Source organism: Lissotriton vulgaris, chromosome 3_2 (genome assembly GCF_964263255.1).
Source record: "Lissotriton vulgaris chromosome 3_2, aLisVul1.2, whole genome shotgun sequence".
In the NCBI taxonomy this organism is placed as follows: Eukaryota; Metazoa; Chordata; class Amphibia; order Caudata; family Salamandridae; genus Lissotriton; species Lissotriton vulgaris.
In genome coordinates this window covers 27,529,043-27,673,221 of record NC_141690.1, presented here as the reverse complement: position 1 = coordinate 27,673,221, position 144,179 = coordinate 27,529,043, and positions in this window count along the sequence as shown.

Sequence of the window (144,179 nt, the reverse complement as noted above, 5' to 3'; positions counted from 1 at the left end):
ATTGGAGCGCCTGTGCCTATGTGTCGTGGATTGGCAGCAGCGCAAGCATACAATCGCCACTAACCTTTGCTCAGGATGTCCGGCAGAAACGACTTCAGATGCTAATTTCCCCACTCCCTGCCAGCTACGGATCACACAGCGGAAAGGAAGCTCACTGTGAGAACACGTACCCAGTCGGGAAAAGGTAAGTGGATAAAATAAAAAACGGGTAGTGATGATTCCTGGGGATCCCTCTGAGTCTGGTCACAAGGTGGCGTAGAATAGATAGAGACAGCCCACCTGGTCGGGGAAGAGTAAGGAACACAGTTACTACTACACTCAACGTGTCTCTGAATTCCACTATCCCAAATCCTAGGCACAACACTCACCGGAATCACACACAACCCAAGCCGGGGAGGAACATGCAACGGCAATCTTGCAGGACTAACGTCCCTTTAGTTCTGGAGTTCCGGACCGTTGCAGGCAGTAGACAAAAAGAATATATCTTGTAACGGCTGTTCAACGCACAAGTCGAACACGACTTTCGTCCATGGAAGTGATTCGAAATAGAAACAAAGGATCGGACTTGAAACAGAGTCTCTGTCTCTTTTGCAATGTAATTCCGTTAGGAAAAGGAAACCGGAACTACGTCTCCCAGAATCCCTCTCTGGAGAGATGTGCACTGAATAAACGGCAATGCGCGTCTTTACTGCAGAACGCGCTCGCCCACAAAGTCCTCTTAGGAAAATGAAAAGATAAGGCCAATAGTACTGTACCAAATATCCCTAACTATCTATGGTACACTCAAACACAGGTATAGCAACGAAAGCGAGCCCGCTTCCGTGTCTCAGTTAAGCATGGGCGAATTTTGTGAATCTCGCGTTCGCGAATTTTGCGGATTTGCGAACTCGCAATCCGCAAAATCCGCGAATTCTCGCGAATTTGCGGATTTTTTTTTTTTTGTGTTTGCGCGGGTTTCTGCCAGTTCGCGAGGGTTTTGTACAATTTCGCAAATTGCGAACTTACCTGTCGGGTCGCAAGTTTCGCGAACTTGTTGTTTCTACGTGTCCAGCCTGTTTGGGACACTCTTCTTCATCACTGCCACTCTCTGTCACCACTGCCACTCTCTGACTACTCATGCCACCCTCTGGCCCACCCATGCCACCCTCTGTTTCATCACAGCACCCTCTGGTTGTCCAGTCAGTGTACATTATTGTGGCAACGCAAGCCCACCTTCCCTGCCTCAAGTGACCTGAATTAATTTGGGGCTGATTAATGTGTCACAGAATATTTTTTTAGCTGGCACCTGCTTCCTTAGTGCTTCCTGATTAGTGATCTTTTGCACTTGCTAAGTGCTTTCATTGTTGCAAAATTAGTTACAACACCTGCCCTGCCCCAACTGACAATAATGAATTAGGGGCTGATTAATGGATTTGAACTTCCAGCCTGGCTCCTGCTTGTCTCCCTTAGCTGTAATTCAGGACCTTTGTGGCATATGTGTAACTATTCTGAGGTTCAGAGCAGGGTCACATAATAGTTGCAACTGGCAACTGAACTCTGGAGGGGCCCCTCAGGAAGCACTACAGGAAATGGCTACTAATGATGAGCCTGAACTTTTGAACCTGGTAAGTAGTTTCAGTTTTGCTAAGATCGTATTTCTGCAATTTTGCACTTATTCGCGGGGCGCGAAGTTGTACTGGGAAGACGCGAACTCACGCGAACAGTGCGAGCAGTGCGAGCAAAATCCACTGCTCGCGGATTTGCGGATTTTGCGGGAGATTCGCGAATCTCGCGGATTGCGAATTTACCGAAAATCCGCAAAATCCGCGAGCGAAACGGATTTTCCGCCCATGCTTAGTCTCAGTACTTATCGGTTGACGGCGGGAAAGCAGTACACTGGATAATTGACGGCTTCGTAATCCTTGGTAACTTCAGGCTTCTAGCTGAAATCCGGCGGGGAACACCATCCGCCACTCCTACAGCCTCCGGATCGATTGACAAGCACCTTCTGAGAGGAAGGGAGGTGCTTAAATGACGTAGGTCCCATGACTCCTCTGACTTGCCCCTTGGAATGCTGGTTAGTGTAGTTTGTTCGACCTGTCCTGCACACTTCCCCAAATGCATACCACCTACGGGATTTACAAAGCAGACCTGTACCCCGCCCCCTGGACCCCGCAATCGCTACAGAACCCCCTCTCGAGGACTGCCGACTCGTCGGTCGACCCGGTCTACCCGGATGCAGGGCATGGAAACGTTCAACCAACTCAGGACAGTGTAGATTCCCCACAGGCTCCCATGACCGATCTTCAGGGCCATAACCTTTCCACTCCACCAAATATTGGATTCCGCCCCTCACCATCCTGGAATCAAGAATGGACTGCACTTCATACTCCTCTTGTCCATCCACATCAATAGGAAGGGGCGCCACCGGGAGTCTCATACTAGGAGGGCAAGGAACAAGGAGGGAAACATGGAACACAGGATGGATCTTCCAACCCACCGGGAGCAAGAGTTTGACAGCAACAGGGTTAATCACTTCTACAATACTGTAGGGGCCCACATATTTGGGCTTCAATTTGGAATTTCCCTTGATGCGGAGGTTCTTAGTGGAGAGCCACACTTTGTCTCCCACCCCATAGGTCGGCTCAACCCCCCTCTTCCTGTCAGCGAAGCGTTTCTGCGCGGACTGAGCATCGGCCAGACTATGTCTTGCATCTAGCAACACCGCCCTAAGATGTGCGTGGTGTTCGTGGATGCTAGGAACAGGGGAACGAACAGGCCATTCAAAGGGAAGGATATTAGGATGATGCCCATGGAGACAATAAAAAGGAGAACAACCCAGTGTTGAGTGCACAGCGTTATTGTAAGCAAATTCGGCCATCCATAGTAACACGGTCCAGTCCATATCATTTCGCAGAGAGAAACATCGAAGATATTGTTCCAGTGTCTGGTTCAGACGTTCAGTCTTTCCATCCGTCTGAGGATGGTAACTGGAGGAAAGACGGGCATCAATGTTCAGAGTGGTACATAACGCCTTCCAGAACCGAGATGTGAACTGAGTACCCCTGTCGGTGATCAATACACAAGGAAGACCGTGGGCCCTGACTATGTGTTGGAGAAACACTTTTGCTAGTTCCGCAGACGTGGGTAGCTCCGCCAGCGGTATGAAATGGCCCATCTTGGTCAAGTGGTCCACAACAACCAATATCACAGTCATCCCGTTACACGGGGGCATCTCAACTATGAAATCCATGGAGAGAGTATGCCATGGTTGGGGAGGTATGGGCAAAGGTCTAAGTAGTCCCACAGGTCGAGCATGTACGGCTTTTCCTTGTGCGCAGATGGCGCAATTCCTCACGTAAGACCGAACTTCATCTCGTAGCTGGGGCCACCAGAAGGAACGTTCTACAATAGCAATGGTTTTGTACATTCCCATATGTCCTCCCAACACTGAATCATGAGACCAAGCCAACACTTGTTGCCGCAGAGCTTCCGTGGGGATAAACAAAGCTGTATCCTGATAGGCGAGATCATCTTTTTCTGTGCGATGTTCCGGGTCTTCTTGTATCCATTCCGGTATGTTCATCTCTGCAAGGACTACCTTCACGTCCTCGAGAAAGTTGTTTGATGACAGAAGGGCTACGGATCCTAAGTTTGTCTCTGCTTCCTGGGGAATCAAAGGTGTTTCCGATTCTTCGACCCTTCTCTGTTCTCCATCCTCCAAACGCGACAGTGCGTCTGCCTTTCCGTTTTGGGGTCCAGGTTTATATTTGATGATGAAATCGTAGTCTGAAAAGAACAGAGACCACCATAACTGTCTTGGAGTAAGGGCCTTGGCTGTCTTCAAGAATAGTAGATTCCTGTGATCCGTATAGATCTCTACTGTATGTACCGCCCCTAGAAGATAATGACGCCATTCTTCACATGCCCTTTTTATGGCTAAGAGTTCCTTGTCCGTGATGGCATAGTTAACCTCGCAGGGCGTAAGTTTCTTAGAGAAGAAAGCAACAGGATGTACTTGGCCGGTAACTGGGTGTCTTTGAGAAAGCACTCCTCCCACCGCATATTGTGAGGCATCGCTCTCCAGAATATATGGCAATTGCGGGTCAGGGTGACGTAGGATAGGAGCCTGGGTGAACTGCTTCTTAAGATATTGAAAGGATGTATCAGCTTCCTTACTCCACACAAAGGGCATATTCTTTCTCAACAAACAGGAAATCGGATGTATGATTTTGGAGAAGTCCTTTATAAACCTACGATAATAGTTTGCAAAACCGAGAAAGCTTTGTACAGCCTTAACGGTCTTCGGAGTGTTCCAATTGATGATTGCTTCCACTTTACTCGAATCCATTTGAAAGCCCTGTGCGTTAATTACATATCCAAGGAAAGATACCTCCTGTACGTGGAACAAACATTTCTCCAGTTTTGCGTACAACGAGTTCTGTTGTAATCTGCCTAGCACGGATTTCACATGCATGACATGTTCCGAGAGTGTGGTGGAATACACCAATATATCATCGATGTAAACGATGCAATATGTTTCCAAACACCCGCGTAGAACTTCATCCATAAAAAACTGAAATGCAGCGGGGGCATTGCATAGCCCAAAAGGCATCACCCTGTATTCGAACAAACCCAGCTTTGTACGAAACGCTGTTTTCCACTCATCCCCTTTTTTAACGCGCACCAGATGATTGGCTCCACGGAGATCGAGTTTGGTGAAATATCTGGCGCCTTTGAGTTGGTCCATTAGCACTGGTATCAAGGGGAGAGGGTATCGATTTTTGATGGTCACACGGTTAATAGCTCTGTAGTCGATACAGGGTCTTAATTCCGCACAATCCTTCTTAGGAATAAAAAACATAGGGGATGAAGCAGGAGAAGTTGAGTGTCTAATAAATCCCGATGCTAGGTTCTCTTCGATGTACGTCTTCAGATACTCTGTTTCTTTTTCGGTCATGGCATAGACCCGACTGCATGGAATGTCGGCTCCTGGTATAAGGTCGATTCTACAATCGTAAACCCTGTGTGGCGGCAAGTGTGTAGCCTGTTGTTTGTCAAACACAGGAAGGAACGACTGATACTCCACGGGGAGTACGGTAGCACAACAATACCGCTCCTGAGAACATGCAGTCGCCAGACAGATAGAAGATGATATTTCAGGAATGCAGGTGATCGAGGAAACCTGAGTACAATGTTCCTGACAATAATCGGATGACAGTGTAATGGTGCGTGCAGCCCAACTGACCTTCGGATCATGGAGAGTTAACCAGGGCATTCCCAAGATGAGACGGAATTGGGGTGCGTCAATAAGATCGAACTGGATATGTTCCTGATGATTAAGGCCGGTCTGCATCAGCATAGGACAAGTGTGGTAAGCCACTGGACCAGAGGACAAAATGGTTCCATCCACGGCTTTCACCAACTCAGGTTTTTCTTTTTTCTCACAGGCTATACCGATCTTCAAAGCAAATTCCTGATCGATGTAGTTTCCGGTTGCACCCGAATCTACTAGAGCGTCTATATTCATTGATTTCTGAGGGGTGACCCATAGGGTGATCTGGAGATTCATGTGCGCCACAGCAGGATGCAATGTGTTAGCGAGAGATGGGGAGATCGTTAGCGGCAAACAACCCAAGGCAGAGACCTCCTCCTGTTTTGGGTTCTTCAGTTTTCCGTCGGTTTGTCAGACTGTACTAGAGCTTGTGCCCTTGGAACGAGGGTTCTTTCTGGAACTGCATTTCTTGCTCTACAGTCCTTAATAAAGTGTCCTCCTTTCCCGCAATACAGACATTGTTTTACACGACGTCTTTTGTCTTTCTCCTCCTGTGTCAGGGGTCCACGAATTCCACCTATTTGCATGGGTTCAGGGCCTTCGGAGGGTTTGGCACGTTCTTCCATAGGTCCTCTAAAACGAGGGTAGAATGGACGGTTGTCCCCTCTTGATCTATCCCCCCTTCTCTCAAGGAGCCTGTGGTCCAACTGGACTGTTAGATCTATGAAGTCTTCACAAGTGTCAGGTAACTGTACCACTTGCGCCAGTACGTCCTTTAGTTCTCCGCGAAGGCCTTGATAAAATAATGAGATACGTTTTGCAGGGGGCCAGTCGGTCTCGACCACCAGCCTATTGAATGAGGTAATGTATGATAGCAAGTCCTGAGACCCTTGACGTATGGTGAGCAATTCCCTATCCAGGGTCAGCATGTGGGATTTCCGATCAAAAAGCTTACGCAACTCAACACAAAAAGCAGAAAAATCGTGCAACACTGGGTCGTTCTTCTCCAACAATGGGATGGTCCAGCTGGCAGCATTACCCCCCATATAGGACATCATAAACGCTGTCTTAGCAGGGTCGTCCTGAAAAACCCCAGGTTTACATAGAAAATGTAGTCTACACTGATTCAGGAATGTTTCAAACTTTCGGGGGTCCCCGTAAAAGCGTTCGGGCGGGGCTAAGGGAACGCCTACTGTCTGTACGACATGAACGGTTTGAGCTGGATCAGTCGAGGGGGTTGTAGAAGTGGCAACTTGAGGAGGAACAAAAAACCCACCCCCTTCTGCTCCTAAAGGTGTTTTGGGGCCAGGAGGAGGTAATGTAGCGGGTTTGAGATAAGGACTCCCTCCTGTCCCTTTCCGGGAAAGACCTGCAACTTCTCTCCTTAACGTACCTACTTCTTTATACAATGTTTGGTTTTCAGCTCTTGAAGTAGCTACTTCCTGCTGTAGGGAAGCGAGGCCTTCCAACACGGAAGCCAACACTGTCTCGACATTCATCGTTTAGGCCGGCGTGTTAACTTGGGCTTGTCAATCTGTCGTGGATTGGCAGCAGCGCAAGCATACAATCGCCACTAACCTTTGCTCAGGATGTCCGGCAGAAACGACTTCAGATGCTAATTTCCCCACTCCCTGCCAGCTACGGATCACACAGCGGAAAGGAAGCTCACTGTGAGAACACGTACCCAGTCGGGAAAAGGTAAGTGGATAAAATAAAAAACGGGTAGTGATGATTCCTGGGGATCCCTCTGAGTCTGGTCACAAGGTGGCGTAGAATAGATAGAGACAGCCCACCTGGTCGGGGAAGAGTAAGGAACACAGTTACTACTACACTCAACGTGTCTCTGAATTCCACTATCCCAAATCCTAGGCACAACACTCACCGGAATCACACACAACTCAAGCCGGGGAGGAACATGCAACGGCAATCTTGCAGGACTAACGTCCCTTTAGTTCTGGAGTTCCGGACCGTTGCAGGCAGTAGACAAAAAGAATATATCTTGTAACGGCTGTTCAACGCACAAGCCGAACACGACTTTCGTCCATGGAAGTGATTCGAAATAGAAACAAAGGATCGGACTTGAAACAGAGTCTCTGTCTCTTTTGCAATGTAATTCCGTTAGGAAAAGGAAACTGGAACTACGTCTCCCAGAATCCCTCTCTGGAGAGATGTGCACTGAATAACGGCAATGCGCGTCTTTACTGCAGAACGCGCTCGCCCACAAAGTCCTCTTAGGAAAATGAAAAGATAAGGCCAATAGTACTGTACCAAATATCCCTAACTATCTATGGTACACTCAAACACAGGTATAGCAACGAAAGCAAGCCCGCTTCCGTGTCTCAGTACTTATCGGTTGACGGCGGGAAAGCAGTACACTGGATAATTGACGGCTTCGTAATCCTTGGTAACTTCAGGCTTCTAGCTGAAATCCGGTGGGGAACACCATCCGCCACTCCTACAGCCTCCGGATCGATTGACAAGCACCTTCTGAGAGGAAGGGAGGTGCTTAAATGACCTAGGTCCCATGACTCCTCTGACTTGCCCCTTGGAATGCTGGTTAGTGTAGTTTGTTCGACCTGTCCTGCACACTTCCCCAAACGCATACCACCTACGGGATTTACAAAGCAGACCTGTACCCCGCCCCCTGGACCCCGCAATCGCTACACTATGAATCGTATGAAATATACTACTACTGTCCTACATAGAGTTATGAAAACAGAGTGAGTAACACCCTGGGCAAAGGTTCATTAATCAAGTGGGTTAACCGCAATGGTTGGTTCTTGGCATAGGTGGTTGCATGGTTTGCAAACTTTATTTACGTATAGTATGAGTAACCTGGGTTAATTGTGTTAGTAGAATTACAGGCTTCCTAGAAGCTAGGGCCACATAGGTGTGCATTTAATGTGTGTTGCTAGCGAGTAGGCTGATGATCGATGGTTAGGAGTTTCTTTACGTGTAGTTTGGGTCACCTGGGTTAAGCGTGTTAGTAGAATTACTGACTCCTTAAATGATAGGGCCTCATATGTGTGCATTTAAGGTATATTGCTAACACGTAGCCTACTGATCGATGGTTAGGAGTTTCTATTCCATATTCAAAGGGTAAATACCTATTGGTTAGAATGGGATTGTGTCTCAGATGTTCCCTGACGTGATGCATTTGTAATGTGTACTCTGGCTTAGTGTTTATCTTGGGTCCCATTTTAGATGTCGGTAAATTGTCGGTCCCTAATAGATAATTTATTGTCTAATGTCTTTTTATCTTCATGGTGGCGACCAGATGTGGTAATGTTATTATTTTTGCTGTATGCTATTCCATAGCACATTATCATTAAGCCTATTTGTGTTAGTGGCTAGTCTGTACACCCAGCTCCTTCTCCAACAGCTGTTCTTGTATATTTCCAGTCCGAGGGTCTAGTTGTTCAATGACTACCCATGTCATGTCATTTCTCGTATGTCCTGCCTATAATATTTCGTTTACACTGGATGTTGCTCTGATATTCGCAAATTCTTGTCTTTATTTTGCGACTGGTCATGCCAACATACCTCAGTTGGCATGGGCATGTGATTAGATAGATCATGTTGGCAGAGTTGCAATTTGTGTGTCTCCGGATGTTCCATATTTTGTCTTGTTCCAGATATAAGATTTTTGTAGAATTGGTTAAATGAAGTTGCAGTTGCCACATGGGAAATGGCCGGTGACATTTGGTAAACCCCATTCATTGAGCACTCTGTTATTGGTTGTAGTTATTTTTTGGGGGCTTGTGGATACCAGACTGTCTTGCAAGTTTTGTGATCTTTTGTAGGAGAATAGTGGTTTTTCCCATTTTAGTTTGCCTGAAGTCATGATTTTCCAATTGCTCTGGATCATCTTGGCAACTTTGTTTGAGATTGAATTATATGTTGTTACACAGGTTAAAGGGGTGGTGGAGTCAGTGTGCCTTTTATTTTACAGTAGGCTTTCATGATTTTGATTTCTTGCTCTCTTTTGGGCTTTTTTGATGATTTTGTTAGGATAGCCTCTGTTCTTCACTTTTGTTGCTAGTAATTCTGCCTGTGACTTAAAATCTTTTACTTCACTGCAATTGCGTCTTAATCTGAGATATTGACCACAGGGTAAATTTTTCCTCAATGGTCTGGGGTGAAAACCTTTGAAGCGCAAAAGGGAATTCTTAGCAGTAGGAGGTTTAAAATGGGTCTTGGTTGTGAGTCCACCATTCAGCGCCTCTATGTCCAGTTCCAGAAAGGTGATACTCTCTCTTCTTATCATATGGGTGAATCTTAAGTTGGGGTCAAGGCTATTGATCCAAGTGAGAAAATCTTGTAGTCTGTTTTTCGGTGTTTGTCCAAATGAGGAAGACATCATCAATATATCTCTTATAGAAAGTGATATCTTTGCCGAATGGAGACTGGGGGTTCAGGATGTGTTGTCCTTCAAAATTAGATACGTACAGTCCAGCCAAGCTCGGCGCGAACGTGCTGCCCATTGTAGTTCCATGTTGTTGCAGAAAGAGCTAGCTCTCATATTTAAAAAAGTTGTCCTTTAATGCCAGTTCCGCACATTCAAGGACAGGTGATTTAGGTGCTGTTTCTTCTTCTTGACCCTGGATGCTGTTCAAGTAAGACATAATAAAGAGACAAACATTGATTGATGTGAAATAATAAACATTAAAAAAATCGCTCCAAAAAGAATTTTTGACAGGAAATGATAATTGCAATAAAATTGACCTATCTAATCAGATCGTCTAGTAGTAGTAGACTCGTATCACAGTCGTGGAGCGTCCTATCTCTTCCGGGTGCAGCCTTCCACAAGGTGGCTCATCCTGTTGTTGTTTCCCCGGGAACTGGATGAAGCACTAGTCTTGGCCATGGTTTGGCGGTCGAAAATGAAAATGTAGGAGTAAAATAAGGCAGGAGAAAAAGAAGGGAAGTAAATAAATAAAAATGCTAGTAATAGTAAAACAGTATATAAAAACGCAGTAAAATACACAAAAAAGTAGAACAAACCCACAAAATATACTCTTTGGAAGAGAGAGGAAAAAAAGTACCTGAAAAATGTTTTTGGGACAAAGAATTGGAAAGATTTAGGAAGGATTGAAAAACAGGCCCCAGAACCACAACCAGACAATAAAAACAAGATGTCTGCACCCATGTGCAACAGAGTGGTGAAGTTTGAACAATATTTCCCCACGAGCACGCAATCTGCAGTGCAGAATGTCAGAAACGTCTCGGGAGTATGCACAAGCATGTGGAACAAGCAACTCTGCATGCTTGTGGAATTTTGCATAGCGATGTGGATTTTTTTTACCGCTTTGCAGGGTTCCTCATAGCACGACTACGCGAACTTCGCCTGGGCTTACTTTCAACTTCCAGTTATCCTAACCTGGCCCAATCATAGGTACATACCTTTTGGAATTAGACGCCACTGCAACAATACTCCTATATGTTCCATTTTGGGCAATCGAAAAACTATGCACAAATGGAAGGGAAAAGCAAGCACCCCAGACCTCATTATAGAAGCATCTGCCGGAAGGCCTAATCAGACAGGGGATCCATTGTTAGACACCCAACACGTTAATCGATGCATGTCCACACTCAGTGATATCTTTGCCCCTCCAATCCCTCTGAAAAATTCTTCTTCTAAGAAACCTTTCGCCCTCTGGTACACCCAAAAGCTGAAAGAATTACACAACCACTGCAGAAAACTAGAATGCAGATGGCAGAGAAAGCTACAAACAAGAATTAATCCTGTTTAAAGGGGCTCTTAAAAACTACAACCAACAGATTAAAGTCAAAAGTGAATCCTAATTCACCAATTTACTTAAGCGTGCTGATTCTGACCAAAAAAACTATTCCTAAAATAGTGCACTCTTTCACTCATCCTAAAAGACTTCAACACAAGATTCCTCCAGCCAGAGAGTCCAAATTGTAAAAAACTTTTTCAAAATGCCCTTCTCACTGCCCACAGAGGTATTTCCTAATCATGTGGGTGATATATTGACCCTTCAAGCTTTTCAAACTAATAGCCTACAACAGTCACGCCAGACCATCCACGTCTGTACATCATGGTCTCCATTTGACCCATGCTATTTATGACACTATTAACCCAGTCATAAATAAGATCATAAATTCCTCCCTTTTACAAGCATAATTACCTAGGGAATAGAAAATCATGTCAGTTAAACTCCTTCTGAAAAAACAACTTGCAGACCCAGCCATTCTCTCGAATCTCCGTCCTATCTCCCTGCTTCTGTGCCTCAAAAAAATTGCAGAGAAACTAGTCAAATCTACATGTATGTCATCCTTAGAAGAGGCGAATATTTTACATCCTAGTCAATAAGGGTTAAGGCCCAAGTACTCAACTGAATCAACATTACTATACACCACAGAAACCCTTAAATCTGCTTTAGATCAGGAACAAAAATGCTGTGCTGATTTTATTAGATTTATCAGCTGCATTTGATATGGTTTCTCATGACATCCTGCTGGACCCTCTCATAACCTATGGCATTTCTCAACTAGCTTTGGCCTGGCTAAAATCTTTTCTGCTCACAGAAGACAATTTGTCATCTTGGCCTCTATCAGTCAGCAGAAAAACCCCTGCTTTCTGGGGATCAACAGGGCTTCATTCCAAGTTCAGTGCCTTTTAACGCCCGTATGGCACCCCTCATCAACCTGATATTGTCCTTCATCATTGAGACTATCTCAAATGCTGACAAAACACAGCAAATTTTGGTGTTAGACGAACACTCAACCCGGGCTAAAGAAAATCCACAACATTGTCTTACAGCGGTATTTCAATGGATGGAAGTGAATCACCTAAAACTGAAATCCTGCCATTAGGAAAATCCAATACTTTCTTCCCCCGCCCATGGTGGCCCAAAGACATCCCTCCCCCGCCCAACATAGTGAATGTAGTGAAGAACTTTCGGGTGAAATTTGCTCATCACTCTCTTTTCGTCAGCAATCCTTAGCAGTGGCTGAGATATGTTTCTACTTCATAAACTCTCATAAAAAGTATTTTGATCTACTACCCTGCATGGCCAGAAAGGCAGTGGCATTGGCCCTAATTACCTCGAGACTGGAATACTGCACCAGCCTATATGCAGGGACCAATAAGTGTGTGCTAAATAAACAACAGATAGTCCAACATGCAGCTGCAGGGTTAGTCTTAATATGGCTCAGAGGCTCTTCAGCATCAGCTGCCCTAAAATTACTACACTGGCTGCCTGTCCACAATAGAGTCAAGATCTTGGTAATTACCCACAGAGCCTTCAGATCCTCAGGTCCCTATTTTCTTTGGTCCAGGTTTACTCACTATTTGACGCACCGCCTCCTCAGATTCTTATCTGCAAACCGTCTTAAACCCCCCAGCTTCTGGTGCATCACCAAGGGTGGGAAATCAATTGCAGTCCTAGGGACCAAAGCGTGGACCCTGCTCCTAGTCATCTGCTTTTCATTCAAACAGAGACTATTTTCAGGAAAGCCCTGAAAACCTCGATTTTAATGCCCCCAATACTATCTGTTGATCATTAATCTGAGTTCCTTGCTATGGCAGTGTGTGTACATAAGGGCTCCCAATAGCACCATGATGCTCCTCGGAGTGAAAGGTGCGCTTTACAAATATTATATAACATTCCATAACGGTGTCCCTCAGTGGAGGCATCAGGCTGTGGGTAAATTTGTAACTGTACATCAACAGTTGAACCCACCTGGAAGGAGATGTATGGATTACACCATTTGATTGTTTGATTATTTGCCATTATTTGACATTCATATTCAAGGGTCATACTTCACAGGAGAGAAAATATTGTCATAATTTGTGGGCAACATGATTCTCACTCATGCTGATGGTGCTATAGTAGATCACCATGCATGGTTTGGTGTGACCTCCTACATATTGCTGACAGTAAGGCTACGTAAATCACACCATAACTACACTCTACATCAAGGCAGTGTTGCTTGTGCATAGCACTGGATGTTCACCTGCAACACTGTTACACTGGCAAAGTATAGTATGTAGCATTTGTATGTGTGATACGAGAACTCCTAATGGATTTAACATGTGGATACAGTTATTGATGTAGCATATTTAGACTGTGTTCCCATGCACATACTATGTGGAACACTTCACAGTCATCATAGTATGAATGGGCTCTACTATCATCCACAAGTATGAGGCTGTTCAAATGGCTAGCAACAGAAGAGACCCACACAGAGTCATTGCACACTATCTATGTTACCTCATGATGTTAATTTTGGCTGGCAAGGGAGGACTATTTCGCCCGGCTACTCATTATAGCGCGGGGACACGCCACCTGGCGTAACCAGGCACTTTACAAGCTCCCTAATTATCATTATTATTATTTGCTACAGGTAGTTGGCATGCACACTATTTCATCTGAACATCATGATGTTCACAGCTGTCTGTCAATAATAGATCCATACATTTTTGTGTGACATTTAGTAGAATCTAAAATGTGAATGTTTAGGTGTTTACTGTGACTATGGACTCAAAATGCATGCACAGAGGTAGTGCTCATACATTTATTTACATATAGATTAGCAATGCTAGATCTCTCATCATTGTTTGTTATCATGTACAGCACGTATGCTTCTGTGAAGAAATTACTGATGATGTGGTCCCTCTGCCTTGTTGCAGCAACTGATGAGGCCTCTCATCTTCCTCCTCCTTATCGTTCAGCACTTCCTGCTCCCCATTGCCATTAGTCCAGGGCACATTTGTCCTCACACATATGCTGTGCAACATGCAGCACAACAGTATTCTTTTGCACAGCCTAGGTAGCGATTATAGCAAATGGCCCTCAAATATATCAGAAGCGGGATTTTAAGAATCCAAATGTCTGCTCAATGATGTACCGAGGGCTGGTTAGGGCATGACAGTAGCTCTGCTGGGCCTCCGTTTGTAGGCTTTTCAGAGGAGTCATGACCCATGGCAGGAGAGCATATCCTTGGTCTGCTGCAAAGACAGGAGGTGTACATTTAGTTAGGAGTCATGACAATGGATGGCCCAACATTCATATCCATTCTGTTATGTGATATGATTGACTCATACACCTTGCTTACTGTAAGAGAGGTGCTATTATAATGTGTGGCATACATGCATGTATGGAGTGTGCTATCCTCTGTAAGACACTTACTATTTGTCATATTGGTGAGTGTCAATGTCATGCAGGTGACGATTTGTCACCAGTGAGGGGAGACAATTTCACACTAAGTAGACACATGTTTCAAATTCATCTATTGTGTCTTTCATTGTCGTTCAATGTGTGCTGCCATGGGAAGAATAGTGAGTGGATATCTATGTGGGACATGATACTGTACACATGGCAGTGCACAGTATCCTCTATGGTGACAGTACACATGGCGTTTGAGACGTGTTAATCCTGCACTGTACGGTGCAACTGGTAGATTAACTACACTACAGTGCCTGATGTTGTTCAAGTATATTATATACTCTATATGATTCAGGGTGATAATATGTCACCAGTCTAACAGGGTCCTTTCCTTATTGTCTCTTTCATTTCTTTTTTATCTAAAAGATCATCTGTCCATTTTAATTTCTGTGACCTTTTCTTCTTAGCCTTAAGGATAATGCCCCTGTTATATCATCTGGCTAGAAATCTCTGTTCTATGTCATTACTTTTAGGCAAAAATTCTGATTATTTGCTGCAATTTCTTAGTGCCCAATACATCTCACCATAGGGAATAGAATGGATCGGATCTTTAGGATGTTTGATTTTGATTTATTGATTTATTGTTCAGTTAGTTAGAACCATAACAATATTACAAGGATGTATGTTGTTACAACGCATGCTTTTACCACGCATGCTGTAACAACGCAAGTTTTAAAACGCATTCCATTACAACGTATTACACTGGGGGGTGCTGGATTGTGAATAGTTTAATTTACTATTCCAACACCAGTCCCGGTGGACACTAGTGAAGGTGTTGGATAGTAAATTAAAACTCTTCCCTATCCTAGAGCCCCCCCCCAGTGTAATGCGTTGTAATGGTTTTCGTTTTAAAGTCTGCGTTGTAATAGCACTGCGTGCTAAAAGTTGCGTTATAAAGGTTGTTCTCCATATTACAATAATTATTTTAAAAAATAGCAAATTGCGTAAAAGTTACATTTCTCTAAAAACATCTTAAAATGTATGTAATAAGAAAATATACGTCATGTCAATGTCATACAGGTGTCGATTTGTCACCAGTAAGGGGAGTCAATTTCACATTGAGTAGACACATGTCTCAAATTCATCTATTGTGTCTATCATTGGCTACTAATGTCATATCAGAACGTATACCTGTCTGCTTTGATAATGTCACTGCAATGTGTGATGTGGCTTACTTCGGTCACACATATTTGACCTTGAGAGTTGGAGTAAATGTCATTCAATGTGTGCTGCCATAGGAATAATAGAGAGTGGATATCAATGTGGGACATGATACTGTACACATGGCAGTGCACAGTATCCTCTATGGTGACAGTACATGTTGCGTTTGAGACATGTGTTAATCGTGCACTGTACTGTGCAACTGTTAGATTAACTACACTACAGTGCCAGATGTTGTTCAAGTATATTATATACTTGATATGATTCAGGGTGGTAACATCTCACTGGTCTAACACGGTCCTTATTTTCTCTTTCATTTCTTTTTTTATCTAGAAGATTATCTGTCCATATTAATTTCTGCAACCTCTTCTTAGCCTTAAGGATAATGCCCCGGTTATATCCTCTGGCTAGAAATATCTGTTCTATGTCATTAATATTAAGCAGAAATTCAGATTCTTTGCTGCAATTTCTTAGTGCCCTATACATTTCACCAAAGGCAATGGAATGGATCTGATCATTAGGATGTTTGATTTTGATTTTGATTTATTTATTTATTGTTCAGTTAGTTAAAACCCAATCAATATTACAAACGTTATTTTAAAGAATAGAACATTGTGTAAAAATTACATTTCTCTAAAAACATCTTAAAATGTATGTAATTAGAAAACATACTTCATGTTTTATCATTGCTCAGATTTTAGCTTTCAGTTCTTGTTCATGAGTACGTAAAAATGTAATCAGTTTACAGTTTATTTGGGGATCCGTGGAGTCCAGTCCTCTTATGATAGCTGTTCTGCACAACTTTATGCCTCTGTCCGAAATGCTCACCATAATATTGTGGTTTGTACTGGTTACAGTATCTTACAGTGGCATATAAGATGAATCAGATCTTCCTTTTTATAGCCACAATGCTGTCAATTTTCTTTCTCCCTATTTATCCAATGAGGGGCCTCCGCAATAGTGGGGAACTGTCCAAACCTTAATGGTATTAATTTTCTCTTTACATAAATGGAGTAAGTCGAGTCCAAATAGGCCGCTTGTTTCAGTGATATGTAAGTGTTGATGACTGTCCATGAATGACTTCTTGTAGAAAAAATGTCTTTATCAACCAGCAGCGAGTGGAACTTTCCCGCCTTATTTAGTGTCAGTTAGAGTGTGTGGTAGGACATTTGTTTATTCCACAACTCACTTGTGCAGGTAACCTTAAATGCAGGTTCCAAAAATATGTATGCTGGCGAGTGTTTATCCTGTTCCATTTCTTGCCATAAAGATTTATTAAGACTAGTTTCCTCTACGTTTTATTTTATTTGATATCATACTTTTATGTATGTGTAAAGTTTGCTCAGTGTTTAGTTCATTAGCACGAACTCCAGGCACATCTGTGCTGGTGAGTCAGTTTTCGGGAGCTGAAGTAACCTTTTTATAAATGTTCACCATTAGTCTGTTCAAATTTTCTGTATCCTTCCCATGCATTGCAGCACTGGCGTATGATAGTGTTGGCAGTGCTTTGGCTGAAATTGTCATTATTAATGGTTTCAAAGACGTTCCCTCCAGTTTCTTTGCAAGTCTTTTAAAGGCGAATGTTAGTGCCTTGCCCCCTGCATCATGTATTTTTCTGATCTCAAAATGATAATTTATCATCAATATAGAATCTCAAATATTTGTAGCATGATACTTTCTCCAGTAGATTGCCCTTTAACCTAATGTTGTGATTTGAGGCTGTTCGTTTTGTAAGAAGCATAGATTTGATTTTTAAAATATTTAATTCCAAATTATTTACCAACAGAAATTCAGAGAGTTTGTTAAAAGTCTTGTCAAGCCTACCTTAGTCAAACTTAAAAGAATAATATCATCTGCGTAGTTGAGATGCGACAATTGTAGTTTTCCCAGCTTCGGTGAGTGTGAGTTAATTCCATCTAGCTGTCTTGAAAGGTCAGAGATTAATAAATTATAAAGGTGCGGAGCCAAAACGCACCCTGCTTCAGTACCGTGTTGGTATACACTTTTCTGGATATTCTAGCTCCATTTCCAAGTTTCACGCGTACCCAGGTATCTGTATAAAACAGTAATAGACTCTTCAATATTCTCTCTGGTATACCCCAGGATTTTAATTTAGACCACATGAGTTTCCATGCTTCACTATCAAAAGCAGCTTTTAGGTCGATGTATCACAGATGAAGATCTTGTTTTCTGCTTTTGCATCTTTCAGCAATCATTGAAATGGACTGAATATTTGTGATAGTTCCTTGCCCTTCCTAAATCGGGTTTGATTTTTGGGTTAGATTCTCTAGACCAATCAGCTAGGTCTTTAAGGATTAGTGAGACAAAACATTTGGCTTCGATATCCTGTAAGGCGATTAGCCTATCATTTTTTGGACTCGATCTGTCACCTCCTTTGTAGATTGGGTAATGATTGATCCCTGCCAACTTTCTGGGATTTGATTGTTATGTTCTGCGTCAATGTAGAGTTTCCAGTACTCCGAGTCATATTTAAAAGGTGCCTGGGGGATCATTAGGATGTAAACTCATAGCATGCAAGACGGAATTGCAGCAGGTGTTTTTTCTATACAATCTGCTGTTAATCTTTCCTTGATCAACATATAACTCAATGTCAAGAAAAACAATTGTCTCCCGACTGTGTGTCATAGTAAAGGACATATTGTAACCATTACAGTTCAAATGCTCCCAAAAAATCCTGTAATTCTGTTTCATTATCAGTCCAAATCAACAAGCAATCATCAATAAATCTTCTGAAGTATATAATATGATTAAGCCACTTAGCTCCTGATGGGCCCCAGATGTGCGCCGCCTAAAACCAACTCATGAAGAGGCAGCGCAAATCTGGAACCCATCACAGTCCCTCAAGTCTGTTGGTACCATTCACCACTGAATATGAAAACACTAAGGGGCAGATTTACAAGCCACCAGTACATCCTTTTTTGTGACGTACTGGTGGGGTATTTCACTGCCCCATATTTACAAGGAATGGAAAAGCCACCCTGCGTGGCTTTTCCTGTCCTTGTAAATATGGCCCCTTTACACAGCACTTTGAGTGAAAGGGGCATGCCATGGGTGTTCCTGTGGGTGTTCCCATTTAACACCCATGGAACCAGACACATTTCCAGATTTACGAGGAATCGTAAATCTGGAAATGCGTCAGTATGCTACGCCACCCTAGGAGTGGCGTAGCGAGGCAGAACGAGGATAAATGTTTTAATTTCTCCTCGTTTTTTCCTCTTTCAATGCAATGTGCATTCTGCAGCATGCATTAAAAGAAGAAAATGTCTGTTGTGATTCTTTTCGTGCAGATAGGTGCCCCTTCCTGCACGAAAACAATTCCCCCATGACACAGGCCTCCTTGCAGCATGGAGCAAGGGTGCCTGCGCCGGCGCCTGGCAGCTGTTTGTGTGCCAGCGCGGGGAGAGCACCGGACTATGGCATATCATTGTAAATATGTTGCATTCCTGTGCTCTGAAAGTGACTCAGTGTGTTGCAGCCAAATGGCTTGCTGAATGCACTTTCTCGTAAATCTGCCCCATAGTTCCAATATCATCTGTGATATTTTGAGCAGCATTTCAGAATGTTCCATATATTTAATTGGCAGTTTCATACAAAAAGTGCCTGAGTGCATTTAATCCATGATGATGGGAAATGTTACTATATAAGGATACTACATCAAAAGTCATGAATATCATTTTTGAATCCAAATCAATATCATTCAGAATATTCAATGCATGTTTAATATCCCTGATATAAGATGGAAGCTTCCAGATACAGATACCTTAAAAGGTGTCCACAAATTCAGACAGTCTTGTAGGACCACCTATTCCTGAAACAATAGGCCTCTCCGGAGTTGAGACCAAGCGTTTATGAATCTTTGGTAGCGTATATGGACATGAATACCTGGGTTTTTCCACTAGCAATTATAGATACTCATCATCAGTCAATAATCCTAGTTCCAACCACTGTTTAATTGTGCATTGATATTCCTGGCTATCTCAAATGCAGGGTTATGACTTCGTTTTTCATATTATTGGGTATTCTTAAGCTGTCCCAGGACCTCTGCATCATATAATTTCTTGTCCTTGACAGCCATATTCCCACCTTTGTCTGCTTCCTCAATAATAATGTTGTTATCAGAGCGTAATTATTTAAGTGTTTCACGTTCTTTATATGTGTGGTTGTTTCCATATGATAGCCTGGCACTAGATACTAAGGTTCTCTCCCAATTAACATTCGCTTTACTAACTATCTTGTCAGTACAGGTCAATATTATTACCACTAGCTAGCTATGGGGTACATTTATAATTCATTTTTAAATCACCGTCTTTGCTAAGATAGGAACATTGCTCTATACATCATAAACTGTAACTGGATCGTGTCATTTTCTGTTAAGGACAACAAAGTAGTTATGTCATGAATATCCTTAATAGATGAAACACCAATTACTGCATCTCGTGTATCAGGTTTATTAGCCTTAGGGTTAGTTGCAAAAAATGTTTACAATTTGAGCTGTCTGATGAATTTATAGACATCAATACTAACATCAGTAACATCACATAATTTGGTTGGACCAAGTTCTAACCCTTTTTTAACACAGAAATCATATCATCAGTTAGAACCTTACTTGATAGATTAATCACCAATTGGGGTGTATCCCCACTGTCTGTTCCTGTGCCAAGATCGTGTGAGCATTGCTCACTTTCTTTTGGAGTTTCCTCCACCCCCTTCTCTCTTTTTTCGGTATTGCCCCTCTTTTTCTGGTATCTGATAATTTTAGACCCTCTTTTTATAGATTATTCATACCATTTTTATTCTTTACAAAATGACCCCTACACTCTCTTCACGTGTTATTAACCACAAATCACGATCCTTTAGTAAGGATAGGCGATTGAAATAGTGGTTGTTGTTGCTTATATATTTTATGTATTACATATTCTTGTAGCCTTTATGAAGTTGGTGAAAATTACCTGTGAGACAAAACAGTTGTTGGCTGCATTATATTAAGACTGGCAGTGATATTACTTATTTGGAATTCTGGCATTTAGAATATAACAAAGACATTACAATAACTACGGAATGCTGGATTTACTTTGGAATGGACATTTTCTCAAGATTTTGTTTGTATTGTTATTTGTTGATCCCATACTCCAAACCTTGGAAAGTTGGATGGCTGGTCCACTACTGATCCTTACAGCAAACTTTGGAGTTTTGATTGTACTACATTGCATTAGACTGTTGTAATACCTAATTTAGCCGTTATTGCCACTGGGCAGCAATGGATGTAATATGGCTGCACTGACCTGCTTCCCAAGTGAAGAGGTGGAATGTGCCTTTTTCCTAACATACAGCACATCCACAATTTGTCTGCATACGCACCATCACATGGTAGTGACTAGTGCCATCACCCCGTGCACCAGGATGCACATGTGTCAGCTTAGTGTCCTCACATGAAGTTATGCTTTAAGGAACACATTCCAGACCCAAAACCCCACAATCTATGCAATTCCCTCATTCTGCAGGACACACAGTAATTGGAAATGAGAAAGATACATTTAATTATGTATCCTCATTTGGCCTTTTGGAAGACACACTATTTGCATACATTCCCAGGGTCCTTGGACTTAGGATGTGTGGAAATGTGTAAGATCTTCATTGGTGTTACATGGCAAAGGTCACTTCAGGGCTCATGGTACACATACTTAACATGGGGTGAAGTAATGCTGAACTTTGCTGTGGCTTGCCTTACTGAATACCTATGAAGCCATGCAATGAATTGCAGACAGATTTTGCATTGCCACATTGATATGATTTTGAAAGCACCTCCACCAGAGCATCATCAAAAGTGATACTCGATCAGCAAGTATGTAGGCCCACACCAACTACATATTCACTGTCTCATTCAACTCAAGACTGATATGTCAATGTATTCCCACATAATTGACTGTCATGTGGTCTGTCATGTGCTTGAGAAGTACTTACCAATAAGGAGGCCAGTCCCAGAGGCCCCATTCCCTAAGGGCTCATTTATGGTGGAACACTAGAAGATGAAGGAGTCATGAACACTGCCAGGGTACTTCACAAGGACATTTATGAAGAGGCCCAGATGGTCCAAAACTGTCTGCACATTCTTTGAATAGGTGTGCTTAAGCATGGGCGGAAAATCCGTTCCGCTCCCGGATTTTGCGGATTTTCGGTAAATTCGCAATCCGCAAGATTCGTGAATTTCCCGCAAAATCCGTGAGCGGAACGGATTGGGTCAAAAGTTTAAGCTGACTTTTGTAACTCTTTTAGAATGGCGCCAGCAAGCTGCCAGAGCCATTCTAAAATAGTTACAAAAGTCAGCTTCAACAGGAAGCTCTAATAGATAAAGTAAAGCAGGTGCTGCTCAAATTCAGTTACACAATCATTAATCACCCCAAACTTGGGGTGATTAATGATTGTGTAACTTAATTTGACCTTCAACTCCAGCACCTGCTTTACTTTATCTATTAGTGCTTCCTGTTGAAGCTATTTGCAGCTATTTCAGAATAGCGCTGGCAGCTTGCCGGCTCCATTCTAAGTGGGGCTGAGGGCAGAAGGGCACAAAAGTGGGACAGAGGGCAGAAGGGGACAAAAAATGAGTGGGGCAGAGGGCAGAAGGGCACAGAAATGAGTGGTACAGAGGGTAGATGGGCATAAAAAATGAGAGGATGGCAGTGATTAACCAGCAAATAAAAAACCCAGCGAAAACGCAAAGCGCCTCGCGAACACCCGCAAACACGCAAAGTGCCCCGCGAACACCCGCTAACTCGCAAAAATAAAAAAATCCGCAAATTCGTGCGAATTCGTGAATTTTGCGGATTGCGAATTTGCAAATCCGCAAATTCGCTGATTGCGAATTCGCAAAATTCGCCCATGCTTAGGTGTGCTTCCTGTTGCAGCAGATGTGGTATGTAGCCACTGAGGCACAAGTTGCACATGGGTGCAGTCCATTGCCCCAACACATGTGGAAATCCTGCAATGGCTTAAAAGCTTTGCTTGTTCTACTGTTGTTGCTGGGCTGTGTTTGAAAAGAAGAGGTACTGAGGTGTAAAGCTTATGATGGCATCCAGGACGGAGCAGAGGAACCTTGAGAAGGAAGCCTGGGGTACTACTGCCACCCTGGCTGAAGTAGGTTGAAAGTTTCCAGACACCAGCATGTGCAGGAGCACTGCTGCAAAGTTGTATGCAGTCTTTCTGCAATCTGGTGCAGGAGGCAGATAATGGACTCCCTCCTGAGCCTGTAATGGGCAATGACCTCCTCCTCCTCCTCCCTGAGTTCAATTAGGCTACTACCCTGGGGGTATGTCCACTCCCTTCACCTGCGCTGTGGTCGTCTTCTCCTTGGAGTTCCGAGTTGCAATATTTCCGAAGTTGAGCTTGTCAAAGGTATTTGGGTAGTTCCTTCTTTTTTATCTCCATATCTTATTTCTACAAATGCTTTTCTGTAGCAGTGAAATTTGCAGCTAATGGGACTCAGGGCCTGTTTTCAAAAGTAGCGGCGTTTCCTAAATGCCTTGTAAATATGGCTGCGTCAATTTTGCACTGCTTTTTTCAGAGGAATGCCTACTTTGCATATCATTACCAAAAACTGATGCTAGTGGATCTAGAGCTAAGAAATATAGGCTCTTATAGTAAAAAAGCTACGCTGAAGGGATCTAGCATCACTTTGTAAATAGAGCCAAAAAAAAGCTTCCACAACATCAGAAGAGTGACGCTGGGATAGTGTTAGCTCCTTCCAAATATGACCCTATATTTTGAAAAAATGACAATCATTCAAACATTAGGAACAGGTAAAATTAATATCTGAACTAAAAAAGACACATGGAAATAATTAAAAATTAATATTTTTCACAAATGTATCATTGAAAGCGATATTAACAACAATGATATTCTTCACAACGATATTGCTTACTGGACAGCAATATTTTTGACAGCGATATTACGGCTCAACAATATGTTTGCATCCGCTCCCCCCCCCCCATATTTCTGTCTCTCGATGTGTGTCTTGCTGGCACCAGTTCCCTATTGCTGTTGTAGAAAGAAACAGAGAACAAATGCCACACAAAGAAGCTGTCACACCTGAACCATCTCCAAAGACAGATCATATGGTAGACAAGGTGTAGCTATAACTTAGATGGAGTTGAGTGTTCTTTCTTTTTCCATCCAGGTAATGCAAGTCTTGTAGAAGTTTGCAGATCATGTTAAATCGTCAAAAGCACCTTCCTGAGAGAGAGCTATTATGCTTCACATATTTTAAATATGCCTCTGATAATGCAGCAAAGATTAGCAACAATATGAATTTCATGCCCGCGAATCATTTTGAACAGGGAAGCTAGAGCGGCTTTCCATAATGAGCCCAAAAATGATTTATTTTGAACAATTTGAGACATAGAGAAAAAATGTCAGATTGCTCTATTAAGTGCCGCTTGCAGGAAGCACATTTTTATTACTCTCATTACTCAACCTCATCATTCTTATTTATATTTTACAACCTTACAGTCTCCATCCAAATGCCTAAAGTATTCGAGTATACACATCTACTTCTTTTCACATTAAGCATATAAATTTGAACACAATTTTGGGTTAATAGTTTCGCTACAACTACACAAATTTTAATGTGCGCACATTCTAACCAAATGCCTCAAGAGATATTAACATTTAAGTGTGTACCCGCATTTTGTAATATGCCTTCAACTAAGTAAGGGACCAACCTGGATGCCTTTCAGCGAGTTCTCTGCTGGAAAGCGTTTTAAAAATTCTCTATGTGTATTTAATGTGCAAAAAATAATCATGGCGAATCACACAATGCTGAATCCTATTCATTAAAAATAAATTAGCTGATGATTGGTACATTGGTCATTTAGGAGCAAGCTAAATTCTGAAGTGCAAATTGACAGTAATTGAACGGGGAATGGTTTAATATCCATTCAGCAGCAAAGCTGAATTCACATTTAAACCGGACCCATTATTCTGCGACTTTTAATTCATGAGCATTGAAGAGCACCTTTAAAATAGCAGTCCATCACGGGAATGTATAGAAAACCTTTGAAAAATGGTCTAGTTAAACACACAAAAATGAGGCTGATATGACACTTCCCTAGATGACATCACCCTTCTATTCAACACTTTGACAAGTATTCAATCACCACCTCAAGCTAAACTCTCCGAAAACTGAATTTTTTCTTATATCTCCAAAGAAAGTTACCCCATCGGTTCAATATTGGATTACATTCCTCTCCAACCTGAAGGGCCATCTGACCATTGTTAGAATTTCCATCATTGATAACTTTATTTCGGTCAGATGACCATAAAAGTGCACATAAAATACATCAGCACAATCAATAAAACAATAAATAGTCATAAAATGTTAAAACAGGATTAAACTATAAGTTATCAAAGTACAAAAATAAAAGCAATAGGTACAACAATTAGGTTAAAAAAGTTTGTCTTCTACGCCACATGGTGAAGAGATAACGGGAAACTGCAAACACAATGGGAGGATGGGTGTCATAGGTCAATATCCTGCAGGCCTGTGTAAAATGCAAGAATCCCAAATTCTTACAAATAGGGATCAGCCAACATTTTCTAATTGCAGAGTAGGCAGGGCAGAAAAACAATACATGTGTTACATTCTCATTTTTATAATTACATGCAGGGCAGACTTCGTTATTAGGTTTTGACCATTTAGATGTAAAAGACCTAATTGGTAGGGTGCCATGCCTTAACTGGAGATATAGCTTTCGAGCAAGCGGAGGTTCAATTTTGTCAGTGATATAGAGCTCGATAGTATCTGGGCGTTCAGCGTGCGTATGTGAGAAAGAAGTTCTTTCTTTGATATCCCTAGGCAATAAGTCTCAGGGTTTTCCCATAGTCCCAAAAGACCTAACCGGGTACTGACCGCACGAATGCGCTGAAGCCAAGGGATCTTTTTGTATATAAGAAGAGACAAAATCTCAGCAAATTCCGCTCTATAAGCGGCCAGTTCGGGGACTGACCAAAACCTCTTCCAGTACATAATTGGCCTTGCACTGATAATCTCTTCCATTGGGACCATGCCAAAGTCCAATCTAAGAGGGATCAGAGGCGTACTAGGCGGTAACCCAACTAAATTTCTCACAAAGGACTGCTCTACCTTTTTGAGGTTCATTATCTGCTTATGCCCCCAAAGTTCATCCCCATAGATTGCTGCCATTCTAGCCTGGCGGCAATATATTTCCAGTTTTGGGGACACCGGCCTATAGGTTGACTCCCTAAAAACGTTGCTTATACCTCCCGCAAGCTGGGATAGCTTAAGAGTGGACTTAGCAGTCCAATCAAAATTCTCAGTTAAAGTAACACCCAAATAAACAAATGTTTTAACCCTTTCAAGGGGAGTGCCATGTAAGACCGGATTTGGGCGTACCCGCTTGGGGGGGGTTAAAAATCATGAACTTAGTTTTTCCCAAATTGATTTCCAATCCCCGAAGCTCACAAAACTCCACAAATCCATCCAGTGTTTTTTGAATGCCCAATGATGTTCTAGACAACAAGAGGGTGTCGTCAGCTAACATCAGAGCGGGCACTCTACCCGTGGCCAACTTAGGGGCATCATTCAGATGTTCCACAAGGCCATTAATGTTGAGGTTGAATAGAGTGGGTGCCAACACGTACCCTTGGCGAACTCCTTTTTGGACAGGGAATTGATCTGTGAGTTCACCATGCCTACCACACCTGACCTGGGCAAAGTTGTTTACATGAAGCCTAGATAGGTAATTTAATAAGTATGGCGGGAGTCCCAGGTCTGCCAGCACCTTCCATAATTTAGCCCGCGGAACCAGATCAAATGCCGCCCGCAGGTCCACAAACACAAGATAGAGGCTGCCACCCTCTACCTTTGCTGTTTTCCAGTACAGAACCTGCAGGCGAAATATCTGGTCTAAGGTACATGTACCAGCCCTAAAACCTGCCTGGAGTATAGAGAGAATCCCTTTCTCTTCGATCCATCCAAGAATCCTGTCAAGGATGACCCTCCTCATCAGCTTTTGTGATGTGTCAATTAAACTGATGGGTCTATAGTTGGAGGGGGTTAACGGACAGCCCTTTTTTTAAAATAGGGACAATTTCTGCTCCTAACCAAGTAGGGGGCGGGTCATCTCCCTGCAGAATGCCATTAAATAAAACGACCAAATAAGGGGCCCAGATTTTAGGTTGTGCCCTAAACAAATCCCCCGGCAGTTTATCCAATCCTGGGGTCTTGTTAGGGAGCAATTTACCTATGGCCGTCTCAACCTCAATCAATGTGAAGGGTTCGATTGGAGCGAGTAGCGTAGAGGCTTCGATCAACCATCCACGCTCCTTAGCCCCATCGACACCCTGCAATTGCTGGTGTTTAAGGGTACTAACAGGCGAGGCATCAAACTCAGGGGTACCATATAAAGCAGCAAAGTGACTTTCCCAAATTGAAGGAGCAATATTGGGAGCGAGCGCCTGCGTATGCCCACTAAGTCTAGTTGCGACAATGGACCAGAATAATTTGGAATCTTTACACCTAAGTGCAGATCCCAACTCCTCCCACATTGTGGCTTCCCACTCCCTTTTAGCCTCACAGATTGCCTTTTTATATATTGTGCGATGTACCTTGATGGCCTCACTATCGTTGGTTTTTAGTGCTGTAAGCAAGGCCTTTTTGGCCTTCCGACAGTGGGTGTTAAACCATTGAAAAATCGTAGTCAGGGGATGGTTTGCCCTTCTAACAGGGTACAGGATATCTTTTAATATGGCAACCAGTTGGTTATGTATCTCAGTTGCCCTGCCCAAATGGCCGGATATCCCCATCTCTTCGCTGAGCGGGATAATGGTCTCATATAGTTCAGCGAGTTTAGTGATTGATGCTTGTAAATCAGGCCAGTTAACCCTTCGCCTACAGTTTGTTATTATTAGTGGCACGGTGACACAGTGCTCAACCGGAGTTGAGACTTTCAGACCAAAACTCCCCGGTTTAAGGGACAAAACTAGGGCGTTATGGTCGCTGTCAAACCTTTCAATGACCCTAAATTCATACAGCCTATCCCAATGCCTAGCCTCAATAAAAATATAATCGATTATTGAGGTCTGTTTTAATCGATTAAACTTGACTCTCCCTGGTCTGTCAGGCTCCACCCTCCCATTGCATGCTCTTAATGATGTAACTAGCGCAAATGATTGCAATTGTAAAACAAGAGGGGTCCATACCTTGACCTGAGGGGTCAATGGCTCTGGGATAGCCCAAAGCAAATCCACATCGTCTGGATCACCAAAGTTCAAGTCCATGAGGGGTTCAAAGTGACAATATAAATCTCCACCCAAAATTAATATGGTGGAGGAATCAGTCAAATATATAAGGGTTAACAACTTTTCGATAGCTTCTGACTCAAGACCCCGCCTGACTGGCCTGAGTATACATTAATCAAGGCAATATTTGGCCCATTAGGCAAAGTCAGCAAGACACAGTGGACATCCAATGAGTTAGTTAGGATTGGTGTTGCCTTCACTCCCAGGTGTGTGCCAACCCATATTGACAACCCGCCCGAGGGCCTACCCCTGTCACCGATGCTTGCCAGGATGTCGTAAGTTGCAAAACCCTGGGCTACACTTTCTTTTAGCGCCCAAGTTTCTTGCAACATACAGATATTGTGCGAAGCCATAAAGGAGCCCCACTCTGGAATGGGAAATTTACTCTTAAGTTCTGCCACATTCCAGGATAAGATTTTGACTTGGGCATCAACTGGATCTTGCTTGGTGTGTTCAAAATCCAAGGGGCCAGGAAGATCATTAGAAGCAGAGGAGCTAGCTTCTACACCCTGCTCAGGTTCGCAATTCACTGAGTGTCGGTCATCAGGAAAAGAGACAATTGTAGGCTGAGTGATATGTTCTGTTACCAAGTTTTTTGCAAAGGGGCTTGATTTTGCATTAACAACTAAGTTATCAGTGGTGGGTAGCATATTAATAGGAGGCCCGGTCTGTCAATCGCAGTCATCAAAGCCCGAAAAGGCATCAAATCTATTTGCAACTTCCAGCGGGGTAAACGGCAACAAATGATCCATCATTCTATTTCTATTTCTATAACTCCAAAATGGTACAGTGTCCCACCCAGGTAAGTTATCAAAATTCACAGGGTTAAATGCATGCATCCTTTGCCGTTTATGAAAAGGCATAATGGGATTAGTCCGCAAGCAAGATAGAGCCCCGGGGTATGTTATAGGGGTCACTAAAGGTCTTGGATAGAAATAGGTCAGTTCACAGGGAACATTTGAGTTTCCGGCATTCCCTGGGGACCAATTTAGAATATATCTAATGGCTCCAGGATCTCTGAAGTTGATTACGATTAGGTCCCCCTTTATATCTTTTGCTCTGCTTCCCAACTATTGGAGTCGCCGGACATGCAGGATCTCACCATTAATGTTATAAGGGAGTGGTCGATTTTGGCTAAGCCAGTACATAGTTTTGTTTTTTAACTGAGAGAGCCCTTCCCTCTTTCCATCCGCTAATGTGGGGACTCCCGTAAGGACAACCACGAAAGGTACCGCTTCTGGAGGTAATTCAACTTGACGGCCCCTGTGGTTCCCTGCCCTGACGGGACTAGTGCTTCCCCTCTCGTCTCGATTTTCTCCATTGTTAGATTTTTTATTGTCTACCTTCTGTACTTCACTAACATCAACCAATGCCGATTTTTGGACTACTTTGGAAGGTATTGCCCTATGTTGTTTAGAGTTTGTAGGCTTGTTGTTTTTTTTTACACATTTATGAGCAACAGGAGTGGGAGTTAACACTGTTGCTACTGCGGGCAGTGCCGGCTTTGCAAGGTCCTTCATTATCCCAGCTTTGTTACTAATAGCCAGCTCGAAATTCCCCAACTGTTGCTCAACCCTCTTCAACCTCTCTATTATAGGTATAGTGTATGGGACAGCATATCCTGCAGTCCAAAAGTATAAATAAATCAAAATCAAACATCCTAAAGCTCAGATCCATTCCATTCCCTATGGTGAGATGTATTGGGCACTAAGAAATTGCAGCAAAGAATCCGATTTTTTGCTTAATAGTAATGACATAGAACAGAGATTTCTAGCCAGAGGATATAACAGGGGCATTATCCTTAAGGATTAGAAGAAAAGGTCACAGAAATTAAAATGGACAGATGATCTTTTAGATAAAAAAAGGAAATGAAAGAGACAATAAGGAAAGGACCCTGTTAGACTGGTGACATGTTATCACCCTGAATCATATAGAGTATATAATATACATGAACAACATCTGTCACTGTAGTGTAGTTAATCTACCAGTTGCACCGTACAGTGCAGGATTAACACGTCTCAAACGCCATGTGTACTGTCACCATAGTGGATACTGTGCACTGCCATGTGTACAGTATCACATCCCACATTGATCTCCACTCACTATTCTCCCCATGGCAGCACACATTGAACGGCAATGATAGACACAATAGATGAATTTGAAACATGTGTCTACTCAATGTGAAATTGACTCCCCTTACTGGTGACAAATCGTCACCTGCATGACATTGACACTCACCAGTATGACAAATAGTAAGTGTCTTCCTTTCCCTGTCTGATCAATGTGGGCAGGATGCAGTGTCTTGCAGTAGCTGCCTTAGACATGGGCATAGGGAGTGGGGGAGGCCTCCACTATTGGGGGGGGGGGGGGGTGAGAGAGCACTCCCGTTCAATTATAGTGTGCAGGGACCCATGATTGTCATCCCAGGCCTCTTGCTTGTGACTCCTCCGGGGAGGTGAGGAGCCCCTAGGGCAATCCGTCCACAGGGGAGGGGGGACCCAATCACTCCCACACCCCCTGACTAAATTAATTAAGGATCATGCGCTGACCCCTGTCCCACCTCGGGGGTAAACTTTAACTTGTGCTACAAAACCCACACAATTTATCCTCACCTGGGGACCCTAAAACGGCCATAGCTCAGGTCCTTTCAGGTCAATTTGGATAATCTTGGGCTCATTTTACTTCTGTGGCAATCTCTGGCTACCAGAAGTAGTTATAGCAGGATGTTTGACCTAATAAGGGAGCCACCTTTCATGGAGCTAGTTCTATTGGCTCCCTGCACAAGCTTTCATCCTGGTCATTGTCTCTGGGTGCAGAAGTTCTGATCTTCCCCCAACTGGTCCTCGGGGGCTAAAAGGGGGCCAGTTCCACTGTCCATTGAGAGATCAAGAGGTCCTGGGGTCACCTGGAGAAACGTTTTTGGTCATTTAGGGTATTAGGTGAATTATTTTTCCAGTTGTCCATTGCTGTCTCAGTCCCAGGTTCCAGCACGAAAAGCGCAAAGGTGCCAACAGCCTATTAGTCCTCTTTTGCAAGAGTTTCTAATCCAATATGGATGCGAGGGTGCATTTAGAAATAGTGCTGAAAGCTGGGAGTCAGGGAAAACCTATAGCCCAAAAGCTCATTTAGAGAGCATGAGTGACTGCTCATGCTCACTATTTGTGTTCTGTTGCATTTAGCACTATTTTTTGAGTGCAAAATGCATTCCCCGCGAGGTGGCATTTTTGGACCGAGAAGTGGATGTAAAATGCAAGATTACTCTTCTCAAGTAATTACACATAATCTCACATAATTCTAAGTAATCCTGTGTGATTACACTACAAGGAATCATTGAAGATGCGCCTAATCCTATTTTAAATGGCAGCTGAAAGGCTTCCATGAGGTGTCTTACTAATATTTAACAGGAAGGTTTTCTCCTGTCAAAAGGTGTCATTTTGACAGGTCACAAGGCGTAGTCAGGCTACACAGGGTAGGCCTGGAGTCATGTTTGGCCTGCTGCTATAGTGTCTGAGGCATGTAACTTAACTTAGTATCTATTCGCATAAATGTATTGCGCATCTTACCTCTTTGTTGTGTATGCCGAGTATAAGTCTGCTGTGTCCATTGACCTCGCGGCCATCTTGTACCGTGTTATTTATATGCATGCCTACAATGGATGGGGTTCATTTGTAATTTACAAGGGAACCCAAGGAAGCAATATGCTAGGGACCTTAGGGTGATTATATCTATAAACAGGACAGTGGTCCCTAGACAAGGCAATGATGTCAAGTCAATATAGGCTAAATAGACACTATATTCTTAGTCCAGCCGGACAGATTTATTTTGTAATAGACACATTTTAGAAACCTTTATAAAAAGTGTTAACAGCAGGACACCAGCCGATGTCAACTGACACACTAACAAAGAAAACAGACAAGGCAACTTAACAGTCTGTGTAGTAAATTCACAGTCAGACAATATTATAAACACACTATTGCTGGAATCAATATACACATTTCAACTGCATATAGTGTGGTTCAGTCGACGACGTTTCGAACCTATGATTGATACAGGTTCATCCTCAGGACATTAAATATATGCCTTTTCACTTTTTAAGAATTGTAACAAGGTTTCAATTAACTTGCTCAACCCCTAATTAAAACAATAATTGCCAAAACATGTATAACAACAAAACATAAAAGTCAGATGGGAGAGAGAAAAGAAAACAAACAATAACATAGATTAGGGCATTGAAAAAGATTGTCCATACACACTTATTCATAATTATAGCCTCTATCATATTCCAGTTGCCAACGTTAAAATCACCAGAGTGAAACCACTGATTTACAGCCAATATTGGTACATGACATGATCTTAATACGCGTTAGTGCAAGGGTGGTTACGATTTAGATGCCCATACCGTGATCCCTAGGTACACTTTTGTAAATATAATTAGTGCAACTGACTATTTATTGTACATAAAGCCACAGTGTGATCTGGGAGTAGAGCTAACCAGCGTGACCACGAGGAATCGGAGACCCGTCACCTCACCTCATCCAACCTTATTGAAGGTGATTTTTACCTGTGGGGATGGCGCCAAAGGGTCGCTGTCCTAGGGGTGTGGGAGCTACCTACATGGAGGGGTAAAGGAGTTATGATTATAGGTATTAACCCTACGCCATTCTTAAGCCGGATAACATAGGATAGGCTTACCAGATATGGCAAAAGTAATGGCTCCGTGATAAGGGAATGTGCTGCAAAGAAAATACGTAAAGTTACTAACCCAGCGCTGTCGGGTTATAAAGCGAAAAGTTCTTGGAACTATTAAAAAAGTCCAAAATGTGGGCTCTTACCTGTTGGATACAGTCAGGGGCCGATAATACGGTCCACATCGGAGGATAGATTCACCCTGCCGGCGTGTTCCCAGAGCAATACGGAAATAAAATCCCCGCGATCACGTGGTCCAAGGAGGACCAATCATGGGACGGTATTCGGCGGCCATCTTAGGACAGTGCGGAAGTGTGCATCTAACTCACGTGGGGCCATACAACCTATCGGTTGTGGACTTACGTAGGCCATTCAGATTAAATCGTGGGCATAAACAAGTTTCCAGGTCATGTAAACAAAGCGCCGGCCACGTAGGCAAAGCACAAAGTTAAAACAGCATTATATTACAAAATGTAATTACGGGGGTCAAGCTAATTCATTATTGCATACGCGGTCATTCAACAATAATCAGCCTACATTTGAGGGTGATTGGATGTGCTTAAACCATAGCACTACGAAATCAGATCGAAGTGTTTATATTAGCACACGATTATATTGGCAGGGTAATAACACTTGTCATTTAGTTAAGCCCAGATTACTCTCATAACTTTTGGGGACCATGGCAACAGACTATGTTTAGTTCTTAAAAAAGACATGCTGTAAAAAGACCAATCAACCAGTAATTCATCCACACAAAGCAAAAAGTACAGTATATTATATACTTGCAGAACACGACAGGCTCAAGTTATAGAGTTCAGTTACAGAGTTCAAAGCAAAGAAGTCCAATCCTCGGCTCGGTTGAGCCCATTCTGTATGCTCTTAGTTTTGAGTATCCAATGAAGAAGAGCTTTGTGTGGATGAATTACTTGTTGATTGGTCTTTTTACAGCATGTCTTTTTTAAGAACTAAACATAGTCTGTTGCCATGGTCTCCAAAAGTTATGAGAGTAGTGCTATGGTTTAAGCACATCCAATCACCCTCAAATGTAGGCTGATTATTGTTGAATGACCGCGTATGCAATAATGAATTAGTTTGACCCCCGCAATTACATTTTGTAATATAATGCTGTTTTAACTTTGCGCTTTGCCTACGTGGCCGGCGCTTTGTTTACATGACCTGGAAACTTGTTTATGCCCACGATTTAATCTGAATGGCCTACGTAAGTCCACAACCGATAGGTTGTATGGCCCCACGTGAGTTAGATGCACACTTCCTCACTGTCCTAAGATGGCCGCCGAATACCGTCCCATGATTGGTCCTCCTTGGACCACGTGATCGCGGGGATTTTATTTTTCGTATTGCTCTGGGAACACGCCGGCAGGGTGAATCTATCCTCCGATGTGGACCGTATTATCGGCCCCTGACTGTATCCAACAGGTAAGAGCCCACATTTTGGACTTTTTGAATAGTTCCAAGAACTTTTCGCTTTATAACCCGACAGCGCTGGGTTAGTAACTTTACGTATTTTCTTTGCAGCACATTCCCTTATCACGGAGCCATTACTTTTGCCATATCTGGTAAGCCTATCCTATGTTATCCTGCTTAAGAAGGGCGTAGGGTTAATACCTATAATCATAACTCCTTTACCCCTCCATGTAGGTAGCTCCCACACCCCTAGGACAGCGACCCTTTGGCGCCATCCCCACAGGTAAAAATCACCTTCAATAAGGTTGGATGAGGTGAGGTGACGGGTCTCCGATTCCTCGTCATCACGCTGGTTAGCTCTACTCCCAGATCACACTGTGGCTTTATGTACAATAAATAGTCAGTTGCACTAATTATATTTACAAAAGTGTACCTAGGGATCACGGTATGGGCATCTAAATCGTAACCACCCTTGCACTAACGCGTATTAAGATCATGCCATGTACCAATATTAGCTGTAAATCAGTGGTTTCACTCTGGTGATTTTAACGTTGGCAACTGGAATATGATAGAGGCTATAATTATGAATAAGTGTGTATGGACAATCTTTTTCAATGCCCTAATCTATGTTATTGTTTGTTTTCTTTTCTCTCTCCCATCTGACTTTTATGTTTTGTTGTTATACATGTTTTGGCAATTATTGTTTTAATTAGGGGTTGAGCAAGTTAATTCAAACCTTGTTACAATTCTTAAAAAGTGAAAAGGCATATATTTAATGTCCTGAGGATGAACCTGTATCAATCATAGGTTCGAAACGTCGTCGACTGAACCACACTATATGCAGTTGAAATGTGTATATTGATTCCAGCAATAGTGTGTTTATAATATTGTCTGACTGTGAATTTACTACACAGACTGTTAAGTTGCCTTGTCTGTTTTATTTGTTAGTGTGTCAGTTGACATCGGCTGGTGTCCTGCTGTTAACACTTTTTATAAAGGTTTCTAAAATTTGTCTATTACAAAATAAATCTGTCCGGCTGGACTAAGAATATAGTGTCTATTTAGCCTATATTGACTTGAAATCATTGCCTTGTCTAGGGACTACTGTCCTGTTTACAATGGATGGGGGCCATCTTGGAACGAACTAGTTTCCAAGTTTGGTGGGGGCAGTGACAGGAATGGGTTCGAAACGCGTCAGCTTTTGAATCAGGAATGCATTAATTTGCAGTACATTTAATGACTTTGACAAAGTTAATGTGCACTAATTTGCTACTTGTTGAATATTATTATCTAAATGTTCACTTTGTCCTTTGTTTAGTTCGATATAATTTATGTGAGTCTAATTGTTGATCAAAATGAATATGGTGTCTATATATGTAATGTAATTTATGTGGTGTTTATATATACAATGTGGAATGTAATTTGCTTTGAAAATTTATGTTGGAATTGTTGAATGTATTTAGGTGTCTTTTTTGTACCTTAACTTTTTTGAATATAATGAAATAAAAAGAAAAATGGTATTAAGTAAATATACCAAACAGACCATATAGTAATACTGGTTTGTTTTCCTCAATTGGGAGGTGTCAAGTAAGGTGAAGTTGGCAATATTTTTGTACACAAGAACGAAGATTAGCCATTCCGATTTTGGTAAAACCACAAAGGCTATCGAAACTACTGTGCCAATTTTAACGGCCCCTATAGCAACTGTACCAACCTCAAAAGTCCCTACAATAACTGTACCACCGTCACCAGGCTTAACCATCCCTCTACACTGCCCGCCAAGGGAAGCATTGTCTGCTACTCCATTGGAAACTTTGGAACACTTAATTAGGTAATTCATATTACCTATATTAGGCTCCCAATAGCACAAAGAAAACACACAGGATCAGCGTCCAGGTAGGCTCCGTAGTCCGCTCCACTCTCTTGAGGAGCAACAGGTGATGGGGGGATTTCAAACGATTTTCCGGCAGGAGACGGGGCTCGCAGGGTGCGCAGGCCAGGTCACGCAGGCCATGCAGGGACTCCTGGTCAACTGAGTCCCTGCAGCGCTGCACCCCGGCCGCCGCTGAATGCCTCCACTCACCCCCAAGGTCCACAATGGATGTAAGTGCCGCGTCGCGGCACCGGCGAAGCGGGTGCGATGAGGCACTGCGGCGGGTTGAAGGCTCCCAATAGCACAAAGAAAACACACAGGATCAGCATCCAGGTAGGCTCTGTAGTCCGCTCCACTCTTTCAAGTCACTTGGCTTTATCCTTGGCAGTCATCTCAACCTCCAGATACATATCACAGCCGTGGCCAGGAGTTCCTGCTTCCAGCCAAAGCTGCTATAGGGAGTAAGGCAACCCATCCCAGATCAGGACTAAAATCAGCTGGTTCTACTCAGAGTTTACTACAGAATCGCACTCCTCTCAGGTATCCCTAAAATCAACCTAGGCTTGTAAAGAGCAGTTATACATGCTTTAGCCTGAAGTCATACAAAATGTGATCACTTCACCCCATTCTACGTTCCCTTTAGCTGCCTCCTATGCAGGCTAGAGCCCAAATGAAAACTGCCTGCCCAATCACACATCTTCACCTCGTACCTTACTGAGAAATTGAGACTTTCAAGTGACAACCGGGGGTCAAGAAATGCTCAGTTTCTTCTCCTTGATCTACCTCTCAATTTCGATCAGAAGTAATTCATGAAAAAATCGTGTTTCCGGAAGAAGCAAAAGAATTTGGAACTCCCTGTCTCCGACCCTCTGCCAGACCGTGTCAAAACACTTCAAAAAAGATCTCACAGCTCTTCCCTTCAAAAAATACTTGAGCTAAACCGTTACTGATGCCTCCAGCTCTCAGAGGGTGAATCTCAAACATACCCCACGTGGACATCGCTGAACTCCACTTAGGGTCTCATTAGGACCATCCATTCGGAAACGGGACCCGCCAGCTGAATTAGGATGAGACTGTCACCATGGTGGTCGCAAAGCTTATGATTTGTATTGCGCCAGGTCCTGCGGTCTGCAGCACATGCTGCAGTACAACAAATGGACAATACCCATATCCCTGCACTACATGACAGGCACCATGCAGTGCCTGCCACATGGTGCAGGGATATGTAGGGGCACCTATGGTGTTCCTTAATCCCAAAACTGAGGGCCATGGGGAAGAGGGGCCTGAGACTTCAATAAACATAATTAAAGTATTAGATTAAGAAATTAAAGTGTTCTTAACACTGATTTTGATATTACATATATCCTGGATGACCAGGTTTTAGTGGGTGTGTAAAAGTGAAACTATGAAATATATATCAGCTGGCAACAGGAGTTGTGGAAATATAGAGCAATCAAATTCACTTTTGCAAGGGATATTGAGTGTGCAGCTATAGATTTAAGATTTTTGAATAAAATATGATTTGGAGGTTTGGGTAGGAATGGCATATCGGAATGAGTAAGGAAGTACTTGCACATCCTAATTGGATCTTAACATGATCCTAATCGTTTTTATATTCGATTTCTAATTTTAAATGTATTTGTTTGTTTTTATTGTTATTAAGGCCTGAAGAATTAGATATTTCCTGAAACACTTGTTGGCACGAATAATTTTACTAAAAAGAAGAGCCATAAAGGCTTTGAATAATTCTTGAAAAGAGTGCCCCTCGATTTTTAAAGTTTATATTTCACAAGTAATACATTTGCAATCTCACCTTACTGGTAACCAAGTACCCCTTTGTAGCACTTCACTCCCTCAAGGTAGCACGGCAAAGCAGTAAATGGCCTACTCAAGGGAGGCGATATTAGATCGTATTCTAGTCCATAGGCATTTAGCAAACAGTACTGATGAATTCACTGTCCAGTTAGTGCTTTCACTTATAATGCATCAACTACTTAACAAAACTATGTTTTTTGTTTTCCTAGTCTTTCAGTGACTCATTCATCAAGAGGTGTGTCCCATAGGAACACATAAAAGCCCTTCCTTAAACTACCATATCAAGTGTATAACAGCGTTACGTTAAAGTTAGTAAACTTCCTTACCCATGAAGGAGTGTTCAAGATAGAGCTAGTGGTAGGGTTCAATTTACCCTGATGAAATCACTTGACACCCCTTTGGGCATACAACGGACTGAAACATATTGGCACAATGAAGGGTGAAAGGGCCATCATACCTAGATGCATCCCTTTAATCATAGTCCTGATACCCATAATTCAAGTAAATTCTAGTTGGGTTTACCTCAATGTATTTATACATAACAACCGGGATCCCTAAACTATCCAATATTTCTCATTGACAACTCCCTCTCACTGAAGTCCAGTCCAACCTGATACTATCATCTCATCAGGATGGGAGAAGGTTGCCTATGATGAAGCATGACACAAAAACATCTGAGTGATGCTTCCCCACTGAATCTACACATTTCAGCTGATAATGATACCGTGTGACTACATGATCATGTTAAGCACGATCTCATGTGTTTGTGGATTCACAGGCCCCTGGCAGGAATGCCCTGACCCATATGCAGTTTAAATGCATTTGATGGGATAGTGCTCACTATGATAAGAGCTTTGTTGTAACGAGATGACTGTAGTGCCAGACATTCAAACACAATTCAAATCTACTAAAAACAGTCTGAGAGCAGAAGTGAAGAACTTCCTCGCTGTATGGTCTGTGTGGGCCCTGATTTGAGATTACTCACTGGCACTGAAAGAGTGCAGGCAACCTTCAACACATGTTCGTGAAAGCTGAAATCTGCATGTAACTAGTAGGAGTCTGTGATTAGTAGAATCTGGACTGTTCCTGGGAAAAGCTTTTTGCAAACAGCAAGCTCACTTGTCATTCATAATGTGAGGATTGTTCTTAATGAACTTTTCTTGACTGGATATACTTGTTTCATCATTTAGATGGAATGTATTGGATGGGGTAGTTTAAAGTAGAAGGTTGATATGCACTAAGGGCCATATGTATCATTCCAAATTGCGATCGCAAACGGTGAAATTGACAGAATTTCAGCGTTTGCGATCGCAATTAGGCTTAATGTTATGTATGACAGCAAAACTGCCTCAATAAATAAGGAATCCCAAAATGTGCGATTCCTTATTTTGCAATTGCATTTAAGGAATCGCAAATTGCGATTTCTTAAATGCAATGTAAGAAGCACAGAAAAAGTTCAATTTGGCCTTAAGGAATCACAAATTACCATCAACTTCAAGTTGGTGGTAATTTATGATTTCTTTGAAAAATGCCCTTTTTGTATTTTTCAAAATGCCATGTGGCGCACATACATGCCCTTAGGGCATGTATGTGTGACACATGTGCATACATGCACATTTCAGGGGTGCAACAGGGTGTCCTTTTGACACCCTGGGACCCTTGAAATTGCAGTCTCAATTTGCGATTCTCTAATTGAGAATCGCAAATTGAGAATGTCTTCCCATTCATTCCCATGGGCATCTAAGCCCAAAGGAATGAATGGGAAGGTATTCCTTAATTGCGAAATGCAATTTGCGATTTGCAATTAAGGAATATCTGGAGGGGGCGTGGCTAGCCGAGCAGCGAGATGGCCGCTCTCTGAGTGAGCTCCGCCGGCTACACTAAGTAATCCTTAATTTATCCTGCTCCTGGTGCCTGCGGACCCTCGTTATTCCCGGGGTCGGATCCGACCACCCAGGTGATCCTCCGGTCTAAGTTTGAGGCGCAGAGGCAGCGTTCACTGGAAGCGGCGGCAGCCTGAACATTTGCCGACCTGCGCGCCCGCTCTACTCCTCGCCGGAAGTGCCGGCCACTGGGCGTTTCGGAGAACTGTGGGCCGCGGCTGTGGAGGCCTCTGAGGATCCGGCGTACTGTGCCGTGGGTCGTCGCCTGCCGAGCAGCTGCCGCCATACAGGTTGCCGGTGAGTCCCGATTGCAGCTGTGAAAGGTTTGGGCTGATGAGAGGCTGTGAGATACGTGGGGAAACCGGCGCTCCTTGCCTTACTGAAACGCCAGCCCGGGTACAGCAGGGAGATCGGGCGTCCACTCGAGGCGGCGCTATACGGTGTGGAGCCTCGGTGGTCGGAGGTGGAGTCGCGCCTAGAATCATTGATCTGCCGCGCAGACTGAGGTCGGTGCATGGTGGAGCTGCGGTGAGGCGGGAAACGATCGGAGCTACACCCGCTTCGCCAAGATTCCGAGCTTGCTCGTCTGCCACCCGCTGTTGAAAGCGGAGCGCTACTCGGTCGTCTGTGTGCCTAGCTGATCGTGGCCCTGAGTCTCCACTAGCACGAACTTCTTGGTTACCACGCGATTTCACTATAGGGAGTCGGGCGCCCGCCATCTTCAGACCTGGCGAGGCCCGCTCTGTGCGCTGCAGCTTAGGAGAGCCACTGTGCATCTACGCCATTTGTGCATAACATTGGACTGGGGCACCGACGGCCCATAACCAAGGCTTGCACGCCCTAGCACCACCTGGGCCATTGAACCGGCACACATAGATTGCTTGAAGAAACGCGAAAAGGCACTGCCCCTTCGCGGAGCTCGCGGACTCCGCCAAACTACAGGGATGGGGAAAAAACGAGGCCAAGCAGTCTAAGATTAGCTTTGACAACAAGAGACCCCCGAAAAACCCAGCGACAGAGACGGAGTGTGGTGCATCATCGTCGCAAGGTACACCTCCGGACATTGACTTTGGGGCCCTAATCATGGAGGTGAGGTCCAGCTTGAAGAGCATTGACGCCAAACTTGATAACATGGCCACGCAGCTCGAATCGGTGAAAACTAAAGTAGACGCCCACGAGACCAGACTGGAGTGCCTGGAAAATAGACAAACTGAATGCTGCGAATTCCAGCAACAGGCCAAACAACATATCACATCGCTGGAGCGGGAAATCGACAATCTGCGCGCCAAGTCGGACGATTTGGAAGCACGTTCCAGAAGATCCAACATCCGCATTACAGGCATTCCGGAGACTACAAACATAGGCAAGATGGAATCGTTTGTGTCGGACCTCCTACATGAACTATTCGACCCAAATCTGTCCCCAGTCTTCACGGTCGAAAGGGCGCACAGGTCCCTTGGGAAAAAACCTCCGCCGGGCGCCCCTCCTCGCCCCATCCTGGCTAAACTGCTCAACTACCAGGATAGAGACCTCGTCCTGCGATTGGCAAGGGAGAAGGGTAGAATCACGCACCAGGGGAATAACATCTCTTTCTACCCGGACTTCACCCCTCTAGTGCAAGCGGCCCGTAAGGAATTCCTGCCAGCGAAGAAGGTGTTGCTGCAGGCTGGTGTGCCCTACTCTCTCCTTTACCCGGCGAAATTGAAGATACAACATGAAAACACTCCACACTTCTTCACAGACGCCAAATCTGCACTCAAATTCGCTAAACATATCTGTGCTGGAGCCAGGAGAAAATCGCCACGTCTGGAGGATACATCTGAAAACCTCAGTGACAATGACTGAAGGGGCTACGACTTTCACTTTGTGCGGCTGCACATTCGCCTCTTTGACTCTCGATTGGAAGGCCGAGTCCACTTGGGGCTCAAAACTGTTGCATCCGAACTGAGTAACTGGGGGTAAGTTGATGATGCGCCCTCGAGCGCCAGACTGTAGCGGCTGCCTCCGCGCTCTCTTTGTGACTTTGGTTAATCATGGGCTTTGTGGGCCCTGGGATGAGGGCGCTGTTAGGACCCAGAAGCCTTAACGTTTGAATGTAGCCACCCCGCACATACGGGGGTGTATGCTGAGCGCACCACGCCTCATGGGGTGCCTCCCTATGTTATTGCTGTTGGGGTTTTTGCACGCTATGCGTGCCTGCTTTTGGGGTATGTCACGACCTGATTGGGGGGTTGCTGAGGGTGGAGGGCGGTGGGGGGTGTTTAAGAAGTTGCAAGTTCTAGTTCTAATCTGGTGCAATGTACTGATACGACTATCTATCTGTTTGCGCACTGTGCTGGTAGTCATGATGTCTAGGCGACCTTACTGCTTTTGGGGATGGGGGCATTGGGGAGGGTTACGACTCTACAGCACCTTCTAGATGGGGGGGATTAAGCTCTGGACTTGGAACATTAGAGGCCTTGGGGACTACAAGAAAGCCTGTTTGATGCATGGTACACTGTCTAGACATAATGTAGACATTTGCTTCTTGCAGGAAACTCATCTCCATGTGACCCCTTCGCCCCGTTTGAAAAATTCCCGGTGGGCTCATGTATACTCTTCTATTTACTCCAACTATGCGCGAGGCGTAGCCATACTCATTCGCAGGGGGCTGGATTGGCGGGAACACTCTCAAGTGCGTGATGTGGAGGGGAGATATGTTATACTACATGGTTCTTTGCAAGGGCGACCTATTGTGCTGGCTGCCGTTTATGGTCCAAATGTGGACGATCCGAACTTCTTCAGAGGGGTTTGGGCGGAAATTGCGTTGATGGACTGCCAGTCGATCGTGCTGGGGGGTGATTTCAACATTGTATTGAATGATGACATGGATCGGAGAGGTATGAGCAGACCACAACATGCTAGGGCGCGCCAAGCGGTCTTGGATGTCATGAGTGAGGGTATGCTATCTGATGTGTGGAGAGCCAGAAATCCAGAGGTCAAAGTGGGGACCTGCTATACTTGTCATAAGGCTGCCTGGTCCAGGTTGGACTTCTGGCTCGTGTCTCCGGAAGTTGCGACTTGGGTGTCGAATGTTGATATCCTAGCTAGGTCGTTGTCGGACCATGCTCCGTGTATGCTGGAACTACGCCCCCCCGACACTATACACAGGGCGTTCCAATGGCGCCTTCCCCCACATGCGCTCACAGACCCGGTGTTTGTAGAGGAGATTAGGGAGGACATCATTAAATATTTTGCCGAAAATGCTGGGTCTGCCTCATCCGAGGCAATTGTATGGGATGCCTTTAAGACTGTGATCAGAGGCCAATGCATAGCACGGAAAGCAGGAGTCCTGCGCGCCATCAGAGACACGTTAGCTAAACTAGAGGGTGAACTAAGAGACCTGGATACTGCATTTAGCGCTGACCCGACATTAGAGATTGCTGGGACTCTGAAGACCAAGCTGCTGGCCTTTAACGAGGAAGCGGAGCGGGAGGTGCGGTTTTTGGGGAAACAGGCCGAGGCACGCAGGTACGGGGAGGGTGACAGGCCGAGCAGAACCCTTGCTAGATTGATATCTCCCCGCACACAATCCACCTATATCCACACCATCTATAACAGAGCCGGGAACCTAGTGGTGGGACAGGAAGCTGTGTTAGGCGCGTTCGCGGATTTCTATGCGACCCTTTACACCTCCAAGCAGCCCACGACGCCGACCTCCTTGCAAGACTTTCTTGACTCCATTGCCCTCATATGGTTTAACAACAACCACAGACAATACATGGACCTTACTGTAACGATACAAGATATCGCTCAGGTGATTAAAAGCATGCCGGCGAACAAAGCCCCTGGCCCTGACGGCCTGACTACATCCTTCTATAAAACTTATGTCGATGAACTGGCACCGAAACTGCACTCCGTGTTTGTCGAGGCCCTTGAATTGAATTCCCTGCCAGACTCCATGCGTGAGGCCTTAATAATCACTCTCCTCAAACCGGATAAGGACGAAAAGCAACTTGACTCCTATAGGCCCCTTTCTCTTATAAACGTAGATGCTAAAATATACGCGAAGGTCATTGCAGATAGATTGCAGCCAATGTTACCTATGATTGCGCTCCCTGATCAGTCAGGATTCATCCCTGGCCGCGCAACGTCCCATAACCTGAGGACCATTTTCTCTGTCCTTCACTACTTGCATCCATCGGTACAGGCAGCGGTGGTGTTCCTTGACGCCACCAAAGCCTTTGACTCCTTAGAATGGTCTTACCTCTTTAGGGTTCTGGGACGGATGGGCTTCAGTCAGAACTTCATGACCCTGATCAGACTACTGTACACGGAACCTAGAGCTAGGGTTAGTGTAAACGGGCTTGTTTCCAAGCCATTTAGCATCTCCAGGGGGACCAGACAGGGGTGTCCTTTATCCCCTCTCCTTTTTGCTATTGCAATGGAGCCGCTTGCGGCTCGGATAAGGCAACACCACACTGCCAGGGGCATTGGCCTCAGCTCTAGGAGCTTGCTAATTTCATTATACGCGGATGATGTCACCCTATACGTCATCAATCCCAAGGATAACATGAATCAGCTACTCCGAGAATTTGTGAGATTTGAGGGCCTGGCGGGAGTATCCATCAACTGGTCTAAATCGGTTGCCTTCCCCCTGACGGAGACAACAGATCGCCCAGCTCCTGACTACCCCCTGCGATGGGAGACAGAAGCGGTCAAATATCTGGGAGTCTGGATCAGTCGAGATGTGCAGGAGTTATGGTCACTAAATTTCGGGAGGGCGGTGGACTGGCTGGAAGGGAAAATCGAGGTTTGGAACAAACTACCTCTATCCCTGGTTGCGAGGATAGCCTTGGTGAAAATGGTGGTTCTCCCCAAATTCCTGTATTTGTTCGTGAACGTACCGTTGCCAATGACAGCACATTTTCATGCTCGTGTTCGCTCGCTACTGCTGGAGTTGGTGTGGGCCGGTGGGCAGGCGAGAATCTCCTGGGATCTGCTCACGCTTCCGCTTCGGCAAGGGGGCCTTGGGGCTCCTGACTTGAGGCTTTACTCCCTCTGTGCACAAGCTCAGTTCCTACATTTCTGGGCCTACCCCACTCCATACCAACCGCATGCGGCGGTGGAGCTAGCGGTGGTCGCCCCATTGCCTCTACGAGTGGCGCTATACGGGAAAGTTACATGCCCGTCGCGAGAGGTGGACACCGTGGAGATGGTTCGCTGGGCCTGGCGCGAACTTCAGAAAAGGGCTGGGCTCTCCTTGCTTTATGCGCCGGCTATCCCCCTGAGGGGAAACCCAATGCTGCCTTGTTTGACCGCCAGAGGAGATGTCCTCAAGATTCGTGGGGAACGGCTACTCACCTTTGCTGATTTGTATCCTGACGGAACCTTTCTCGAGATGGACGAGACCGGGGATGTCCAGCCCGACTCTTTCGCGGATGCACTGCTGTACCATTCTCTTAGGGAGTCCTGCAAAAAAATAGAACCCCGGTTTCCCGAGGAGCCGTGCACCCTGAACGCCCTTCAGAACTTGCTTTCGCGACCTTCCCCCAAAAAGTTGGTATCTAGACTGTATAACTGCATGCAGGAGCAGGCCCCGCTGACAGTGGCTACGGCCAGGCAGGCTTGGGCTGCAGATCTGGAGGACCCGTTATCAGATGAAACATGGGAATACTGCTGTAAGCAACTCACGGCACTATCTCCGAACTATAGGCTGCGGCTCATCCACTTCAAATTCCTACATCGGTATTATCGAACGCCGGCACTGTTACACCGAATGGGCATCCGCGCGGATGCCTCTTGCTGGAAATGTGGAGGAGAGGGTGCGTCCTTTATCCACGCTGCATGGAGTTGCCCCAAACTGGATACATACTGGTCGGAGGTCTTCACAGCCGTTAATCAAATCACACAAAGACATGATACACCGACCCCACTCCTGGGTCTACTAGGCTATGTCAAGGATACGGAGCCCTGCGACAGGAAACTGCATGCACTACTCCTTTTATACGCCAAAAGACAGATCACACTGCATTGGGGTAGCAGAAATATCCCCTCACTCACAGGGTGGATTAGAGATGTGACGTATGGCCATACACAACTGACACACTACTGGGAGACCATGCCCACCGCTTCCAGACCTACTGATATCTGGGACCCATTCATACAGTGGACTAGAAAACGTGCGAGCTCGGACGCCTCGGGGAGGTCACCTGCTACGAGTGTTTCAGATGATATGGGCTGACTGTGTGCATCGCGTGGCTGAGTGACTGCTGCTCAATGGACCTGCGCTGGCGCGGACCTGCCATGCCCAGTCGCACGCTCTTAGCCTGTAGCCCCACTGCTCCTGGTTTGGCACTGGCCCCCCCCACCCCCGCTGGCCCTCTTGCGGCCTAAATCACTTCCCCCCGCCCCCCCCCTGGTCTACACGTGAATAGTGTGGAAGTCGCCGCACTCCCACCCTAACTGTGGCTTGTCTTTACTCATGACATTCCGGCGCAGGTCCATGTGGCCCTATAGATGGATGATATGTTGCATAGCTGTTCCTTCGTACTTTCTGTTTTTGGTTGTTGTTTGTTGGCGGGATATGTTGGGAGAAAAACGGTGCTGTTAGACGCTTCCTTTCCACATGCCGCTGCAGCTGGTTGTCGACCGCTGCTTGCCCCGTGGCGGCCTAGTTGCTTTCTGATGCCTTCATGTGTCAACAACACTGAGTAGAAAAGTAAGACCATTTATGCGCTGAAGCTGTACTGCTCACGTCTGAGATATTACTGTATTGTATGTCTATCTGGGAGAATTGGAATTGGCCGGATAACGGCCCATGGTCTGTTTTCCTAAACCTTGTACATTCTGTTCCTGATAGCGGCCTGCCTCCGGGTTGTTGGCGTGACGCAGTGTACTTCTTCTGTCTCATTGTTCCACAATAAATGTCTTACACCAAAAAAAAAAAAAAAAAAAGGAATATCTAGGATTCACAAAATGATTTGCAAATCCTACATACATAGCAGTTTGCGATTCTCAAATAGAGATTCTCTAAAAATCGCTATTTGTGAATCGCAAAACCTAAGTTTCAAACATATGGCCCCGAAGAATGACAGCTCTGAAGTGCTACATATGGACATACACCCAGAGAATGTCAGTGTGCAGGTATGCACCATAAGCAGTAGATTTGGATGCATTGCAATGTTAATACGTCTTAATATTAGCTAAATCAACAGAGCGCCAAGACTCCTTAACCACTTCTGTGCTCATGACGAGCTGAGCTCGTCATGAGGCACAGGGCTCCTGTGCTCATGACGAGCTGAGCTCGTCATGACCACACCCATTTCTATTATGGCCCAGCACAGAAGAAGATCATCTCAAGCAGCCAAGGTGTTAAGGAGAGTGTAGGCAATGACCATCGTTTGTGTGATGTTCTCCCACTTTACCCTTGCTTACCAGTGCCATAGAGCCTGTGCTCCCCTTTAAACATGGTTGAATTGGTGTACTCCGAATTTGTACATTTCACTTGCAGATAAGTCTCTTGTTTGTGGAATCGAAATTGTCCCCAGGGCCTTGCAGTTTAGTGCCACTTTTGGACTGCAGGATATGCTGTCCCATACACTATAGCGGCAGGCCAAACATGATTCCAAGCCTACCCTGTGTAGCCTGACTACTGCAGTAGAAAACCTGCCTTTTGACCTATCAAAATGACACCTCATGGAAGCCTTTCAGCTAACAAAGAAAAGGTGCCTGCCATTTAAAATAGGGTTGGGCACAACTTCAATGATTCCTTGTAGTGTAATAACACAGGATTACTAAGAATTCAGTGAGATTGTGTGTAATTACGTGAGAAGAGTAATCCTGCATTTAGCTCTACTTCTCCGTACAAAAATACCACCTCGCGGGGAATGCATTGTGCGCCTAAAAATAGTGCTAAATGCAACAGAACACAAATAGTGAGCATGAGCAGCCACTCATGCTCTCTAAATGAGCTTTTGGGCTATAGTTTTTCCCTAACTTACTCCCAGCTTTCATCGTTATTTCTAAATGCACCCTTGCATCCATATTGGATTAAAACTCTTGCAAAAGAGGACAAGAAGGCTGTTGGCACCTTTGCGCTTTTCGTGCTGGAACCTGGGACTGCGACAGCAATGGACAACTGGAAAAAGAAATCTCCTGATACCCTAAAGGACCAAGAACCTTTCTCCAGGTGACCCCAGGACCACCTGATCTCTCAATGGCCAGTGGAACTGGCCCCCTTTTAGACCCTGAGGACTAGTTGGGGGAAGATCAGAACTTCTGCACCCAGAGAAAATGACAGGATGAAAGCTTGTGCAGGGAGCCAATAGAACTAGCTCCATGAAAGGTGCCTCCCCTTATTAGGTCAGACATCCTCCTGTAACTACTTCTGGTAGCTAGAGCTTGTCACAGAACTAAAATGAGCCCAAGATCATCCAAACCGGCCTGAAAGGACCTGATTTATGGCCGTTTTAGGGTCCCCCAGTGAGGATAAATTGTGTAGATTCTGTAGCACAGGTTAAAGTTTACCCCCGAGGTGGACATTGCTCAGCGCATGATCCTTAATTTATTTAGTCTGGGTGTGGGAGTGCTTGGAGCCCCCCTCCCCTGGGTGCTGTCTCACCCCCTCACAATGGTGGAGGCCTCCCCCACTCCCTATGCCCATGTCTGAGGCAGCTACTGCAAGACACTGCATCCTGCCCACATTGATCAGGCAGGGAAAGGAAGACTGCTGGCTCCTGCACCAGTGGGGTAGAGTTTTACACACAAACATCTTAGGCAATGAGATGACATTAAAGTTGGAGTCCATCATTTTTTAATAACAATGTGTTGCTTATAGGAATATAAATGTTCCAATATATTCAATGTGGTTATGCAAATGTTCTTGCACCAAAACCAAGCATCATTTGTTTCCAGTATGTTTGTATATGTGGTCTATGGGACTATGAGGCAATATACATTATTGTAGAGCCTCACAGGTCCTTTGTAATTCCCTAAACTAGAATTATTTGGGATAGAGGAATTTTCCATTCCCAGGACATTTCATAACCTACAGGCTAAACATCTTAAGAAATGCCTGGGTTGGAATAGGTCAACAATTCTGGTATTACCACTAGCCCTGGGTGAGGTTTGTATGATTTCTGCAGTAATTACTCATTTCTCGGGGACCCAGGGGACACAATTTAATCCCTGCAGTAATCCTGCAGCCAGAAAATACTTGGATCTACAGCAGTTGTAATTGTGGGTATAAGAATGCTAATGTGGAGTTACTTCAAGACTCTTGAAGGTATCCTGAGAGTGCACATTGTATATTAAGGTCTAATAGGCAGAAGGAGGCACTAGGCAGGATCTGATTTCATTGTTTAAGATCAAGCCTGGAATGTAATTCTACCTTTTATCAGAGCCAGTGCAGTTTCTACTTGGCACTGACACATACATTCTAAAATGTCCTAAGCCCTGTTTGACAGTTAAATTATTAAACATCCTGACTCAATTGTAGGGTATGTACTGGATTTCTCAAGAAAATATTGAGGTATCTGTTTAAAATTAGGATTCTCTTCTGCATGCACATACTAAACTAGAAATGTTACATTCCCTAAAGACATTGGTTCAAAGAGGTATAATGGTTATGTTTCAAAATTCATAAACCACTGAAATTTGAAAGTTATGGTTAGGTTCAATGATGGTGATTATGATGGTGGGTGGCCTTGGTCCGCCCGCCCTCCTAGCGGTGTTTGGGAGCACCCGCCAGACATGCGGGGGTCTCACCGCTGTGATTAGGATGAGCCCACCATACTGTCCGGTGCATGCTGGGCTTTTAACATTGGGGCCAGTGCTGCTGACTGCAGAACTGCACGCAATGCTAAAAGTGCGTGCACAGCATTTCTCTGCACTACGTGGTGCATGGAAATGAGGGGGTACCATGGGTACCCCAAGTGCAGCGACAGCCCCCTTGCGCAATGGGCCCCCAATCCCACCCGTCTTTCCATGGCGGCATCGCCGCCATGGAAAGGCCGTTTTGGACCCACATCCTTATATGGTGGACTGAGCCTCTTAGGCACCACAACCACATTAGTAGCCCTGCTCCGTCTGCCAGGCAATCAGTGGGATTGCCTTTGGCGGTGAAGTGGCGGACGGACTTTGCGTCTGCCGTGGTACCCACCTCCATCCTAATTTGACAGTGGGTAATTGCCATTTGATGGCGGAAGGACCACCCAATGTTTCCCCTAATTTCTCTCCTCTCTGTGCAACAATAACGTTGTTTTGTGTGCTGCAGCCAAGGCTTCATGCACTGCAGTGAAACAGCAACTTAATATGCAAGCACGTGCAGTGTGCATGCTACCACAGTGAGTGGCATAGTAAGGGTTCCTTGGGCCAACATGATACCAGAAACAAATGTACCCTTAACCTCTAGTTGGTATTAAAAGACACCCATTGCAGGGGCACAGTGGGCTCCTTGCATCAACATACATCCACTGCATCTTATACCCTAACCATTCTACCTATAGTTCCTCTCAATTTGCCTTCTCCATGCCATTCTTATCTCCTTGCACTTTTTCTTATCCCTATTCACTTCCACTCAATCACTCTTGTTTGTCCTGCTCTCCTTCTTCCTGTCCTCTGTTTGTGCTCTGCCCCCTTCTTCCTCATCCTGTCTCCTCTCTTCAAACTATGTCCGACCCTTCTCTCTCCCACAAACTCCCCCTAATCTCCTTGTCCCCTTCACATTCCACTCTTTCTGTATGAAATCTATATCTTGATTATGCTTCTCTCTCACTCAGATCATTCCTCTCCTTGCCTCAAAGCTCTGTGTTTTTTACCAGTTAGTCAAAATACCCCCTTTTAGTTGTCAGTCAAAAATAGGTTTAGTAGAGGGTAGTCTTTTAAACAAGGTTTCTTAAAGCAAGATAATATGCAAATTCAAAAATACACACTATAAAACTCAATGTAAATATGCATTTAGAACCCAATTTATCAATTAAAAAAAAATGTACGTTCTCTAAAATCCTTCATTACAAGTAAGGCAAATGATTTCACATAATTCACTAAGGCTTTCTTAATCTAACTGTATAAATGTATCAACTCATAATAAAAAAATCGACCCATGGAACACACTACATCAAGAAGTCTAATTCCCACCAATTATTTAATTGGTTGTCCTCTCTCTTTTCTTTCATGTGATATTTTATAAAAGTAGGTGTTAAAAAGCGCTTCATTTGAGCTGAAAACTAAAAAGCAGTACAATAAAATGTGGATTAAATCTCCCTTCATATTGAGACCACACTTACAGATTCCTCTTTCACCTAACAACGCATATCCTCTTTCTGACATTAGGACTTGTTTTTGTTCACATCTAGAGTTTAGGAGGCGGATTTGCAATTTATTATTTGGGAGTCTCTCCAGATAGGTAAAGGTCTCACCTCATATCCACAAATTCATCAGGTGGAAGGCAGAATGTTTCTTCTCTAACTCCAGACGATCCTCCTCCTTGGAAACCTGCTTTGTTATTCTTTTCAACTCCTCCTTTCTGACCCCTAATGCATTTATATCATCTGCTAATTTTATTTTTAAGTCCCCGCAACAGAGTTGAAATCTCCTTCTTACACCCCAGGCCCAGTTAACCCCATTTTGTAATATCTCTCTTTTACATAACAGGAATATTTTGCAGACTTTCACACTTTATGAACATCCAAAATGTTAGTGCCTGTCAGTGATAAATACGTCCACTCCATCAGGCCCAATTCCACCCTAACTGCCTGCACCATAGAGGATGGTGGGAGGGAAGCAGACTTATCAAGACACCTTCCTTCTTCAAGATCCCAGCTCTTTTTGCCCCACAAGCTTATGAACTAACAGCCTGATTCATCAACGACCCGTTTTGCGAGTCTATAATAGCGATTCATAAGGAATCGCTATTACAGGCTCGCAAAATGGGATTCATGTAGGAATCGCAAAAAAAAATGCGATTCCTACATATTCCTTATTTGCGATTAGCAAATTGCTAATCGCAAATAAGGAATAACTCCCCATTCATTCCTATGGGCCAAAAGGCCCATAGGAATGAATGGGGAGTATTCCTTATTTGCGATTAGCAATTTGCTAATCGCAAATAAGATAGCGATTTAAAGGGTGCCAGGGGTGTCCAAAGGACACCCTGTAGCACCCCTTAAATGCAAATTTAAACAGGTGTTGCGCACACACATGTCCAAAGGACATGTGTGTGTGCAACATGCAACTTAGAAAAATGCTTTTAAAAGCACTTTTCTAAGTTTTCGCTATTTACCACGAGGTTTGACCTCGCGGTAAATAGCGGGCCGAAATTGCGAATTCGCTATTTAAAAATGGATGATGAATTGCATTTAAGGAATCTCAAATAGAGATTCCTTAAATGTAATTCCTCGCAAAATAGCGAAATTGCTATTACCGATTTTTGCATTTGGGATGATGAATCCCAAATGCAAATATCGCACTCGCAAAGGGCCAGATTCTGAGAATCTGGTCCTTTGCGAGCGCAATTCAGCTTGATGAATCAGGCTGTAAGCTCCCTACTGACATTCTGGTCATATCATAGCCTGAAAGCCACCAGTACCAGTCACATGGAGGGCCCCCCGTAGCGATAGTTACATTTCTTCAACTCTAAGATTATTTGAAGCGCCTTAGCTTATTTTGAGGCCAGGAGATCATTCCATCCTAAATCGTGAGAGAACAACCCTCTTAGATATTTGTATTTCTTTACTCTTTCTAATTTAACTTTATTTATTTACTCGGCCATATTTTTTGATTGCTTCCCTATCTGAAGTACCTTGGTCTTTTCCATGTTTTTTTTTTCCCCTTGCAATAATCCGAAAACACATCTAGTCATTTCCTTTGATGGCCCAATCCACCAGGATCACTAAATCGCCTGCGTATAACAGAGAGCTGATATGCAAACTATTTAATTTCAGGCTAAATGGTTCGGGTAAACTGAGATCTCTCCCCTTTTAGTTCTTTGAATTGGTGCAGAGTCAGAATATTGTGTAAAAATATAGAATTGCACAAATATTGTGGCAAACAAAGGGTTTAATATCGTTTTCAAAATTATAGTTGTTACAAAAATTGTGTTTTTAGTAATGTTATGTATTTTAATATGTATTTGATATGTGTGTGATTTGTTTTGCATACAAATTGTTTGCATTGATATTAAATGTGTTAACATTTTAGTAGTTATTAAATGTTGTTTTATTTGAACTTTGCATTTTTAGTTCCGTAGCAAATTGTGAGTTTTTAGGGAAATAGGGTAGGAAATAATTTAATTATATATAGTTGTTTGATTATTTTTAATAGTTGTTAATTTTTTTTTATTTGGAATTTGCGTTTTTAAGTTTGTAGTGGGTTGTGGGTTTATAGGGAAATAGGGTGGCAAGGTATATTTTTTAAACTCTTTATCAGAAACTGTACAGCGTTATCATCGTTTTATCATTGGTTCTTATCACATAGTACAGTCTTTTCTCATTTCTCCCCAACCAAACAAGGCGAATATGTACAATTCCAGCATGTTGGAGATGTCCCATGGAAGGAAATACAGGAGTACAGCACATCTTGTTTTTTCCCAATCTACTTTTCCATGGAGACGCTTGTGCGGTTAGTGGTACATTACAAATTGTCACATCAATGAGTTTAATAATCAACAAACTAAAGGATCAAACCCCCGATCCTACCCCCTCCCCACAACACCCACCCTAACCCCCTACGACTCTGGCTCATATGTAGTCCAAAATGTAACACTCCGTCCCACCGAAACAGACTGTCATAGCGTGTGTTTAAGTTCACATAAACCACACCCGTGCACCAACCGGCTGGGATATACCGACACTAAGCGCGTCATCAGACCCTGTACTATTCTTCTGTTCACACACCCTCCATCTGCGATGGTGCTATCTCCATCTCCTCAAGTTCAAACAGCATAACCTCCCAGTCCTGCGCTATGGGATACTTCCTTTGCCCTCTCCTCTCCTCCCGTCTCAGCACAGCACTCTCCGCCCTGCCCCATTTCAAAATCTCGGACTACCACACAGATACTCTGGGTGGTCTGGGCGACTTCCACCTCATCGTAATAACCCTAATCGCCAATAGTAGGGCCAGATGTAGGAATTTCAACTTAGCTTTTTGTTTTTTAGATCGTTTGCGGGACCCCACCAGACAATATAACGCATCTTCTGGGACCGGAAGGGCAGTTACTGTACGCAGTGTCTGACAAATTTCTCCCCAGTAACCATTCAGGTACGGGCATTCCAACAACATATGGAGGAAGCCTGACCTCGTCCTCTTTACAGCGTGGACAGCAGTGGGGGGAGTCGGGAAACATTCTATGTAGCCTTCATGGGGTGAGGTATAAGCATGGGCGGATTTCGCGGATCCACGATCCGCGAATTAGCAGATTTGCGTATTCGCAAAATCTGCGAATTTGCGAATATGCAGATTTTGCGGATTTTTTAAATGGGGGGGTCTTCTGTGCGAGTTCAAGTGCCTCTTGTATGTATAAATGGTCAGAGACCGATCAGAGCAGCAGATGAAGAGAAAGAAGCTCCTGGTCACAGGAACAGCACGAGGATTGCGCTTGTGAAAGTCAAGGATACAAAGGCCTCTATCCAGCATCACAGCTGATTTTCGACGGTAGATTTGAGAAGAAGGCACACCTGCCCAGCCTCGATGACGCTCACAATTGTTTTTGGACTGATGAATGAGTCACTGAATTTGAGCTTCAACTAGTTCCAGCGACCATGTGTGTGTTACTATGCAATCGCCCCGAAGGGCGCAGGGGTCCCTTGAGTGATCTGTCCATCATAGTGGGTAAATGGCGGGAAGACGGTGCACACCGCAAGTGTGTGAGCGGGGCCAAATGGGCGGGGCTTCCATGCGAGTTCACATGCCTCTTGTGTGTATAAAGGTCAGAGACCTTTGTGTATAAAGGTCAGAGACCGATCAGAGCAGCAGATCAAGAGAAAGAAGCTCCTGGTCACAGGAACAGCACGAGGATTGCGCTTGTGAAAGTCAAGGATGCAAAGGCCTCTATCCGGCATCACAGCTGATTTTCGACGGTAGATTTGGGAAGAAGGCACACCTGCCCAGCCTTGACGATGCTCACGATTGTATTTGGGCTGATGAATGAGTCACTGAATTTGAGCTTCAACTAGTTCCAGCGACCATGTGTGTGTTACTATGCAATCGCACCGATGTGCGCAGGGGTCCCTTGAGTGAGCTGTCCATCATCCTGTAACTATTTTAGGATGGCACCGGCAAGCTGCCAGCGCCATCCTAAAATAGTTACTAAATGAGCTTCATCAGGTAGCACTAATAGATAAAATAAAGCAGGTGCTCGAGCACCTGCTTTATTTTATCCATTAGTGCTTCCTGTTGAAGCTAACTTAGTAACTATTTTAGGATGGCTTGCCGGCGCCATCCTAAAATAGTTACAACAACTTCAAGCTTGAAGGCTTGAACTTTTGCCCCCCGGATCTGCCGCTCGCGGATTTGCGGATTTTCGGTAAATTCACGGGAGTTCGCGGATTGCGAATTTACCGAAAATCCGCAAAATCCGCGAGCGGAACGGATTTTGTGCTCACGCTTAGTGAGGTACGCTCTATGTAGAAACATGGTCTGTATAAATTTAAATTTAACGTTCCTCGACACCCTCCTGGGATGCTCAAGAACCATCTTCCAGGCCTTATCTGTCATTACATCTCCCGTGTCCTGCGTCCATGTGTCTCTAAGCGTAACGAGTGGGATTGCAGCGTGTTTCCTGATCCCCCAGTGTAGCCATCTTACTAGGTGGCCCCCCGCCCCCATGTGGTATATCAAGTGGACCAGTTCATGTCTCGTGGGCTGCAGCCTCTGCGGAGCCCAGGTTCGTCGTATGTAATGGGACACCGCAGCATGGAGTAGGTATAGTCGCTGGGGAGTACCCGTGACTCGCAGGAAGGAGTCGTGATCCAGCAGGGTGTCCCCAAAGAAGGCACCCACATCCTCCACTCCAGCCTCTGCCCAGGGTCGCAATCTATACTGTGTGAGTCTGCCCTGTGTTGATGGGATACCCAACAGGGGAATATTCTCGGCAAAGGGTACTGTGTTTGAGGTGTATGCCAGCACCTTCCTCCAGCACAACAGGGACGTGCTCAAAAGGGGGTGGCAATCCGGGGGGATTCGGCTCCTAGGTAGCAACAAGAAGTGTAATTCTACCCGTGCCAACCAGTCTGCCTGAAGTCAATTTCGTGTAGGTTCCTACCCGCTACCCATCGCGCAAGCCACTGGAGTTGACTGGCGTAGTAGTATCCTCTAAGATCAGGCACCCCTAGGTCTCCGTTTCTGGTCCCAATTGTAATTTTCGGAGACTAATACGCCTACGCCCCGTACCCCAGATAAGAGTCACCAGGATCGTATTCAACGTGTTAAATATCTGTTGCGGGAGAATGACTGGCAAATTAACAAAGTAATATAGCATGCGGGGGAGCAGGACCATCTTGGATATGGCAACTCTGCCCATAATGGATAGGGGTAAAGTCGTCCAGAACCCCACACTGCTTCGGAGTCCCGTAAAGGCTCTCCGGACATTACCCTCGATCTGGTCCTCCGGCTTTCTATACACCTGTATACCCAGGTATCTAAATGTAGTCCGGGCCACTGGGATTTGGTATCTCCCAAAGCGGAGAGATGGAGGGTGTGGTAGGTCCCTAAAGTAGAAACCAGTGGATTTTCCTGGGTTTATGGCTAATCTGGACACCTCTTCAAAACGGCGAAATACATCCACTATGTCAGTAGGCTCCTCTTTCAGATCACGAAAATACAATAAAATGTCATCCGCATATATGGATATTAGGTGGTGTGTACCCCTATTGATATGCCCCTCCGTGCTCCGTGGGTCCGAAGAAACTGAGAAAATGAGGCAGAAACGAGAACCCATGATACAAGGGACATATCCAGTTCCAAAAATGTGGGACATACCAGAGTGGAGCGAGTTCAAGTTCACTTCTATCCCTCGTTGAAACAGATGTTTTAACTTGAAAAGCAGATTCCAGGACCAGACATCTATAATGGAATGGAATCAGTGAAGAACAAGAAAGGCCATAGGATAAATACTGCCCGACCTGTTCAAACAATCCAAAGGTTCCCATCGAACTAGAGAACCAGTAGGCATAGAAAGAAGGATCATACTATGGTGCCAAAATAACATTCTTGACACTCCTATCCAGAGACGGATTCCTAATTTTGGAAGACGGTGACCCCAATAAACAACCGCTTTATCCTGAAGAAGGTGTTCCCGCATCCAGGGGGTCAACACTAAAACGCGGCAACGCATTTTGTTCAATATAGAATCCAAGTGGAGCCTAGAGAAAATCAGATATTCATGAATTCTTGATACTGTGATTCCCAGATTTAAAAGTTAGAAGGCGATTGGATCAGGCAATGGTGTACCACAAACATTAATGTAATGCGTTTTGATTCAATGATCAGGATTTTGCAAATGTATTTATTTGACTGTGCCTATAGTTTATGAGATTTTGTGGACAATTTTGTTCAAATGTCATGAAGTGAAACGTGATTTTTAAATTGTTGTTTTATTAGATATGCTTTCAGGATCCATTTTCTGAAATTTTAAACTGACCTGTGAGGATATTTGTTTATCCTATCTTTTAAATAAAAGATTGTAAATGTTACATTCTAGTGTGGAAACTTTAACTGGACGTATCTATTGAATAATGTGTGTTGGATGAATGGGATACAAATAGAAGGTAGTAACTTTAGCTAAATAGTGAAGCTGTCTTTCCAGGGATTTTCCATTGACTTTCCTTGTCTTTAGTACCCTGTTCCCTGGAACACGTGGGGTCTTCTCTCTTTCCTTAACTCCGAAGGATTATGGCCAAGGGTTTGAGCGCTAAGACGAACAAGATCAGAGACAGGGGGCAGCCCTGCCGAGTACCTCTATATATGGGGTAGCTATCCGATATATATCGGCCTGTACCTGCACGGGCCGAGGGGTCCATGTAGAGTAGTTTCATCCATTTCAATAGGGAGTCCGGGAAGCCAAATCGCCTCAGCGTTTCGAACATGAACGACCACGACAAGGAGTCGAACGCCTGCTTCAGGTCCAGTGCTATACAGCCCGCCCGGGGATACTCCTGTAATGTAGCAGTCATAAGGGCATGGAGTTGACGCGTATTCTGTGACGTGCTTCTTCCCGGGAGAAAGCCACACTGGTCCGGGTGTACCAAATCAGAGAGGTGAGGTTGTATCCGTAAGGCGATGGCCCTACTAAGAATCTTGTACTGTGTTGAGAGCATGGACAGGGGTCTGTAGTTGGTCAGTTCGTGTTTCTCTCCCCGGTTTGGGTATTGATATGACTAGGGCTTTCATCGTGCAGTTGGGCAGTCGGCCTGCCTCAAACGCCACCTTATATATCTTTTCCAGGACAGGTACTAAAACATCGGAGTAGGTCTGGTAAAACTCAGATGGTTGCCCCTCTAGAAAAGGAAGTGGAATATATAGTACCTCTCCATCTATTCCTAAGTGTCTGCGCCTCTGCCGTGGTCAGGTGTGATTCCTGTAAGAATGTAATCTGTGCATGTTGTCTAAGTAAAAACGTGTGGATCTGGTGCCTTTTCTGGATCGCACCAAGCCCTCGCACATTCCAGGTGGCAAATTTGTAGGACCCTGATCTTTCAGCCATTATCTCTTTTTACCTGAACTCGGAGTGTCAGTGGGCCTTTTATGTTACTTTCTGTGAGCGTCAACCTGGAGACCTTTGCCTTCCCATCCCTAAACAAAACTAACTTGGCGCAGCATTGTAACAGTGCTGAGCCAAACGAAATAATCATAAAATAATAAACAAAGCACAATTGCATTCGCCAGTGGGGGGGTGGCCTAGCGCTGCTCTAATCATCTTAACTGCCCTATTAGGTGCCATGGACTCTACAGTGAACCAACCCAGGGGCAGTCAGTCCAGGATACCTTTCTTTGAAACCATCTGGAGGTCCTTTTAAAGGGGGTATATGAGCCGTATAGGGGTGTAACTGACCAGGGAGGCCCCATCACCAACCATCCCACCACCAAGAGGGGAGTCCCCATCGTGGTCCACCCCCCCTAATCCAGGTAAATACAGTTCCCCAGCCCCCAGTATTCCTCTACGTATTAAGTTCACAAGTAGAAATTATTTATCATCAAAAGGATACTAAATGTCATCAAGCGTTTTGCCCGGTGCAGACCGGTCTCCGCATCTCTTCAATTGTCCAACAAGCCGTCCGCCGCCCTTGGTTTGAACGTGGGGAATAGGACCACGCTATGCTCCAAGTCAGAGTGGATCGTGCTGTCCTCCGTGTCCATGCTAATTTTATCCTGCTCCTCCCGAAAGCTGCCCACCAGTCCGGCCAAGTCCAGCTGTTCTTCCCGCTGTTTCTCCTTCGATGGGCCACGATTCCTGGGTCTCCTTCCCGGGGCAGGGTTGTCCCCCCCGGTTGGATTAAGAACTCTTTCCGAGCTGTCGGTGACTGTATCCCGAGAGGCCTCTGGGTCGCCATCAATGTCCATGACGTCCAGCCACTCCTCTACATCTGCCGGGCTCTCGAAGAAGTGCGTCTTCTTATCATGTACATTCTTTAGCCGGGCCTGGATCAGCAGCGTGTATGTCACGTTGGCCTTTTGAAGTCTCTTTTTTACCTCCTGGTATGAATAACGCTGCTTTTGTACCAAGTTGGTGTAATCCAGATAGAGAGACATGCGACAATTCTCATATTGGTTTAGGGATTTCTCTCTCGCCTTCTGGAGGAGGGCATCTCTGTCTCTGTAATTTAGTAATTGTACTATTAGGGGGCGTGGCGGGCATCCAGGTTTAGGTCTCCCCGTGGGCATGCGGTGTGCTCTTTCCATGCAGAAGTGTGACGATAGGCCCTCTGCCGCAATATGACCCCGGAACCATTGTTCCATGAAGTCCGCTGCATGGATCCCCTCACAGCGCTCCAGAAGGCCAATAACGCGAATATTGTTGCGTTGGTTGCGGCCTTCTGCACCCTCCGCACGGTCCTGTAGCGATGTCACTTGCTCCTGCCGCCGCTGGATCGACCTCGTGTGGTCCGCCACCGTCGGAGCAATGTCAGTAAGCGCGAGTCTGTGATCTTTAACCCTGTCCGCTAGCATACCATGATCAGCCCTCAGCAGTGATAGATTAGTAGTGAGAGTCCCGAGTTGCCGTTCCATCGCTGTCCTAGAATCCCTGATCTCTTTCAGTATCAGGTCAAGTTTGTCCGACTGGTGCACCACGGCAATGTCCGAACCCCCAGCTCCCGATGAGGCTCCGCTATTCCCCGCGGCCGGGGCCTGTTGTACCCCACCCATGCCATCCTGGCTGTCCAGTGTCTTCGCTCCTCTGCGGCCAGGTGCTGGCCAGCCTCTTGCAGTCTCAGACCGCCAGTTTGCTATAAGGGTCCCAGCGCTCCCTCTCACAGTGACCCTATGGCTCCAGGTCCCCTCAGCCGCAGTGTGCAGCCCTGGAAACACACTCCGCAATGCAGCCTAGCAGGAGGGGCCTCCTCCCAGGGTTCGGTGCTTCCTGATCACACGGGCCCCCTGTCCCGACAATCCCTGGGCCGTCACTACATGTCTTCCCCGCTGGTCTCCAGGGCCTGTCCTGGGCAAAGGGAGGAAGAAAACAGGTGAAGTAAGGACCTACGGGGGGGGAGGTGGGGCAGTCGGTCCCCCCAGGCGGTGGACTCAGCCTCCTCACTGTCTTGCTGCAGGCGTGAAGTCATCCCCAGTAAGGCACTGGCGGTGGGGGCCTCGCCCCCACCGCCCGCTCTCTGGTCCCGCAGAGTCTCCGCTGATCTCCGTCTCCGGCCAGCCCAGCCGCTCCAGCAGTTCTAGGCCTCGCTCAGGCCTCCCGGGCAACCCAGCCGATGTCGGCTGTCTCCTGTGCCCCATCCGCCGCCACCAGTGTTCCGGGACACCGCCCTTCAAGACGGCCGCCGTCCAGCTTTCAGGGCTAGTTCCGGTGTCCGTTCGACCCAAGACCGGGCGCCTCGAGTTGTCCCTTTGCCCGCACAAGCCCGCATTCAGCCCGCACTTTAGTCTTCGGCCTCAGGCATGAAGGTAGGCCCCAGCAGGCCCGGGCGTCCACGAGGGGCTGCGTCGCTCTCAATTATCACCGGCTTCTCACCGAGGCCTCCGGGGGGACCCAGCAGAAGGATCCGACCCCCGGCCGGTCTTACTGCCTCTCCAGACGGCGGAAAACAGGAGTTTATCCCTGGGCAGCACCGGAGCTCAGGCTTCAGTCAACCACCATCTTGGCTGGCAAGCCACGCCCCCCGTGGGAAGGTATTTAATTATATAAAATGTATTGAATGATTTCTATTTATTAATATTTGTTTAATTGTGATGTTATAATTATTAATTAGTTGTTAATTAATTTAAATTAATAAATTAGTAATTAATGATGGTCATTGTGCAAATAATTTCAGGTGTGTGGTGTGGTGTTTCTAGATGTAAACGGTGGGAAGTAAGTTATTTTTTACTGGTGAGTTATTAATTGTTGTTGATTAATTTAATTTAGTTAATTAGTAATTATTTATGGTAATTGTGTAATTAATTATAGGTGTGTGTTGTGGATATTATAGTGTTAAAGAATGTGTATTCAATGACTGTTCATTATCGTTTTTTATTAATATATTTTTTTAATTCATTTATAATTATAAATAATAATTGGGGAGAGGAGTTGGCCTAACGGCTAGGGCAGTCGACCTCGAATCTAGGGAACTGGGTTCGAGTCTCAGCAATGACTCCGAATATCCTGTGGTTCTGGGCAAATCACTTAATCTCCCTGTGCCTAACAAAAATGAATGTGGCCTCATGTAACGCAACTGGTGCTATGTAAAGCGGTCTGATACCCGATTCAGATCAAGTTCATGCTATATAAAACTCTGAAAAAAAAGAAAATTATGTTCATTATGGAAATAAATTTGAATAAAAAAGCTGAAGTATTTTTTATTAGTGTGGTGTTATAGGGTAGGAAATAAAATAAATATATTTATGTTTTCAATAATGTGTTTGTTAATATTTGCTAGTTTTAAATAAATATTGTTTTTATAAATATGTTCATTATTTTAATGTATGCAATATTTGTTCCTTTGTACATTATATGTGTTCTTTTTATATTTGTAATATATGTAATCGTATATTTTTTAAATATTGTTTATTTATTTTTAAGATTATATAGTTTTTCAATTGTTTAATGTGATTAGTAATTTTTGTTTCTCTGCTATCTAACACTTTACCTATTGTTGCACTCACTGTGTTGGGAATAGTAATTTTTACCCCTCCCCTATCCAGCACTTTCCCTACTGTTACACACACTGGAGTGGGAATAATAATTGTTACCCCTCTGCTATGCAGCACTTTCCTTACTGTTGTATTCACTGAAGTGGGAATAGAAATTTTACCCCTCCGGTTTCTAACACCTTCCCTACTGTTGCACGCTTTGTAGTGGGAATAGTAATTTTTCCCCCTTCGCTATCCAGCCCTCTCCCTACTGTTGCAATCCCGGGAGTGTGTATAGTATTTTTTAACCCACCGCTATATAACACTTTCCTTATTGTTGCACTCTTTAGAGTAGGAATAGTAATATTTGCTCTTCTGCTATTCAATACTTTCCCTACTGTTGCACTCACTGGAATGGGACTAGTAATTTGTACCCCTCCGCTATCCAACATTTTCCTGCCTGTTGCACTCACTAGAGTTGGAATAGTAAATGTAATTCTTCTCTCATCCAACATTTACCCTATCTTTGCACTCACTGGAGTGGGAATAGTAAATTTAACCCCTCCGCTATCCAACACTTTCCCTACTGTTGCACTCTCTGGAGTTGGAATAGACATTTTATTAATTTGATATCCAACATTTACCCTAATGTTGTATTTATTGTATTGTGAAATCTACGTTTCAATTCTGTTTTAATAGTTTAATGTTTTAATTAATTATAAAATGTTTTCTTTTAATTTTAAATTATTGATATATATATATATATTTTATTTTTATATAATTTACAAGTTTAACAATTAAATAAAGATAATAGTTAATAAATCATTGTAAACTGAATATATGTATATTTATAAATGATTATATTTTTTTTAAATTAAGTTTATTTTAAATGTATATTCAATGTAATTTATTTTGTTAAAGATAATATTAAGTTTTAAAATATTTAATATATACTATTTTATTGTATTCACATTTTTAACTTCAGTATTTTTGATTCAATATGTTTGTACTTACCTGTTTAAGTATAGGGCGTCAATATTTTAGCATTCAATATTTTTGGGATATTTTTTACATCAATGTTTTAGCATGGATAATCTATCAGTGAACCCTTGATATTGTTCTTTCATTCCTTCCTTCTTTCCCTCCTTTTTTCCTCGTTCTATTTTATTCCCCTTTCTTTATTTTGCTCTACAGTTCTTGTTCAGTCACTTCTGACTTTTCGTATCTCACATCTATATAGTTCATCCTCTCAATACATGCCCCCTTTTCTTTCTACCCTCAAATCTCCACTCACTGTTGCACTCCCAAATCTTCTTTCCACTCCTTATATTATTTCGTTCCATCCTACTTTACTCCTTTCCTATCCACTTTTTTTTTCCAATCCCCATTCTTATCTTTTCCCCTTTTCTATACCATCTTTCTTTCCATTCTGTTTTTCCTATTTCCTTGGTACATTCTTGTGAGGATGTTGGTGTATTATATGGTATAGCTGTGCAACCTTAACATGGAATACACTTTCACAAACTGTCTTGGGTCCAGTCAGGCTTGTTTTTACAACCTTAACCCCTTCGTTGCTAAGCCTTTTCCCCCCATGTGCTAAGTCTTTTTTTGGTTATTTGGGGTAGTTTTTGCTTAGGCCCCTGCAACTTTTTGACCGCATAAGGTATCCACGCCAAATGTACGTCTTTTTTTCCAACATCATGGGGAGTCTAAAGGTTTGTGGATTCCCTTGCAGGGGACCCAGAAATTGTGCTGCAAATGAAAGCATCTGGGGTTTTCCCATTATATCAAAAAAGGGTTTGTGGGGCTGAAATCACCATTTTCCCAGCTTTTAGGGAATGATAGACATTTGTCAGAAAACCAACATTTTTTACACAGTTTTGGCACTTTTCTGGGACATAGCATATTTTTGCAATTTTTTGTGCTTTAACCTTATTCCAGTTAATGGTAGAAATTGGTATGAAAGCAATAATGGATCCTGCAAAGCTATACATTTTAGTAAAGAGATTAACATTCTAAATTTAGCAGGGGCTCCTTTGTGTGGATCCTTCAAGGTTTCTTTATAGAAACTAACAGTGAATATAGGATACATTGAAAATTAGTTGTAAAAAAAAGCCTTTTGTGTTAACATTCTCACTTGTAACTTCTTCTAATGATGACAACTCTTTGTAAATAATATACCTTTACATCTGAGGGCCCTTACTGGTTGTGGGGATATACAGGACTTGTAGGTTCACCAAGAACCCGACGAACCCAGAGCCAAAAACTGAGCACCGACTTAATATGGTTTTTTATTACGTACCGGATATATAGCAATTATTCTGGGAACATGTATACATGGAAAAATTGGTATGAAAGACACCTATGTATTTCTAAAATTGGAACAAAGAATAGAGTTTAGAAATGGTAGATATTTGCACATTTTCGAAATTGGGAACACTCATACTAGTATGAGAATTATCAGTAATTTTTCAAAATGACTTCATTTTTCCTTATTGTATTTCATGTGAAAGACAGAAATGCATTGAAAGTCAATAGGTAATAACAGTTGCTTTACAAATCTGAATTACCCTAAGTCTCACGATAGAAATGGTATATCACTTGTGCGAGTAGGCATAGTGGCCACAACAGGAAACGGCTCAAAACGCAATGTGACCCACCACATTTTCACCATTTGAAAATGACCATTTTTTTGCAAAGTGCCTAGCTGTAGGTTTTGAACCCTAACTCTGTTGGCACCTAAGGAAACCTAGCAAACCTATACATTTTTTTAAATTAGACACCCAGGAAAATTCAGGATGGGGTGACTTGACTGACTCTCACCAGGTTCTGTTACCCAGAATCCCTTTCAAACCAATTTTTTTTTTTTAACATTTTCCTCACATTTCTGAGGTGGAAAGTTCCGGAATATGCGTGGATCCACAAATTCCCCAAAGTCTTTCAAGAAAAATGGTACCTTACATGCGTGGGTAATCCTAGTGCCCGCGACATGAAACGGTGCAAAACGCAACGTAGACACACCACAATTTCACAATGAAAAATGACCCTTTTTTGGCAAAGTGCCTAGCTGTAGTTTTTTAACCCTAGCTCTGCCGGAACCTATGGAATCCTAGCAAACCTATACATTTTTAAAAGCTAGACACCTAGGGTAATCCAGGATGGGGTGACTTGACTGGCTCCCACCTGGTTCTGTTACACAGAATCCCTTGCTATCTTAAAGAATTGTCCGAACAAATCACATTTTCCTCACATTTCTGTAGGGGAAAGTTCTGGAATCTGTGTTGATCCACAAATTTCTACACACCCCACGTTACCCAAAGTCTTTCAAGAAAAATGGCACCTCACTTGTGTGGGTAGGCCTAGTGGCCGCAACCGGAAATGGTGCAAAACGCAACGTGGACACAACACAATTTCACAGTAAAAAATTACCCTTTTTTGGCAAAGTGCCTAGCTGTAGTTTTTTATCCCTAGCCTTGCCGGCACCTAGGGAAACCTAGCAAACCTATACATTTTTAAAAATTAGACACCGAGGGGATTTCAGGATGGGGTGACTCGATTGATTATCACCAGTTTCTGTTACACAGAATCCCTTGCAAACCTAAAAAATGGTACAAAAACTAATTTTCCTCATATTTCTGTGGGGGATTGTTCTGGAATCTGCGTGGATCCATGAATTTCCACACACCCCGCGTTCCACAAAGTCTTCTGAGAAAAATTGTACCTCTCTGGTGTGGGTAGGCCTAGTGCCCGCAACAGGAAACAGCGCAAAACACAATGTGGACACACCACAATTTCTCAGTGAAAAATGACCCTTTTTGACAAAGTGCCTAGTTGTTGTTTTTTAACCCTAGCTCTGCCGGCACCTAGGGCAACCTAGCAAACCTATATATTTTTAAAAACTAGTCACCCAGGGGAATTCAGGATGGTGTGACTTGACTGCCTCTCACAAGGTTCTGTTACCCACAATCCCGTGTAAACCTAAACAATTGTAAAAAAAACACATTTTCCTCAAATTTCTGAGGTGGAAAGTTCTGGAATCTGCTTGGATCCACAAATTTCCACCCACCCCACGTTCCCCAAAGTCCTCCAAGATAAATGGTACCTCACTTGTGTGGGCAGGCCTAGTGCCCATGACAGGAAACGGCACAAAACACAACATGGACATTCCACAATTTCACAGTGAAAAATGACCCTTTTCTGGCAATGTGCCTAGCTGTAGTTTTTGAACACTAGCTCTGCCGGCACCTAGGGAAACCTAGCAAACCTATAATTTTTTTTAAACTAAACACCCGAGGAATTTCAGGGAGGTATGGCTTGCGTGGATCCCCCAACGTTTCCTTACCCAGAATTCCCTACCGCAAACCTCAAATGTAGCTGAAAAAACTCACTTTTTCCACACTCTTTTGTGTGGGAAAGTTGTGGCATCACCGGGCTCACACAAATTTCCTACCACCCAGCATTTACCCGGGTCTCCCGATAACAATGGTGCCTCACTCGTGTGGGAGGCCCAAGTACCTGCAACAGGCAAGGGCCCAAATTGTATTGAGGCAGCATCAAATTTGCCTATCTCAAAACTACCTGGTTTTGCAAAGGGGGGTCACCTGAGTTTTTAGCACGCTTTACCTTCACCTCAGGTTCCTTGTTGCTGCCACCATGTTGTTGGAGTTTCATCCCCAGCTTGACCCTTTTATTTTATTTATAACACGTGTTTTATTTATTTATTTATAACACTTGTAAAGCGCTCTATCACCTAACAGGCATCCTGGCGCTTCTAGGGCCCATCTCCTTTCCTCTAAGGCCAGCTTCTTCTCCTGAATTTCTAACAGGTTGAGCCGGACTTCAAGGTCTTTGGGTCTCCTTACAGAGGTGAAGCTTCTTTCACTTTCAGATAGGGAGTCAAACCTTCATTGAATTGAGGGGGCCCCACTCTCATGGCCCCCTTTGTTTCAAAGAGAGGTCTACCATCTTCTTTATCCTCCCTGTCAGGGGTGATCACTTCTTCTAATTCCGCCCAAGCACTCCTTGCTTCTTCCCAGACTCTGAGGGCCTTTCCTAGGTCCCCTTTCTTGGCAGTGATCCCTGGGCTGATTTTCCTGTCCCTGCATAGCGCTCTCAAATCATTGTTCCTTAGTGTGGGCAGGATGGCCAAGGCGATTTCCTTGTTTTCCATCTTTGAAGGACTTACAACATTTTTACCAGATTGTGAAGACTTCATTGGGGCATATTACCAAGCAATAGCGATAATTATCGCTATTGCTTGGTCAGAGACAAAAATTTACCGCAGAGCTGCGGCGATTTTTATCGCAGATAAAACTTGGTATTATCAAGGTTTATCGCAAATGCAATAAAAATCGGCCGCAATGCATGAATATCGCTAAAAAGTCAGCGATATTCATGCATTACCGAGCTAATGCTCTTAGCCATGTTATCCACTTCCCATTGGATAACATGGCTAAGAACTGCTCAGGGCAGGTGTTAGCTTTTGGAGATGTTCGCGCTTAGCACGAGTATCTTCAAAAGTTGGTAATAGGAGATAGCGATGTTAGCGACTGTTTCCCGTCGCTAACATCTTGGCACACCCACTTTGCATGTCATTAGTGATAAATATCACTGACATGCAAAGTGGGGCCCAAGATGGTCGCTATCTCCTACTAGCTGTCACTGACTGGTGTTAGCGACAGCTAGGTAATAGGGAGATAATTTTATCTCCGCTTTCTTGGCTTTTAAAGCCAAAAAAGAGGAGATAAACCCCCTTGATAATATGCCCCTATTGTCCTTTTAGATTCTGGAAATCGTACCTTGAATATACAGAACTTTTAAAACTTTTTGCCCAATGTTGACTTGGCAGGTCCTTTTGGTGGTTGGTAGCTTATTAATAGTCTGGTACACCTGAACACAAGTTCTTGATCTCACAACTAGGTACAAATGTGAGGATTTGGGTGTATTATATGGTACAGATGTGAGCCCTACCATGAAATACACTCGCAAAACTGTCTTATGGTAGATTAGATTAGATTTTTATAAATGACCAAAATTCACAAGAGGTTTCTGGAGATACAGATTTTTAAAGAAATCTTAATTTTGAATCCAACAGCATTGCCAACCTTAAAGTTTGAAAACTTTTGAAAAGTTTGTAAAAATTATTTCAGCTGTTCTGGATAGGCTTCAGCTACGAAATCAAACAGTAAAAATGGCTGGGTGCCAATAAGGTAGATTTGATCAGTTACCAGAGCATTTTCCAGTCCAGTTCCAAACTGTACAACACAACAATCATAGACTTCAACAGCTTGGTCCTAATGCTGTGGATGCAGAGATGAATATGCTCAAGGTTGCTTCAGGTACTGTGTGTTTGACGGGGGTGCTTTTGTGGTTAATCCTTGGTCTACGGATCAGGTAAGGAGACTTTGGCCACAGAGGTCAGGTGCGGCTGGGCTACAGGTTTCCTTGTACAAAGGTCCCAGTGATATCCTTCAGTGGAGGCTGATGTCCCTCTTGGATATACAATCTGGACTCAGGCGGCATTCCTAGGTCCTGCTGATTTAGGAGCAGCTTTTGGATATCAAGGATGTGTCTCTTGGTGTGCCCAGCAACTGCTAGTAGTGACTCTTTTCAGTAACTACCAAATTACCAAAGTGGGCTACTTCAGCTTTTCTGATCCTGGTGGCAATTCCAGGGGGTCAGACCACTATTACTTTGAGTCACTCATTGAGTCTGGGGCTTGGGCACAACTTATCTCTGAGCCAGTAGCCACAAGCACAGTTCTGTCTTTGCTAGCCCAAAGTGCAGCAGGTTCAATCCAGGAGATGGTGTAACCTCTCTTTGTCCAGTCCAGGGGGCAGCATGGAAGTCCTTCTTCAGGCCTTGTTCGAGTTCCAACATAATCTGATGGGCAGGTTGCCAGTGGGGCCATAATCATTCCCAGAGAATGCCCAGGGGAGGTTGTGGTCACTAGTCAATAGACTACCAGGTCTCCACCCTCTTGGCTATTACTTTATGGCTATGTGTGGCACCTATCAATCTCAGAGTACACTATTCTGTCCCTCTCAAAATGTCCAGACCCTTCCTTGAATGTCAGGTGCTTGGTAGCCTACCCTAGAGGTGTGGCTATCTATGGGCTACATGCCCACAGAAATACAGGTTTGGGCACTGTTCTGCCCTCTCTGCCCCTGTCGCCAGCCTGTCTACCTGAATAAAGGGCAGCCCATCAAGCCTGTCAATGCCATTTGCCCTCCAAAGTCAGCTTTGCCTTTGAAGCTCTACTTTGGGTCAACACCCTGACTGGATTCCTGCAAAGGGGGCGTAACACCTCACCCTGTAGCAGGCTGCTGTTGTTCCTAAGCCTAAGAGTCCTTCACACAACTCACCAGGTTGGCAAAATGCTGTCTTTTGGCAAGTGCCCATGTAAGACTACTGAACAACTGGAACTCAGAGTGGTAACTTTCTAAAAGTTGCATTTGTTTAATAGTTACATAACATTCAACCTGGACATCAAGTCAGGTTTAATGCCTTGATTAATTAGATACAATAAAGTACCCAACAAGCTAATCCCCTTCAGAAGTTAGCCGAATTAAGGGATCAGCCAGTAAAACTGTGTTTTGCCAATGGGGCTACTAGCTTTTCCATGATGGTGAGTGTTAGAACTGGGGGTCTCTAGTTGGCAGAGGTAGGTACCACTGTCCAAATAGGGACCCTTGCTTCTAGTCAGGACAAGGAGATAACCCTCTCAGATAACCCCTGCTCGCCCTCAAGGTAGCTTGGCCTGAGCAGTCTAGGCTAACCAGAGGCCATGCGTTAAGTATTTGTACCAACACTCACAGTAACACAGTGAAAACACCACAAACTGATTCCACAACAGTTTAGGAAAATAGAGATATTTATTCTAAACTACACAAGACCAAAACGGCAAAAAATCCAACATACACAGTTCAAGGATATGGTTTCAAAAGAGTTCTTCAGGTTGTAATCAAAGTTCTTTACGTTGCGTTAAAATAATCCACAGATGCGTGAAAAGTTCACAGTTGCGTCACGTTTACTCACAGTACCTTTTAGATGCAACAAAGTTCCACAAGCAGGAAGCTGGTGCGGTGGAAACAAGCGATGCGTCACTCCTGAGACCCTGGGGAGGCGATGCGACAGCCCCGCTGCAGCAGCGGGCGTGTTGCGACGAATCCGGTCTGTATGGGGAGGAAGGCAGCTTGCGTAGATTCCGGTGCGTAGGTTCCGTGGGAAGTCTGTTCTCGCAAAGGCACGATGCGATGATCTCGTAGGGGCTGCGACGATCTCCGGGGCGACGATGCGCGGTCCAGCGGTGATCCTCTCTCTCGCAGCTCCTCGATGCGATGGTTCTGCGATGATGCTCGCAGCGACGTGATGCGGTCCGCAAGCAAGCGGTGCGGCGATCTCACCCAGCGACGACAGGCTCTGCGACGACACTCGCAGCGATGTTCGATTCTCCCGCACCGGTCTGGTGCGTTCCGCAAACGAAGGATGCGACGGCTCCGGCAGCGGCGTCAGGCGCTGCGCCGATCTCGACCTTCGTAGCGGCGGGAAACTTCTCGCACTGTCGGGGATGCGCTCCGCAAGCGAGCGATGCAACACTTTTCAGCTTCACAAGTTCTCAGCTTAGTCTCAAGCTTCCCAGCTCAGATTCAACCTCCAGAGGCCCCACAACTGGATCAAGCACTCTAGGAAGGACAGAACTCTCTCAGCAGAGTTCAGGGAGACTGGGGGTGAAGTCCTTTTGTTCCTGGGACTTCAAAACAGGGAGCCAGCTCTTCTCAGGCCCTTGGAGATTCCTTACAAGACAGGGGACACAGCTCACAGCAACGTCCTTCCCCTCTCCTTGGCAGCAAAGCAACAGCAGGTCAGTCCAGCAGAGCAACAGCAGGACAGTCTTCCTTCTTCAGAGTCAGCTTTCTCCTTGGCAGAGGTTCCTTCTTGATTCCAGGATGATCTAATTTTCTGTTGTCAGGGGTCCTGTACTTATACCCCTAAAGTCTTTGTCCTCTCTGTGCATGTGGGCCCTGAGCCCGGTCTGAACCAGTTCTGGGTGGATCCTGAGTACTTTGTTTTGCTGGCTGCATCTTTCCTTTCAGAGTGAGGGGCAGGGTCCTCAGCCGCCCAGCAGGAGGTGGAGCCAGCATTGTGGCAGGCAGGCACAGCCCTATTCAGCCCAGGTGCTAACTCCTCCCACCACTCAGGTTGCAATTGCTTCATTCAGCCTAGTGCTGACTCATCCAGCCTCTGGGGGAATTCCCCAGCCCCTGTCACTCACAAACCAGACAGTCAATACACAAACAGGCCCAGGCACACAGAAGGGTCAGACAAGAGAACAGCAACTTTCTAAAAGTGCTGTTCTCAAACACAGGATTCAAAAACCACCTTTCCTAAAAGATGTATTATTAAATTCTGAGTTCAGGGATACTAGATACTTATGTCCTATCTTGTTCCTATGGGAAGAAATGCTGTTAACCACTGTAGCCAGCATCCCCCATGTTAACCTATGGAGCAAGATAGCCTTACAATAGTGAAAAACGAAAATGGCTGTAATTCACTACCAGAGCATGGTACCTGCACTAGTACATGCTCTACCTTTCACATACACTGCACCCTGCCCAGGGGGGTACCTTGGGCCTTCCATAGGGGTGACTGATGTGCACGAAAAGGGAAGGGTTAGGCCTGGTCAGTGGGGACACTGACCAGGAGGACATGGCAGTTCTAAACTGCCCATAGGCGCTGCAGTGGCAGGCCTGAGACACCATTTTAGAGCTACTCCTGTGGGTGGCACAATCAGTGCTGCAGGCCCACTAGTAGCATTTGTCATCACCAGCCCTGGCACACCCAGTGCACTTTACTAGGGACTTCATGGTAATACAAATATGCCAAACATGTACATCCAATCAGAATAACAATTTACATAGGGAGCACTTACACTCTGGCACTGGTCAGCAGTGGCAGAGTGTCCAAAGCATCTAAACCAGCAAAAACGAAATCCAGCACAGCATCAAAAATACAGGAGGCAGAGGCAAAAAGATGGGGGTAATCACGCCAAAGATGCCAGGTCTAACACGTGTCCCCTCCAGCTGAAAGTGGGGAGAACTACCCACCCTCTTGGGAGTTCTCTTCACTAAGGCGGAAAAACCTGGACAGACCATCAGCGTTGGCGTGTTCTGTACCAGGGCGGTGTTCCACCGTAAAGTCCATTCCCTGTAGGGAGATGGACCACCTCAACAGTTTTGGATTTTCACCCCTCATGTGCATTAACCACCTGAGGGGCCTGTGGTCGGTCTGAACACGAAAGTGAGTCCCAAACAGGTAGGGCCTCAACTTTTTCAGAGCCCAGACCACAGCAAAAGCCTCCCTTTCAATCGCACTCCACTTCTGTTCCCTGGGGAGTAGCCTCCGACTAATGAAAGCTACTGGCTGGTCTCCATTCTCCTCAGTGGCCTGTGAGAGTACTGCTCCCACACCATGCTCTGAAGCGTCCGTCTGAACTATGAACTCACTGGAAAAGTCAGGTGCCTTGAGCACCGGTGCTGTGCACATGGCAGTCTTCAGGGCCTCAAAAGCGGTTTGGCAGGCGTCAGTCCAGTCAACTCTTTTGGGCAACTTCTTGGAAGTGAGTTCTGTCAAGGGGGCGACAATGGTGCCATATCCCTTGACAAACCGTCTGTAATACCCGGTGAGTCCTAAAAAGGCTCTCACCTCTGTCTGGGTCTTGGGGGGCTCCCAAGCCAGAATGGTATCAATCTTTGCCTGTAGGGGCGCCACCTGGCCGCTCCCCACCTGGTGTCCCAAATACACCACAGATCCCTGCCCTATCTGGCACTTACTGGCCTTGATAGTGAGGCCTGCCTTCTGCAGAGCCTTCAACACTTCGCAGAGGTGTTGCAAGTGTTCTTCCCACGTGGAGCTGAACACAGCAATGTCATCCAGGTATGCGGCGCTGAATTCCTCCAGCCCGGACAGTACCTGGTTAACCAGTCTCTGGAACGTGGCAGGGGCATTCTTCAACCCAAAGGGCATGACACGGAACTGGAAGTGCCCCTCTGGCGTTGAGAATGCTGACCTCTCTTTGGCCCCCTCAGTCAAGGCAATCTGCCAGTACCCCGAAGTCAAATCAAATGTACTGAGGTACTTGGCAGCTCCCAACCGATCCACGAGCTCATCAGCTCTGGGGATAGGGTGTGCGTCAGTCTTCGTGACCGCATTGAGCCCACGGTAGTCCACGCAAAACCGGAGTTCTGGGGGGCCACCGGGGGTAGCAGCTTTCTTGGGAACCAAGACCACTGGGCTAGCCCAGGGGCTGCTGGAGGGCTCAATCACCCCTAGCGCCAACATCTTGGAAACCTCTTCCTTGATGCTGGCCCTGACCTTGTCAGCTACCCTGTAAAATTTTTGCTTCACAGGCAGACTGTCTCCAGTGTCCACGTCATGGACGCACCAGTTGGTGACTCCTGGGGTCAGGGAGAACAGAGAGGAGAACTGACCCAACACTTGGCGACAGTCGCTCTGCTGTTCTGGGGTCAGGGTGGGCGAGAGGACCACACCATCCACTGACCCATCGTGCTCCTTAACTGCCAGGAGGTCAGGGAGAGGATCACTATCCTCTTCCATTCCTGCATCTGTAGCCAGGAGCATGGTTATTTCAGACCTCTCAAAGTGTGGTTTGAGGCGGTTCACGTGCAAAACTCTCAGGGGCTGCCTGGGAGTCTTCAAGTTAACCAGGTAGGTTACCTCACTCTTCCTTTCCACCACCTCGTATGGCCCAGACCACTTGTCCTGGAGCGCGCAAGGCTCCACTGGCGCCATCACCCACACTTTTTGCCCAGGTTGAAATTCGACCAGAGTGGTATTCTGGTCGTACCATCTTTTCATTTCTTCCTGGCTTGCTTCCAGGTTCGCCTGAGCGAGTTTCCTGAAGCGTTGTGTCTGGTTGCGGATGGCCAGCACATAGCTGAACACATCCTGGGGGGTTTTCCCACGGGACTTTTCCCAACCCTCCTTTACCAGCGAGAGAGGTCCTCTGACAGGGTGGCCATACAGGAGTTCGAAGGGACTGAACCCTAGGGACTTCTGAGGCACCTCCCTGTAGGCAAACAAAAGGCATGGCAACAAGACGTCCCACTTACGTCTCATGGGCTCCGCTAGGCCCATAATCATACCTTTCAGGGTCCGGTTGAACCTTTCAACCAACCCGTTTCCTTGAGGGTGGTAAGGAGTGGTGAACTTATAAGTTACCCCACACTCCTCCCACAGAGACTTCATGTACCTAGAGATGAAGTTGGTACCCCGGTCGGAGACCACCTCTCTGGGGAACCCCACACGGGAAAAGATCCCCATCAATGCACGGCCCACCACGGGTGCTGTGATTGTCCTGAGAGGGACTGCTTCCGGGTACCGGGTGGCATGGTCCACCAAGACCAGGATGAACCTGTTGCCTAAGGCTGTCTTGGGGTCCAGGGGCCCTACGATATCTATGCCCACCCGCTCGAAAGGGGTGCTCACCACTGGGAAGGGTTGAAGGGGAGCCTTCAACTTCATTCCAGTCTTGCCACTAGCTTGACAGGTTTGGCAAGATCTGCAAAAGGAACCGACGTGCTTCCTCATCTGGGGCCAGTGGAAGTGGGTGACAAGCCGGTTCAGGGTCTTGTCTTGCCCCAGATGTCCTGCGAGAGGCACGTCATGAGCCAGACCCATTAGGAAGTTTCTGAAGCGCTCGGGTACCACCAGCACACGGGCTGCACCGGGCTCAGCAAACTTAGGCTCGCTATAAAGTAGGTCACCTTCCCAGTAAACATAGTGATCTTTGACTGCTCCACCTGCTGCCTGATCTACAGCCTGTTGCCGCAGACCAATGAGGGAAGGGCATTCCTTCTGCTCCCTGCAGAACTCCTCCCTGGAGGGACCACCTTCTTGCTGCCAATGGGTCAGCTCAGGTAGGTCTCCCAGTTCGGCCACCTGTTCCCCTGTAGGTTCCAGGGCATCCCCCTCAGGTTCTGCTTCCTCCTGGACCGTGGGAACGGCTGGGGCTGGTTTCCCGCGCCCTTTGCCTCTTCCTCTCCTGGCATGTCTCTGGGCCACTGTTTCAGGCTCCAGTTCTGCTGATTCACCCTTACTGGCTGCCATAGCACGCGTGGTCACGCAGATCCACGCAGGCAGACCCAACATCTCCAAGTGAGTTCGGTGTTCTATGTCTTTCCATGGAGAACTCTCCAGGTCGTTGCCTAACAGACAGTCCACAGGCAAGGCATCACTGACAACTACCTCCAAAAGACCAGAGACTCCTCCCCATTCAAAGGAAACTTTCGCTAGCTTGCAGAGGCGCACTGAGCTGTCAGCGGCCACTACAGGGCGGAGTACACCAGGGATGATTTGCTCGTCAGACACCCACTGACACCTCACGGATGTCACACTGGCTCCGGTGTCTCTCAGAGCTTCAACCTCCCTCCCATTGATGGTCACCTTCTGCCCATATTTCTTAGTGTTAGAGGGCAGTAAGGTTTCCTGGACCACCTCTTGGTCTCCTAGCGAGACAAGGGTCATGACTGCTAGCTCTCCCCAATCACTAGAAACCAAATCCCCACCCAAAGCTACACTAGCTAACGCTGGGGCGGAAGCACCAGTGGGTGCGGGCTTCTTCTTGGGACACTTTGGAGCAATATGGCCCACCTCGTTGCAGTGATAGCAGGTAGGGGGACCCTGGTTATTTCTCTTGTCCCGCCTACCCTTAGAGGGCCATGGCTGTTTAGGCTTGGGGGGTTGGGAATCCTTTTCCTGGGAACTATTTTGGGGCCCTTGTGAGAACTCCTTTTGGTTACCCTTGTCCCCCCCACTCTTCTGCTGGGGACCCTGCCCACCTTTGGCTGTGGTACCCACAATTCCCTTGTGGACCCTGGTACTGGACCAGCGGTCCGCCTCCTTAGCAAGCTCAATGGGGTCTGTCAGCTTGCTGTCTAAAAGATGCTGGCGCAGCTCTGGAACACAAAGACTACTCAAGTGCTCCCAACTGATTAAATGCAACAACCCCTTCAAATCAGTTACTTTACTGCCCTTCATCCAACCTTCCAGTGCACGCGAGTACCCATTCACACACTCCATCCAAGTCTCAGACTCTTTCTTCTTGGAGTTTCTAAACTGCAGTCTGTACTGCTCTGGAGTAAGGCCATACCTGAGACATAAGGCCTCCTTCATATTGGGGTAGGTCATGGCACCTGTCAACTCTAAAGGCTCTAGAGCACTTCTCCCAGACGCCTCAAAATGTTTCCACAGGCCCGCCCCCCAATACTTGTCAGGCACATCATTCATCTTCAATGCAATTTCATACGAAGTGAACCAGGCATAAATATCCTCACTCCTATGGTAATTCTGTACCAGGTCTTTGGGAATATATACTTTACCCCCATGCACTGGCTGCGCGCTGCCACCATTAGAACTGGCATCCACCTCCTTGTTTTTCAGATCCAGCTCTTTTATTCTCAATTCATGATCCAAAAGCAATTTCTTTTCCTCTAAGGCGCGGGCCTCTCTCTTGTCTTCCGCTGCCCTTTCTTTCTCCAACTCCAATTGCCTCAGTTTCATTTTCATGACTTCCAAGTCATATTCTCTTATTCTTTGATTTTCCTGTAACTCTTCTGGGGTGAGGCCCCTACCGGAGTGGTTGCTGCCAGCTCCTGAGCCTACTCTGCCCACTGGCAGATCTGTGCTTTGAAAAGCATTTTCTACATCCACATCATCTTCCTCTTGTGCCTCCCAATGGGCTCTCAAGATTCTCTGTAGCTCCTCCTTTCTGTAGGCGCTTTTTATGGGGCACTCAAACTGCTGGCAGAAGTACCTCAGGTGCTCAACTTTGTATGAACCCAAATCTTCAATGCAAAATTCTAATTCTGCTTCTTCTGCCCTCTCACTGGGTGCCTTCCCATTCTGAGACATGATGCTTTTCCGAAGAGTTACTCAACCGCAGAATTCAAAAACTCAAAAACGAGTAGTATGCGGTGGCGTAATGGTCTGCACTCACTAGTGATGTACACCAATTACTGTGGGTCAAGTACAAATACAAGTTCAAATCCCACCGCCTGACCACCAATGTTAGAACTGGGGGTCTCTAGTTGGCAGAGGTAGGTACCACTGTCCAAATAGGGACCCTTGCTTCTAGTCAGGACAAGGAGATAACCCTCTCAGATAACCCCTGCTCGCCCTCAAGGTAGCTTGGCCTGAGCAGTCTAGGCTAACCAGAGGCCATGCGTTAAGTATTTGTACCAACACTCACAGTAACACAGTGAAAACACCACAAACTGATTCCACAACAGTTTAGGAAAATAGAGATATTTATTCTAAACTACACAAGACCAAAACGGCAAAAAAATCCAACATACACAGTTCAAGGATATGGTTTCAAAAGAGTTCTTCAGGTTGTAATCAAAGTTCTTTACGTTGCGTTAAAATAATCCACAGATGCGTGAAAAGTTCACAGTTGCGTCACGTTTACTCACAGTACCTTTTAGATGCAACAAAGTTCCACAAGCAGGAAGCTGGTGCGGTGGAAACAAGCGATGCGTCACTCCTGAGACCCTGGGGAGGCGATGCGACAGCCCCGCTGCAGCAGCGGGCGTGTTGCGACGAATCCGGTCTGTATGGGGAGGAAGGCAGCTTGCGTAGATTCCGGTGCGTAGGTTCCGTGGGAAGTCTGTTCTCGCAAAGGCACGATGCGATGATCTCGTAGGGGCTGCGACGATCTCCGGGGCGACGATGCGCGGTCCAGCGGTGATCCTCTCTCTCGCAGCTCCTCGATGCGATGGTTCTGCGACGATGCTCGCAGCGACGTGATGCGGTCCGCAAGCAAGCGGTGCGGCGATCTCACCCAGCGACGACAGGCTCTGCGACGACACTCGCAGCGATGTTCGATTCTCCCGCACCGGTCTGGTGCGTTCCGCAAACGAAGGATGCGACGGCTCCGGCAGCGGCGTCAGGCGCTGCGCCGATCTCGACCTTCGTAGCGGCGGGAAACTTCTCGCACTGTCGGGGATGCGCTCCGCAAGCGAGCGATGCGACACTTTGCAGCTTCACAAGTTCTCAGCTTAGTCTCAAGCTTCCCAGCTCAGATTCAACCTCCAGAGGCCCCACAACTGGATCAAGCACTCTAGGAAGGACAGAACTCTCTCAGCAGAGTTCAGGGAGACTGGGGGTGAAGTCCTTTTGTTCCTGGGACTTCAAAACAGGGAGCCAGCTCTTCTCAGGCCCTTGGAGATTCCTTACAAGACAGGGGACACAGCTCACAGCAAAGTCCTTCCCCTCTCCTTGGCAGCAAAGCAACAGCAGGTCAGTCCAGCAGAGCAACAGCAGGACAGTCTTCCTTCTTCAGAGTCAGCTTTCTCCTTGGCAGAGGTTCCTTCTTGATTCCAGGATGATCTAATTTTCTGTTGTCAGGGGTCCTGTACTTATACCCCTAAAGTCTTTGTCCTCTCTGTGCATGTGGGCCCTGAGCCCGGTCTGAACCAGTTCTGGGTGGATCCTGAGTACTTTGTTTTGCTGGCTGCATCTTTCCTTTCAGAGTGAGGGGCAGGGTCCTCAGCCGCCCAGCAGGAGGTGGAGCCAGCATTGTGGCAGGCAGGCACAGCCCTATTCAGCCCAGGTGCTAACTCCTCCCACCACTCAGGTTGCAATTGCTTCATTCAGCCTAGTGCTGACTCATCCAGCCTCTGGGGGAATTCCCCAGCCCCTGTCACTCACAAACCAGACAGTCAATACACAAACAGGCCCAGGCACACAGAAGGGTCAGACAAGAGAACAGCAACTTTCTAAAAGTGCTGTTCTCAAACACAGGATTCAAAAACCACCTTTCCTAAAAGATGTATTATTAAATTCTGAGTTCAGGGATACTAGATACTTATGTCCTATCTTGTTCCTATGGGAAGAAATGCTGTTAACCACTGTAGCCAGCATCCCCCATGTTAACCTATGGAGCAAGATAGCCTTACAATAGTGAAAAACGAAAATGGCTGTAATTCACTACCAGAGCATGGTACCTGCACTAGTACATGCTCTACCTTTCACATACACTGCACCCTGCCCAGGGGGGTACCTTGGGCCTTCCATAGGGGTGACTGATGTGCACGAAAAGGGAAGGGTTAGGCCTGGTCAGTGGGGACACTGACCAGGAGGACATGGCAGTTCTAAACTGCCCATAGGCGCTGCAGTGGCAGGCCTGAGACACCATTTTAGAGCTACTCCTGTGGGTGGCACAATCAGTGCTGCAGGCCCACTAGTAGCATTTGTCATCACCAGCCCTGGCACACCCAGTGCACTTTACTAGGGACTTCATGGTAATACAAATATGCCAAACATGTACATCCAATCAGAATAACAATTTACATAGGGAGCACTTACACTCTGGCACTGGTCAGCAGTGGCAGAGTGTCCAAAGCATCTAAACCAGCAAAAACGAAATCCAGCACAGCATCAAAAATACAGGAGGCAGAGGCAAAAAGATGGGGGTAATCACGCCAAAGATGCCAGGTCTAACAGTGAGCGAAAGCACAATGCATTTGAATGCTACCCTGAATTATTGGCAGTGGCTAGACTTATCACAATAATTCCTCCCTTCACCTTGTGTGTCTGAAGGTAAATAACCTGCTGTCAATGCAGAGAAAACTTAGCTTTGATGCCTTTGCACTGGCTGCATCAAGAATAGCCATGCCCCTCAATAGAATCAAAAGTTAAGGTTACAGAATAAGGTGATACTCGCTACCTCCTCTGTCCCATTTGCCTAACCTTTTCTAGAATTTTCACAAGGTAAGGGAGCAGACGATGTTGTCCAGGTGCTCCCACCCTTGCTACAACTAAGAGTCCCGCATCTCATCACTTGTGAGGGCTATATATCAGGAACACTGGTGTGCTTTTTTGCCTGTCTTGTATTTGCAAGCTGTGATGTCTTCTGATCTGCATTGTGATTATGTGCACCTTTCGGACTACATGGTTGATGAGGATGTAGAGTGTAGTGTTTAGTGTGGCCGATATGGGAGGTGTTTGATGAAGCAGATGAAGTAAAAAAATATGATTCAGATATGGTTCTGTGACCAGCGCTGTAAATAAGTATGAGGTGCTGCAGTGAAAATTGACCTACTACTTTGAAATAAGTACTCATGTGTAGGTAAGTGAATTAGCACAGCCACATTTTCAGTCACCTCTGAAATGTTAGGTGTTTGGAATTTTATGATGTAGCGTTCTACAAGAACCATAAATAAATGATAGTTTTTAGAGAGGGTTTAGACCTTCGTACAAACTTGAACATATCTACAGAAATCTGGCATGTTAAAAACCAGTTGCAAACTATTTTTCTCTCGTGCTTAAAGGACCCCTTCTCTTTGGCTTCTACATTGCATTGAGATTTTACACAGTGTAGTAATGTTTGATCTGCCTTGGTTATTTGATAACCGTTCATTATTATGAAACCTTAAGCGGTGACATGTTCGCGCTTTACAAAAATGGATTTTTATCAATATTATTTCAAGGCCCAGATTTTCGTTCAGGGTCATAATGTATACAGAGTGACGTGCTATGACTGATATAACAGTGGAGTGTCTGGTAAAGTTGTATCATGAAGTGTTATCGCAAAATCTCAGCATTCTTCGGATCTTCTCAGATCTTTTCAAATGTACTGTAAATCCACTTCCTTTTACCTGGGCTCTCAATCCAAATCTATTGACATTTTCGTTACTGGTGGAGGCCATCTATAAATTATACTCTGGTCAGATAGGCACCTATTGTACTCCTGGGGACATATTTACTAACATTTCACACAACGCAACAAGTGAAGTTGATGTACTGCTTTGTGTGAAGGGTAGAGTGAAGAACAGTGCCATATTTTTAAAGATATCAATCAATGGCACACTTGTGGCTGCCTAAATCTAATGCAGGCATGCTTGTGTCATGGCACAAAGGCACCTGTATTGTGGGCAGGATGGCTTTTGTGCAGAAGGGAATACCGTCCTGCATATAAACTATCCTTTGAGGCAATTTCCTCTTTGTGCAGAAAAAGCAAGAAGAAATCAAGGTATTTCTCCATGATAGTTACCCTAGCTTGAGGAACACACACCATTTTAGTGCACAAGCAAGTTTATTGGACTTTTGAAATAAGTGTTTGCTTCAAAATACATGGGAAGAAAAACATGAATGCCCATGCTCCACGGATCTAACCCCTACTTGATGCAAAGTAATGCAGAGTAGTGCTAGGCTCTGACCTGCATTCATTTTTTTTTACAAAGCCACACAAATCGAGATTTGGGTGGCTTTGTAAATCCCAAAATAAAATTCACCTCTGGCTTGTTGCAAAAAAATAATGCAAACCTGATTCAAAATCTTAGTAAATCTGGGGCTTGATATGAATGTTGCCATGTGATTGATACTAGAAACCATGGGGCATATTAGCAAGGCGGGCGATATGAAATTATCGCCGCTTTTGCGGCCGTTTTCGGCCGAGAAGCGGCGATAATTTCATTGTCCTATTAGCAAGCTGTCTCTAATAGCAGTTAGCAACAGTTTATAAATGATAGCGAGAGGTTTGGGGCCCGCTTTGCATGTCAGCGATATTTATCGCTAATGACATGCAAAGTGGGCGAACCCGACCTGTTATCGACTGAAAGCAGTTGTTAACATCGCTATCGCCTACTATCAACGCAAGCGTAGCGATTAAAAAATTTGCGCTAAGCACGAATATCGCTGAAAACAAACGCCTGCTCAGACCACTTCTTAACCTGTATATCCAATGGGAGGTGGATATTCAGGTTAAGACCCTATTGGCGTTAATGCCTGAATATCGCTGGATTTCCAGCGATATTCATGCATTAAGCCGCAATCCCCGGAAATGTTATCGCATTTGAGATAAACGTTGCTAATAGCACGTTATCTCTGCAATAAAATCCGGCGATATAAAAAAAATTGCTAAGCTTATTTAGCGATAAATATCGCTAGTTGTTGATAATATGCCCCCATGTATGTAGCAGAGTATATGTTTGGGTCCTGCCTTCTCTCTGAAAGCCTAGCTTCATTGCTGATACATGGGGGATCCCATTACGAGTAATTTGTACCATTCACAATTTTCAGATTAAACATTTTACAGACTCATCTGCAAGAAAGGTCAGAGTTTTTTTGACAGGCTCAACAGGCCCAAATTCAGGTGCAGGGCTCCAATTGTTGCTAGGCAACAGTGTAGCACTCTTTGTTTAGCATGCACGGTTGTTCACGAAATTCAAGGGCATGAGTCTCAGAAACAATTAGTCATGGTCAAAATGTTCACTATTGTGACACTCACTAAACCTGACGCCGTGAGAACTGTGGATTAGTGTTCGAAGAGATAAATGAGTCAGAAACCGACATAACTCAGAAACTCTAAGAGCAAGAAAATAGTTCCAATCACTCTAAATTTTGGATTGATGGAAATTCATGAAAGCAAATGGCCGGTCCCTACTTTTCCTTTCAAGGTTGAAATGGAAATTGGCGTAGACAGGGACGACTCATCCATTGGAGCGGGGGCATTGATTCCCTACTGCAGACCACTACACCACAGACAGACTCCATATCCCGACTGTGCTAATGAATTGGGCATGTCAGATTGGCCATACATTTTCACTGGACCGCCTGACATGCGCAGCTTTGATTTCCATAATCAGTGCTAGCTACGTGGGAGGTGGAAGAGCTTCAACAAAGGTCCAACAATCTCTGACTGAGCATAGTGTTCCCCTAACAAAGCCAGTGCTGGCACTGTTATTATGCTGTTTGCTAATGAAAGCAGCATGACAGTAGTGCTTGGATTGGCTGGGATGTTATTGCCCAGCATGCACATCTTTGTTTGGCAGCAGAAGTTCGGAGGATCAGCTCATCAAGGTAAGAATATTTTTCTTTATGTGTATTTTTTTAAGTTACATTTGAATTACAAAGTTGATCGGTGCACATGCTATATAACTAAAATGTACCTATACATAGAACGTGCCCTGACCACCATTGCAATACAAATGTTAGCACATCTGTACTTTAGAAAATGATTTTACTTTTACGTGCTGTACGTGCCTCACCACTTCTAAAAGTCACCAGCCGCCGCTGGGCATAGGTGTTCACTGCCTGGTTATAGGGTCCATGTGTGGGCAGCTCAAGGGAGCTGTGCATTACTTTAGTGCCCTCAGAATGTTTCAGTTCTCCTCTTTGGAGCGTTCACGTTTTGTCAGTCCAGCACAGCTTATCTACAAATGTTTGTTGCTCAAGGATGGGCTCTTTACTCAGGTTGGTCTATCACAGAGGCTTCAACCAATTAGTTATAGTCTCTGCCATTTCATTAAGAGGCAGTCGTCACCACTCAAGGCAGACAAGCTTCTTGAATTCTATGAAGCGTTGCCATCTAATGTAGGATCAGTCCTTCCCTTAAGGATAATATCAACAGGGTGCCCTGTCTCTTACATATCACTTTTACTAATGCAACACTCATCCTTGAACTGAAAGTGAGCAAAATGTACTGAAACAAAAAGTCTAGTATTTAAGGCCAATTCGAGGCCCTGCCAGGAAGCAAGAGCCTTAAGCACAGTATATTATCTTCAAATTAAGACACCTAAGCAAAACTGGGTTGGAGCAAAGTTTATAGAATTTGAATGCAGCTGAATAGATTGCTGCAGACCGACTCCTGAGCACCAGTTCCTCGACGTCCAAGACACATGATCCGACTCCCATTCAGGCCATGCTGTGCAGCTGAAGAAATCCATGCATCACCTGCTCAACCCCGGGAAGGTAACATAGGCCTCTTTTGCCTATGCTCCATTGTGTAGCCCAGCAGTAAGAAACCTAGGCCACAAATCTGGAAACCAATGCCTCACCACCCCTGAAGTAAGAAATCAACTCAAACCTCTGTAAGACCTGGCATCCTTGGCATGGTTTCCCCTGTCTTTTTGGCCTCTACCTCCTGTATTTTTGATGCTGTGCTGGATTTCGTTTTGGCTGGTTTAGATGCTTTGGACAGTCTGCCACTGCTGATCAGTGTCAGAGTGTAAGTGCTCCCTCTGTAAATTGTTATTATGATTGGATATACATGATTGGCATATTTGTATCACCAAGAAGTCCCTAGTAAAGTGCACTGGGTGTGCCAGGGTTGGTGATGACAAATGCTACTAGTGGGCCTGCAGCACTGATTGTGCCACCCACAGGAGTAGCCCCAAAATGGTGTCTCTGGCCTGCCATCGCAGTGCCTGTGTGCACCCTGTGAACTGCCATGTCCTCCTGGTCAGTGTCCCCACTGACCAGGCTTAACCCTTCCCTTTTTCTGCACATTGGTCACCCCTATGGAAGGCCCAAGGTACCCCCTTGGGCAGGGTGCAGTGTATGTGAAAGGTAGAGCATGTACTGGTGCAGGTGACATGCTCTGGTAGTTGATTACAGCCATTTTCGTTTTTCACTGCTGCAAGGCTATCTTGCTTCATAGGCTATCATGGGGGATGCTGGCTACAGTGGTTACCAGCATATCTTCACATAGGAACAAGATAGGACATACAAGTCTAGTATCCCTGAACTCAGAATTTAATGACACACCTTTTAGGAAAGGTTGTTTTTAAATCCTGTGTTTGAGAACAGCACTTTTAGAAAGTTGCTGTTCTCTTGTCTGCCCTTTCTGTGTGCCTTGACCTGTTTGTGTATTGACTGTCTAGTTTGAGAGTGACAGGGGCTGGGGATTCCCCAGGAGGCTGGCTGGGTCAGCCCTAGGTTGAATGACTGCATTTGCAACTTGAGTGGTGGGAGGAGATAGCACCTTGGCCTGAATAGGGCTGAGCCTGCCTTCCACAATGCTGGCTCCACCTCCTGCTGGGTGGCTGACGACCCTGCCCCTCACTCTGAAAGGAAAGGAGAAGCCAGGAAAACAAAGTGCTCAAGAAACACCCAGAACTGGTTCAGACCGGGCTCAGGGCCCACTTGCACAAAGAAAACAAAGACTTTTAGAGGTATAAGTACAGGAGCCCTGACAACAGAAAATTAGATCATCCTGGAATCAAGAAGGAACCTCTGCCAAGGAGAAAGCTGACACTGAAGAAGGAAGATTGTCCTGCTGTTGCTCTGCTGGATTGCCCTGCTTTTGCTTTGCTGCCAAGGAGACAGAGGGGAAGGACTTTGCTTTGTGCTGTGTCCCCTCGCTTGAAGGAATTTCCAAGGGCCTGAGAAGAGCTGGCTCCCTGTTGTGAAGTCCCAGGAGCAAAAGGACTTCACCCCCAGCTTCCCCTGAGCTCTACTGAGAGATTTCTATCCTTCCTGGAGTGAAGAACCGGGATTTAAACCCAGCGGCGCCAGGGGCACGCCCAAAGTCTTCGGATTCTACTGTCTTAGCAAACAGAGACACGGGATACTTCTTGGTGACATCAAAGATCAAATTTATTAGCTGCAGCCAGTAACAGAGGTCCTAGAAGTACAACACGGTGTATGTTCTCAGGAGACTGCTCAAATTCATAGAGTGAGACATCGACTTTTATGTCAAAAATCACATTCCTGGCTAGCATCAATTACTTACAAACTGACCAATCACGTAATGACATTTCAAAGGTATCACATAACGACAAACCCACTTTCAGTCGTCCAGCCCACCAGAAATGACAAGGCAAAAACCAACATTCTTGCTCGGACAGGCCAAACGAACCCATAATAAAAGGACCTCAACCCATGTCATAAAATAGGCCATAAAGAAGGAACAGAAACAGATGAGAAGTAAGATAGAGGGGTGTGTGCATGTACCATAAACTCAGCAATGTCCTGCTCTTTGATCTCTATCTGACCAGCTGCCTGACAAGGAACTGGCTCAGCAAGTTTAGCTTCGGGCAACAGGGTCAGTTCACTCAGGTCAAACAGAAGTCAGCACAAACTCAAGCTAAGGTGTATGTGTCCTAGAGACTTGTTCAGCCACAGTCATGAGCCTATGTGAGAGCAACCACAAAATGGCTGCCATGGACAAAATGGAACCCAAGGGTTTCAGAACGAAATTTTCAAATACACAGTGAATCCATCAGTGTAACATGATGAAAACACTCATGTTTGCCTGTCTCACTGTTTACGGTTCGTTGTTACCAAAATCGTAACGGAACCATAACCTTGATGACCCAGGTTCAGAATTCACAGAACCTCAGGAGTGCGTGGCCCATGTGTGGTGCCTCTCGAAGTTGTACCTGTGTTGGGAAGCTGGAAATCACGCTTTAAAGACTTTGCTACTAAGCATGAGTGAATTTTGCTAATCTGGCGTTCGCGAATTTGTGAATTTGCGAACTCGCAATCCGCAAAATCCGCGAATTCTCGCAAATTTGCGGATTTTTTTTTGTGTTCGCAAGGATTTCTGCCAGTTCGCGAGGGTTTTGTACCAGTTTGCAATTGCGAACTTACATGTCGGCTCGCAACGGTCGCGATTATGTTGTTTCTACGTCTGGTTCATCATCACAGGTTCCCAGCACCCTCTGTTTCACCCCTGCCACCCTCTGTTTCACCCAAGCCACCCTCTGGTACATCAATGCCACCCTCTGGTTCATCATCACTGTAGATTATGGGGGGGAAAAGCAAGCACACCTGCCCTGCTTCAACTGACATGAATTAATTTGGGGTTGATTTATTAATGTGTCACTGTTTTAAAATTCCAGTCTGGCACCTGCTTCCTTATCTGTAATTTGCTTTCTGTTGCAGTGCAATTTTTTTTTCCAGGACCTTTGTGGCCTACTTGTAGCTATTCTATGAGCCTGCTGTGAGGGTCAGAGCAGGGTTATACAATTGTTGCAACTAGCAACTGAACTCTGGAGGGGCCCCAGTCAGGAAGCACTACAGGGAATGGTTACTAATGATGAGTTTGAACTTTTGAACCTGCTGAATGCTTTCACTTTTGCAAAACCCGTTTTTCTGCAGAACAGCATTACAGCAACTGTAATGCCCCAAACAAGCTTACTTGTGAAAGTTGATTTCTAATCCAAAAGTGATCCAAAGAAAGTCAAAAGGCCTCAAATCCAAAAAAGTGCAGGCAAATGCCAACCTGAGGAGTTATTCTGATAACAATCATCATTTTCAGAAGGTCTATGCTGCTTGCTAGTGGATTTCTTGTGCAGAATTGCAATTTTTGTAATTTCGCGAGTGCGAGATTGTTGCTGCCCGCCGCACCTACATGTTCGCAATTGCGAACTTACACCGCACACCGCAAAATTGTATCACCAATGAAAAAAAATCCGCTGCGTGCGAATTTGCGGATTTTCGGTAAATTCGCGAGCGTTCGTGGATTGCGAATTTACCGAAAAAATCAGCAAAATTCGCGAGCAGAACGGATTTTCTGCCCATGCTTATTTGCTATAGAAAAGTTATCGCATCGCTCGCTGCAGAGCGCATCCCTGACAGTGCGAGGAAATTCCCACCGCTACGAAGGCCGTGATCATCGCAGCGCCTGTTGCCGCTGCAGAGCCGTCGCATCCTTCGTTTGCAGGAGGCACCAGACCGGTGCGGAAAGACTAACATCGCTGCGAGTGTCGTCGCAGAGCCTGTCGTCGCTCAGTGAGATCGCCGCATTGCTTGCTTGCGGACCGCATCAAGTCGCTGCAAACATCGTCGCAGAGCCATCGCATCAAGGAGCTGCGAGAGAGAGATCGCAGATGGATCGTGCATCGTCGCCCTGGAGATCTTCGCAGCCCCTACGACATCGACGCATCATGCTTTTGTGAGAACAAGCTTCCTATGGAACCTACGCACCAGAATCCATACAAGTGGCCTTCCTCCCCATATAGACCGGATTTGTCGCAACACGCCCGCTGCTGCAGCGGAGTTGTCGCATCGCCTCCATAAAGGTCTCAGGAGCAACGCATCGCTTGTTTTCCACCGCACCAGCTTCTGCTTTTGCAACTTTGTCGCAACAAAGGTACTGTTGGCTAAACGTGAAGCACCTGTGAACTTTTCCCGCAACTGTGGATTATTTTTATCACAACCTTAAGGACTCTTTTGCAACCATATTCTTGAACTGGGTATGTTGGATTTTTGTCATTTTGGTCTTGTGTAGTTTAGATTAAATACCTTTATTTTTCTAAACTGTTGTGGAGTCAGTTTGTGGTGTTTTCACTGTGTTACTGTGAGTGTTGGTACAAATACTTTACACATTGCCTTCTGATTAGCCTTGACTGCTCGTGCCAAGCTACCTAGAGGGTGAGCAGGGGTTATCTCAGAGGGTTTCCTCCTTACCCTGACTAGAAGCAAGGGTCCCTATTTGGACAGTAGTACCTACCTCTGCCAACTAGAGACCCCCAGTTCTAACAACCTCCCCTGTCAGTAATGAATCGATGCATCACCTACCCTGTGCCGCAGTAATGCATCAGCTCCCCTGCAAGTAAGGAATTAATGCGTTGATCTGTTTTCTATCGCCTCATCTTCCTTGTGCCTGTTTTTGTCTTTGTTATTGATGCATCCCAGGTACTTTGCCATGAAAGTGACGCATCCATAGTTCCCTAAGGTCTGAACTGTTTTGAATCTTTTAAAAGTGATATCTTTGCTTGTGTATATGGGATTTTTGTTGCTTTGGTCTTGTTTTATTCAGATAAAGATTAATTATTATTATAAACTTGTATGGTGTCCATGTGTAGTATGTTCACTGTGTTACTGTATGTTTTGGTACAAATGTTTTACACATTGCATCTGAGATAGGCCTGACTGCTTATGTCACACTACCAAGGGGTTGAGCAGGGGTTATCTTAGGTGTATAACTCCCTTACCCTGGCTAGAATAAGGGTCCCTATTTGGACAGGGTGTAAGCCACTGTCACGTAGAGATCCTCATTTCTAACCCATCTGTACTGCAGACTCCCAACCATGTATGGCCTTCAGCCATTATATATACATATAGAAAGATTCTTTACTTTCTGAGAAAAAACTACTCCCTATCTTCTATGACGCTTCTCTGCTCATCCTTATGTTTTTGTGATCTTCTCCTGTTACAAACAGTTTAAACTGGAGGACATTTTCTGCTTTAACTTCTATCTTGTAGAACAGTTTTCCTCTGTACCTAAAATACTGATAAGGCCCTGATTTTGAGTATGTTAGTGTTTTCCAACCAAAACACAAGACTAATGTTTGGCCAGCGGTCGAAATTCAAAACTTAGGTTGACTCACCCAACCTCGTAATTACTGGTTTTGTTAAATACCTCATGCTTCGCAAAATTGCAGCCAGTCAAACCTGCCAAAATATAACAGAGAAAAACAGTCCGGTATTTACTGCTAAATGCAGAAATTGCCATTTTTGGGCGTGCTACAATAAATTCAGTATAACATATCAGATTTTGTGTTGTCACGACTTACTCTATGAGTCGAACACGGTGGTAGTAATGGTAGTACAACTCATAACACCTACTAAATTTTAACGGTTTTTAATATTATAATTGCGTGCAGAACATCTTGTAAACTGAAATGCTTTCCAGAAATGTTTATTATTGAATAGTTACTTATCAAAATGTTCAACCATAACAAAGGAAGTATTTTTAGTGAAGGTTTGCCATTATATACTCTATCAACCTTAGTACCACTCTGTCATTTCTTGAAGCGCACAGTCTTCAGCTACATCCTACAGCGTTTTCCCATTCTCTGTTCTTGTACCTTACTGCAGAACAGTACCCGCTGTGTAAGTACACTCAGGCTAAGCTTTTGGCCTTGCCTTGTCAGTACTGCCCTCTACTCCACTAAGGCCGTTACACATTACAAGGACCTATTGTAAATTCAGTAGTAGTAGATTTTACATGATCAGACCACAAAGATGGCAACAGGCGAAATTTTACTCTTTCCCTGGAGTATAATATTTTTTCATATTTAGAAAGAGGTGCTTATGACACCTGACAAAAACAGAAGAACTTCTGATAAGCCCCCCATATTCCAGTACACTCTATGCATGTTCTTGAGCCATGCGCTGCTCGTTGTGTGATTACCTCGTACTCCAAAATGCTCTGGATTTGTAAGCCTCAAATTATCCCTTTACCCAATTAACCATTGGGTGGATATTTTTGCTAAGAATTCTAGAAAACAATTACTGGTGCGGGCTACACTTGTGTGTTGTTCAAGGTCAAGAGCTCTCTCTGCCACTAAATTGGGAGGGCGGTGGGGGGGGGGGGGGGGTCATACCCAGCAGGGCTGCCCTGTACATACAGAATTCAATCTAAACATTTGGACCTCTAAGTATATAAATCAGTTGTATTTATTGTGCCAATTGAAGGTCCTCTTTCTGTAACAACATATGTTAGTATCTACAGTCCAACCCATACATTGACTTATGGACTGGAAACTTCAGTCTGAAACCGAAGACCCACACACAGACTCCTCTCACATTTTGTGATAGGGAAGTGGCATTTTCAGTTATCTGGGTGTGTCATGGCCTCTGCATCCCCAACATGCACTACCCCCATTGTTGGAGCATGCTAGTAATGCTGATTTGTATTAGTATAATGGGGTTCAAGTGTATAGGGATTCATTTAGCTAGGAGTTCCCAAAGGTTTCCAGGATTATTGGGCGCCTAATATTGTAGGTCCTGTGGAATACTCTAAAGATCCTTGTGATTTATGGAATATTGTAAATCTGCATCCATTTAGGTGCAAATGTTTGCATTTCTTTGTGGGTCTTCCATCAATATGCATGGCACGGGTTACTACACAGTGCACAGGTCTGAGTGAAGTATGCAGATGTCAATAGTCAGTAGTCTGCTGACAACCGAAAGTGTTCTTGGCGGGTATAAATGTGGTCAGATTGCTTGATTTCCTTCACAATTTAAAGCATATAAAAATAATTGAGTGCAAGTTATGTACTTAAATGCTTCGCCAAAACATACATCTTCAAAGCTGAAGAAAACAGCCCTAGTTCAGGCATAAAGAAGGAAATGTCACAACAAATTTCACTGGCCTCGCACACCTAGCATCTAAACCTTAACCTCGGGGACTCTCCGCTCGCATGGTTGAGAGCGCTCCCGTTCTTCATGGAAATGCAATTCTCTTCAGAGAACAAGCTGACAGACTTTTCAAATCCTGTTAAACCTCTTTAGTTGCCACAGTAGGGATTCTTGCTCTGCTTGAGTTTGCATAATCTATATTTTGTCCAAAATGTAAAATCTATGCAAAGCTGCAGTTCCGAACATTGGAGCTGTGATTTCAGTATTGACACGCTGAACACTGCACTGCAGGCACATTAGAGAGGAAAAAAACATCAATACATTCAAAATAAACTAATACTTATTTTGTCCTTGTGCTCAAAATATATTTTCAGCACAAACACTATTGAAATTAAAGTTTTGTAGTATGGACTTAAAAGCATTTTTGGCAGCAAACATATTAGTTTACCTTTAGTTGAACTCATATCAAATAATGGTTTTACTTTTTTTTATTTAAAAAAATGTCTTACTAAAAGGAATGTGTACATGTTTGCGTGGATATGTTTTGCGTGCTGAGCATGTTTTTTGGGAATAATTTTTGTATATTAATTCATTTATTGCTGTTTTGTGGAATGCATATTCTTTTTAAGTTGTCATAATTACCATTGACTGGCTTTCAAAAATGGTTAATTAGATTTTGTTGCGTAGGCGAATTAACACATTTGCAAAAAAAATATTTAAGAAAATTGGTCAGCTCTCCAGCACGGAAAATAAAAGTACGGTGCTTTTGAGCAAAAAAGAAAGTTTGTCACAAATTAAAAACCTATTTTCAAATACTTTACACATTTCATAAAATAATCCAAATTTCACCATTCTCCCAAGAAATTGTGCGCTCTCCCTTCCTGGCACACTTTCAATAGCAGCTGACTGACCCCATTGTTTATACTTGAACTAAAACCGAGCAACTGCAGATCACATTTATCAGAGATTCTATTTTTGCCCAGAGAATCTGTAGTCGCTTACGGTATTTTGTATAGAATATGAAAAGCGAGGTGAGCCTTAAACGTATGCCTACAATCTTGAATTATATCTGATAGGGGAGTTGATTATGGAAAATAACTTTCTTGCTTACTGTATACGTTTAAAAAAATCATTTTGCCCATATTCATTAACCTATTTAAAATGTGTCTGTCCTCTGTGGGACAGCACGTCTTATTCCCTTCCTAAAATATTGATTTAAAATCTGAATCTCTATTAAATTCGCCACCGCTCAGGGAATGTGTGCAACAGTGACCACACCTTTTAATGATTTGCCGTTGGCCGGTAGTCCAGGCTATATCGAATGTAGAACCCTTAGATTAATTTCGGTTTTAACTGCTTGGCAGAAAGCACATGTTGTGCTACACTCATAAATAGAGCTGCCATTACTTTGCGACCATTGGTGATGATTTGTAGAAGTCTATGGGCCCGATTCACCAAGGTAAACTTTAACAAAAGTCTAACTTTACAACTTTCGGTATTCACAAAGGGCATATATTACATGTAGTAAATGCCCATTCTGAATACCGAAAGTCGAAAGTTAGACTTTCGTCTAACTTTACCTTTGTGAATCGGGCCATGTCTGTGATCACAGCAGCACAGGAATGATACCATATCTATTTATGGATTCATATTTGATTGCAGCCATTGACTATGGTTATCTGTGTATACTTTCAAGTAACCTTTTGGTGATTACAGTAGATGAACTACTACTACTGGAGACTGGCTTATCTTTCTCTTCCATCTATGGCTGATTTGGGATTGCTCAAGAGCACCAGATTGAGTGCACTCTTTTAACTGGCAAGATGAGTGTTTTAAGTGCATCACCTGGAGCACACTTGTGAGCACAGAGGGACTGGTGATGGAGCAAGGTTTCACACGTAAAGAGACTTTCTCGGATTCAACCCTCTCAAAATAACACTTACAGCCAGATTCATGAAGCATTTTTGCGGGCGCAAACGGTGCGAATCGCAGAATTCGGCCGTTTGGGCCCGCAAAAATTGCATTAGAAATTCATCATTGGGTCATGTACTCGCAAATTGAAAAATCGCAAAAAATTGCGATTTTTCAAATTGCGATCACATTTAAGGAATCTCAATTTGAGATTCCTTAAATGATATTCATGACCCAATATAAAATTGCGAATTCGCTATTTTTGGACGCAATTTACCGCGAGGTCAAACCTCGCGGTAAATTGCGAAAACTCAGAAAAATGCATTTAAATGCATTTTTCTGAGTTGCATGTTACACACACACATGTCCTTTGGACATGTGTGTGTGCAACACCTGTGTCAGATTTCATTTGAGGGGTGCTACAGGGTGTCCTGTGGACACCCCTGGCACCCTTCAAATCGCAATCTTATTTGCGATTAGCAAATTGCTAATCGCAAATAAGGAATACTCCCCATTCATTCCTATGGGCCTTTTGGCCCATAGGAATGAATGGCGAGTTATTCCTTATTTGCGATTAGCAATTTGCTAATCGCAAATAAGGAATCAGTAGGAATCGCATTTTATTATGCGATTCCTACATGAATGCCGTTTTGCGAGCCCCTAATAGCGAATCGCTATGATTCGCTATTAGGGGCTCGCAAAACGGCCCGTTGATGAATCAGGCGGATAATGCACTAATAAGCATGTTTCGTATTACTAATAATGCACCACATGACATTTCTAGTATCTAGGGGAATCTTTCCTATGTGCTTTTACTAACAGTAACTCCAGTGACCTAATATATCCGCCGCAACGCGGGAACTATTCTGCGCATGCGTCTGTCACACTCACGTTCCATGACGTATTCTCTGCTTTGGTAGGAAAGCTTTGCTTCTGCGCACTAGAAGTAAAGATGGCTGCTCTATGTTTCACATGCTGATGCTTGCACTGCTGCTTGTACTAAACCCTGTTTGTTTTGCCTAATCATTACCGCTATAGTTAAAATATAGTATGGGGAACAGAGTAGAGATAAATGGTATACAGTTCATTCATTTATTCTTTGCTTCTAAAATTGTTTCTCTTTGACTTTGTTACTAGCTCATATTTGGGCCTGATGTGTCATTGCTGAACTCCATGTTGAGACTCTCAACGTGCCTGTGCTGGATTCCCACGAGTCCACAAGCCATGACATTGAAACCGTATCAGTCACAGTCTTGCCTGCAATGTGCTTGGGAAAATGAACTTTTACCCTCAGAAAGGAAGACAACTTACCAATCTTCAAATACATTGTATTTGTTATTGAAACATCCATTGTTGGGTGGAATAAAAGTGCATGGGAAAATAAAATCATGTGAGGGAACATTAATTTGAATAAATTAATGAAATGACCTCATAACTGGTATGGTGTGATGACCTCTCCTCGTTTTTGACCAATCAAATTGAGGGAATACACAAACTTGCAAGGGGGTGACACACTGCCCTGGAAAATGGTATAACTAAGGTAGGCTTAGCTAGTTAGATTGTCCGACTTGTCTGAATAGCTGACCTGTCACTGACCCAACATACTCAATAGGCGATCGAGAGCAGAGGTGCTGGCGGAGCACTCTGTCAGAAGATTCGATAACCCAATCGGGGTTCTGGGAAGGAGTTCGATAACCCAATCGGGATCCGACTTCTAGCTGCAAAGAGGGTGTGACTCTGGCTTTGCACTTAAGCTGTGGGTGTCGGTCCTGACCTGCAGTGGTCCTGTCTTGATCCAATTTGGTCCGTACTTATCCTGCTTCTGGTCTGCACTTGTCCTGTCCTGTTGGCACCTAGTAAGTAAGTAAGTAAAATTTATTTGCACAATTAATTAAAATCATTGCAATATACACACTCATAATTGGCCGTTAAAAAAGACAATTTTCAGATCTGTTAAAAAGTAAGTGAATTTGTGAGATAAATAAAAGAAAAAAAAAGAAGTGTCACTTAGGGGGACTAAAACTCAGTCTTGGTCAGATGGTAAGATCAATGAACTAATTTCTGTGATAAACTTTACAAAACGCGTCGCCATCTGAGGTGAATCGCCCCTCATGCATACATCGAGTGCTTCATGGCATGTCCTGATGTTAAGAAAAACCCAAATTGTGCGAAGCCAAAAAATTCTTTGGGCTTGTAAACGTTGACAAATGCACAAAATGTGAATGCAATTTTCCTCTTCCTGATTACAGAAGCGGCATTGGGAGGAAGCTTCTTTCTTATATCCTTGGCCAAACTTACATGCCTTCAGCGGAAATAAGCCAAAACGGAATCTCATTAATTGGAGTTTTATATGAGATTTCATGGGGATGTAAGATAGGGCGGTAACCTTTTCGGGGCATACAGTTTGGAGGCCCAGGAGCCATGGAAGAGCTGTAGTACTTGTTGCGCGTCGAGGTCATTTGATAAAATTTTTGCTTGTTAAGTTAAAAGCTTCGATTTTGCCACAATGGGCAGCAAAGTTGACCATATGTCCTTTGCTTCAAGGGATTCGAGACAAAAGATCAAATATTTATTCCTGGATGTTTTGGGGTTGCTAAGCAGTGACCATATGCAGCTCTTTAAAGTGTGGGGGCTAGCTTGTTTTGTTTTTAGGCAGTAGGTGATGTATCTTGCGCTCATGATCCATCGCTGGGAAGATAAAGAGAATTCCTTTCAGATTTGGGCATGGGAGGTCTAGTTTGGCAATTGGAAAACCCTACGGAAGCAAGATGATTGCGCTCTGTCTAACCAATTATTCATTTTGTCTTTAAAGATTATTGCGCCGAAAGAGATTGTAGGAAGGAATTTTGCAGCAATCAGTATTATTAGTGGGACAAAGTCCTGGGAGTGAAGAGCACTCTTCGTTCTTATAAAAGTCCCCTCCAGGCTACGAGCAACTGCTTGCATTTCAGTTGTGTGCACGGATGGTCTCCCTTTGTGATTGATCCAAACACCAAGATACTTGTATGCAATGACAGTTTCCAATGGCTTCCCTTCGATAAACCATGTGGTCTTTTTTATCTTCGCAGAAGATATTGCCATTATTTTGGTCTTAGTGGCGTTTATCTCTAACATATTGATGTTACAGTAGTGGGCAAGGGAGTCAAGCAGTCTTTGAAGGCCCTACTGGGTTTGGTCTAGGAGAATGGTATCGTCTGCTTATTGCAGGGTTTGAATTTTTCTTTGGTCAATTCTTTGGGGAAAGGCTCGAGAGCGGGACAGCCATTCAGGGAGGTTTGCAAGGTACAAATTTAAGAGTAAAGGTGCAAGGGTGCAACCTTGTTTTAGACCTCTGCTAGTATAGATTTTATTAGAAGAGGACCATCTCGATGTAACTCTTACTTTAACCCAAGTGTCTGTATGTAGGGCGATTAGTGCTTTCAATAACGTCCAAGGGATACCCAATCTTGCCAATTTTTCCCAGAGTTTAGCTCGGATCACGCTATCGAAGGCTTTATGAAAGTCTATGAATCCCAAATATAGCGATTTACCTTTTACGGCTAGGGTGATTTCCATCAAGTGGGCTATACAGATCAAATTATCTTCAATATAACTGCCTCTTTGGAAGCCGGTTTGGGTGAAAGGGATTAAGTTGTTATTTTCCACCCCCTTTGTAAGTGCCGTTAAAAGGACGCTTGCGTATGCCTTCCCATCCACATCAAGGAGGGCTATCATGCGATAATTGTCAGGATTAAAGTGCGAGCCTTTTTTATGGAAGGGAACGAGTAGTAATCCTTGCCAAGAGACCGGGATGGGGCCTCCCAGTGATGCGGCTTCAAAGAGCGGAGTCAACATCAAAGACCATTTCTGGGCGGAGGCTTTGAATACTCGAGTGGGAATTCCGTTGGGTCCAGGGGCGCCACCTGAGCCCATTTTCTTTATTATTCCCGTTATTTCATCTGTGGTTATCTTGGCGGGGGGATTGTGTCATCCTGGGGGATTAATTGATCGAGGATGGAGAGGCTACTGCTGTTGGAAGCATGGGGTGCTGTATACAGAATTTTGACATAGGCCTCCCAATCAGCAGAAGAGATATTAGTTGCGGTGGGAGGTTTAGTGGTTTTGGTGGCCTTGTTTACCCAGTTACAACATTTTCTTTGATCTTTAGATTTTATGATCTCAAAGGCTGGTGCCAATGGAGCTCTTCTTCCAGTTTCTTTAAAATTAACCTGGCTTTCCTGTACTCTTTTTTTGGTGGCTGATATGTCACTCTTCAGAGATTTATATTCACTTTTGTTATTGGCGTTGGTTCGTTGCAACATATTTAATTTACTGTTTGTATTGATTGTATGTTGTTTCAGCTCTTCAGGGTAGTTGAAGCCGGAAAGTCCTTCAGAGTACTATTTGTTGGTTTTAAAGCTAATTGGTCTCTGAAGTCGGTCAAGTTTCCCATGAGGATACCGTCAAGTTGCTAATGCCAGCCGGAGCCCATTTGGTCAGAAGATTGTCCACTTCCGTTTCTATTTCTTCCCGGTTTCCCTCGGACCATCTCAGATTTCTTATACTCTGTAAGTTTGATTCCATTCCGATCAGGGGAATATTCGGGCGATGTAGCTGCCTAAGGCCAATCTTGCACGTTAAAATTGCGTGGTTGCTAACTGAAGATGGTGTTACCAAGAACTGTCGTACCAGCTGAAAGTCAGTTAGTGATATCCATATATAGTCCAGGGTGGCCATTGGAAAGGAGGATACGTGAGTGTATGCAGCTGGTTGGTCCGAAGCAATCATTCCGTTTAGGATGCGCAAGCCTAATTGATTTAATTTTGTTGCTAATTTTATTCCATTGGCATCCTTCCGTTGATACTGGGATTTTATCTCCGAAATTGCCCACATTTCGTTGACTGATGATAGTTGAGAAGGTTGGGTGGAGTCAGTCTCCATTATGTTGATGTTAATATCACCCATTATCAGCCATATATCGTTTTGGAATAGGGCTTCAAGATTGTTTATTATAGGTAGCATATTTCTCAAAGTAGACTCTCTTCTTGTTTTTATGGGGTGCAAGTAAACACAGCCAAGGAGGATTTTTTGTTTTAATTTTCCCTTTTCATGGCTCTTAGCCTCAATGCTGATGTAGATATAGTCGCGCTCACCATTATAAAGTGGTTCTAATTTTGCGACCAGTTTTCTTCACGGCAATCAGCACGCCTCCAGATGCATGGCCACCTACAGCAGATGGGATAGCGAAAGATTCAATAACGGTGAAATCTTCCCAAATGGCGTTCTCCAGGTCTCTTGAATAGCGAAGATGTTGTGGGTCTTCCAGAGGTCCGTGGTTAATCGTCCGATTTTCTCTTTTGTTAGACCCCGGATGTTCCAAGAGCATATATTTAGGTAGTGAGCTATGTCGTGGTTGGGTTTGTTTTCATGCAGGGTTATCTGTGCAGTACCCTAAGGCCTGGGAGAGCCAGGACCAATCTTGGGATTTATGCGGCTTAAGTACGCATTTGCGCGGACCTCCTGGTATTGTAGCTATTTTTTGAAGTGGGTTCTCTATCCAGGGTGCGGTTTTTGATTCCTGTTGGAGGCCGCGTAGCATCAGGGATACCTGCTGATTTCTTCTTATCCTGATTTAGGTCTGGTCTATTATTGTCAATCATTCAGGGTTCAGGAGTGTTTTTTAGAAAGGTCGGGTAGTTAGTGGTGGTGTAAAGGCTAGCTTGGATGCCCCATTCACTCAATTGTTTTATGTTCTTCATTAATGTTGCCACCCGATCTGGGTTGTAAAAAGTTACCACAGTTGATTCATTTTTCTGTCCCTGTGCGGGGTCTATGAAGGCCACTGTTTCAATGTCCGCTGAATTAATGCTTTCTAAACCTGGAAGGTGCAAGCATAACTTTAGGATATTTCCTCTATTTAAGATATTCCATTGTCCCTGGGATTCATATTCTGGGTACAATAGTATTTTTTTATGTTGTTGCGGCACAGAAAGAAACTCTTGGTTGTTCAAATTCAGTTTTTGTGGTAGTACCTGGTTAGGGCTAGGTATTAATGGGTCTGTCAGTAGCTTTTCATTGCGTGGATACTCTGGGTTGTCTTGAATAGTTGATTTTAGAATCGAGGAACAGGTGCCTGTAGGCTTGTCGCTTCCTATCGCTGGTTCTTGAGGGAAGAGCGTCTTGTTGTCGGGTCTTGTCGCCTCTATAAAGGCCTCAGTGTAAGTCTGTTCCTCTTCTATTTTTGACAGTGGGAGGTCTTCAGTATGAGTTCTTGTTTTTTGACCTAATTCCTGGATATATTTTTTTATTTTTTTCGCCTGAGGATGGAAAAGAGCTTTTGTTGAGAAATTTAATAGAATTTTCGTTTTGCTTGGGAAGATTACTCTGGGATTTTTTATTGTTACTACTATTTTTAATTATTATGTTTTCCTTTTGGTCTGATAATTTCTGCACGTGATTTAAAGACACCTTCGATTTTTCAGTTTTTTCTTCCCGGTAATCGACTGGTTTTTCTGACTGTTTAAACAAATTTGTGGGTGGCTCACTCTTATTTGTTCCAAACCATTGTAGTAATGCATTGCCCTTTTTTTTGCTTTGTTTAATTTCTTTAATTTCCTCTTGTTCTTTCTGGACAAGGAGTTTCCTTCCTTCAGATTTTGTTTGATCTTATTTGAAGACATAGGTGGACTCAGTGGAGTAGGTGGCACTTCTACAGTGATAGATTGCATAATTGTTTCTTCGGCATTCAATGGTTGTGAAGTGGAAATGGTAACATTGTCAGGATAAGAGACATTTCCTTGAGTGCCTCAAATGTTATCTTGAGCTGCAGTGAGAGGCTGTTCGTGTTGAGTATTTGATGTAGCATTAAGTGGTAATTGTTCTAAGTTCATGCTACTATTGTTGTTGTTTGGGCAGGCTGAGTTGTTTGAGCTTAGTTTTGGTATTGAAGAGATTCCATAGGTTTGAGGTTGAGAAGAAGTACTTGGTTTCAATGGTCTAGTCTGGGTCTCTTTCCTCAAATCTTCTATTAGAGTGGACATTTTTTCTGGCAGAGACTCAAGTTTTTTTAATAGAGGCTCACAATTGCAGCTGATTTGTGCATGGTTTAGGTGTAAATTTGTATTTTCAATTGGTTCTTGACTTGGGTTCAAACTTGGAGTGTGTTGTTGAGATATGTTTTTTTGGGCTCTTCGTATCAGTGAGTTTAATTGATCCAATTTTGAGGCTATTCCCGTTATAGAGTCTGCTACCAATTGTAGAATAGTTATCTGGGTGTCTAGTTTGTCAGTGTGCATGTGGGCAGCATTGGCCATTTAGTTAAAAGCTTGGTTGGTGGCTGCGAGAAGTGCTTCGACTTTAAGCATTCCTGGCCTGGTATGAGAGGCCCCTTGCCTGAGACCTGTTGTGAGGTAATTATTTTCAGTAGAGTGGTTGAGAACAGAAGATGAGTTGATAAGTGAATTAATTTGATCTTTTTGAAGATTTTTGTTTGGGTCTTGATTGGAACTACAAACGTTAATTCCGGCTTTATGGCTGCTGGTATTTGCTAAGGGGACATTTAATGAGCTCGCTTTGGTCATCCCATCGAGTGAATCATTATTTCTAGAGAGAGTGAAATGAGGCACCCCGTTAGGGATCGGAGTGGATGTTTGCGACGGAAAATCAAAACTGCGTTTTTGGATGTGATCATTCAATAGGCCCTTTAACAGGTTTGACACGTCATCATTGGGTGACAGACTTTGCGACGGCGAAAGTTTGAGTAATTGAGTCGGGGAGTGAGTCAATGAAATCCAGATTATAGAATTAGCTAGGGTAAGTGCTGTGCTTTTGTCTTTGTCTTTGCCTTTTTGTGTCTGGGAGATCATGTATTCTTTCTCAGGATCTGAATCACTGGCAGGGCTGTTAGCATTCGACAAAGCAGGGGGAGCAGACATAGCCGAAGAGAGTGTAATTTTGGACAATTTGCTTGGGCTTAGTTGTAAAGGTTGTTTATCTGGGAGAATCAAGGGTAATATCGGATGAAGAGAGGAATAGGTAGCTAGTGGATTAACTGGATCGGTAGCTGTGGTCTTACGACAAATTATTATTTCGGGATAGAGAGAGACTGGGTTAGGAGGAGCTGTCGGAGTTATTGGTTGGTAGAGGGGCTTTATATTCTTGTCTCGTAAAAAATTGAGGAGCAGATTTGTTTCGTTGGTCGATCTGGAGAAAGTGGTCTCGGATGTCGGTGGTACCGTTGTTTTTGGTTTTAGATGAATGTAAAAGGAGAGCGGGTAAAGCCAGATGTTTAATTGGCGTTTATTTTTTCACCTTTTGGAGCTTCCGATGGGGCCTTTAAAAGTATCTCGTCGGCCTCTTCCATTCGTTCAAGGAGCAAAGGGCGGATGGGCGATTGATGTCCACGGCCTGCCTCTTGAGGATACAGCAACTTTGATTTCTGACTTTTGGCGGACTTATGAGGGCGGTGAGTAGTTTGCATTTGGGAGCTGCTCCTGGTGCGCATCGTAATGAGAGCAGACGTTTCCTTTAGTTTCTGGGCAGTATTGTGATAGATTGGGATGTAATTGGTGCCCTCAATTTAGGGTTCACTATCTTCTGACACCTTACAGGGCTTCAACGCCCCCTTACTAGGGAGCCACTGAGGGACCGGCGATCACGAGCGGAGCTCTCAAGGGGGGCCGCTGGCAGTGTCAGACCTAGTCGGACCTGCCTGGGCCTCCGCCCCGGGCTCTTACTTCGCAGCCGCCTCTTACGGAAGCCGCACTCGGGTTTACCTAGTCTAGATTAAGACGACCCAGAATCAGTCCTGTGAAGTCTCACCTCGTTAGTAGCTTGGGTGTAGATGCTGGGCCCCCCAGTGCAGCTCCAAGAAACCCTCGCAGCAGGGAAATGGTAAGGGCTACACTGCCGCGGCCTCCCCTGGTTGCCGCCTGGGTTTCGACGGCCGCTGCGGCCGCTGCGGGTTGCTAATGCGGCTGACAGGGCTTCTTTCGCGGCTTCTTGGCGACTTCTTCAGGGATTCCGAAAAAAAAAAATCTTCGATTCCGGGGGATTGGAAGCGGAGCGAAGCTGCCCCTAATACTGTGGCGTCCACAGCAGCTCACAAGGGGCTTGCTCGGCAGTTTCTCTGTGGTTTCTCGGCGGTTTCTCTGCTCGCTCGCTCCTCTCCTCGTCCCTCGCCCCTCGCCTCGTCCCCTCGCTCGCTCACTCACTCCTCCTCCGGAAGTCCTGTCCTTTATCCCAGCCCGTGACCAGGGTTGGTTTTCACACCATTCTAGATAATTATAAATTAGTGTGGGTGTGTCATTGTACTGTTTCCCTTTTCTTTCCCTTCCTATGTTTCAATGCTTACAGAAAGTCACGTCATATTTTCACATCATCTTACTTTGATTATATTCTTCCTAATTGAGCAAGCTTAATTTGAATTGGTATGGACTTTGACATTTAAGAATTTATATAGATTAGGGGCCAGATGTAGGTAGCCAAATACCGGTCGATAACGGTCGAAATTCAGTAATTTCGGTCGTTACCGACCGGTATTTGGAAATGAGATGTAGGATGCAAAAATTTCCCTATCGGTAAATATGAGTTGGTATTCTACCGATTCGGTATTTACCGAATCCCTATTTACCGAGTCCTCATTTAACTAAGAAATGGTAAAAAATGTCCATTGAGATGTAGGAAACTCAAAAAATACAGAATTCCATGAAATTCGGTATTTAAGAGTCGGTATTTACCATGGTTTGAAAGCAGGTGGTAACCAGGTGGAGGCTATAAAAGAAGGTTCCAAAATGCAACAGTGCAAGCAGAATGGCGGCATTCTACGTCATAGCAAGGTGGCTACGGCTATAGGCAGTAGGAGAGAGGGTATGGAGAAGCGAGTAGCAGGTCTACAGGCAGAGGATAACGCTCTTCCAACTGACTGAGCCAGAGATACTGCAAAGATACAGGCTACACCCCAGAACCATCCTGGACTTGATCAGGGACCTCCACCCACACCTGGATCACCCAACACCAAGGGTGCACGCCATCCCACCCCATGTGCAGGTGCTGTGTAGCTTACACCTGCTTGCCTCTGGGAGCTACCAGAGTGTGATTGCTGCAGTAGGTGGTGTGTCCCAGAGCTGCCTGCCCCTTTTCTTCAGGAAGTTCATTGAGGCCATGATGCAGAGAATGCATCATTACATTTGGTTCCCTGACACACCTGCGGAACCTGCGAAGACCAAAACTGATTTATATCAACTGGCACACTTCCCTCACGTGATAGGCTGCATATATGGCACCCACATCCCACACTGCCCACCTGCAGCCACGGAACACATATACAGGAACCGGAAGTCAAAGCACTCCATCAATGTGCAGGTGATATGCAACGCTAGCAACATCATTACAGACATTGTGGCCAAATTCCCTGGGAGTACCCACGACTCGTACATATTCCAGAGCAGTGGAATATACACACACCTTGTTGCTGGAGAGTTTGGAGACGGATACGTGCTAGGTAAATGACTGTGACACACCTTGATAGTTATAGCAGGTGAATGTATAATGAGTATGTAACTGATGCCACTCTCTTTTCCACCAAGGCAATAGTACATATGCCCTGCGGTCCTTTTTGCTCACACTCTACCTCAATCCAACTACCAGGAGTGAAAGACGTTATAATGTTGCACACAGATCTACTCGCAAGTAGTGGAACGCACATTTGGACTCCTCAAAAGCAGGTTCCGCTGCCTCCACAAGAGCAGAGGAGCATGCCAGTATACTCTCATCCTGTGCTGCAAAATGATAGCGGCCTGTGCCATGTTGCACAATCTTGCCACCAAGAAAGGCACAGAGGTGGAAATCACACATCATGAGGACATTGATGATGACACAGAACAGGCAGAGCCCCATGCAACAGGAGCACCAGCAGCAACAGATGGGAGATTGAGGAGGGCAGAGATCACACGCCGATATTTCTAAGTAAGTAAGGAGACACAGATAGGAGTAGTATGTGAAGTATGTAGTTTAACTACAACACATAACATATACCACACCTTGGTACTACAATTTCTATTCCCATGACTGGGTGGTCACAGTTAACCTCACTGTGACCTGTCCTGTGGGTTAAGGGCATTTTCAACGTTTGCGCCCACGCACTACAGTGCGGGATGCACGAGGCTGGGTCTCAACACTTTCGGTGGTTCCTGGGTCAGCCAATTGGCGCCTGCTGCTCCTACGCATGTCAGTGACAGGAGTGCTAGAGCCACTCCTGCTGGTGGAGTCTTATGTTTCCTCAAAACCTGTGTCGAGAGCAGTGCCTGCCTGGTTTGTGAGCATCTGCTGCATGGCAGAGGTGACTCTCCCCATCCCCCTTGACAAATCCGTGCAGCAGTGCACGATTGCATCCTGCATGGCGACAGAATGCCGGCACAGCACTGAGGTTGCTGTAGCAAAGCAGTTCAAGGCTTTTTACTGCTGCTGTATACACTGTTGCTCCCTGCGCCGCTCTGAGTGGTCTCTATCCAATTTGTCACAGAGAGCACTCATCTACTGTGTCATGTCTGTCATCCCCTTTGCAATGGTCTGCATGCTCTCTGCCATGTTGCCAATACCATGGTCAATGTTTGACATTTTACAATAGATACTGCGCACCTGCCTGTGCACTGCTAACATTGCCTTTGCCTGCAGGCGCTGGACCTTTACCATGGTGGCCTCTAGTCCACAGAAGACACCCTCTCCATCCTGGCCTTCACCTCTCTCCCATGCCCTTCGGCCTCGGACACTGGCCCGCACAGCTCCTGCAGTACTCTGCTGCCCAGCGTTGTCAGCCACAGGTGTATTATTTTGAGTATCACCCTCCTCATCCTCCTCATCTGACGTTTGCAGGATCCTCAGAGAGAGCACATCAAGCCTCCTTGCCCTTCCCTGCACAGATGACTGTGATGTTGGTGTTGTGGAAGATGTGTTGCTGGTTCCAACTCTTGTGTCCCAAACAACAGAGGTGACTGAGGCTGTGATATGGTGGGTCGCTCAGGTGTTGTGGCTTCCTGCGGTGTGGTGTTGTGTTTTGGAACAGCGCTGTGACCTGCTCTTTCTTTTGTGTTTTCCCTCCTCTCAGTTGTCGGCGCCCTCTCCTCCCTTTCTTGTGCTGTACTGCGTGATGACTCTCCTGTGGACAGATATGGACATTGGGTCAGTGGTGTTGGTCACCTGTGTGTCATGATTAAATCACATATCTATCACACAATTGCATAGTCTTCATCAGCTTGTGGAAGTAGTGTGTGTCATGCCTTGCTGAATTCTATGGTGACTGCATGCATGTACGTACCTATGACTACGTCTCCCATGATGCATTGCTGGACATAAGTAAAACCAGTTCTGGAGTGTTACGCTTACACACACAGTGGGGAAGGGGGACAGGGAAATGGGTGGGGATTACTGTCCATGCATCTTACCTTGCTTTTTTGCAGCTCTGGCAGAGCTGTCAGCGTCCCCAATCCCATGGATGCTTTCAGGCTCCAGGGTGGATTCAACCAGCTCCTCAAGGTCTGTCAGTCTTGGTGCTCTGTTTTTTCCTCCACCTCCACCTCCAGCTTCCTTTCTCAGTGCTGCAAGTTTTTTTTGTGATGATCCGCAGATCGTACCATCTGTTTTTGAGGTCATCTATCTCCCTGTGTGTGACCCCAATGGCATTGACCTTGGTCTGGATGTCAAGCCAGGTATTACCTTTGACAGACTCTGCAACATGCAGAGACTCTTTTCCAGAAATTTTGGTGTGGTGCCTAACCATCTCTTCAACAAGCATCTGCAGTTCTGCTGGGCTGGATTTTATTTTCCTCCTGTGCTCAGCTGCATCCTTCTGGCCATCCTGGGACTCCATTCTGATGATCAGGTATGATCAGGTATGCTCAGGGAAGCCTCTTTCCTCCTGCTCTGCAAACAGTTCAGTTGCTCTGCACCTGCATGGGTGTGGCCACTCCCAGGTACTGGGGAGGGGTGGTTGCATCTGATTGGTTGGATCCTGTGTAGCGTTGTTGTGGGGTGTGGTGGGTGTTCCTGATTGGTTCACAGGCTCACATGGGTTCTTTTTCAAATTCCCGATTCAGTATATACCTCGAATGGGTATTACTGAATCGGTATTTACCGTTTCGGAAAATACCAATTCGGTAAATACCGATTACATTTTCCGAGTGTTACCGAATCGGTAACTTTTTCCGACTTTTTTCCTACATCCCGATTTCGGATTTTTAAATACCGATCGGTATGAGTCGGTGTTTAAGAGTCGGTAATCAGGATTTACCAACATTGGGCCCAAAGTGTTTAAACCTTTCCCGAGTCTGTGGTTATTTATGAATATAAATGTTTATTTACTACCTATTGTTCTAACTCCCTTGATCCCTTAGGACTCTAGGTACCGGTGACAAGGATTTGTAAGTCAGTGGTATAGGTCCTAAAAGGTTAAATAGATTCTGATTAAGTTTAGGGTTACCTGTTCAAAGTGTGTATGTTTTAGGGGCCCAGGTGAGTATGGTAAACGAGCAGGTGAGCCTGGGCTCTATCACTGGCTCGAGCAAAGCACGTTCAGGGAAGTTCTTGCAGTTGTGCATTTTCATTGGACGGACAGGCTTGAGTGCATCTCGCTCTTTGATTAGAGGAAATGGCTACCTATTTTATTAGATGTTGGGTGACAGAGAAATAAACTGCAATTCTACTGCAAGAGTGATCTTAACATTATGTTCATTGGACAATATTTCCTGCTTCTTGTTTAAAAAAAAAAACAACGGATTGGCTGTACTGGGAAAATATACATTTTGCAGTTTGAGCTTCCTATTTTTTACAGAATAAAGGCGACCCCCCATTCTATTGGCGTGACGAAACGTAACATTTGTGACTTATACAAAGGCCATTGTTGTGAAAAGGATGGGAGCAGAGAAACATTTTACTCCAGAGTTTTACCACAAGTTGTTCCTTTGGAAGTTCATGGAGATATTAATGCTTATGAGAATGCACTATTGAGAATGGCGTATTGGGTTAAACCCAATATGAGTACTGCATTGAATAGATACAAATTATATGCCCATGCTCAGATGTAATAGGAGTCTTTTCATGAGTTTCTTGGGGCCCGATGTGGGTAAATCGGTTTTTCCGATTTCAAAATACCGAGGCGGGCCGAATAGGTATTCTGAAATCGGAAAACGAGCTGTAGGAAAAAAAATCCGAAAAAATACCGAATCGTTCGTCATCGGTATTGTGATTCGATACGTACCGAATCGGCACGGACCGAATCGGAATGTACCGAATCGACTACCACCGAATCGGAAATTGGCGATTCGGCAAATACCGATTCGGCAATTACCGATTCGGAGGTTGGAATACACCCCCATGGCCAAAATGCCCATAGGAATGCATTGAACAATCCGATTCGGCAAAACCCGATTCGTTAGATTCCGATTCGGTAAAATCCGAATCGGTAAAATCCGAAACAGCCAATGAGGTGGATCCACCCTTCCCCACCCCAGCAGGGAGTGGCTACCCAGGCAGGTGCAGCTCATTAAGAACTTTCTGGAGAGGCAGCCTGAGCTGAACATTCACAGTGAGCAGCAGTGGGAGCAGGAGCCAGAGCACTGTGATAGCAAGATGGCAAGCAGCAGTGAGAGCCAGAAGGCTGGCCACAAGAGAAAGCCCAAGTTTAGTACCATGGAGCTGCAGGTGTTGGTGGAGGAGGTGGTGAGGGTGCACAGGCAGCTCTTTGGGAGGCTGTCCCTCACTGTGCCGGACAGCACGAAGAGGAGGCTCTGGAGCGAGATAGCTGAGAAGGTCAACTCAGTAGGTGTCACCCCCAGGACCCTTGATGACCTTAAAAAACGATTTTATGACATCCGCAGCCTGACGAAACGCAAGATGGCTGAGCTGCAGAGGCAAGCTGCACTGACTGGTGGAGGCAGGAACCCGGCGCCACCCCTCACTGAGCTGGTGGAACTGGTGTCCAGCACCATCGAGAGGGAGTGTGTGGCAGGAATCGGGACCCTGGATAGCTCAGCCAGAGCTACAGCTACAGGTAAGAAGCATGCGCATCATGACACACCCTACCAGACACCTCCCCTTTAGACACAATGCACAGCCAAACCCCAGCCCAGTACTGTAACCAACATACAAGAGAAAAGCATCATGGTAAATGTAGTCAGCAGAAGTTGGCAAAATATGTCAGTGCAGAACCACAATATAGAAAACAGTGGAACACATTCAAAGGATATGCAAGGACATGTGCAATGCTTTAATTGTAGTGACTGTAATACATCGGAACTCAATTCACAAATGCTTCTTTATACCTAGGGGCACCATCAGGCAGAGGACCACAAGCTACTGAGGCACCAGCACCAGCACCAAATTCCAGTGCGGTGGCAGGGCCTAGCACAAGTCAGGCTGCCCTGGAGGAGGAGGAGGAGGAGGACAACACCATTGGCCAGGGAAATGAGGGAGACCTGGTAATTGACTACGCATTTCTTCACTCCCCACAAATGTCTGGCACACCCCCATTGCTGTTCTCCCCTGAGAACTCTCCTACAACGGCCCACCCTGCACCTACCACATCTCCTGCCAGGAGTATGGTTGTGGCTCCACTCAACCCTATCCAGGGAGCAGCGGGTCAGGCCCCAGCCACCACCACAACAACACCAGTGGCACCCCAGCCCACACAGCAGGGCGGCAGCAGCAGTTCCCGGAGGCGTGCAATTTCCAGCACTGCACCGCCGGCACGGGAGGGCATCGTCTTCCAGGGGCTTGAAGGCAGCATGGTCAAAATCCAGTGCATGCAGGCAAAGTCCATCATGGCCTGCCAGCGCCAGCTCCGCCAGCACAACCTGCAGATGGGCGAGATGGTGCAAGGGTTTAAAGCTTTTGTTGACTCAAACAAGGAAGTTGCTGCAGGTCTTGGCAGGCTGACCACAGCCATCACACAGCTATGCGGAAGACTTGACGAGCACGAGCACTCGCGCAGGCGGGATGCCCGCATGCACAACCGATCTATTAGCCGCCTTGCTGCTGCTACCGTGCAACTGTGCCAACGTGGGGCTAATATGGAGGCAAGCTTGACACAAAACACCGCTGAGGTCACCAGGGGAATGGCCCGCATAACAACAGCCATGGAGGCAATGATCATTTCCAACACTGCGGCCAATCCAGCCCTGGACCTGGGGGAGGCTGGGGACAGCAGCAGCCGCAGCAGCCCGGCCAGCGCTGTGTCGGAGCCGCGCCGGAGCACCAGGCACTCTGCAGAAGCCGCAGGACATGCGGAAGGGGGTGAGGCACACCCCAGTGGGGCTGCCAAGCGCACCAAAAAGTAGGCTTGCCAGGGCGGGTGAGGCAACCCGGACCTTTGACATTTGTTTTCTTTACTTTGACATTTTATTTTGTTGCACATCAGTGCAGTAACGGTGTTGCAACATTATTAAAATTTGATTTTCCCCACAACCATTTACCTGTCTGTGCATCTGTACTCACTCAGAAATAGTTTTCTGTAATCTCCTCACGTCTGTATCTGCCATCACTTGGCGTAGACACCCCAGCAGGTTGTGTTAGTGGCACAGCATCGTCGTCGTCATGGTCCTCGTAGTCAGACAACTCGACCTCAGTGCCCTTCTTCACCGCAAGGTTGTGCAACATTGCACAGACAGCTATGATCTTGCAGCAGGTGATGGGGGTATACTGCCTTGCACCTCCACTCTTGTGCAGGCATCTGAATCTACTTTTCCAGATGCCAAAGGTCCGTTCAACTACATTCCTTGTGCTTTTGTGGGCCCGGTTATACCTCCTTTGGCTGGGTGTGGAGGAGTTGAGGTAGGGGGTGAGTATGAAAGAGCGGAGGGCATATGCACTGTCGCCTGGAAGGAAAAGGGGTAACATTACTCACATGCATACATGTATTACACTTAGCTACTTTGTGTTATGGGGGTCTGATGATGTGTCTCACCTAGGAGGTATCCTTCACCAAATTCGCCAGCCATCAGCCGTGCATAGATGCCGCTCTGTTGAAAAATGTAGGAGTCGTGGGTACTCCCTGGGAATTTTGCTACCAGGTCTGTGATGGTGCACTTCGCATTGCAGATCACCTGAACGTTGATGGTGTGCGTAGACTTCCGATTGCTGTATATGTATTCTGTGTCAGCTGGGGGGCAAATCGGAATGTGCTTGCCATCTATGCAGCCAATGATTTGGGGAAATTGTGCCATCTGGTAGAAGTCAGCTTTAGTTTGTACCAGTTCTGCGTGGGTTGCAGGGAAAGAGATGTATTGGTCCATCCTGTGTATCATGGCGTCAAGGAATGTGTGGAAGAACCTTGACAGGCTGCTCTGGGTCACCCCTCCTACCGCTGCAACTCCACTTTGATAGCTGCCAGACGCAAGCAGGTGTAAGCTGCATAGCACCTGGACGTGCGCTGGAATGGCGTGTGCCCTTGGGGTGGGGTGGTCCAACAGTGGTTTGAGGTCCCTGATGAGCTCCAGAATGGTGTCTGAGTCCAGCCTGTACCTCTGTAGGATCTCTGCCTCTGTGAGCATGAACAGGGTGATCCTCTGTCTGTAGACCTGTTCCTCTCTTTGCCATTCCCTCTGTCCTTCCTGCTGTAGCCGTAGCCGCCTTGCAATGACATAAAAAGCTGCCATCCTGCAAGTTGCAATGCATTTTGGGTCTATTTTTATGGGTTGGAGTTGGTTACCACCTGATTGTAATCCATGGTAAATACCGAGTGAATAATACCGATTTAGAGCCAAAATCGGTATTTCTGTGCTTCCCTACATCTCCCTATCTGTCCGAATCGGGGATTTTCCCATTCGGTGATTCTACCGATTCGGTAGGTTATCCGCCTCGGCTTATTTCCGATTCGCTGTCTCTACCGAATCGATACATGGACCGAATCGGAGTAATTCCGATTCGGTGTCACTACCGATTCGGTACATGGTCCGAATCGGAATTATTCCGAATCGGTGTCACTACCGATTCGGTACATGGTCCGAATCGGATATTTTCCGAATCGGTGTCACTACCGATTCGGTACATGGACCGAATCGGTATTTTTATCCGAATCGGTGTGTTACCGATTCGTTACATTTCCGAATTTCGGTATGTACGTATCGGATTATTTTCGATTCGGTAGTCATTCCGATTCGGTATTTGTACCGATTTGGACGTTTTTCTTTGCCCTACATCTCGATGGCAGTATACCGATCGGTAAGGGCCCAAAATCGGTATTTTCGGCCGTTACCGATCGGTAACGGCCTACCTACATCGGGCCCTTACTGCATTGAGCCATGCCCTTTCTATGAAGTGCAATTGTGAGCTTAGATTGAATGGATGATTAGGGATCAACTAATTGCACATGTTAAAAATAAAAAAAATACAGTTGTGGGTCATGGGTGATTCCCAATTGCACGATGCCCTTGCCACTAATAAGGCATTAAAGAAATGAGAAAAATGGTTGTCTTTCATAAAAAAGTCTGTAGTCAACACACATGAAGATTTTTGTAGTGTGAGTAAAACTGATGTGTGTAGCATGAACAATGTGCATCATAATAATGGGAACTCTGGGAAGAAAGTGAAGAAGGTTGGTGTATATTACATATGCAATATTTATTATCATAGTTCTTCATTTGCATGGTGTCCTGTGATACACATGGTGTGTAAACAATTTGGACATGTGGGTAATTCTGAATGTATGTGTAAGGATGTAAAAAAAATGTTATGCCGCATAGAGGGAAAGTTTTGTGTATATCGAGCAATGAGGATTCCAAGTGTGAGTGTGGGAAAAAATTGGAGAATTACGGTATTGTGTTGGCAGTCAATCATTACTGTGTCAGTGAGGAAAGTTAGCTAACCTCATAAATGTAAAGCTTTGATCTTGGGCATTGATCTACAGCTCATAGCTGATTCTGGATCACCCTAGACCATTATCACAAAGTACTACTTTATGAAGAAGTCTCTAAATATTTTGGATCTTAGGAAGCTGTGAAGTTCTGATATAATTACTGAAAGTTTTGATGATACCGCTATTGAAATCAATGGTTTTGAATGGGTCAAGATTGAATTTGAAGGTAGGAGTGCTAATATAAAATTGTATGTGCTGAAAAAAGAGTCAATGTACTATGGTGGATGGACCAACAGAAGTTGGAAACAATTTTGAATCCCAGAAGTAAAGAACCAGCATCAGTTATTACAGATGTGAGTAAATAATTTACAAAATTAAGAAATTTCCAAAAGTAGTCAATGACACTTTAGGGAAGCTAACTGACTTTCTCATAGAATTAAAATCATGAAAGGTGCAGTGCCTGATAAGCAAAGGCTAAAGGGGCTAACAATAATTGTGAGACAAGAACTCAAAAATATGTTGAATGAAATGGTGGATGAAAGCATAATGCAGGAGACTGAGGGCTTTATTAGGATTTTGATGGTCCGCCAGTGAATTAGGAGTTTAATCCTGGTAGGGCGGCTGGTGCTACGCCAGTCTCACGGTGGTTGGGTGTTAGGCTCATAGGAGATCCTAAGATGCGGCCTGTCACTGTGAAACCGCCTGTAGCACAACATGCAGGAACAGTGGTGTAATTCCAAGGGGAACAAATGTGTCCCCCTGAATGCACCCCGGGGACCAAGAGTGGCTTCTCTGCCCCCACAGCCTGGAATGAAATGAGCAGTGAACAGGAAACTCAGAATATGCTTGGCGGCACCACCAGCATATTCTTGCTCCTGACAGCTGCAAGATCACAGCCGGTCCTGTGGTGGTCTAACTGCCCCACTTGTAGTACTGCCGGTGGGCCCGCAGAGTGGCAGTGTTCAGACCGCAGTGGTAAGTACGGACCACCATACTCCTAGTAAGGCCCTGAGTCATCTGAATGGGAGTCTCCCATTGTTTTGGCACACAAGGCCAACACCAATGCAGTGGCTTGAATGCTCAAAGGTGCTAAAATATTTTCAACTTTAGATTTAAGATCTACGTATCACCAGACTGAACTTACAGAAGACTCAAAACATTTAACTGCATTCCTTACACCACAGGAACTACATTGACCCTGTGCGAGCCCGGGTCCAATTTAAGCTCGCCTCCATCACCTTCTTGGCTCGCCTGGGCTTGGCACCGGCGTTCATCTCATCTGAGATCACCCCTTACGTTCCCACCAGGGAACTACGCTCGTCCTCCCAGTCCCTCCTCACCATCCCATGCTATCGGAGAAAGAAGTGGGGAGGCTCGAAATTTGCCACCCTTGCCCCGCTCCTCTGGAACTCCCTCCCCCTTGAACTCCGAACCCTTACTCTGTACCCACAATTTCGGAAACATCTCAAGGCCCATCTGTTCATGAAGTCCTTTGACTAAAACCACCACAGTTCCCCTGTCTTCTGGCCCCGGATCTTTGTTAGCTGTAGCGCCAAGAAACCGCTGGTGTATGCGCGCTTTACAAATAATTTAAAACTCAAACTCAAACTCAAACTTGATTCAAAATGATGCCATTTGGATTCACCTCGGCAGCATCAGTGTTCCAAAGGCCACTGTTCTCTATTTTCAAGGATGTGGACACATTTGTGAAGTGTTTCCAAGATGATATTTTAATATCTTCAAAGGCTGAACAAGAACATTTGGAACATATTAATGAAGCATTTAGAAGGCTGGAAAAGCATGGTCTGACTCTCAAGAGCAAATCTTTCCACAATTCTATGTCTTATTTAGGCCATTCTTTGTCTGGTAATGGAGTTGTGTCCAAGACATCTATTGTAAATGCTATCATCAATGCTCCTGAACTAGTGACTAGAAAAATAATCATCTCATTCACAGGGTTGTGTGAGTATCATAGCAACTTCATTAGGAATTTTGTCACCAAAATGGAATGTTTGAGGGACTTGAAAAGGAAAAATTGCAAATGTGTTTGGTCTGCAAATAGCAACAGTTATTTCAGTGTGTTGAGAGAGATATTGTGGAGGCACCTACATTGAAGCTGTTCTGCTTAAACAAAGAATGTATCAATGCATTGGATGCTAGCATGTATGGTATTGGTTGTGTGTTATCACAGAGATGTGGTAAAGAAGAGTGGAATTTAGCTTTTGTGTCCAGGACCTTAAATTATACTGAGAGGAGGTATGCAGTTACTCAAAAAGAGTTGTTGACGTGAGGATGGGCTATTGAACATTGCAGAAATTACAAGTGAGGAAGTCAATTCACATTAAGGATGGATCACAAACTTCTAGTGAACATATTATCACCTGGTAGGGAGTGGAATGCCACTGCAAGCATTCTCAGATTAACTCTAAGGATACAAGAGTATTGTTTTAAACTGGAATTCGTTCCTAGAAAGGGCAATGTGATGGCTGATTGCTTATCAAGGCTACCTTGCCGGTTGGAGTAAATAAATGACAGTGTGAGCGAAGTAGAAATGATTACTACCATAAAAGAGGTTAAAAGATGTAGTTGCTGGGACATTTTATACCATTACAGAGGAGATGTGTGCAGTGAGTGAAACAAAGGATACATTCTGGCAATAGGTAAAGAATTGTGTGATGAAAGTTTGGTCTAGGATGAAGGTATTACCAATTTGGTAGGTTTCAGGATTATTGGAAGTAGAAGGTAGGTTATTATTCAAAGAATGCATATATGTTCCTCTGGGTGTTTTTGCGTCTGGTTTATGAGGAGTATATTGGCATGTTGGATATGAAGTGGCTTATCAGAACATACTTTTGGTGGCCAGGAATGGACAGAATGATAGGCAGGTTAGTAAACGAGTGTGATTAATGTTTTAATGGTGAAAAACCCTTAAACGTTAACCCTGCGCATTTGAAGCCTGTTGCATGGTCGAAATTCCAGTGGGAAAAAATAACCTTTGACATTCATGGTCCATTTTCATCTTTATCTCAAGAAGCTAAGTTTGCTTTAGTTGTGAAAGATTATCATTCCAAGTGGCTGGAAGTAAATGTTGTTGCGCAAGTCACCACTCAAATAGTAATTGAGTTTTTTAACGAGACGTTTACTAGAAAAGGATGTCTTGATATTTTAATTATGGATAAAGGAACTGAGCTTAAGTCTAGAAAAATGGAGAGTTTTGTCAAACAATGTGGAATAGGCAAAGTCACTACTGTGCTATATGAACATCACAGTAATGGATCAGTAGAGAGATTAAACCGTGTTTTAACGGATTATGTGGTAGAGGCACATAAGAGTGGTTTTCTATGGAGGAATATGTTGAGAAAAAAATTGTGGATGTACCGCACATGCCTCACACTGTTACAGAGGTTAGTCTATTCAAGTTACTCAAAGTAAGAGAACCTATTTCCAAGTTGTTTTCATGGTGATTTAGGAAAAGATGCAGTAATAGCAAAGAGGAGTATCATGTGGATACTGTAGACAGGAGAGAGGTAGAGAAGCAGAGTAAGACTAAAGAACGATATGATGTCAAATGGGATGTTAAAGAACTTATGTTTGTAGTGGGATACTGGGTGAGGATTCTAAAACCTGATATACTCGACGAAGGTGAGTCCAAGTATGGCAAGACAATGAAGGTCATTAAGGTGTTTATCAACAGAGCTTTTACTCAAGATGGTAAACTGTGAATTGTTAGAAGGGTTGCTGAATGCAAAAATATGGCAAATTTAGATTAACTTGATTGTGTGAAGAGTTGTGATGAAAGTGACAATTTTGTCAAATGTTTTAAAGGTTGGCAAAATTATATCAGAGGGGAAAGTTGTGAATATTTCTTGTGGTTAACTAGAGTAATGTGGACACTGGAGTTGATGGGACACAGCAGAGGGTTGGTGGAAATGTCGTTTTGCGACAGCAAAATGAGGTTAAAGAGGGCAGTCTGCAGAGTTATGGCTGTGGTGAGCATCGGTGTGGTTCAGTGACTTACAGGGTGAAGGACATACGTAGAAGCAGAGCTGCTCCCAGCAAATATGAAGATTATGTTCATAACTGTTAGGGTATGTTAGGTGTAAATTTTATTTACTTTCTTTCTGTATTTTTATGGTATGTTAATTACATTTTATAAAGCTCAAACAGTTGCCTGGAGACGTCAAGGAGATACTGAGTATCGGCGCATATGAGCAGAATTAATAGGTGAATAGCCATGTTTTCAGTGACTTACAGAAGGAAAGTTAAGTTTGTCTGAGATTTAATATGCAGTGGCAGGTAGCTCCAAAGTTTAGAAGCCCCTGTCATGAAATTTCTGCCACACCAGGAGGCGCGCCTAAAATTAGGGATCCTAATATTTCTTGCTGTAGTTGAACAGAGGAGCCTCTCTGGTAGATACCTTTTAAGCTTGTCCTTAATGTAATTTGGACCAAGATCATACAAAGCTCTAAACCTGATGCACAGGGCTTTGAAATTTACTCTTTGTTTGACAGGGTGTCAATGAAGCACCCATAAATCTGGTTTAGAAGATTGGAATTCGAGGATTGTGAACAAGAGACTAGCAGCAGCATTCTGGAGAGATTGCAATTTATTTAGGTACTGCACCTGTAAATTTAAATACAGGCCAATGCAGTAATATAATTTGAACAATATTAATGCTGTTACTACTATACTTTGTAGAGATGGTGGACTATATAGAAGAATCTTTTTGATAACTTTAAGAGTATTGAAAGTGATTAAAATGGTGTCATTGACCTGGTCACCAAGGTAAGTTTCTTGTCCTTAAGGACGCCCAGATTTCTAACCTTTTTTGACAGGAGCTAGTAATAACCCTTGGATTCTGCGGCCAGCAGGTTGGTGTCCAGCAGGTAGGTTCTTTGCCAAAAATGAGAACCTCTGTCATTCTGGAATTCAGTTTAAGACATTTTCTGCCCATCCAGCCTTCTTTGGCCAGCATGCAATCATGGAGTCTAAGTGCCATTGCATCCAACGGATTGGAGAAGGACACAACAATCTGGTTATCATTGGCATATGATACCAAGTAAAAAGCAAACGATCTAATCAGATTCACAAGAGGCATGACATACACATTAAATAGTGTCAGGCTCAATGAGGACCCTTGCGGCACTCCACATGGCAACGTGACGGGCTTGGATTTTAAGGGGGAAGGTGTGTTGAAATGAGTTTACTTTCAATGAGCTATTATGGTTCATGCATTGTTTATGTTTAACTATTAGAATGTATAATGTTTGGGCCTACTTTGCTTCTCGCTTAGTTGCACACATTAGCTCTTTTAGGATGCCTCTGGTCTGCACAGCCACATAGAATACATTTGTTTTTGTGACATGATATTATTTTAGAAATACACTGCACATTTTCAGTGACCCTACTTGGGATTCAATCTTAACATTTCTTGTAAGGTCAAACTATATGGTGTACTGTTTTCTTGTGCCCGGTCAGCCACATCTCCTATTGCTTTTAGACATAACACAGTAGCACAGCTGCAGTTTTCTAACAGTAGATCTTATCATATAAACCATGTCTCACCCCTCAATTGGGCAGGAAGGAGAATTCCAGCAGAGAGACTGGTCCTGGAATGGAGGCATCAGCCTTGTGTAAATTTAATTACACCTATAATGCAGACTAACTACACACACCATGTGTGGGATCTCGTGCTAATCACAGAGATCACTAATACATCCTAAAGCTCACATAGTGAGGGTAGCCCTACATAGATATGTTAGTTGCTATGGTTGGGTTGGTTAATGTATACAATGTGCTAGTAATGTTGATTATGCTGCTCAGTTGTATTTGTTTACTTATCACAGCACACTTGCTTCAAAATAGACGACAATAGCTTCAATAGAAATATTGTAAACTTCCTTCATGATTTTCTTTTGTTTACTAAGATTATTATCTGTTTCCACGATTCCCTTGAGGACTAGAGGTTCATGATCTAGGTTTGGGGAAATCACCTGCCACTCTGGCAAGGTTAGGAATTCAGGTGAGGCACTATGAGCTAGTCAGATTTGGGCCTACATGTACAGGGGTTTAGAGAGACATGGTCCCTACATTCTGATGTCCTGTTTCTCCAAGGCACAGTTCTGCTTCCAAGCAAAATCCCTGCAACGTGGTGCCACCAACAATAGTCTGGTACTTATTCAGTGGGTCTGTCACCTGACTAGTACTTGTGTGTGCCCGTAGTATCCTTACACCTACCACCAGTGAAGTCCTTGGTGTTTGGAATATATCCTACTCAGTATTTTTAGGAACCACCCAATATTTTCTGTTGGTTTATCAAGCTTGAACCTTTAAAAGGATTTTCCATATTTTTGTTTGCATTTGTTTTACATTACTTTATTTGAAATGGCATAGGGGCTGCCTATACCAATTGCTGACAATTGTAGGCCTGCAGTCTTTGCACATGTAACTTTGCATGGCCTTGGCATTGAAGATGGATACTTTATCTTCGTAGTTGAAGCCAACAACAGTTATCACTTACAAGTATCTTATTCTTGGGTCAGTTTTCCAGATATTGATGCTAATATACAAATATTTAATAAATACAATAATGTTAACCCACCGAAACTATACGGAGCATTTTGGTTCTTGATAATTCCAACTTGAACTCATGTTCCCCATACGGGACCACAAGACAAGCACAGAATATTGACTATATGCTAACCCCATCAGATGGTTCCCGTCATAGGTGACTGCGCAACTTGGGGCACAGTCTTTTCTGCAGTCTATACCATCACACATGGTACTCCATCTATGTCAGTCTTGTGAATACAGATACAAATACAGAACTAACATGGGGTGGCAGCTGCTGCTCTGGATCTGGTATGAAATCAGTGGGAAACTTTGCTGGAGTCTCCTCAATGATTCTGTCTTACAATAAAGGCAAAGAATCTTCTCTGGCTATGCACCAGTGGCTTGCACAGGTTGCACCAGTCAATCAGGAATGCAAGCTACCTATAATTAATGCTGAAGTATATAATTCTATAGGACGCAATAATTGGGGAACCAGACACAGTAAACCAAAACTTGGCAAACCTAGGTCCGATAAAGATACTGCCTAGAAGAACCCAGAATTTGTTAAAAAAGTATGGGAAAAACCCAAACCTGCTATAATTTGCATGATTGCACACAGTTCAAAGTACATGATAGGTATCAGCTTTCTGATACTCGTCCTTATTTGTTCTTTTCAGGACTCTGAACGTGAAAAAAAAGAGTACTTGAAACCCAAGAGGAACTGAAAATACTCATCTGACGTGAAGATAAAGAAGAAATAAAAACCTCCTCAATTTAAGCTCCAATTTCCGGAAAGAAAAGTTGTGGCGTTAACTGCAAAATATGCCACACACACTGAGAATTCTCTGCCTGAACAGGAGGTGGGCAGTGACACTCCTCAACAGTATGGCATTACAGTTGAAACCCCAGAAAGGCGCGTATCCCCTCCAGGTAGATTACATAATTTGGAAATACAAGTTAAGGGACACATACAGTGAACCAGTGAACTAATATTCTGGAAAGATGCCGATTTATCAAATGACATTCTCTTAGCAGAGGTCGATTGGCCCCCACAGTTTGTCCAAACATCCCGACTGGGCGAGGATGTAATACTTCCATCTTTTTTTGCTCTTTCCCCTGATGAAGTCAAACGAGCCTATGCAGCAGAATGGGCTCTTGCACAAGCCCCAGCTTTATCCCACAGTCATGTTAGCTGGAATAAGGACTTCCTTTATTATATAATACTCATATGGTCTAGCTGACAAGTGCATCAACAATATCCCATCAAAGCACACGTTAGAGAGATACTCTCCCAGTTGGAGTACCAGGAAGTAATTGAAACATTTCTCTCTCAGATGAATAATCGACTTTTTCCTGCTTTGAAACTGTATCATTCATGTTGCATAGTCTTAATATACAGACATTTGAATTGTTATACACGCTCATTTTCAATACAAAATAGCAAAAACAACAAGATGATGGACCGAGTGATTAAACCTTTCAACACTCATCCCCAGTTACAGATCAGGGTTTAATCCATAGTTTTTCTGATCACTATGCCACCCCAGTTTGGACACAGCCATATGCAAATCAGTCTCTACCCTGCTCCTGATGGGAACAGTCCAGCCCAAACTGCCAGGCCGGGTCATCCCTTGACGGGAAACAAGCATCCTAAGACCGGTTTCCGGGTATCATCCCTCATCAGCGAGGCTAGCTTGAATCCAGGGGCCCAGCGAGCAAGGAACCCAGATCTGGGCACACCCTTGGCCACTTAAGATGAACGCAACTAACAAAACAAGATGATGGGTGGAGTGCTGAAACTTTTCCACTCACTGCCAGCCACAGATCTGAGTTTAATCCATTGTTCTTTTGCTCACTATGGACCCCCATTTTGACCCAGCCATATGCAAATCAGTCTTGACCATGTTCCTCATGGGAACAGTCCAGCCCGAACTTCGATGACAGGTCCTCCCTGGACCAGAAGCAAGGATTCTGGGACCGCTCGGGGGTATCACCCCTCATCAACCAAGCTAGCTTGAATACAGTGGCCCAGCAAGCAAGGGACCCACGTCTGGGCATACCCATGCCCACTTAGGGCTAACATAGCAGACACAACGAGATTATGATTGGAGTGATGAACCATTTCAACGACTCACCCCAGTCACAGATCTGAGTTTAATCTATTGCTCCTTTTCTTATTATGCACCCCAGTTTGGCCCCAGCCATATGCAAATCAGTCTTGACACTGTTCCGCATGGGAACAGTCCAATACAAAATATGCTTAGTAAAGCACTTACAAATAATATGGTCCGTACAAAATACAAAACAACCTTGGACATTTCCAATGTCTTTTTCTGCCAAAATATAGCACCTGAAATCAGAGATTATATTTTAATGAATTAATGAACACCAAAATGACAAAAATCCAATGTAGGTAACCGGAGATATGATTTTTTAAAGAATAAATACTTTCTTTAGGGCATCTGGTTGCACTGGACAAGTGCACAGTCAAAGTTTGGGGACTGACCGTGATCGCCTAGGTCAAATCCCGTAATTCTGGAGCATTTTATTTTTCAGCAGGACAAACTTGAAATCCAAACTGTGTCGCGCTTGAAGGTAGTCGGCTTGACTCTTGATGTGGAGTCAGTAACCTTATTGAGATTTTTGACAAAAAGTTCCCATACTTTACAAAATTTCCGAATTGTCTTCCTGAAGTTTCTTTTGAGTTTCAAAGTGTACAAAACACAAACCCAAGGGTTTGGAATCTGCTAGAAGGTCATTGAGATGTCTGGACTACAATTCCCACTGTGCACCTCGCCAAATCCTTAAAAGTCCACTGGATACACTCCAAGATAAAGACTGTTGGTGGGGATAATGCAGGTAATCTCTGTTAACCTGTAGCTTGCAAGGACTCTAATCCCAAATCCTTCTTGAAGGAAGGTAAAATCTTTAAGACTGTAGTACCAGAGAGTGCAGCAGATGCAGTACTTCAGAGTGCAGACCTTTGGAGTGAAGATCAGGTTTCTAGAAGAGCAGTCCTTCTTCTCCTTGTAGTTTCAGGCAGCAGAGCTATGGAGCTATGCAGCTCTCCCATATCTATTCACAGTTTCAGGGCGTCAAGGAGATAGGCCCTCCTGACCACTGGGATGTAGGGAGCCACCCAGGTGTAAGACTACTTTCTCCAAAGTGTGTCATATTCTTGTACCAGAAAGCATCATTCACTCAAAATGGAGAAAGTCTCTCATTTAGGGTTAGATCTGGCTAAACCAACCCACAGGTATAACTACGTTTCATTAACAGAAATCTTCAGACCCCCTGGCTAATCTAATTACTGAGACTCCTGTGTCGCTAGGGGTACGGGATGTTGGAGTCAGCCTGTGCATGTCCTGTACTGTCATTCTCTATTTGAAGACCCGTTTAGCTCCACTACCCCCTTTTAACTTTTGCAGCTAATGCTCTCTACCTAAAGAAAAATCGATTGTCTACTCTGACAGATTTTTCCTCACCAATGCTTATAAAACATATTTCATAATGTCCTGGCTTATAATTACAAGACACCCTACCCGTGGTTCACCTAGCGGGACCTTAGCAGTGACTTATATGTGAAAATAAGGTTGCTTTAGCCTTTGGAAGTACCTTTATTTGCAAAGTCATATTTGCCTATTATTAAACTTTAAAAACAGTCTGCATGGCAGAGCTGGCTTTTAAAATGACAGCAGGCAATAAAGCAGTGCACACTGCAGTGCAGGAAATCTACTTGGCCTCCAAACCCCCCAGCCCTATTGCATCCTAAGGACTTACAGGCAGTTTGAATCCCCCTTGCCTTATTGTTGGGATGTGTGAATACAATGTCAATGAATGTCGTGATAGTTGCAGGCCTGACAACAGCAATATCATTAAATTCAATGCGAATGTTTGACACAGCCTGTGGCCACATATCCTTGTCAATGCTCATCAATGCAATGTTAAGGTATACAATATCTTGTGCCTGAAAAGCAGTGCTGACATCAGCAAATAATAATACCAATGTGTGTCATAAACCATGCTTGTACAATAATATTATTAATGCCAATAAGAACATTTATTTATTTTAAAAATTTTATATAGCGTGTGCAAGATCCCCAAGGATATCAGAGCGCTCTACAATATGTTGGGAGGAATAACACAAATGCAATATCAACATCCGAGCAAGTGAGCCTATCCCTCTTAGGGTAAGACTTTGTTCATAAGAAATTGTTTAGCTTCCAATTTGAAAGCCTTCGTTGAAGAGATTCTGCTTACTTCTGGTAGAAGAGAGTTCCAAATCTTTGGTGCAGCGCGTAGAAAGCTTGGTGACAGGTTCTTTTTTTGTTAAGGAGGAGTGGTTTTAGGAGGAAGGTAGTGACGCTTCTTGAGGCTCTAAAACCACAGGATAGTTCAAGTATTTGCACAAGGTACCTGGGAGTATTGAAGTGAAGGGCTTTGTGAGCCAGAAGGGCAATCTTTAACTGAATTCGAGCTTCGTAGGGTAGACAATTGAGAGATTGTAGGACTAGGGATATATGTTCCTATTGTTTGGTGCCTGTGACCAGTCTAGCCGCCGTGTTCAGAGTTGACCTTAGTGGAGCCAGGGCGTATTTGGGAAGGCAACAGAGGGTAGCACTGCCGTAGTCTAGAATCGGCAAGACAAGCGTTTGGACCACCTGCTTGAAATCATTTAGTGGAAGGAAAGTTTTGACCTCAACAAATGGTTTTCTCCCTTACATACATTGCTGATATGATTTTTCATATTTCAGGTGCTTGTTCATGGTGACTCCCAGAGATTTGGCTGAGTCTATGATAAGAGGACTGCAATTGAAGGCGAGGTGGTGACTCAACCATAGGTCTATCTTGGGGGTGTGGTTCAGAAGGGAGATGAGCATGAATTCTGTTTTGGAAGTGTGAAGTAGGAGATGGTGCTCCGTTAACCAGTTTTGAGTAGACGGTAGGGTTCGGTTGAGGGAAATTACGTTTTTCAGGGATAAGATTTTCAAATAGAGTTGCGTGTTGTCCACATACATGTGGAAGAGAATGTTCATGGAGTTTAATGCATTAATTAGAGGTTCCAGGAAAAGATTGAAGAGGATAGGACATAAGGCAGACCCTCGAGGAACCCCTATGTGTACGGGAGAGGGCTGGGAGAGTGAGTGGTTTGTCTTGGCTCTTTGTGATCTGTAATGTAGGAAAGACAAGAACCATTGTGACACCTGATCAGCAAAACCCATTCTGTTTTGCAGGATGGATAGGAGGTTGTCATGATTAACCGTGTCGAATGCGGAGGAAAGGTCAAGGAGAATCAAGAGACAGGGTGTGTTTTTGTCAAGCACTTTTGAAATGTCATCCATAACGTAGGCGAGAGCCGATTCAGTGATGTGTCCCTTTCTAAAACCAGATTGATGCTCGTCTAGAAGTTGATAATTCTCTTTGTGAGCACAAAGGAAAGATTGAACACATTTTTCTAGAAGTTTTGCCAGGTGGGGATGTTGGAAATGGGGCGGAAATTATTGAGATCAGATTGTCACGTTAGTTCTTTTTAGAATTGGTGATACCTGAGCTGCTTTTAGGCAATTGGGGATCGTGTCTTGTGAAAGAGAAGCGTTTACTGTCCAGTTGGAGATGATTTCATTCTTGATTTCTTTGAAGATAGCCGGGGAAAATGGGTCACTGAAGTGTTTGGAGGGATTGATATTCCGCAGAATCTTGTGGATGTCATTTTCACTAAATTGGGGTAAAGGTGCCCCACAACGCATTTTTCTTGGTGTTCCAGGTGGTCGATTTGTCCTTATCAATGGGGTCAAGGGGGAAGGCGGCTCTTGAGCCTTCTTAGAGGCGAGGTCAGCAGACATGAGTCTTGATTTCTCTGAGAAGAAAGTGGCAAGTTCATCGCATGAGGGTGGGCTGCCACCAAGTTCAGAGTGGTTTGGACCAACAACTGATTGCTGTTTGACCAATTCAAACAGTTTCTTGGGGGGTTTTCCCCTTGATCCATTTGGTGCCTGAAGTAGTCAGCCTTGGCACTCTTGATTTGTTTGTTGTAGAGGCTACTGACAGCTCCAAGGAGTTTTAGTTGGTCCGAGGAAGGATTGGATCGCCAGGACCGTTCAACTGCCCTGAGGTTGCGTTGTTCTGTGTTGAAGTTGTCATTATACCACGGTTTAGATATTTTAGTTGATGCATTTTTGTGTTGGAGTAGAGCAATGTCATCCAGGATGTTGATAATTGTCAAATTGTAGGCGTCGGTGAGTGATTGCACCTCAACCAAGTCAGCTTGGGAGGAGAGGGCAGATTTACATTGGGCAGCTAGATCGTCAGAGTTTCTTGATCTGAGGTCTCTTTTCATATCTTCGATTTCAATAGTTGAGCCTTTCTCATCAATACCTCCTTGTTAATGTTAAAGAGGATGCTATAGTGGTCGGACCAATCACAAGGGTAAATTGAATCTAAGGTGATGGTCTGCCCTTTAGAAATGATGAGGTCTACAGTTTCTCCCTTAATATAAGTTGGTTGGTCACAGTGCTGAATCAGATCTTGATCATTTAAGAATGCTTTCAAGCAAGATACAGTAGAGTCGTTGGGGTTAGACCAGTTAAGGTTAAAATCACCAAGGAAGATTTGGGCCACTGCTGAGTCGACATTGCAAGTGATGATTTCCATTAGTTGCTCAATGAAGGGGAGATTGTCACCCGGGGAGTGGTAAAAGGTGTGAAGTTTGCAAACTAGAAGGTTCATACTAGATATGCTGAGACACAGGTATTCACTGGAGGAAAGCACAGAAGACTTCAAGTGAGAAATCGAGAGTGTGTTTCTGTGAATACAGACTAGGCCACAACCCAACTTTAGGGCTCTGTCTATCCAAATTATGTCATGAGTGGGCAGTACAAGGAGGTCTAAAATAGGAGTGGAAGCTGGATTTAACCAAGTTTGAGTGAGGATGATAATGTCTAACACATTGTGTTGGATGAGGTCGAAGATATCGGAGGCATGTTTACTGGCTGATCTACAATTAATTAGTACATATTTAAGTTGTAGTGGATTGGGGGAAGGAGTCTGGGTAATGTTCACACGGGTGAGGTTGTCGGAGTTGCTGCATCTAGGATTGCGAGGAGGTTCTCTGTTCGGGTTGGAAAGGATGGAATATATTTGTATCTGCTGGACCATTTTAGATTTGGACCAAGAAGAACAAGAATTGTGACTGTTCAGGAGATCAGTGGATGCCGGGTGTGTCCCACATCCTCTGGGGCTGGTGGAGGCATTGGGTAGGGAAATTAATTTAGAAATGGAAGGGGTTAGAGGCTGATCCATGTGGTCGCTATCCCTGGTGGATGATCTGGGTCAGTTCAAAGAGGTGAGGAGAGAGCTGATCACAGGGAAAAGATCATTTGAGAGGTCTTCAGGTTGTGTAGCTCAGAAGTGAGTAGGTGCAACTGTTGAGATATCTTGTCATGGTGTGCAGCCAGGTTTGAGTGTTGGTCTAGGGGTGGAGGGTGTGAGGGAAAAACAATCAGTGATGGGGAGCATCTGTGTAAGCCAGTTGAGGCCTGTGTGGGGGCTGATCGTCCAGATTCTGGCAAAGCCTGTGGCAAGGTTATAGGGATGTGGAAGGAGCATCATCTAATAGTCGAGGAAACTGTATGTGTTGAGGGAACCTCTCAGCTCGAATTATACCCTGTGATGGACTGACAGACAGTGAGGAGATTGAGCCCAGAGATCCGCCAGCCACCTGAGAGGGAGATCTAGTGGTTGACATAATTCCACCAGGGATAAGGCTGCTCTGTGATCAGCTATAAGAGATGTTGGGTTGAGGGAGAGTGGGTTACTCACAACTTTTAAGGGGGAGTACTGGTTAAGCCCAGCTGAAAAATAAAGGTTGAGTAGGAGTCAAAGGAGTTGCCATATACCACATTTTTAAGAGTTGGGTAAAAATTGGCAATCTTTGCTAGATTGATATTAGACGCTTGGATTAGGATGATACCATTACTGTAGAGGGTCATAGTGGTGGAGGCTTGGAGGGTGGAAGAGGGAGATGTTGTTAGTTTGAGGCCATGTGGTGTTTTCTTTATCCTGTTATTCGAAGCAAGGAGTAGAGCATAACTCGCCAGCATGCCCATTTTCTGGTATAGAAGATGAGGTCATTCACCAGAGTACCTTTGCTGGTGCAGAAGTAGTGGTCTGAGAATAGAATTTCTGGTCTAGCTTTGAGTATGCAATGTTTGTACTTTTTGCCGCATTTTTAGAGAGGTCAATTGGATAATTTATGATGAAGGCATTGGAAACATTGGGATCACCTGCATATCTCCTCATGGGAGGTACAGAACCACACAAGCCCAGTGCAGTGAACCCGGCAATGCCTAAATCGCCGTCAGCATAAGTGCAGGCAGCCCTCAGACCACGATCACCAATAGGTAGAAATCCGGCATAAGGCGGTGAAAATACCTGGCGTTCGGCACATAGGTGGAGGGGCGGGACTCCAACGAGGACTGAGATCACTGCCGGGAACCGGGAAGGACAGAGGGGCAGCAGCATTGGAAGCAAGAAAATGGCATTGGAGCCATTGTCAATGTACGTTCAAACCATATCAAAAACGATCTCAATGTGCAAGATGACACCTGTATGCACTATGTTGGTAATGTCAATAAAACTGATACCAGTGGCTGCTATATTAATATTAGGAGTTCCTACAAACTCACATTATTACTGTCTGATTTACCCAAGGTGACCTCCCCATCAACCCTAAATGAGAGATACATGGTCAGGCAGGTTGTGTGAGCCATGCCCATTCTTAGCAAGCAACAGGTGAGGTCCCCCATATATTACAGGCAAAAGCGCACAAAGGGAAAAACCTGATAGATAGTTGGACCACAATTAAGTCCACTAAAACCTGTTTGGCCAAAGGCTCACATTCCCAGGAAATACCACAAAGCTAGATACCACATGTAGATAGGTACACTCAACAAATCAGGAAACAAAATGCACACCACACGTAGGGACCACACGCTCCTCACACGGGACATCTGGACAAATACACAATGGCCCATACTAACTCCCCCTCATGGTTGAGATCCATGTGTGTCCATATCAGATGCACACATGTGATTGATTTATGACTAAGATGCTCTTTTTGAATGTAGAGAACATATTGTACCTCATGACAGTATAATTGGCTGCCAAAACCTTGTACATCGATAGATTTTGAGCAGACACATTCTATCGAGGCCCTCATGGCTGCAGCATTTAATTAAACCAATATGTCCCTGTTTTGCCAAACGGCTCTTGCCTGTTCATTTATTCAAGGTAATTCACATCTGAGCAACATTTTAGTGACCTATTATCAACAAAAGAGCGCCAATATGACACGAGTGAAACCCTATATCACAGTGAAAAAAAGGTGAAACCTACCTAAATGTGAATGGTCATTAAGCAATGAGGGAGGCAGTGAAGATAGAAAAATTATTTATTTTCTAAAAGAACCCTCACTCACCCTAGAGGTGACATGCTTCATCATGGGGTTCGGTCACAGGGGGGGGCCGACTATCCCCACCTGTGAGCTACCACGCCTGCAAGTGCAGCGGAGCTGATATGTGTGAAGGGAGTGATCAGTGAAAAAGGTGTATTGTAAATGATCACAACTGTGCCTCAACAAACTTTATTAAGGGCCAGTTGTTCACATTAAAAACTGTGGAGTCACTGGAATTTTTAATTTCTATCCAGGGACTTTAAAAAGTGCATGGTCAACATGTTTCTGCTGGTAGTGCTATAGTCAGTTCAGCTTTCTTCAGGACCAGATTATAAAAAAGGAAACAAATCCTACGTGGGTCCAAGTACGCTAAGGCCTGCCCACACCGTTAGGAAACAAAAGAGAAGACCAAGTAATTTTTACTCTCCTCAAACCAACTCACGGTTTTACCCGTCCTTTGGACTCCTGCTAATCGTCAGGTGGAGTTTCTGTAGATAAACAAACATTTCAATTCTTTTAATCCTTTTGTAATTACATGACCAATATAAAACATGTTCATTTTAACTTATATTAGAATTGTCCCCTCAGCTACTTGCAAGACAATTCATGTTTGTGAAATTCAATATTTTTAAAGTCAAAGGTGATTGGAATATAAATTGCCATATATCTACTGGTTTCTGAATTATTTAATTTCAGCAGGATTCAAAATTTCATTTAATTGAAAAGTTCATGATATCAGCATAACATTCTTAGAACCTAGGTCTCAGGATCCCTTAATAGGGGCCAGATAGCCATTAGAAGTATAAGACTTAGCCATTGATAGGGAATATGTTGCACTTACGTTGCTTCAAGGTGCAACACGCTTCATTGGATCAAAGGGTTAGGCATATTTTCACTCCCAGTCAAACCTGTTTGGACCCAAAATACGAGCTGGTTAGGTAAAATATAGTTATGTACGAGCCATCTAAGTTAGTGTTTTCAAAATAAATATAGAGAGTAAAACACTCTTGAGGGGCCAACTCTACTACGCGCCGCATCACTCACTTGCTGCTGGAAGGCTCGCCGTTTATTCACCTATTCGATTCTCCCCTGCGGCCCAGATCGTGCTGTCTTAGCGTTCCCGGCCTGTTATTATTACTTCAGTGTTTTGGACGCGGAACGTAATGCGTCACGGAACGTCACGTAAACACGTGACAATCGGGGATTGGTGTTCATATACTTTGAATTGTACTCGAATGGGTTCTTTTTATTTTTCAATATTTTGTTTAAAAGCCAACATTATAATCTCTAATTATGTTAAAGGGGGCATATGGCTTGATTTGGTAATGAAGTCAATTGCTAGCGTGAATACACTTCCGGTCGCTAGCGTGTATACACTTCCGGTCTGTTTCTATTCATGACTAGACCGTTAACCTTCGGCCAATCACACGGTTGTCATTGTTAGTGTTGGTATAAGAATATATATAGGGTGCCTCGTCAGTGGTTAAGCCCTTGAAGTGTGTTAATGGTACTTAGACTCTGGAACATGACATTTAGTCTTTCTTGGTTCTATGGGATGAAAGAAAGTGTCTCTAGGAATATATTTGAGGATGTGTTTAAGGACCCGTTTTGCTGAAACACAGTAACTGTGGAACAAAAAATTGAGTAGAGTGGGGCATAGAATCAACTTCAGATTGTTTAAACATTGATAGTGTATAAAATCCTCAATGTTAACGTCGATTTTAATCGATTTTGATCGGTTTCAAACTGATAGTGGGGTTGTTTCTAAAGTAAAAAACAGTATCATTTCAATACACTACCCCAGGGGATGTCATCATTCAGTCCCACTTGGTGGGATGACAATCGGTGTATCCATCTTTGTTCCAGCTCGAATAACCTTTGTTCACTGGCACCTTGTAGATGTTCTATTACGGTCCAGTGGAAATTGTCCGGGGAATGTTTCTGCTCTAAAAAGTGAGAAGTCATTTTTGTATTGCTCTTGCCACAGCGTATGCTGCTTCTATGTTCACACATACGGAGTTTGACCATTCTTCTCGTCATTCCCACATATTTCAGACCACATGGGCAAGTTATTAAATATACCACATTGGCTGTGTTGCAGTTCGTATGGTTTCTTTGTTCCCAGATTTTGTCGGGTTCCAAAGTCAGTGTTTTTGAAGTACTAGTGAGTGGGCAAACACTACAATTACCACATGGATAGTGGCCTACCACTGGTGGTAATCCCCACATATTTAGGACATTTTGAGTGGGTTCTTGTCTCTTTCTAGGGCGGGTGTGTACTAAAGCATCCTTAAGGCTTTTAGCCCTTTTGTTAGAGAATAGGGGTTTTTCCCAATTGCAGGAGTTAGATGTAAGAATCCTCCTGTGTTTGGAAATGCTGCGTGCCACCATATTTGAGGCTGTGTTGAATGTCGTTACACAGGTAAGTGGTACCTAGTTGTTCTCAGCTTGGAGTTTCTCCTCCAAGAGGGCATCTCGATTTTGATTCCGAGCCCTTTTGCAACTGGTTGTTAGGAGATGTTTTGGATATCCCCTGACTTGCATCTTTTCTGTGAGATCTTGAGCCTGTGTTTTGTAATCATGTACATCTGAGCAGTTCCTCCGAATGCGGAGAAACTGCCCAAAAGGCAGATTCTCCCTTAGTGGGCGCAGATGGAAACTGGTATAATGTAACAGGTTGTTCTTACTGGTAGGTTTGTAGTGAGTTTTAGTTCTTAATTCATTTCCTACCCTCTCGATGGTCACATCCAGGAATACTACAGTCGATTCACTGTGCTCATGGGTGAATTTCAAATTAGGGTCACAATCGTTGACCCATCTGAAGAAAGTGATCAACCGTTCTTCACCACCTCTCCAGATCAACAGCACATCATCTATGTACCTTTGCCATAGAATGATGTTTTCACGAAAGGGGTTGTCTGATGATATAATATGTAGTTTTTCAAAATTGAAAACATACAGACCCGCAAAAGTGCTCCCCATGGAAGTTCCGGTAGCTTGTAAATATAACCGGTCTTCATATTGGAAGAAATTCCTTTTAAGGGCCAGGGAGGCACATTCCACTACAAAGGATTTGGATGTATTGTACTCCCATCTGTTGTTGTCAAGTGTGTGGGCAATTACCTCTATGGTCGCATCTTGCGGAATGCAAGTGTAAAGGCTTTCTATACCTAGTGTAGCTAGAAAGCATTGTCCTTCGGGTAAAGTTATTAATTTCAACATCATCAATAAGCTTTTGGTGTCCTTGATGTATGTACTGGTGGTTTCCACTATTGGTCTCAAAAAGAAATCGCAGTATTTGGACAAGGGTTCCAGCAGGGAACCCAACCCAGAGACAATTGGTCTTCCTGGGGGTGGAAGAATCCCTTTGTGTGTTTTTGGGAGAGTGTAAAAATAGGGAATTTTACTCTCTGATGTTGTCAAAAAGTCTGCTTCCTGCTTTGTGATTAGGCCTTCAGATTCAGCTGATGTGACTAATTCTATAATCTCAGACCTCAAATTTTCAGTTGGATCCTCCCTCAGTAAGATGTAATTTGTTTCATTATCCAGTAGGCGTCTACACTCTTGGTCATAGGCTCTTTTGTGTTGGATGACCACACCTCCGCCCTTATCTGCACTCTTTATTACTATTTCAGTGTTGTTCTGTAATGACCGTATAGCCTTGAATTCTCCCGAAGTCAGATTTTTATAGGGATTTGGTGGTACTAAGGATTCAATTTCTTTGACCACGGCTTGTTCAAAAGCCAATATTTCTGGTGGAACACTGTGTTGGGGTGGTTGGAAAGTAGATTTTAATCTAAAATTTGTGTCACTCTGTGTCCTTTGATTGGCAACTGTCGTTTGTTTTTCGAAGAAACTCTTGAGTCTCAATTTTCGAAAAAAATCAGTCAACTCACACCGTAGTTTGAAAATATCTAGGTTGGGAGTCGGAACAAAACCAAGACCTTTCTCTAAAATATTTTTCTCATCTTCAGTGAGGACTATGTCAGTTAAGTTAGTTATTAAACTCTCTGATTGCTTGGGCCCGCTCTCTGGTCTGCGGTTTTGCTTCTCGTGTTGTCGCCCACTGAGTCCGTCTGGTCCCAGTGGACCTGATTCTGCCCCTTCCGTTTGCCCCTGGAGCCCCGGCCTCTCCCTAAAAAAGGCGGCTGGAACATAGGTGGTTGAAAAAATGGCGGTTGCATTTGGCCAAAGGGTTGATTCCAACCCATCATTGGGGGGAAAGGAGTTTGCGGGGGGAATGCATTATGGAAGCGTGGACCATTCTGCTGATAAGTTTGCCAATAAGGATTAAACATTCCTCTTCCTCTGCCTCTTCCTTTGTTTCTCCTATTACCACTCCCTGTACTAGAACCACTTGACTGAGAATCATCAGATGTGTCTGAATTATAATCTGTCTTTGTGGGAGGCGTATATTCTGCTACGGAGTAGGGATATACTTTATCATAGGACCATTTCTTAAGATCTTTTTGCAATTTCTGACCTTTAGATTGGGCAAGATTCTCTTTGTAATCATTCATCTCTTTATTCAAGTCATCCAATCTTTTCTTCCAGCCTGTCAGAGTTGCTTTAAAATGTGCCTCCGTAGTTTGTATTTCCAGCTGAATGGTTTCTGACAATCGTAAGGCAGTCTTAATTATTAAAACCGCCCAGTCACGAGTGCAGTGCCAGGCTATTTGGACCCACTCCTTTCTGATTACTGCATCCTCCAGAAAAATTCTCGGTGCGTTGGTTACCAACAACCCTTTGGGTGCTGTGTTTTTTAATAGATATTGTTTCAACATTGTGCCATGCAAGATTGCTCTTATACGGCTTCTTTTTAACTCACCCAGTTTGTCCCACTCCGTTGTTTGGGAGATCGTTTGTGATATCGAGGCATCTGCAAATAAATTTGCATCCCCTAGTAATGCCTCAACTTCTTCTCTACGAAAGGAGAGACCCAGGTCCTCCATCTTTTTTTGTTATGCTGTGATACTATTGTTTAGATACTCTTGCAGCTGTGCGCTGCCTAGAATGTATATACAACAAGAGAGGAAGGGAATAATGGCTACTCTCCCACCCCTTATTTCAATACCTATTATCAACAAAAGAGCGCCAATATGACACGAGTGAAACCCTATATCACAGTGAAAAAAAGGTGAAACCTACCTAAATGTGAATGGTCATTAAGCAATGAGGGAGGCAGTGAAGATAGAAAAATTATTTATTTTCTAAAAGAACCCTCACTCACCCTAGAGGTGACATGCTTCATCATGGGGTTCGGTCACAGGGGGGGCCGACTATCCCCACCTGTGTGCTACCACGCCTGCAAGTGCAGCGGCGCTGGTATGTGTGAAGGGAGTGATCAGTGAAAAAGGTGTATTGTAAAAGATCACAACTGTGCCTCAACAAACTTTATTAAGGGCCAGTTGTTCACATTAAAAACTGTGGAGTCACTGGAATTTTTAATTTCTATCCAGGGACTTTAAAAAGTGCATGGTCAACATGTTTCTGCTGGTAGTGCTATAGTCAGCTCAGCTTTCTTCAGGACCAGATTATAAAAAAGGAAACAAACCCTACGGGGGTCCAAGCACGCTAAGGCCTGCCCACACCGTTAGGAAACAAAAGAGAAGACCAAGTAATTTTTACTCTCCCCAAACCAACTCACGGTTTTACCCGTCCTTAGGACTCCTGCTAATCGTCAGGTGGAGTTTCTGTAGATAAACAAACATTTCAATTCTTTTAACGTGCATCCCTTTTGAAATTACATGACCAATATAAAACATGTTCATTTTATCTTATATTAGAATTGTCCCCTCAGCTACTTGCAAGACAATTCATGTTTGTGAAATTCAATATTTTTAAAGTCAAATGTGATTGGAATATAAATTTCTATATAGCTACTGGTTTCTGAATTATTTAATTTCAGCAGGATTCAAAATTTCATTTAATTGAAAAGTTCATAATATCAGCATAACATTCTTAGAACCTAGGTCTCAGGATCCCTTAATAGGGGCCAGATAGCCATTAGAAGTATAAGACTTAGCCATTGATAGGGAATATGTTGCACTTACGTTGCTTCAAGGTGCAACAAGCTTCATGGGCTCAAAGGGTTAGGCTTATTTTCACTCCCAGTCAAACCTGTTTGGACCCAAAATACGAGCTGGTTAGGTAAAATATAGTTATGTACCAGCCATCTAAGTTAGTGTTTTCAAAATAAATATAGAGAGTAAAACCCTCTTGAGGGGCCAACTCTACTACGCGCCGCATCACTCACTTGCTGCTGGAAGGCTCGCCGTTTATTCACCTATTCGATTCTCCCCTGCGGCCCGGATCGTGCTGTCTTAGCGTTCCCGGCCCGTTATTATTACTTCTGTGTTTTGGACGCGGAACGTAATGCGTCACGGAACGTCACGTAAACACGTGACAATCGGGGATTGGTGTTTATATACTTTGAATTGTACTCGAATGGGTTCTTTTTATTTTTCAATATTTTGTTTAAAAGCCAACAATATAATCTCTAATTATGTTAAAGGGGGCATATGGCTTGATTTGGTAATGAAGTCAATTGCTAGCGTGAATACACTTCCGGTCGCTAGCGTGTATACACTTCCGGTCTGTTTCTATTCATGACTAGAACGTTAACCTTCGGCCAATCACACGGTTGTCATTGTTAGTGTTGGTATAAGAATATATATAGGGCGCCTCGTCAGTGGTTAAGCCCTTGAAGTGTGTTAATGGTACTTAAACTCTGGAACATGACATCTAGGCCCTTATTTATGAGGCCTTGCGTCAGTTTTGCGCCGCCGGTGCGTCACTTTTTGTGACGCACCAGCGGCGTACAAAATGCGCCTTGTTGCGCCATATTTAAAAAGTGACGCATCTAGGTAGATGCGTCACTTTTTAAACCCCTGCGCCACATTATACCTGCGTCAGGTATAATGTATGCAGAGGGGGCGTTCCCCCGCAAAAAGCCTCGTAATAGTGACGCAGTGAAATCTATGAGATTTCACTGCGTCACTTTTAGGATGCTGTTGCGTCAAAATCTTGCGCCTGCCTCACAGCAGGCGTAAGACTGACGCAAGCCCTTTCACATGGGGCTTTCCCCATGTGAAAGGACGCATTGCTGGAGTTGCGTCACTTTTGTGACACACTCCAGCAATGCGTCACTTTTGCGCTTACAGATGCGTCAGAAATACTGACGTACCTGTAAGTCCTTAAGACATGATGCGTCATACATTAAATATGACGCATCATTGGTGTCGCAAGGAGTGCGCAATGAAAAGTGACGCATCGCTGTTTTCACGCAGCGATGCGTCACTTTTCATAAATGAGGCCCCTAGTCTTTCTTGGTTCTATGGGATGAAAGAAAGTGTCTCTAGGAATATATTTGAGGATGTGTTTAAGGACCCATTTTGCTGAAACACAGTAACTGTGGAACAAAAAATTGAGTAGAGTGGGGCATAGAATCAACTTCAGATTGTTTAAACATTGATAGTGTATAAAATCCTCAATGTTAAGGTCGATTTTAATCGATTTTGATCGGTTTCAAACTGATAGTGGGGTTGTTTCTAAAGTAAAAAACAGTATCATTTCAATACACTACCCCAGGGGATGTCATCATTCAGTCCCACTTGGTGGGATGACAATCGGTGTATCCATCTTTGTTCCAGCTCGAATAACCTTTGTTTACTGGCACCTTGTAGATGTTCTATTACGGTCCAATGGAAATTTTCCGGGGAATGTTTCTGCTCTAAAAAGTGAGAAGTCATTTTTGTATTGCTCTTGCCACAGCGTATGCTGCTTCTATGTTCACACATACGGAGTTTGACCATTCTTCTCGTCATTCCCACATATTTCAGACCACATGGGCAAGTTATTAAATATACCACATTGGCTGTGTTGCAGTTCGTATGGTTTCTTTGTTCCCAGATTTTGTCGGGTTCCAAAGTCAGTGTTTTTGAAGTACTAGTGAGTGGGCAAACACTACAATTACCACATGGATAGTGGCCTACCACTGGTGGTAATCCCCACATATTTAGGACATTTTGAGTGGGTTCTTGTCTCTTTCTAGGGCGGGTGTGTACTAAAGCATCCTTAAGGCTTTTAGCCCTTTTGTAAGAGAATAGGGGTTTTTCCCAATTGCAGGAGTTAGATGTAAGAATCCTCCAGTGTTTGGAAATGCTGCGTGCCACCATATTTGAGGCTGTGTTGAATGTCGTTACACAGGTAAGTGGTACCTCGTTGTTCTCAGCTTGGGGTTTCTCCTCCAAGAGGGCTTCTCGATTTTGATTCCGAGCCCTTTTGCAGCTGGTTGTTAGGAGATGTTTTGGATATCCCCTGACTTGCATCTTTTCTGTGAGATCTTGAGCCTGTGTTTTGTAATCATGTACATCTGAGCAGTTCCTCCGAATGCGGAGAAACTGCCCAAAAGGCAGATTCTCCCTTAGTGGGCGCGGATGGAAACTGGTATAATGTAACAGGTTGTTCTTACTGGTTGGTTTGTAGTGAGTTTTAGTTCTTAATTCATTTCCTACCACCTCGATGGTCACATCCAGGAATACTACAGTCGATTCACTGTGCTCATGGGTGAATTTCAAATTAGGGTCACAATCGTTGACCCATCTGAAGAAGTGATCAACCGTTCTTCACCACCTCTCCAGATCAACAGCACATCATCTATGTACCTTTGCCATAGAATGATGTTTTCACGAAAGGGGTTGTCTGATGATACAATATGTAGTTTTCCAAAATTGAAAACATACAGACCCGCTACACTAGGGGCAAAAGTGCTCCCCATGGAAGTTCCGGTAGCTTGTAAATATAACCGGTCTTCATATTGGAAGAAATTCATTTTAAGGGCCAGGGCGGCACATTCCACTACAAAGGATTTGGATGTATTGAACTCCCATCTGTTGTTGTCAAGTGTGTGGGCAATTATCTCTATGGTCGCATCTTGCGGAATGCAAGTGTAAAGGCTTTCTATATCTAGTGTAGCTAGAAAGCATTGTCCTTCGGGTAAAGGTATTGATTTCAACATCATCAATAAGCTTTTGGTGTCCTTGATGTATGTACTGGTGGTTTCCACTATTGGTCTCAAAAAGAAATCGCAGTATTTGGACAAGGGTTCCAGCAGGGAACCCAACCCAGAGACAATTGGTCTTCCTGGGGTGGAAGAATCCCTTTGTGTGTTTTTGGGAGAGTGTAAAAATAGGGAATTTTACCCTCTGATGTTGTCAAAAAGTCTGCTTCCTGCTTTGTGATTAGGCCTTCAGATTCAGCTGATGTGACTAATTCTATAATCTCAGACCTCAAATTTTCAGTTGGATCCTCCCTCAGTAAGATGTAATTTGTTTTGTTATCCAGTAGGCGTCTACACTCTTGGTCATAGGCTCTTTTGTGTTGGATGACCACACCTCCGCCCTTATCTGCACTCTTTATTACTATTTCAGTGTTGTTCTGTAATGACCGTATAGCCTTGAATTCTCCCGAAGTCAGATTTTTATAGGGATTTGGTGGTACTAAGGATTCAATTTCTTTGACCACGGCTTGTTCAAAAGCCAATATTTCTGGTGGAACACTGTGTTGGGGTGGTTGGAAAGTAGATTTTAATCTAATAAAGTTTGTTGAGGCACAGTTGTGATCTTTTACAATACACCTTTTTCACTGATCACTCCCTTCACACATACCAGCTCCGCTCCATTTGATATAGGGTTTCACTCGTGTCATATTGGCGCTCTTTTGTTGATAATGGGTATTGAAATAAGGGGTGGGAGAGTAGCCATTATTCCCTTCCTCTCTTGTTGTATATACAACATTTTAGTGAGCCATCCAGGAGAAATTGGTTAATTGAGCCTGACTTCTGTCAAATGAAGGACCTCAGCCCGTACAGACTCATCTGTGCAAAACAGATCAGTGAGCAGACTCCATAATTTTTTTTTTTTTTTTCCAAAACCTTTATTGCACTTTGTATATTACACAGCGGATCGCCTACAACCCTACGGGCCGGCCGCTAATACGTGCAAATTAGACATGGCATAACTTTGCAATGTACCAAAGAAATCAACAGTGCCTTCAAGTGTCCAGTAGAGCATACTGCAAATTAAAAGTGCATTTGAGATAGCATTATAAGCGTTAGAAGTGGTTTTGATGGCATTTTAATTTTTTTTTTTTTTTAAAAACAACAAACTCTAAACCTAAAACAGTAGGAATGATAGTACGGTCAGATATGGGTCAATGCAGTTCAGATGAGAAGTGCCTCTTGGGAGAGGCCTACTCCCATCCCTCGCCCCGGTGTGCTAGTGCCCCTGCCCACCTCATGCTCACATCCACCCTTGCCCCTCATTCAACAGTTCAAAGGAAGGGACACGTGTAATAGCCCCGGTCGCTCCCTTGCCCAACCACTTCTACCAGGTTCACCCCTCCTCCCCCTCCTCATCAGAGTCCTCCTGTTCCTCCTCCACTAAGGGATCACAAATGTCCCCCCTGTACCCATTCCATTGCAACCACACTTTGTTCCATTTCCTTGGGCAGGCTCGGCTGGAATATACCGCCCTCTCGGTCACCATCACCGTATCCATATGCAGGCACCATTGGGACTTGGACGGGAGGTCTGCCACACCCCATCGCTGCGCAATGTCTCGCTTTGCCATCATCAACCCCACCGTGACCCAGAGTTGTTCATATCTAGACAGGTCAGTGGGCTCCCAAATGTTAAGTAAGCACCTCCGCGGGTCGGGCAGTATGGACCGATTCAATGTTTGGGAAATCGTACGGAGTATTTGCTTCCAGTAGTCCTGTATCTTGGGGCACTCCCATATAGTGTGAAAAAACGTGCCCTCCTCCCCACACCCACGAAGGCAGTATGGATGGGGCGTCCTGTGTATGCGGTGTAGCATGGTCCTCGTGTAGTAAACCCTGTGCAGGATCTTGAACTGCACTAGGCGCATGCGCGCTGAGATGCCCACCTCCTTGTGGGACCCAAGAGCTTCATACCATTCATGTTCATCCATGTCCCCTACGTCCCCCTCCCATTTCCCCTTTAGTTGGAGTGTTGGATCCGGGGAGTTATTAAGCAATTTGCGGTACGTGAGTGACGTCGCCCTTCCTAACATGTAGTCAGTGAGGAGGCGATCTTCCAGAGGCGAGGATTCGGGCAAAGGTGTGTCGGGGGGCAGGGCCGTGAGCAATGCGTGCTGTATTTGGATGTACCTATAAAGTTCCCTGTCGCCCAAACCATATAATTCTTTTAGACGGCCAAAGCGTATCACAGCATTCCTCTCCCATAAATCACCCACCGTGGAAATACCTATCGTGTCCCAGTGCTCAAAACCCTTAGTATTCCTCATATTGCCCAGTGCCCGCGAATCCCACAGCGGAGTCATCCTAGTGATCTTCCCCTTCCAGCCCAGCGCCGCCGTCGCCGTGTGCCATAACTGAACAGTTAATTTAGTGGGGCCCACTAAGGCCCGCACCCTGCGGTGATCATACAGCGGACCCAACAAGGTATTCGTGCCCAATTGAGCCCTATCCGACTGGAAGGCCGGTTCGGTTTGTGGGGCGTGAATCCATCTGTTTATTGGCTTCAGGTGCGCAGCCCAGTAATATAGCCTAAGATTTGGCAGCACAATACCCCCATCGTACCAATCTCTATGCAGCTTCGATTGCGCCACACGCGCAGGGAGGTTCCCCCACAATAGGTTCGAAACCAGAGCAGCCACTTTCTGGAAGAATCGCGGCGCCACGGGATAGGGTGTATTTTCGAGGACGTACAAGAAACGTGGCAGCGCCATCATCTTGTAAAGCGCTGCCCTGCCCAGGAGCTTCAGCGGCAGGCCAGACCAGAACTTGACATCCCGTTTCAGCCTATCCAGGTGGGGTTTCAAATTTTTATCAACAAATTCAATCGGGTCTCTGGTGATATGGATACCTAGGTATTTAAATTAAGAACCCGCCAACTTCAGTGGGCACGTGTCGGCCAGAATCGGGGCCGGACCCCGCAAAACGTATAGCTCCGATTTGGTCCAATTCAACGCATAGCCAGAAACACTGCCATACGTATCACAAATATGTAGCAACGCCGGCACCCCACCCACAGGGTCTGTTAGATAAAGCAGCATATCGTCTGCATATAATGACAGACGGTCCTCCCAACCCCCCTTCCACGTTATACCCTTGAGGAGAGGCGAGGTCCTTAAAAGGGTCGCAAGAGGCTCCAAAGAGATTGCAAACAGCAGGGGCGACAGAGGGCACCCCTGCCGCGTGCCCCTCCCCAACGGAAATGTACGTGACATATGGCTGTTAGCCACCACGTGCGCCACCGGGTCGGTGTATAATAGTTTGACCCATGCAATAAAGCGAGGTCCGAATCCCAGGCGGCTCAATGTCTCAAAAAGGTATTCCCACTCCACCAGATCAAAAGCCATTTTGGCGTCAAGTGCCAAAATTACTGCTGGCGTGTCGATGGTGTCCGCCCTAGCCAGTACCCCGTGCAGCCGCCGCAGATTCAACGATGTATTTCTATGTGGCATAAATCCGGACTGGTCCGGGTGTATAATCGACGACAGATGGGGCAGGACCCTTTGCGCCAGGAGTTTAGCCAATATCTTCACTTCGGCATTAAGTAAGGAAATAGGCCGATAAGAGAACACTCCTCCGGAGGTTTGCTGGGCTTGGGGATGGTCAAGATGGTCGCTGCCCGCTGGTCTGGCGGGAGGGAACCCCTCTCCAGACAATCCCTATACATCCCTAACAGATGCACACTGAGGGTCTCAGGCATCGCTTGGTACCATTCAATGGGTACGCCGTTTGGGCCCATTGCTTTACCCGGGTGTAGAGCCTTAATCGCCATCTGGATTTCGTCGGCAGTGATGTCCGCCTCTAGCTCATCGGAGGCCTCCTGCGATAACGTCTGGACCTCTATCGGAGCTAAGAGGGCCCTGGCCCTTTCAGCTGTGACTGCGCACTCCGGGGTGTACACTCGCTCAAAGTGGGCCGCCAGTAGCTCCGTGATACGCCGTGGATCAGTGTGCACCACCCCTCTCTCATCTTTCAGACTTTGGATCCCCCTAGAGCTGCCCTCCCGCTTATCAAGCCACGCCAACATTTTCCCAGCTTTATCTCCTACCTCATAAATTCTATTGCGAGTGTCGGCTATGTGTCCTTTTACCAGTTGGCGAAAGTGAGCAGTATATAATTGTTGCTGGAGGGTGAGGGCGTGAAGGCTGGCGGAAGAGGGGTTACGCTCATGAGCTTCTGTTTGTACCTGCAGTGCCACCTCCAGATCGTCCAGTTCCCGTGACAGCTGCCTTCTATGCCCCGTGATGGAATTAATGGCTTGCCCCCGTAAGACCGTTTTATAGGCTTCCCAAAGTGTCGCCGTGGAGCGCACAGAGTGCATGTTCTCAAGGAAATACTGCTTCGTTGCGTTTTTGAGAGCCTTACGAACCGGTGGAACTTTGAGGTATGCAGCACTAATGGGGTAAATGCGTTTACGTGCACTAGTTTGCGAGGAAAGTGACAGTGTGAGTGGCGAGTAGTCAGAAATCCCTCTAGGGTGAATCACCATTGCATCAACATATTGGAGGCCCTCCCCCAGCGATAGGAAGTAGTCAATGCGCGAAAGGCTGCCATGCACCGCAGAGTGGAAAGTGTATTGCTGCGCGCTGGGGTGCAAGTGTCTCCAGATATCAGTCAAACCCATAGCTGCTGCGAAGCGTTGGAGGTAGGAGTCCCCCCCCCGTGGAGCTGGCGCGGGGTGTTTGTCTAATTGCGCGTCCAAGACCGCATTAAAATCCCCCCCCAGAATGATCTCACCCTCGGGGAGAGTTAAAAGGAATTCTCCCAGTTTTGGGAGGTGGACCAATTGCAAAGCTGGTGGGATATATACAGACACCACGTTAAAGAGCTTTCCCTCCCACTGTCCATGTAAGGCTGCGAAGCAACCTTGGTCATCAATCGTAGTCGACAAGGGCAGGAATTGTGAGTTTTTTTGTACCAGTATGCCAGACCCCCTGGATCCTGACGTAAACTCGGAGTGGACCCACATTTTATAGCCGCGTCTGTCCAAGGCTTTCACTGCCCCCCCTACCAGATGAGTCTCTTGCAACAGGGCCAAGGTAGGTCGCTGGCGCTTAATTGCAGTCAATACCAACCCCCGTTTAACCTTGTCCCCCAAGCCCCTCACATTCCAGGACAGCAAACGCAAGGGAGGGCAGTGTGAGACAGCGGGATCTACGCCTACTACCGGGCCATTGTTATCAGCCATCGGTGATTAACGGGTTCGGGGTGTACCGGTTGAAAAGCTGATTTGCACTAATGGCCGTGCCCTTGCACAGCAAAGAAGTAAGGGACATTACGGGGGCATAGTATCGCTGTCCTTCCCCAGCAACATGCACTGGCGCACACATGGATTAAAACAGTGACCTTGACCGCTTGTATACTTTCCCAACAACAACAAACACAGTTCAGAACAAACCCCCCTCCCTGCTCCCCTGCCGAACGGACTTCGAACTGCCTGCCACCCCAACCAAGCAGAGTGCTTTACCCCTCCCATAACCAGAGTACTTGCGTGTAGGGGGGAGAGCGTCTCCCCGGGCAGGCGGCCTCCCTGTAGGCTGTCGGGGCGGCCATGCCAGAGTCTACGTGCAGCAGTCCAAACAACAAGTCACCTCGGGAATCAGCGACCTTTAGCAATGCGGTGTTCGGGGTAGGAGTCATTCGTCCCCACCTCCCCCTTCAAATTCGTGGGATGGAGTCCGTTCTACTCGACCAGACGTCTGGGAGTCTGTTCTGCTGCCACCCCTACGGTCTTGATCCGGCCTATGCGTCTTGCGTTGTCTCCCAACAGTTTACCAGCCCTCCAGCCAGTCCCGGGCCATTTCAGGGTTATCGAAAAACCACACCTTTTTGTCCGCAACCACTCGAAGCTTAGCCGGGAATAACATGGAGTACGGTAGTTCCTTTTCTCTCAGGGTCTTTTTCACTTCCAGGAACGTTCTCCTCCTTCTGGACACCTCCGCCGTGTAGTCCGGGAAGAAAGCAATCCTTGAGTTCTGGATTTGAATGGCCGGCGCCACTCTCGCGGCCTGTAGAATGGCGTCCCGATCGCGGAAATTGAACAACCTGGCCAATATTGGTCGCGGCGTGCCTCCCGTCTTGGGTTTTCCTCCCGGAACACGGTGCGCCCTTTCGACCGAAAAGAAGTTCGAGAGCCCCTTAGGTTGCAGCCGAGTCTTGACCAGGTCCTCCACGTAGAGGTCCAGTGCCCCCGTGTCTTCCGATTCCGGCACGCCTAAAATGCGGACATTGTTGCGTCTGGAACGGCCTTCCTGGTCATCCAGCTTGTCTTTGAGCAGCTTATTATCAGCCTGTAGCCGTTCCATCGCCGTTTGCAGTTCGGACACATCCTCGACCAGCAATTTGGTGACCACCTCAACCTGTTTGACCCTCTCATTCATCTTTTGGAGATCCGCCCTTATTAAGGTGACTTCAGTCGCCGTAGCACCCACCGTCGCCTGCACCTGGGCCAACGCCGCCAGGACATCATCAAGCGTGGCTTTCTTCGCCCCCTCGGTCTCCGCCACTTTACCAGCAGTTTTGCGTTGCTCCTGGGGCGGTGACTGTCTGTCGTACGCAAATTTGTCCAGCTTGGCTTGGGTTGAGGTGTTTTTAGGGCCCCTGTGTGACATGGTGCAGGTTGTAGCCGCCAGAAAGGGGGGCATTGTCAGACTCGTCCGAAAGGAGCTGGGTCGTCCAGTCACACCTCGGTGGTCAGTCGTGTTGATGTGTGCAGGTGGACACACAATGCGGGTCGAGGACGCCTCCTCGCAAGTTCGTAGCAGGGGGGGGGTGTCGCCCCTGCCAACGCCACGCACTGGCCGTCTGCCGGATTTGCTTCGAATCCGCACCCCAGTAGCGGGCCTGATGGGGAACCCCGGGCTATGTCTCCGTGGTATGCCCCTTGAATCGCCTCACCTCATTGCCCCCGCAGTGTGATAGTGCCCGAGCCCCCGCCCTTCCGATGGATCTGCTGGCAAGTGCCCTCCGGCGCCCTCGATGAGAGTTCTGCACACGTTATAGTTCACCCATACACAGCGGGCACCGCGATGAATAGACGGCCGTTACCTGGCCCTGTCGCGTCTCGTGGGTGCAGCGGGAAAGCGGTGGCGCCGAGCCCGAGGCGTTCTCCGCTCCTCCGGGTGGATCACGCGGGTCAGGTAATGTGCAAGGGCCACAATCGGACGTCCCCAAGGTCCGAAGGCATTGGATGGGGCTCTGTGGCTGATCGGATCGACTCACCCGGCGCTCCGGCACTTCCGGCCACTTCTCCTCCGACACCAGGCCACTTCCGGCCGGCTGCAGACGTTCTGTGGCTCCGCGGCTGTACTGCGGAAGGTAGGCCCAGCTCCTCCTCTGCCTGTAATCGGCGATTCCGCTCCAGATGAAGCCTCCGCCGCTCCCAAAAGTTCAGCGATGCTAGCCGCACGGACTCCGGGTCCGGTCCGCCCCACCCAGCTGGTGAGGAAAGGATATTTGCTACGGATTGGTGCGGGAAGCCGCTTCTTCCCGGGAGCCTCCCTAAGCAGCGGCCGCCATCATCGGCTGCTAGCCACGCCCCCCGCAGACTCCATAATTGATCAGAAGTTCTATCGTCATAGGGTAAGAGACCATGGGGCATATTTGCAATTAACT